Raw genomic sequence first — 122428 nt, 5'->3', positions numbered from 1 at the left:
ACCTACACCACCATCATCTCACCAGTCCCATCACCTACACCACCATCATCTCATCAGTCCCATCACCTACAACACCATCATCTCACCAGTCCCATCACCTACACCACCACCAACCCATCAGTCCCATCACCTACACCACCATCAACCCATCAGTCCCATCACCTACACCACCATCAACCCATCAGTCCCATCACCTACACCACCATCAACCCATCAGTCCCATCACCTACACCACCATCAACCCATCAGTCCCATCACCTACACCACCATCATCTCACCAGTCCCATCACCTACACCACCATCAACCCATCAGTCCCATCACCTACACCACCATCAACCCATCAGTCCCATCACCTACACCACCATCAACCCATCAGTCCCATCACCTACACCACCATCAACCCACATTACAAGTGAAAAGTAGTAACTTTAGGTTAGTAGAGAAATAATACTAATATAAGCCAAATAACGCCTATTCTCAAACAAGCAAACGATTGTCCACGATTGTTCACAAGAGGGAATTGCATCATGAACAGATATTATTTTTTTTGTCTCAAGTGCGTCAAGTTCTTCCACATGCCCACCATAAAACTGAATGGCAACGCTTAATTAAATCTGTTTATGTGGTAACCTGATCAACGTTAAAGCAAGGATAGTTTGAGGCTCTTTGAAATCTTCGTGGAAAGAAGGTTGTCAACTTCAGACTCCAATGGCTGGGCCTGATGCAAATTAATTCATCTGCATAAAAAATAGATCAGCAGGGATGGGTGCACTATTGGTAGCCATGAGAATGTTCACTTCCACTTTTATATCATTATCATTTCACTTCAATTGGGGAATCATCAATAATACAACCACATATGGACATAGTTCTTGCTATTTCATAAGGTATGCTGTGTCAGTAGGACGTCTATTTAAAAATGCTCTGCATTTCTGGGAATTTAGTGAGGTTTTTTTACACTCTTCAAAAAAGAAACGCATAGGCGTTTTGGGACTTCCAATTAGATTTTCTTCCCCGCAATTATCAAAAAGACAATTCTTATGTTTGATTCCCGTTAATCATCTCAAAATGTTTTTTTCTAAACGTTTATTAGCAAAAATGCAAAGGATGCACGTAAATTGCTTTCAGAAAAGGTTTTCAGCACAATGCACTATAAAAGACCATACAAAATACACCAGTTCATTTCGAATTTTCTGACGTGAACGGAAATCGAAAAATGCCAAGATTAACTGCAGCTGATTGAAATATCGCCATAGGACCTTCGGAATCGATTTGCTACAGCAACGGACACTGCAGGACATTTGCCTGGTATGCGAAGGATTTCCGACCAAACCATCGGAAATCGTCTGAGGGAAGTGGGAATTCCAGCGAGACGACCAAAAGTTGGACCTGTCTTGCAACGTCTACACCGTCAACGACGTGTCCGGTGGTGCAACAGAGTACAGGCATGGGATCTCAGGAACTGGCGACGCGTTTGGTTCAGCGATGAGTCTTCTTACTTCTTCAACGACGGGATGGAAGACAACGTGTATACCGACATGAACGTTTTGCGCCGAACTGCGTTCGACAGGTGGACCGAGTTGGTGGCGAGAGTGTCATGGTGTGGGGAGCCATATCCTACACGGGTAGATCACAGTTAGTGGTTGTCCAGGGCAATCTTACAGCAAACCGATACATAGACCAAATTCTGCGTCCTCGCCTCCTCCCAACTTTGTACCGCCAGAGGTAGCTGTTCCAACATAGCAACCAGGTGTGACCAGGTACTGACCATGATGCCCCCTTGTGGCTACACATGTGCAATGACTGAACTGAATAATAGCTGACAACGATGACAATGCTTTTGTCGATCACTATGTCTAATTTCATTTGATTGTGTTAACGCATATTCTGTGTAGATACTTTTACATCCGCTTAATAAATATCCTTATTTTTTTAACAATGCGTTTCTTTTTTTAAAGAGTGTATTTTTTCTGATACATAAATTATCTACTTTTGATATATCAATAAGTATCTTATTAAACGAGTCAAATGACAATATGTCTATCTTAATAACAGATACATGCGTACTAATGGAAGAAAGTATCTGTGGTTCATTTGAAATGATGTAAATGTTATTTTATTGAAATAACAACACAATATTTGGTCATTCGTCTGATCAATGTTTATAACAAGAGATTCAATGACAAAACCCATACCTCGTAACAGGAGACAGGGTGACACGCTCTGGAGAAGTCAATTAACAGTATCAATATCGAGTGTGACCACCATTTGCAAGGCAGCGGTGGCACCTAGAGGGATTGGAAACAGTCTGGGGAATGCCCCAGCTGAGCTTGCGTTTCTGGCTGGTTATGGTCATGTCCCATCTCATTCCGCACATGTCCAATGGCTAGAGGTCTGGAGAAACAGCCGGCCATGGCAGTACAACAATGTTATGCTTCCTCAAAAGGTAAGTTACAAGATATATCAAGGTTACAACATTCAAGGCCTCGGTGGAGCTTTCAAAGGGCGTTGTGGTGGACACGAAGAGGGCATTTCCAAATTTGCCGCATCTGCATTATTCTGCTGCAACGTGACGGTAGATCCCTGCATTTAGGGTAGAACATGATCTCAAACGTAATGGTCCCGGGTGGGTACGCCTTTCAAAATTGCCATTAAAAGTGGTGAGTTGTATTCTCCCATATGTTGTGAGGCCACCCCATACCATTGCACTCCCACCCCCAAACTGACAACGTTGAGTGAAGCAGGTGGCGCTAAAACGTTCTACTGGACGCCCGGATCTTCACGACCATCACGAGACTCTAGATGCTGTCTACACCAACCTGGGCGCCCCTGTCGGTGACGAGTAAGCAAAAGTGGGCGTATCGCTGGACGTCAGGTAGGAATCGGCTCAATCCGCTGACCAACCGAATAGGGTTCTCTCGTCGACGTGAAGTCACTCGTAGACAACTGGCCCTGGCAAGTCATGAGTGTCGCCCTTCTATGGATAACGTCTCCAGTGAGATGATATTGTCCTTGGATGAACATTAAAATTTGTTGTTTGTTTTTTTCCATTTCTGTTTGCATCATACCCACGGTGCATAAACGTTTGATTTCGCGCACGCGTGGCATTGCCTCAGCCTTATACTCCCTTTAAACAAAAGAGTTTTTATGAGCACCGATTGCTGAACACATATTGTGTACTGTTCACACGTGTATAAGTATCATGCTCCCAGCAAGCACGCAAACATCCAAAATGTGTGGATTTTACTTTAGAATCGCGACCTTAAAGTCGAGGAGATGTTTTCATAGAGATGTATTGAAAGATGCATTATATACATGTAGTTTCAGAATAGAGTTATTTGCATTTAATTTTATATTAAGCATAGGTATTTTTTCACCTAGTGTATACATATATATATATGTCGTTGGCAGCTAAAACAATGTATGTCAAAAGCATATTTCTGAATTATTACAAAAGTATTTATTAAATTAAGTACTTTTAATTTTGAACGTGATTGGCAAATTTCTTTTTTTCTGATTCCAGCCAAAGTTTATTATCATAACATTACAGATATACATGAGTTTACAGAATTCTCCGATTCAGATTAACCAAAACATGTATATTCATCAACAAGATTCCTTTAAACAAATCTCTTTTTGTATGAATGGCTCTATACTGAAAGTGCAAGAACAGAATTGATTGTAAGTTTGTTGCGAATATCAAGTTTCTAGATACACAAAGTCAATTCCCGAGAGAGAAAAAAAATTATCACATCCGTGGAAAGTATTTAAATGTTCAAGTGAAAGTGCTGAAATCAGATTTCAAGACTTGATTGCAGCATCTATCTACTACATACCATATTTTGCGAAACTTAGCAGCTATAAGTATGGAAGTGTTGCTGTTTCTGTTAATCCTTCACATATATCTTTGCATACATTGTTGAGTGTGTGAAACTACCTTTGCCCAATAAGTTTAAGAGTGAGTGCACGGGTATAGCATTACGCCGCCTTTTAGCATTATTCCAGCAATATCACGACGGGGGACACCAGAAATGGGCTTCACATTATAATTAAAAGAACAATTAATGTCTGTAATCAGCTCTTTATGACTGACATCCCGTTAGGATATCATAAACCAACTGCTGCCACACAATGAAGACTTGTCAGGGATTAATCCCCAAAGTTGACATTTGAAGGCATCTTAAATTGTGTTACTGATGTTGTATAAGTTTACATAAACGGACATGGAGATCAAACGGGAAAGCAGAAAGCCATTTATAAATATCCAAGCAGAAGCAGGCAGACTGATCGTCTCTTTTATACTACTTTAATTTTTCAATTTTAATTCTGGTTAAGCATTTGCCCTAAAGTATTAAAATGTGAGTTTACTTGCCACGCAACGTATTCACAGACTATTACAGCGAACGGAGAATCGGCTTGGTGTGCGATTAAGCTCCAATATCAAGTCTGCTCCAACAATGACCTTATATGACTCCACGGCATATAGTATGTGACTCCTCTGTATTTTGGATTCAGTCTTTGAAATTGATAGACAGGACTAACGTGCAAATTAACCTTGTTTAGGCGCCACTTTCGATGTTTTGAAAATGATATTTGCATTAATAATGTTATGATCTATTCCTTTCTGCCTTCCTGTGATACTTGCATTTTATATGAAACTATGATGCCAGGTAAGTTTATCATTGAGTGTTCTGCAGCCTTTTGTTGGCGCCAGCAGATCCTTCAAAGTTGAATTAATATTTTGGTTGGTAATGTTGAAGGTTCTATTAGCTGTAATATGAAATGTGTTTGATATTAACTGTGCAGGTATTTACCATGTTAATTAAAGTACTGAGAAGAGAGATATGGCGCCCGTTTTATCACACAAGAATACAAGTTTTAACACAGATGCTCATATACTCACACGCAAAAGAAACGCAAGTGATTTTAAGCAAATAGGTAACAAACACGGAACCATAAATTGATACGAGTTTTATCATGTAGTGAAAAGCCTGATGGTGTTATCAATATTTTTGGTTACATTTTGGAAGCCCCGAGTAAAAACGCGACATAAAAAACGAATCGCCAAAACGCACCATTTCAATGAATATGTGGGTATCATGCACCCATTTCTCGCGAAATCGAAAATGCACGAACTGTCACGAACTGTAGTGGGTATAAAACTGTGGCTGATTCTTGGACCTACCACTGCTTGGTCAACAATGTCACGCCTTACTCAAATTCAGAGAAACCAGGCGATCGGATGTTTGGAAGCTGGATAGTCTGTCCAAGATGTTGCCCGTCATTTCAACGTTAACATAACCACAATATACCGTCTCCTGCATCGATACAATGCTACACAAACCACAGATGACCTTACTCGGAGCGGTCGTCCTAGGGTCACCACACCTCGACAAGATCGGCAGATTACCCGTCAACATCAGCGACATCCGTTCCTAACTGAAAGTGACAGTGTTCGACAGACCATAGGAACACATAATCGACACATGAGCCGGGAAACTGTGATCCGACGTCTCCGTTCCAACCACCTCAAATGTCGCCGACCAGCACGTCGTCCAATTCTCCAACAACGGCATCGACAAGCACGACTTCAGTGGGCACAGGGTCATCACAATTGGCGTCATCGTAAGTGGAGGCGTGTCATCTTCTCCCATGCAGACGGAAGAGTCACTATTTGGCGGTGTCGAGGTGATCGTTTCGCTGACAGAAACGTTTGTGAAAGGGATCCGTGGGGTGGACCTAGCGTCTTAATGCGAGACTTGGACCCATGTGCTTTCTGAATGTTGGTCAAGGTCGGGGACACAGCGTCACTACTCTGCGGTATAGCGACCAAGTGATCAGACCCCACGTTGTTCCATTTTTTGCACAACATCAACAACACATTTTCCAGCAGGACAACGCTCGTCCCCATGTTGCCAGAGATACCATGACCTTTCTGCAACAACACAACATCCGTGTTCTACCGTGACCAGCCCTCAGCCCTGATCTGAACCCCATCGAACACTTGTGGGATGAGGTTCAAAGGCGTCTGCACAATGTGCGCCGAGTCCCTACAACTGCCGATGAACTACGCCACAGCTGCTCTGGATGTGTGCAGGAGGATCCCTGGGGCCTTCACAAATCGTCTGATCCACTCAATGTACAGGAGATGTGTGGCAGTGATCAATGCTAATGGTGGTCACAACAGGTACTGACTGACATTTTGGGTATTGACCCGAAACTGTGTGAGCCCTTGACATTTGAAAAAACAATTATGTCATCTGCCTTTTAATCCATTCAACTGTCTTTTGTCAATCTTGCCCTATCAGTATTTCTTGTCTTTACTGTTGAAAATAAATAACAAGCATAATGCATACTCGACTTGCGTTTCTGTTGCGTCTGAGTATATATACTATCATAATACACTCAAATTCCGAACTCTTTCTGGAACATCTTAAACATTCTGCAGGAAAATCGTCTCGTCCAGGACTTAAAATCTTTGATTTAACAGTTTTGGCTAAGTTTTCTACTTCTACTTATAATGTGTTGCCCTCTTTCTTCATACATCTTCTTTATTTTTTCTATAACAAACAAATTATTATTTATGTCTGGCCAAGTCTGACAAAAATGTTTCCTCTATACCCTGAAAGGTATTATTATTGTTGTTTCTTCCAGATCACTGATGTTTCTGATTTTTTGGATTATTGTCTTTATTCCTTTTAGTATAGGATGAACAAGAATGTTGTTTGAGAATCACCAATTCTAACCGAGAATCATCCGTATTTTGTACAACATTCCTGTTACAACACGCTCCTTTTATTTTTTCTAATATATATATTTTGTATCAGACTTTTAAAATCGTTGTTATCTTTGTTAAATAAAAGTGATGTAGTTAACTTCCTGTAGCCACATCCTCATCCCTGACTACAGGATTTGGAATTATTAACGTCAAAGCCGAATGGTCTTATTAATAACTTATCAAAATTGAAGTGTCTACTGTAAGATTTGCCATGTCTATCGGAACTAAGAAAACATCCACTCTTGTACGCTGCCATCAGTGTTTCTTCCGCCATGTAACGTTTCTTCTATCTCGGTTTCTGTCTCTTAAATATATGCTACATTAAGCCTTTCTTAATGTTTCTTGATTTGGCGAACATCGTTCAGTTTTCTAAGTTAACGGGAGAATTAAGAACTGACTTTCAGTCTCCACAAATGGCATTGGCCTCAGGTCAAATACCTCTATGTTACTGAATTATAAACGGCAGACTGGAGCCGCATATAGTGTCAGTGTCATCTTAATTCCTCTGAAGTTAACATCAAATCAACAAGAAGATAAGTTTCACTTATTTTCTTAAATCTGTGTAAATTTATTTCATTGTTGATATTAAACAAGATTGCTACTCCTCTTGCATTTGGACTTGAAGGAGCAAAAACACGTGATAAATTCAATGCAGTTATCATTGAAATTTTCCACATCTTTTGAGTTTTCTTTCTATTTCGCCATAGATGCCTACTTCTATCCTAAGTGTCCTATCCCCGAATTTCACATAGGCGCACTATATATTTTCCACGAACCTGTGCATTTGTTGAACGTTGTTACCATGGTTATCTATGGATGACAAGGACCATGTATCTCCTTATACGTTACTCAACAAACGTGTCTGTTTGTCTTTTAACGCCATACTTAGCATTATTCCAGCTATATGATGGCCGTGTGTAAATAACCGAGTTTGGAGCAGATAATCCAATGATTGACCAATTTTAACCCGAATCTTCACGGGTCCCTCGACCGTGTGCATTATGTGGATGCTGAGCTACATAAGATAAGGACAAATGTGAGTCAATTGGGATTTACTTCTTTCAGTTACACCAGGAGGTGTCCGCTAAACGTGGAAGGAAAACATGAAGTGATGCAGCTCTTTGTTTAAGTCACGACTGTCACTGGGTAGGGAGTTGATCATATTCAGTTCGAATTTGGAATTCGAAATCATGATCATAGGATTTGTAGACCTGTTAAGTCAAACATTAAATAAACACCTCACAGCGAATGAAGGCGTCTTTGGCGATTTGATAATCCGTGAACTCAAAATTTAATTTTGTACAGCTGCAAATTCAGGTTTTCAACATTCAAACTGTCAAATTCGCAAACGGATGTATCACAAGAAGGAAACAAATGTGCCTATTCATATTCATAAACGGTAAAATTAGAAACTGTCGTCACAATGACTGCCAGCGCGTCTGCACTTTAGATGCAAACTAGTATTATTAGAACTTCTGTCGCAAATGAACAACCTTTAAGAAGAACTGTAACTCCAAAATACATTCGTGTGTGAGGGCATCTAAATATTTTATATCCAAAATGGCTGTAGACATATCACCTGGACTTGACGACAGTTTTTAAGGAAACCATGAAATAAAAGCAAATGCATCTTTTTCACCTTCAGGAGCCGCGACATTTACTTGAACTTTACGGCCCAGTCCTAAAATTAACATACAAAAATAAAACAAAGAAACCATGACAACATTACGATTCTATAGTTGATGGTGGTATTTAGTTGAAGATCAAAACGATATTATTAGAAACACATTGGGAAGTTGGCTTTTGATGTTGAAATAGATACATTGAACACGTGCCATTTTAATTCTGGAAACCCAATAGTCCAGAAACTCTACTACTGTCTTTGGCAAGTTTCGGTCAAAGATATTTGAAATATTAAACATGCTGTTTTCATGGGAACATAGTAAGGGAAAAAAATTTAAAAAATGAAAAACAAGTTGTTCAAAAACTGAATATTTACACTATGTAAGTGTACCCCATGGGCAAAGAGTGGCCCAATGGTAGACCAATGGGTGGGCCCATGAGCAACCCCATGGGCCTCAAAACTCTTGGTTTTGTTTCGCAAATACATAAATGTATTTCTTTTAAATATCATTACACAAAATTTAACTCATTTTAACCTAATTCAACGATTTTATAGAGATATTGAAATATTTCGCGAAAAGTTTGGCCCATGGGCGAGAATATTTTCCTTTGCTTAAAACTCGTGGTTTTGTTTCGCAAATACATAAATGTGTTCTTACAAGTTTCAAGACATATAATTTAACTAATATCAACTTAATTCAACTATTATATGACGTTATTGAAATAATTCGCCCTGGACGAGAGCGTTTGGCCCATAGGCGATAATATTTTACTTTGCTCAACAGTTTTAGTTTCGCAAATACATAAAGGTGTGTCTACAAGCATGACACATGATTCAACTCATTTTAACTTAATTCAACTAATTTGTGGCGTTATTAAAATATTTCGTCAGTCCCATTAAAACATTAACTAATTGTGCGCAAAGTATATTGTGTCATGTGAAATATAATTTATATTATATCATTACATTACCATTTAAAAAGTGCCTTTGGCTGGATGTTTCCTTTATAGAAGTTTTACAAAATTCACCTTTTGTACATATTGTAACAATCTTTCATGAACCCTGTCCTAACTCTCAAAACGTTTTAATAGTTTATCATACGAATTCATGCGCGTGTATTCCAATTCATTGGCGTTTTTTTCCACAACATTAATGTTTAGTTAGTTTCGTTTTCATTTCCCATTCTATATCTCGTTGTTACATAACACTGAGCAATAAAGTGACACTAGGTATGCAATATACAGGTACATGTGCGCGTATTTTAATGGGAAAATACGATTCGTCTTCCATTGCATAACGTCTGGCTGAATATCTCACATTGTAACGAAATCTCGAAATAATTATTTAATTATATGCATTGTCGAACTGACCAATGGGAAATATGTTTAAAGGCGATTGAGGAAAACTTGAGTGAATATTATGACACGAAAGCAATTTTTAAATGCAACGCCACTTTTTGGTATGAAAATGGGAACCGCCCAGAAAAAAAACAGCCTTCTTATGATAATTCTCATATTCTCATTAGTACGTTGTATCTAATAACAGTGTCAGCCTTATCTACAGGTGATTCTACAATACCTGCTCTCGTTCAATTACAATCTACCACACCATGCGTGAATAAACAGTTATGCAGGTGTTGCTGTGGGCAAATACCTATCCTGTAGATATATTTTTTGGGGATACATGTATTACATATTTTCGTTAATATGTGGATATATTAAGCACAAAGACACATAAATTTTATGAAAGATGAATTGGTGCCCTGATATATTCAACGAGATGTGTATCATGGTTTAATGGGTCATTCAATGTTTGGAGGCGATCTCAAAGGCGCCGCCCAATATACACAGTGTCGTCCGGTGAACTACCACCCCACCCTGTCAGTAAGAGTTATGTAATCGGTAAACAAATATTTTTATTTTTTTTAGTTGTTGTTTTTTAGTTTTTTATTCCATGGACAGATCATATATCATAGTTATACAGAGTTTCTAAATAATACATGTAGAGAAGACCAGAAGGCATGGAAACTTGCATAATTACAATTTGAATATGCAATACATTTTGTAATTTCATAATATCGAAGTATTTCTTTTTTAATTAGTATAAAGATTGGTTTGACTTGTTTTTCTATTAAATGTGTACAGCATAGATTGTGTTACCATAATTACTCCATTGAGTGAATTGTTATTCCTCTCTGTAAATCCAAACAGTATATGTTCATTACTAAATGTAACTCTGCCTTCATTGCATAATGAACAAACTGGCGATTCAACATATCCAATTTTAAATAAATAACAGTTAGTACACAAAATATTATGTATAACTTTAAACTGAAACCATCTTAATTCAGAACTTTGTGTACATCCTTTTGCCATAAGAATAAAGTTTGTCCACTCTGTATCGATATACTGTTGTTTTTTAAGAAAATCTTCCCATTTACTGTAGCACTTATGTTTTATAAATTAAGTGTTTAATAGGGCTTCATAAAATACCTTGCTTCCCTTTTTATTGTTTATGTTTGATACATTATATGGCAGTACAGGTCTTTGGCAAACTTTAGCACAATGTATTATATTGTTATTCTGTAAATACCTGAGTTTTGATAGTTTTACTTCTTCGTGGGTCAAAAGGTCTGTCTTCTAACTGTATTTTTGTACAAATTCATCAAAATCATATAAAATCCCTTTGTCATGAATGAAGTCATTTGTATATGCTTTTGATGCCATTGTGGAAAATAAATAGACCTTCCATCAATTTATATTTCCATATTATACCATACAGATTTGCCCATCACATCTTCACCAGATTGTTTAACATTATCACAGCAATTCAAGTATACTGACCACCATAACAAAACTTCCTTCCAAAACTTATTGTTGATGTTTGGAATAATCTTTTCGTTAATATAGGCAGCATCAGCCAGGGTAATTACATTTGCGCTAGCAACATTTTCAAAAAGGAAAGCTGTCCATGTGGAATTACCGTGAACCAGTCTCTTAATCCAGCTTAATGTTTGTGCGGCGATAACCATTTCCTCCACTGGGACACTGATGCCGTCACACTTAGGATGTAATGACATAATTTCCCTCCTAACTTTTTCAGGTTTAGGTCTCCAGATGAAGTGAAAGCATTTTGACTGAAACTTTTCTATTAAATTTTGGGTGGGCTTGGTATACTGCAAAACAGGGGATTGAGTTTGGGTAACAACAATGATTTTAGTACAACATAGGTGTCAGGGTTCTCTTTGCCCACATTTTCATTTCCTTTTATATCATGAAACTTGTTTGTATTGTTTAAATTGACCATATTTTCCAAATCAACATCAAAATCTATGCCTAATAACTTAAACTGAGTTTGTGACCAGTCAAAATTCCAATCCTCACATAACTTATATCTTGATCTTTTGTTTTTGCCCCAATCCATAGCAACTTTTTTCAGCATTTACTTGTAATCCCGAAAATCGGGACGTACTCATTGTGGCTCTTTTCAGATCTAAACTTAATGTAGTATCATCTGCAAATTGTGCAAGCAGAGATTTAATATTACCCATCTGTATTCCTTTTATTTTGTTATTATTATCTCATTATTGCTAAGATTTCAGGTACAAAGAATAAAGATATGGTGATATCGGATCCCCCCGGCGACAACCCCTTGAAACCTTAAAAAAAGGACTAGCATATCCATTTACCAAAACACTTTATTCAATATTTTCGAAAAAGACTTTGACCCAATGTTGAATACTTGGTCCAAAATTTAAAAAGAGTTAGTACATTACACATAGATTTTCTTTCCACAGAATACATGTTATCACTCCTTGTTTTGGGGATACTGATATAGATCCATTTTTATATGCATAATTTAGAGTATTTATTAAATATCTATGAAGATCCACCAAAGAGAATGTTATAAATTCTGCTGAAAACCCGTCTGGGCCCGGGCTTTTGTTATTTTTTCATTTTTTCAATGCTTCAAGTACCTCATCATAAGTCAATTCTCCCTCAAGAGAAGAAGCTATATCATCACCTAGTCTTTGCACATGGGTATCAGAAAATAGGTTTTCTCAATCAATACAATTTCTGATAATAGTCTCTAAATTCTTGAATTAGTTCATCTTGTTTAGTTATTGGTGTCCCAGCTCCCTTTTCAAGTAATGATTTGGGTTTGTTTAAGAAGTTTATAAATTTAAGTTGCAGAAAATATTTTGAGGGATTTTCACCTTGTTCTATCCATTTGGCTTTTGATCTCATAAAAGAGCCTTCAGTTCTTATTCTATGCAAATTTTCCAATTCTCGTTTAGCTGAATTTAATTGTTCCATTAATTCTCCCATCTCTCTCTCTCTCTGTATTTTATTCTCCTAACCTATTTTCAAGCCGATTTAAATCTTGTTCTAATCTGGATTCCAAAGCTATTTTTTCTTTTTTATATGTTGATGAGAATAATATTGAGCTTCCCCTGATATTTAAAAGTATCATTTCCCAAAGTAGTTGGTCATCAATTGTAAATACTCTCTCATTTTAGCTGTCTTGTCTTCATATTGATCTAGAGTATCATTAATTGTTTTCTTAATCATTGCAACAAAGTGTTTATCTTTCAAAAATGAGTTATTAAATTTCCAAAAGCCTTTTCCCTTTTGTATATCTCAGAGTGAAACAGTAAGAGGTATAATAGAATGGTCAGAATAATAGGTATTATACCGCTGTCCTCAACTAAATGTAGCCCATTGGTTGTGACTAAAAAATAATCCAAACGAGCTTGCTTTATTGGTGTGGGTTGTCGCCAGGTGTATCTTCTTGCAGACTGATATAATTCTCGCCATGGGTCTTTAAGATCTAAACTATCAATTGTCTCCAAAAGTTCCTTTCTTGTTTTGGGTTGGTAAATATGTTTATAATTATGTCTTTATCTTGATAAATTATTTTATTCCAATCACCACATGTAATGATTCTTTCTCCTGTTAATTCTACTGCTAGTTCCTTTTTTAGGAATTCTGGTTTGTCCGAATTTGGTCCGTATAAAATTATGGTATACATTTTGTCATCAATACTAACATCTAATGCCACAAAGTTACCTTCATCTTTATCTATAATTGAATGCATCACCTTGAATTCAAAATTGTTATTAAATAAAATAGCTGTACCCCTTGCATTGCTTTTAAAAGGACAAATATAAAATTCTTTATAACCCCATTGTTGTTTAATTATTTGTTCTCGATCTACTGTGAAATGTACATCTTGCAGACAGTAAATCTGGGCTTTTTTATTTAAAAAAAAACTAAACACTTGTTTCCTCTTTAAAGTATTATTTAAGCCTCTGCAATTGAGTGCTTATATCTTAAATTTCCCCTTTTTTGTATTTTATCATAAATTAATATTTTGCCGTAATAATTAAGTATAGTTTTGTCTGTTGTATAGATTCTATATTTGCAGACTGCAGGTTTGGATTGAAAAAGGTTTTCTGTACGAAATATAAACATATAAACAAAGTGAAGTATAAACCATAAATGCTTCCTTTGAGGTCATCCCGAGTTCCTACTGAAACCGCCCAATTATAAGTAGACAACAAAGTCAATACATTAGCAGTGACGTAAAATAGCGCCGAACGTCAGTGACAGCTTCACTTTCGGTATCGAACGCAAGTATTATATCAATTAAATGAACCAGTTGCTCAACGACAAAAAATCAATGCCTTACATGGTAAAGGGTAATATATTAACAGAGCATTGACATCTTAAAGTCTTTTTGAATGCGTCTTATTACTTACACGTAGTTAGAGTCAATAAAACCTATTTGTCCCTCGAGAATGGACATGGTGTGAAAACACGTGAATGTATCCTTCACCTTGGAAATGAAAACATCCGGTTGAGAGTTCGCGATGTCACGTGGTCAATGTTGATCAACAAATCCACGTGCTTATCGGCAAGCTATCTCATGGTCTCCTTTTTTATCAAATCATGCCGAGATCCGATGAAGATTCGATGTTTGATCCATATGTTTACAAAACAATTAATTAAACGAAGGACCCAATCTATCTTCTCATGACTTACTTAGTTTGTGAGTGTCAGTGTCAGCTGATCGTACATTTCACGCTCATGTCACAGATCGATATTTTCATCAAGCCCAATGGCTTTCACAGAGAGTTAGTGTTCTTCCTGTACTCCAGGATCACATCAATGCCCTTCTCGAAGATACTGCGGGCCGATTCTGACTCAATTACACAGACGTCAACGTCAATTGTGGGCACAGCGACACTTACGATGGACTCAGAGGAATTGGAATCAAGTCGTCCTCAGTGATGAATCCCGATTTAATCTTCGATTTGCTGATGGTAGGGCGAGTGTGTGGAGGCGCCGTCATGAACGTTACGCCCAGTGTTGTGTACAGGAAGTTTGACAGATTTCGAGGCGGAAGTGTCATGGTGTGGGGTGCTTTCTGTGGCAATACACGTTCCAGGCTTCTTGTCATCCGTGGCAACCTCAACGCTGCTGCTTACCGCGACCAGGTACTTGCACCAGAACTTTCCTTCAGAATGCGTGAGTCAACGTCATGGACTGGCCGTCAAGGTCTCCCGACCTCAATCCGATCGAACACGTCTGGAATGCTCTTGGCAGAAGTCTGCACACTCTCCAGAACCAACCACAGAATTTGCAAAATCTTGGCACCATTTTGCAGCAACAATGGCGTCGTCTTCCCAATCATGTGTTCACAAGCATCACAAGGTCCATGCGGAGGTGTTGTGTGGCAGTTGTCAACGCACATGGTGGCCATACACGCTCCTGAACTTGTTTGACATCAGATTCTCGTGCTTGGGAGTTATGATTTAAACTGTTGATGTTATTACCGAATACCGTAGGTGCTTGGAACAAATTATGGTTACCACCGTTAATTAAAATCCTTCTTTGGGCATTAATGATTAAAAATTACCTTCTCTGATACATTTGTCCGTTGTATATCATATATGGGATTACTTTTTAAAATGTGAAGTTTTTAATTTGACTCAGTATATATATTATTTATGTTGAGACATTGACTCAAGTTCTCAAAGAAATACGATTTACACAGGTTGAAACCTTACATTGAGTTCAATATTATAAAACGACAGCTGGCGACTGACAACGCATCATGTAATTTCTATAAATTAGCGTGTAATAGCTGTTTCAAAGTGTAATTTTGAACATTTGAATATATTTTCTGAAGACTTAGCGGCTGTTAAAATGGAACATGTTTCCGTTACACTGAACAAACCCATTGTCGTCGGCTTCTATATTCTAGACAACTCCAAAAAACGAATTTAATCGTTCTATTATGATGAACTGAAACGAGTGTAAGGTCGACACTTATGCTTATCCCACATCCCATCAACTGTATAGTAAATTACACCACAAAGTGGCCGGATTGATAAAAGACCAGACTTTATCTTGCATTATCACTGTGTTTTTCGTACACAAAGCAAAATATTACTCATTTACAGCTAAATTAAATGAATGTGAACTTTTGGAACAGAAAACAGCAAAAGAAATGAAACAGGGTTGGGTAAAGACACATCTTAGGCATTCTTTGTTCAGAGAATGTTTGTTTGATAGAATTTGTTCTTTGCAACGTTTAATGTGAATCGATCAATAAACAGCACTCTCTACACGGCTAAAAACAACAATATAGCTCTATCCCTCTCGACAATAAAAGGTATCTCATAGATGGTATTCAGTCCCTTCCCTACGGATATTATAACACCTAGTAACAAATTATCCAATCCATTTTGTCAAAAATACCTTTTGAAAATCTTAACGACTTCTCAACGTCAAAGTGATGCATTTTCACACTTCTTTGTTCACATGATATACTTTTACGCGATTGAAACGAGAAAAGGAGAGCTCATTTCTAAAGGTCTTTCGTTCATGTGTCAGTTAAAAATATTACAAAATAAAATATTAAAAAAGAGTTTATTATCAATGAAGATCAAAAAGGATGAAATATAGAAAGAAAAAAATTATATGACATCCGTAAAAGCGTTATCACTTTTCCATTGTGAAAAGACGAGAATTTTACGAGGGTAGTTGGTTATTCAACTCTTTTAGCTCTTGTCTACGAGCCAGAGAGAACTGATTTCATTCAGCATCTGAACGAGCCCATGCACCGTACCTTGTTCAAATCATCGAACTGTCCTACGTTCTCTGTGTACCCGGTACAACGACTGCAGCCAGTCGACGAACTAGGATCGATTCTGTCTTCGACTCATTCTACATCGCTGAAATAAAAGATAATATTTATCATCTTGAGAATGAAGAGAAGTGTGAATGATGTGAGATTGATCACTCTTCTCAAACACAGCATAATTGTCTTTTGATGACTTTCCGATATAAAAAGTGCTGTGTTGTTTTGACGATAAGCTTTAATAATAACATCACTTGACCCTTGTTCAGAAATGTAACCGTTTCGTTGACGTAATGACAGATATAGACTTATAAGAATCCTATCTATCAAAATATGGAGACATACGGAATATATTTATGGACTGTCTTCAAATAATAATTAAAAAAACCAAATGTAAGTGAAAGATTATTTCATCGCACGTTCTTGTATTTATTTTTAGAAAATATGAAGGAAGAAGCATCACATCTTGTTCATTTCGTAAACTTTCAATCAGCGAAAGTACATTTGTTTTGAAGGTAGAATACATTGTCACATTTCTATTGTTTCAATGATTTCTTTACATCAGTAAATATATATTTACTTTTGTAATAGATGATTCCTATGCTTCTTTAAATATGTTGTTACTTTATAATATAATATCAAACTTTTTTATATAGAATTATATCTTTTCTGCGTTCTTTAAGATGAAGACTGAAATTGAACGTTTCTATCAATCCTCTTTTATAGAAAAAACACTTCCGATTGTTATCGGAATAAACGAGATCAGTAGCGAATGAAGAGATTGGCAGGTCCTTACAGTGTAGTTTCTGTTATATGGCAGTGTAATTTTTTATTGAATAATGATTGTAATTGTGTTACAATGTTTTGGTTGAGATTCGGTAGACGCTCATTGCATTGTGTTTGGATAGTGATCAGTCGTCAGGAGGTTACTATGTTCAAATGCTGGTGTACTGTGTGGACTTCCGGTTCGGTTTAGCGCGGACGGTGATAGTCTGTTATAGAAACATATGGAAAGTGCTGTAATGTTCTAGTGCTGTTAGACTGGTGCGGGAACGGTATAGAAACTTCCAATAACTTTTTGTGTTGTATATAAAGTTGGACAAGAGCGTGTTTACGTATCTCTCACGCTTTTCATAGTTTCGGAACCCGATTTCATATGAGGATCGCTCTTCATCCCTTAATTCGAGCCTAGCTATAGCCCATTTCGGAAGCGTCACTTCTGTCGCTGCTGGGTGAATATATAACATTATTACTGACTTTTGCTATCACTACGACATTTTGGTATTTGATACTGACCAGTGCCATCACACTATTTATTGCCATTGAATACTGTACTGCCATTCTATTTTTCACTGCCATTAAACTTGCTATGAGTTTGTGTTAATCTGCAAACATAGTTAATTGTGCAATTCATTTGTTGATTGTATAACACTTGTTTGTTGGTTTCACACTAAGTACTTTTACGTACATATTTCTGGGATGAACAAATTTTTCATGTAACATTTCAAAAAGTTCGATAAAGTGATTATGGAGTTTAGGATAGTATACGTGCAGTCAAAGACGATACTACTATTATTACTACTACTGCTGCTGCTGCTGCTGCTGCTGCTGCTGCTGCTGCTACTACTACTACTAAACTAGTGTCCAAAAGAAACGATACCAACTTATTTTCAAAATTGTTTTTTACTAAGTGAATTGTCAAGTATGAAAACATGCCCATTCGTATTGCACATCCCAAACACAGCATAGTCGATAAAAAATACCGGGAACACGTGATCACTTCCGGGAAAAAACCTAAACTTCGTGAGATTTACATTTCCCTCTCTAGCATGTTCTGCACGTGCAGAAAAACTGTATAAAACGGCTGATCAGACACGTTGATATCACAGCAACAAAAAGAACACAAGATATGCCACGTTTGACAGCCATCGAGAGAGAGAGAGCCGTTGGAATGGTCCAACAAGGAGCGTCACACGTCGACGTCGCCAGAAGGTTGGGCTGCGCACGCATCACTATCACCAGGTTGATGCAGCGGTTACGTCAGACAGGTCAGACGTCAGACAGGCCCAGGAGTGGAAGACCACGAGTAACCACGCCCCGTGAAGATCGTTACATCCGGGTATTACACCTGAGGAACCGCACCGTAACAGCGACGTCCACGGCGGCTACAGCACTGGGACACAGGATCAGTCGACAGACCGTCTACAGGAGACTACGGCAGTATGGTATCCGGCCACGTCATCCCTACCGCGGACCGCTCCTGACGCCTCGACACCGGAACAACAGACTGATCTGGGCCAGGCGACTTCGACGTTGGCAACGGCGGGACTGGGCACGTGTTATGTTCTCTGATGAGAGCAGATTCCTCATCTTCAGAAACGATGGATGGCAGCTTGTACACCGACGATTTGGTGAACGTTTGGCGCCTAACTGTATCCAACAGGTCCGGCCGTTTGGAGGTGGAGGGTTAATGGTTTGGGGTGGCATATGTGGTGACGTCAAAACGATGCTTTTCGTAATTCGTGGAAGCCTGAATGCACAGCGTTATCTTGATGACATCCTACGGCCTGTTGTGGTGCCCTTTATTCAGCAACAGCCTCGTGGACTCCTTTTCCAACATGACAATGCAAGGCCACACACAGCAAGATTGACACAGAACTTCCTTGCCAACGCCAACGTACAGGTTTTGCCATGGCCCGCATGTTCACCGGACATGAATCCCATCGAGCACTTATGGGACCACCTCGATCGGCAAATCCGACGTCGCCGTGTGCCTCCAGTCAACGTCCAGGACTTGGAACGATGTCTCCTCGAGAAATGGCAACGCATCACTCCCAACGTCATCAGACGTTTGACGTCATCAGTCCGTAGGCGTGTTCTGGCATGTATTGATGCTCACGGTGGACATACCCGCTACTGACTTGACTTTGAGACGTGTGGTGTGACATTTCCCGTTGTTTCTGTGATCAGTGCTCTAACGAAATGTTCATTTTTCGACCCCACCAATCTTTAAAGGCTTGTCATATTGGTTGTACAGATTTTATTGAAATGACATTTTTGTACAGATGTTGTGAAAGGATTTCTCAAAAGCATAACACCAATCCTTAACTTCTGCATTGTTTAGTTTTTCTTTTATGTCGTTGCAAACAGTTGGTATCGTTTCTTTTGGACACTAGTTTACTACTACTACTACTACTATACTACTATACTGGCAAGGTAGAAGAGGGAGGATCGGTAAGTTCTAGTATTATGTACAGGTTAAAATAAATGAAGCAAAGACGGTTTGGGTTATCCTGGCACAGTCAGGCTGGTTAGGCTTACATCAGCTCAGGGACCTTGCCCCCTTTGCACGCAGCCCCGACAGCGAATGGGACTTCCTCCGGGAAGCGCTGCCTAGTCAAACCCACCCAGAACCTAATGTGAAGACTCCCCAACACTGCAGCCTTCTGCACTACCCAGATTGTCAGAAGAGTATATTCCCGGCAGCAAACCCAGGTACTCTCCCAATGCACCGAGAACAATGGGGAGTCGGACAACTTGGTACTTGGGATCCACGCGTGACATTTCGAAAGGGAGGTCCGCATATTTGCCATGTTTTCTCTAAATCTTGTCAATCATAATAATGTCAAAAGGGACAGACAATTCACTAATATAAATGATTTCAATGGATTTATCAAAAAGGACAAGATCAGGTTTGTTGGCCCGATAGGTCTTAGGTTGTAAACGGGCCTATTCCAAAGAATTCTGTTTTTATCATTTTCCATGACGCCCTCTACATATTCCGGGTCGTACCGTGGATGGACCTCTGTATCAACACCACAAGCATAGCGAAGACGGTAATAAAATGATGGAGTTACACCATCATGTCCCTTAAGATACTGTGTTTGTGCCAAAGTGGGGCATCCACTGACAATGTGTTGGACAATCTCATTAAATTCATTGCATAATCTACATTTGATACTTACATTTTGAAGCAAAATCACACACTGACGGTTTCGATTTGGGAGTGACTGGTCCTGTGCAGCAAACAGAAAGTCTTCTGTTTCACTTTTCAGGCTAGCCGACTTCATCCAAGGCCTCCACAGGGTTGCTGATCTTCTCAACACACTGCACATAAACGTTCAGATAGCCTCTCCTTTAAAACTGGGCCGAATTGATAGAGTACTTCGCTTGGTTGACATTTTTTTCGGTACTGTTAGTAGTACAGAACTATCAACAAAATCAACACTGACATTGAGATTATGTCCCACATCCTTGGCTCGTTTAAGAAAACTGTGGAATGCCTTGTTTTCACCATGAGTCATGACATGCTTCACAAGAGGATCATCAGACAAATAAATGTGTGCAAACATGAACAATACAATTCTGTCACTAAGAGCCCCCACGTTGATAAAACCACGCCCTCCTATTTTGATTGGTAAATAAAAGAGATTGAGGGAAGAGCGATGGTGGTATTATCAAATCACTTTTCTTATTTCTTGTTCCGACAAATAAGAGAATGAATGAAAATATTTAAAATCTCATTGAAAAAAGTAACAGATCGTTTAGAAATATATTTTGTGACTGTTATTTTTCAGTCCTGTATGAAAATAAGTCCAAATCTTAGGAAAGGATTGTTAGCAAGAAATATTTTTGATACATTTTATCGAATCACTTGACGGAATTCTGTTATTCAAAATCACTTCCTGTGAGGTGATCAAAGCTCAGTGATCTGGAATATTTTCTCTCAAGTCTTTTCAATAGATAATTATGTAAAATGAGTCTGATGTCAAGTTGAGTCAAGTTGTAAACAAAACTCCATACAAACTACTGGTTGATGGACGCTGATAATTTTTATCTCTTTATCGGTTTACAATTCTTGTAAACGTCCTTATTTGTTTTCTGGCACAGGATACTCCCAATCTTGGTTTCTTCTTAATAAACTTAGAACATCCACTCGGGAATAATACCATCTCAGTATAAGGAAGAGCTTTTACGAGGGCCATTCAATATACAACCAGCCTAACCTATTTGCTACTGCTCCTCACTTCTTCTTTTTCCACATAATCACCATTAAGGTCTATGCACTTTGTCCAGCGATGTGTGAGAGCTAAAAGCCCGTTGTGAGAAAAACCATGGGGTTGTTCATGTAACCACCCCTCCACTGCTGTCGTGAGTTTATCATCGGACCGGAAATGACGTCCACGCAGTTCTTTCTTCAAGTTTGGGAAGAGAAAGTAGTCGCTTTGTGCCAGGTCTGGTGAGTAAGGTGGATGAGGCAATACTTGGAACCCGTGTTTTGGTCATTGGTCACCTCTACAGGCCTGCCAGGGCGTGGCTCATCTTCCAGGTTCACCCGACCCCTCTTAAATTCTGCAACCCAGAATTTGACCTGTGCATACGAAGGTGCACTGTCACCATAAACATCTGACAATTCATCATGTATCTCCTTTCCCGGTTTCCTTTTAAGTAGAGGTACCTAATAACAGCCCTGTATTCAACTTTTGACGAAAATTTGGCAGAATCTACCCTTGCCATCTTTATAGATCAGGTGTGTGACTTCAAATACAATTTCCTCAGTGAAACTTTGTCTATGCACGTGACATAAATTGGTGCACAGCACGTGACAAACATGCAACCGTTAAGATCTGATAAATAGCTTAGGCTGGTTATATATTCCATGGCCCTCATACTTTTGAACTGATTGAATCCCAACAGGAGCATGTTTGTCACCATTGTGTGACAAGATAAGATGACGAACTAAGTCTATTACATTGAATCCATAAACAGTCACTCCATGATCGTTTTCCAAGATATATACTGAACAAGAAAAGTTCCCGTGACATTGAATAAGATTTTGTGCTTCAGTCAACATCATGGATGAAAACAGTTGAGGAAAATCGGCAACTCAACGCTCAGCAAAGAGTCAGAACTCTGCCTTTTCGCTTTTGGCTCCCAGGCCTCTGGAATTGCTACCTTATAGTAAAAATGAACACACATCTACACTGAACAACAAAAGTTCCTTTGACATTGAATAAGATCTAATGCAAAGTTATGTTTTTTTACCAAATCTGAAACAATTTCGGTTTGCATCAGATAAAAGACTCCCGTAAGTGTTCAAATGGTTTAATTTCCTGACTTTAGAAAATGCGTGATTTCATAAAAAAAAACATGGACATTTACCTAAATGTTAATTTACAAATCAATAGCGTGTGTGTCCACCTCTGGTTTCGATGCAAGCAACACATCTTCGTCTCATGGAATGGACCAGTCGTCGCACAACACTGCAAACACGAAAACGTCGTTTTTTTCCGTATATGGTCATTGGACGGAAAAACGATGTTATTTGGACGCTTTCAAACCATCGTTTTTCCGTCCAAATAACGTCGTTATCTGACATCGGAATTTACTGGGAGAGAACGATATCATCAAGCTCCTCCCTTTCTTGATTGGCATTGTCAATCAGGTAACAGCGTCTACCGGTATTCCTACTTCTCAGATGTCATTGGTCAGTTCTCGCGTGTTAGATTACAGGCCCGAGTTTGACGCTGTACTCGAAGCGCTTAGCGGAAGTACTGAAATCAATCGTTCTGCGCATGCGGATTGCTTAATGCCTTGTCCAAATTTTCCGTTCTGTACATGCGCGATTTCGCGTATTGTTTCCACTATATGTCACCACTATTTGACAATGATTCATAAACACAGTCTCGTGATGAGTTCGGAATCGTACAATGTCGCTTTAGTTTATGGCACGTACTTGATCGGCGCGTATTTCCCATTAACAAATACAATGATAACGGTAATAATTTTAGTCAAAATAATTAGGAAAGCGCAAGGCTCAGGAACGTCTGAGTATAGGAAAAGGATTTATACTTTCGAAAGTTATAAAATCGTCAAATACGCAAAAGAATATCAACCGGCTTTTAAAACTTATTTTTGTAGAAGGGGTTCTTGGTGTTTATCGCCAGATAGTATATGCATATACATTTTCCCGATATTGCTTATTTTAATGTTTATTAATGGTTTTAAGGTTCGTCCGCCTAATTGACGGGATTCCACTTTCTCATTTATACATGACACTTAAACAGTGTTCTGTTACTGTAAACAGATTAGTTTCAAATTCCAAACTTGTGATATCTATTCAGACTAATGCTTAGTCCCTAAAACTGTATAGTTTTGAAAGAAACAAGTAACTCCATTTAAATTGAAGAGGAGCCCCAGTTATATGGGAGATTCCGAGATGAACCTACTCTATGGATATCTAAGCTGCCACCCAAACCGACCCAAACGGGACCCGAAAGCTTATTGTATGCTATATAGTCCCATGGAAGTGCACTAGAATTATACATTGTATTCCGGACGAGTGTGTTCTTTCATCTACTTTTAAATGTTGCCTATACACTAATCTGGACGTACTACTCATTGTTCTATTTATGTCATCCTATTGTATATATATATTTATATCAGATATACATTAACGCATGTTACCATTCTAAAGTCATACTCTCATATAACCTTATATTGTTCATAGTATCAAAGTTTATTCAACAACATCAAGAACAGCAATTTAAACTACTGAAACATCCAAACACAAGGCTGTTATCAAGCGCTGGTGCAGACGTGATGCATCGTAAAAAACTGTATCGTGATGTCATCAGAAATACAATTTCTTGCAACATTTATACTACGAGATAGTAAGGCTAACGCTTACTCACCGGTGGAACGTAGACAATATCGCTAATACAGATATCACGTATTTGAATGTTAATACTAAAGACAACACTCATTATTTTTGCAGTGACGATATAACACTTATACACGTTTATTGGTGACTTTCATCAGTTTTGCTATCAATTTAAATAAATTTGTTTTCACATATACAAGTAACAATACCCGACTAACCTGTCATATATACTTATGGGGCAGTTTTCAATCTTGTACTGACTCACTCTGGTGTTCCTGAGGGGAGGTTATTGGCTTGGGTGTTATACCCCGTTTTTCTGGTAATCCTATTATTACTTCATTTTTATCTAATGACACCCTGTTCTCTGGATCACGGCTCCGTGACTATCCATAACAATTAAGATGAACATTCAGACCAAGTACATGAATGAGTTTGTTTTGACGCCACAGTCAATCAAAGACCAATGCTGTGCGGTTTGATTACACACTTCTACCAGGTCGAACATCGTGGATCTTTTTCTACCTAAAGAGAATCATAGTTCATATGCTAATCCATCTATTGCCTACGAAAACCGTCCCGCTGAAGATGACCTTACTTGTTGTTAAATCCATCATCTATCCCCCCGTTCTCACCCCCCCCCCCTACCACCCCCCCCCCCCCCCCCCCACCCACCCCACCCCCCACCCCCACACACGCGCACGCACGCACGCACACACACACAACGGACCTAAATATGGAAAAATACTGCTGATAGCCTCTGGTCAACACCGCCGCGAGCGCTACCACAGAATGCTCGTCGAACTCTGCAGGGGGCATTCTCAGTAGCTTCAAATGCGCTGAAATGTGCGTGTAAAGGACAGCTGATGTCCGTGGCTAGACGAAGCATTGACGAAGCAAAGAGTTTAATCAGACGTCTTCTTGGGGGAGACTGTTATCACACCTGTGATCCCTGGCGATAAAAAATATGACATTGCGTAACAGGCCAGCAGTTAGACGTATCAACGTGTAATCGTAAATTCTCCTCGGCGTAATATATATCTTGCACGTGTACGTTAACAGGATGTGTTTGGTAACTTGAGCAGGAAGCACAAGTGCACGAAGGGATGGTATTTCAGATGACAAATGAAAGAAGACGGAAAGATTGCGACCCAAATTTAGTGACTGGTGGCCGTGTCCCACACACGAATTTTTATTAAATGTATCCTCGAGAGTCAGTAAGAAACTAGAAATAACTGCCTTTGTTCTGTAAATCTCACCAAGTTTCAGCTTTCTCCTCTTCCTTTGTGGAATGAGGTTTCACATTTGTAGAATGATCTCTGTTATCTGTCTGTACCATCAACGTAACTGCCCTCATCCCCTGCAGTTTTCCCGTCCCATATTGCCAAGCAGGTGACCCACAAGGAGGAATACGGCCCTCCCTCAGTCCAGACTCATGAGTTATACTGTGCCTACCACAATCTGTTGTGAATACGTAGCCTTGCTGTGGCCAAACATTTTGTAACAATTTGGCAAACTTTGATATGTAAACAGCACATATAATTCAGTTTAATTTCATCTTAACATATCAGTTGAATCCCACTTTACCTTTGAAGATCCGGTTAAGAATAGATTTACAGCAACCCATGCTTGCCGTTATAGGCGACTATGCTTGTCGTAAGAGGCGACTAATGGGATCGGGTGGTCAGGCTCGCTGACTTGGTTCATGCATGTCATTGTATCTCAATTGCGTGGATCGGTGGTCGTGATATCAATCACTGGATTGTCTCGTCCAGACTCGATTATTTACAGACAACCGTCATATAACTGGAATATTTCTACGTGCGGCGTTACACAAAGAACAACAAAAACGGAAAAAACGGATCCTACTTATTTTGTGGATACCATAACAATAAATCAAACCAATAGATCGTTTGAGCCAGCTAAATATAAAAAAAATAGTCGATAGTCATATTTCCCTCTGTTGGTCCCACGTGAAATGTTCTTCATGAATACTGTAAATCATGACATATAATAAGTCAGCACATTAATGCGAGTATAGAAGAACCCTGGCCTCAAATGCGTCATGACATTTATGAGAGTAGCCTTGCAAAAATCACTGTAGTCTCACAATTTAATAATGTAGTATTGGCTGATAGATGTTCGACCGAATAATATCATTTGTTCAATCAACTGTTCATCTAATTTCCATTAATGTATGTTACATTGATAATATGTTCATGGGTTTCTTCTCTGAACGTATAGTGTTGAGGACTACTTCAGTTGAGGATAAGTAACATAAATAATGATGATATTATTTTGATATTATTGTCAATATTATTCCTTCAGATCATTAAAAAGAGTCATTATGTTTCACATTAAACATAGAGAAAGAGGTATGGATATTGTGGAGATTATTTTTTAGCATCGACATTATTAACATAATTCCTAAAGATATTATGTTTTGTTTATGGTCTAATGCCGCACTCAGCAACTTAAGGATATTACAACATACATTTAGGTTCAGTTGTATTATTAAATTTGTTTTATTTTACAGAGACCTTATAAAATAATATAAAAATGTATAGTCGCTATTCTTAAAAGTAAGCATATGTTAGATTTATCAACCGGGAATATTGCACACCAAAGGATAATTATGTATCATGACACTATTCTATGTCGAAGTCAACTATATTTGTGTATGCTATTGCTACATGATTGGTTATGACACGGATACGTCATGATAAAGCAATGAGAGATTGACATTTGATGATATAAGACAGCTACGCGATAAATCGCAAAGAACAAAGAAGAAGGAAGCGATATTTATTTCACGATAAAACCTTGTTCTATCATTTATGGAGATTCGAACATGCACTCGCAACTTGAGGACGTCGTAACTTTGATGTTATTTGTGAGAGGGAAGTGTCCAGTGAGTTGTTCCTTATAGATGTAGCAGGAGAAGGTAGATAAATGCAATGCCCGAACAATCGCATCAGAAAGTGAGAGCGAAATGTTAATCGGTATTGGGAGAATATGCGGGAAAGACCAAATTCAAACCCTCCTGTTCATAAAATGGATTTATCTGGCATTGTCGCGGTCGTACGTAATGTTGATATCTCATATAAGAAATAAACGAGTCGTGGTCGTTGTTTATCGTACAATAAACAACTCCCACTCGCGTTTGTTTCTTAATTACATGACCATACCCTGACATTATATCACAGTTGATTATATCAGTTGACAAAAACGACATAAGCCGTCCGTCCCATCATCACAAGAAACCCTTGCCAAAAGTAGCGCCAACTGCACGATTCCGACAACACCAGGAGCATGCATGTTTCATTATTCACCTTATAAAATGATGACACTGGGTGCTCGCAAAAAGGCGAGCTCATCCCGATCCACTAGTGGCACCCGCTACAAACACATGTAAAGGAAAGCCAATTGTTCACCCGAAAAGGCACGGAAACACACGGTACAAGTCAAAATAGAGAATTGCATCAGACATCATTTTGGTCATTGATACGTCAAACCTGGATTTGCCAGCTACACGTCCTATACAAAGACCAAGCCAGGACCCGAATCCTTTAAACCCGCCCAAACAACCCCCTTCGCACGAACCTTGCTTACATTTTCTCCTAACCTAAAGTAATCTATACTAGTTCTGAAGTAAATCGTATTTACCCGCATGAATCGCCTTATGTCATTTATTCCCGATAAACAGAGCATGCACACTTTCTGACAGTAATGTGGGGTAAGTCACGCACCAAACCTATACTCTCGATATACATGTTGCTCTTACTTAAAACACTATTGGGCTAACAAGATACGTATATTAAAGTGCCATGCTTTTCTGATGTGCTATCATTCTAATTCGAAATAATGACATAAATAGTTACCACTCACCCTTCAATATTTTTCAAGGTCGGGTTAATCACAAACATATTTGAATATATACCACATCTATACTTACATGTACTTATCTTTATACTTTAAAGACTAAGTGTGTCTGTCATACAGACCCCGAAACAAATATGTCCAATAAAGCCCAAAATTTGGCAATATGAAGAAAGTCTCTTGGCTCCTTTTTGTTATATTTTATAACTACTGTTAACAACTGGTTTTTTTCTGTAAAATATGTTCATTTCAAAGATTAGATGTTATTCTAGCATCAGGTCTGTGGTACGTGCACTGCATCAGCGCTGACATAAAAACGATTTTTACATATATAAATACATACAGAGGAAATGCTTAGCATTTATCTTTTAAGGAAGAATGTGGGACTTGCTTAATACATATGTATGTGGACATATATGTATGGACATTTGAATGAATATAGATATACCTCCTTATAGATAGTGATCGTAGATGATTGTAGAACGTGCACAAAGAAAATGGAATAATTATGTGAGTAATCGGGTAAATACCACGTTTAGCAATATTCAGCCATGTTGGGATATTGGTTTCCAACATTCAAGACGGACCATGAAATTATGACTTGAATTTAGACCTGGCTTTCTGGTGTGATGTAACACCCAATAATATAATGTAGAAAAAGAGCTAAAAGCACGAATAAAGATCACGAGATGAAACTTATGTATACATCTGGGCATATATTTGCGTAGTATTACTACGTTAATTCATCAGTATATATGTATTTTGCGCAAAGGATATTGTAGATCGACGCTTACGTGCGCATATAAACTATTCACCAGTGCTGTATTATTTAATTCATTTGTCTTTTGATACATATAGATATGAACATGGAGAGTCTGTCTGAAGAAATATAGACATGCATGGGATCTTTTGGATAGTTGTACTTGACGGTTAGACAAACGCTTAGTCTCTGAAAATACATTATTTTAATTAAAACGAGAAACTATATTTAAATTCAAAAGGAGCCCAAGTGAGATGGAAATTTCAGCCTGAACCCGTTGAACATCTAGGCTTGTTTCATTTGGGGCTATGGCATTGCAGTAAGGCCTGGGCGGAAGGGAAAATAATATGGTTCAGGGACTGTGAGACAAACTACATCACGGTCTGTATCGCCGTCGTGATCTTTAGAGCTACGAAATTAGAGCCATCTGAGACAGCCACTCGACACCTGTTTGCACCCATCAGATACCAGTCACTACTGTCACTACTCCTCTCTCCAAACGAAAAAAAACCCCAAAATGGCGGAAGTGTATATTTTTAATCCTTCTAATTTACTATTAAGATACATGATTTAACTTAAAAGTAATTATATAGATATCTGTGATGCTGGTACCGTTTTGTCGCCATTGTGTAGCTATTGTGGAGTTATTATGAATGTCAAATACATGTCTTGAAATATAGACTTGTAAAAGAGTTCATCAAAGAACCATATGCAGCCATTTAATTGGCGTGTATGGATATATTATCCATTTACTTATACACACTTATTATGGACATATACAGAATTTCATTGTACCTTGTTATTGAAAAAATACCCGTGAAGATCCGTGTCAGAATAGGCCTTCAACAACCAATGCTTGTACTAAGGCGACTAACGTAATCGGGTGGTCAGGCTCGCTGACTTGGCTGATGCATGTCATCGTATCCCAAATGCGTAGATCGGTGCTCTTGATGTCAATAACTGGATTCTCTGGTCCAGACTGGATTATTTACGAACCACCGTCATACAGCTGGTATATTGCTGAGTGCGGCGTTAAACAACAAACAAACAAAATCTATTATTAAACACCTTCCAACAATGATAAATTAAACTTATATTTCTATATTTTTTGTTATATTTATAACATTATTGCATTCATAATTTAATTATTGCGTTGCTTTCTTCCCTGTCATTCAATGTACATGTTCAACCCCCTAAACTTTTAATATTTCATTTTTCACAAATGGCTACGTTAGTGAGTTGCCTAGATCTCTCGTTACCTACTCACACGAACAGTTTAAAATAATTTGTTTTACTATCATATTTCTGTTTATCTTATTCATAATACGAAATTGATAATTCATTTATCACAGTATAGATCATATTCGTTTATATCACTATCTGATGCTAAGGTTTTATTGCAGAAATTATAATTAATTCAAAATGTAGAAAGATACACAATTTGCCATTATTTGACTTTTAAACTGTACAAAGTATAATATAATGATCAGAATGCCGGTAACGGGTAGTATTTAAGAAAGAAATATATGTCGATAAGTCCCATTTTTCAGATATGCCCTTCAGTAGTATTATTGTATATCTCCAAAGAGAGGTTTACATTGTAGGTATCATTATTTGTGGATAATTCAAAAAGCAACATAGAAAATATATATGCTACCATGACGAAAGAATACAGAGTATACATAACTCGCAATTCTCCAAAAGAGATTTCAAATCACAATAACATATCTGATATAAAGAGAGGTGGTAATGATTTAATCTCTACATTGTGCCCTTGTTCGTGAGCCCTTGTTCTATTCATCAAACAGCCCAAAACCGAAACTCCACAACATATCCGATTACAATGATTCAGGCTGTCCCAGTTCTCCATGCGATACTGACGCCCGTTCGTCTCCCAGACCATAGAGAATAAATTTAAAAGGAATCCAGCTCAAGTCTAGAACGATTTGACAAGCCTAGATTGCCTCAATTCTATCCATGAAAGTAAGCATTAATAAAAAAATATTGTTTTTGTCTGCTTCAGATTATATTTTGTAGAGACATATTTTTAACTAGGAAAATTGTACTGACACCGGCGCTGTCCCTATTGAAGCTATTTATAAGAATTTCGAATTGTCGTCCATTGTTCGATGTCAATACATCGATGACAAGTGAGGATATCATAAAGTAATCGTTGATGCCGCGCTACATTATAATAAAAATTATAATCAAGTTGACTGGTGTGTACATTACTACAGTGAACATGTACATGAGCATGCCCTAATAATCAAATGCCGTAATGTCAAATACTAATATATTATTGTGTGATGAATTTAACTGGATCAGTGGTAACATGTGATATTAATATTCCATCAATTTCTCTCCTGGTTGGTCCATGTCCACAAAATGAACATAATACAATTAAAATGGAGCCTAGAACAATTCTTAATTTCAGGCTAGGGCTGTGGAAATCTAGACTTACCCAATCATTATAGACTTGAGTTGGTCTCATTTTTTACATTATTCTCTTGGGTCAACGCCACAGCTCATAACATACACTAACAAGACCAGCTTGCCCCCCGCCGGAGCTCCTGGATTTTGGTTATATCATCTAACATGGCCAACTCTGCTCTTAAGTAAACCTGAACCTAATCAGCGAGGGGTCCTTTATCATCCCTGTGACTGCTTATAAAAATCTGATATCTCTTCCCAAAGACCTGGTTAATAATATATTTTCTGCTGAATATTCGAAACAGAGTGAGTGAGTTGGTTCTACATATGTTTACGGTTCTATTTTAAATGACTGCAGCGCTCCATTATGAAAACAAATTGTTTTAACGCCGCTCTCAGCAGTATTCCAGTGATATATGACGGCGGTCTGTTGTATATGAAATATATGCAAATTGAATCTTGAATCTTGAAAGTTGTAACATTTCCGCTAATAAGTATCACATGCAGTATACAGTATATCAACTGCAATATACTGTAGACAACATTCAGTATACAGTGTGTCGCGAGCTCTGCGCTGGGCTGGAGCACACATTTCCTACCCCTCTCCCTTCGGCAAACACCTCATGAGGGTTGCAACGAGGTCGCAGGTCAGGCGTGCAATCGTCAGTTGTCTAATGCAGTCAAGACTTAGATCTTCCGGAAGACCACTGCACTGGAGGTATGTGGATTATTGAGGAGGTACTACGTGTTTGGAACTGGGAGTCGAACACTAAGCACTTTTAGAGAAGAGCTCACAATAAAACGTTATGGACTCGCGGACGGACTTGTGTTTTCATTTCAAGACTTACATGTATCAGGTTGAACTTCTACGACAGATGTAACTTGGTTACCGATTCCTAACTGTAACATTAACTAAAATTTACGCCTTTTATACACATTTGTGATGGGGCGACAATGCGACAACGAGACATATTTTGACCTTGAAAATGTCGCGTTACGGCATCGTCGCCCTTTTGTAAAATAAAGAAAAGGATTATTCAAAGAGCGACAATGCAAACACGCGACAATGCCACAAATGGCCAATTGTCGCGCTTTTGTTAATTTTGACACGTTTTGCTTGTTTTTGTAAGGGCGACAATGCGACAACGCGACAATGTCCCTTCCATAGTGATCCGTGCAAATAAAACTGAGTTATGAAATGCCAATTAAAACATAAAGTGTTGCAGCTTCTGATTTCATAGATCTTCAAGAAGGATTATCAATAATGGGATGGGTGATGAGTTCAACTGCATGCTGAGTCTATACGTTGTGATTAACAATAATGCTCCGAGTCAATACATTTTGTATTACGTGAATGAACATATTGTTTATACTCGTCCATGTTTTTGACGGACAATATAATTTACATGCTCGGTAAAAGTGAGGACGGGCATCATTGTGTGTTTCCGTGCTTTGTTCAGGTGAACAATTGACTTGTCCTTACATGTGTTTGTGACGGGTGCCAATTGTGTGGCAGGATACGCTCACCTTTTCCCGAACACCCGTTGGATGGCCTGAACCAATTCGGATTTTAATCCCACATCAGTCTGTACACCGTGATAAAACTGAAATACTGAAATACTGTAGAGTTGAAAATGGTGTTTAATGTGATTACCGTAGTGTGTTACTGCAACTGTTCAAATGTTGTGCAGTGCTGTTATGTAATATGTAAAAGAAAGCATATTCAATTATCCAATTGATTTGAATAGAATATACTTGCGTCAGAGTATTTTATTAACGCCCCAAACCGTAATTTAAACACATATAATAACAGATCATATACACGCATGGTGCCTTGACTTACTGCTAACTTTAATAGGCCATCCCTGAATAAAATAGTTCCCCCCCCCCAGTTGTACAAGGCGGATCCGGAGCAAAAAGCATCGTTTTTCCGTCCATTTTACGCTTGAAAAACTCGACCCTTTTCTGCACACTTTCTAGACGCTCACCAATTAATTAATTTTAATGAATTTTTAGTCGTTTTTCCGTCCAATGACCATATACGGAAAAAAACGACGTTTTCGTGTTTGCAGTGCAAAGTCCTGCGGAATATCTGTCCATATGTTTCGATGAGGTACAGTTTCTACCAATAACTCGGGGAAACCCTTACACAGACAAATACTGTCTGTCATGTTCTATAGTTCTAATTCTATCATGTTAAAGATGTGTGAGTGAGGACCACAAATATAGAAGATACACTCCACGGTTTGGGTGTTTTAAGGATTTAAAGTATGCTTCTTTAGAAAAATAATGTTGAGATTTTTTCAGAGACATTTCTTCATCTGAGTGAAATAGGAGACGGGGAGATCTAAGCACACGATCTTCCAAGAGTAGACCTTGCTCATGTCACTGTTGAGGATTACAGTCCGTTTGATTCCGTCTGAGACCGATGAATTGCACACTAACTCAAAATCTAATAATTGCAACAAAACCAAAATGTGCACAGCGACATGAATTGGACAGACCAACTCTGATGGTTTGTCTCATAATTTTGGACACCCGAATAAAACAATTGTTTAACACACGATCATCATATTGTTGACATTTGCAATTTGTAGCAATTATTAGATTTTGAGTTAGTGAGCAATTCATCAGTCTCAAATGGAATCAAACGGCTGTAACTGAAACGTATTCTTGCTGAACTGAGTCTTTTATTCAACTCGCTTCAGTCTTCAAGTAAACAAATCTTGCAAACTTCTCCTGTTATTATTCCTGCTTGCTTCGAATTCGAATAAGGCGAGTATTCTTCCGGTATTTGTTTAGTCAAAAACGTTTTCCCAGAACGAGTTCCTCCTGTGATAGATATTGCAGTTGGGTGTGAGAAAGGAAGCAGGCACTTGCAATTCCTGTTAGTGACTCTGTAGATGGAGAGTGAATGACTCAAATTGGATATCCCCCTCATATTTAAGCTGATCTTGTCACATGCCGACCATATCGTCGACAAGCTAAAAACGCGTTATGTTGACGTCGAGATTGTTGAATCTGGCGTCCTCTTGCTTCACCTGTTACACGTGTTCGTATTTAAATGTAAATGGAATTTACTGAGTTTGAGAAGACGACGTTAAAATACATGATCTGTGCCGGAGGGGCGAGAGATGCGTCGTACAATCCTCAGACAGTCGTTACGGTTAAACGTCCATTTAGTGAGGTGAGGTGAAATGGGGTTTAACGTCGCGTCCAAGATTATTGCACTTATATAGCGACGTGCATGCACGTGTGTGTATGTGGCTACTTGTACTAGTCCGGACTGATGCCGATGTATAGTGCTAGCACACTGAGATACCATGCCGCAGTTTAACATGAATACCCCACTCAGACACAGTATACTGACTCCGAGCCGACCAGTCCTTGTTTTAACCCCGTAATGCCGAGCGCCAGACAGGGTAACAACAAGTACCATCTTTTAACGTCTTTTGGTATGACGCGGTCGGGGATCGAACCCAGTACCTTCCACTCTCCGGACGGACGCTCTACCACGAGACCACGGAGGCGGTCCGTCCGTGTAGTAGACAGCCTTAGCTTGACCACTTTACATGCGTCTTATATCACTTCATAATCTATTTGTAAGATGTCTTTTCTCAAAAATGAGTAATAAGTTAACATGACCTTTCTTCTTCAGTGTGGGGGCACGGGTGGCCCAGTCCTCTAAGGCGACGCGGTTCGCTGTGCAAAGTTGCTTCCCTTTGGCACGCCAGAAACCTATGATTGAATTGATTGTGGGTTCGAATCCCGGTTCGCCCCGATCATGTTTCTAGGTTTGTCAGCACCATACCCGTGCTCGTGGGTTTCACTGAAGTGGTAAACGTCTGAGACCTGCATCACCTCGGGCTTTCCTCACTTATAAAGCTGACACGCCGTGATATAACTGGAATATTGTTAAAAGCAGCGTCACTCACTCACCCTTCTTTAATGTTCATACATGTAACAAAATGAAAACAAGAGCTCAATATCAAGTTTAAATATATTTACTTTGTTCTTCATTTCGCTGCCTCTGCTGTGTCCACTAAGTCCTGAGCTTGATATGTCACTTCAATCGTTGTATTATCTTTGACACACAATGGGAATCATATTTGCACAATGCTGAACTAAAAGAGAGTTCTTAATATCAAAGTTATGGCAGCACTTTCATAGAGACATTGTCGTTGATTCCCACAGGCAACAAATACCTGAGTATTATTTAAATACACTAGATACTTAGAAGACAACAAAAGTCATTTTAAACATTTTGCTACAGGAACATCAACATGCGGGGGATATTTCCTTGTCACCCACAATCTTTTAATCTAGACTAAAATACTTATCATTCCATAATTTCAAATTATGAGTAGGTAACTGATGTTACAGCTCATCGGGTGTTCCAAGGCCGTTGTGACCGCACATGTTCTGCTTTTAACTACATTTTAGATCTGATGATCGATCGGTGTAACAATCTTAATGTTCTTATAAACTGAGGGTCAAAACAAACGAGGCTGTACATCTCAGTTGATGTAATCATGTTTCATTTTCTCATGAAGTATCTGAAATATGTTTGTCCAAAAGTGAACTGTACTGGCTTTTAGTCAGCATTCTAAAATATTTCGATAGGGTTTTACTTTTTATATATATAATCATATCTAAAACTTTTAAATACACTGGATTTAGAGTGTTAATGTGTTGTGTATAGTCTAGTTTGCATTACCGCCATAAAGTACTGTTCTTGCTGTGCCCCTCGAGTGATATTACAGAAGCATGTTTCAGCGTTAATCATCACTCACGAAGTTCAGGTGAGCTAACTGATTTTATTTCCCATCTTGACTTTTCACTTTGTCAACCGTTTAAACAAAATACAGATTTATAAACAGAACATTGGATTTCCATACGTATCCTCAGAAGGGGATTCCGGGTTAGAATGAATCTTCAGGAACCTTTGCTGGTCGTATGAAACGACGACATTGATCAGGTGGTCGGTGATTGATAGCGTGTGGACCGTTGTTCACACGCACGCACACGCACACACACGCACGCACACACACACGCGCACGCACGCACACACGCACACACACACGCACGCACACACACACCTGTCACTGCTACTGGTACTGTTAATTGGTACCTGGTACTGCTATTCATGTAAGTACGGTTGGGATAAAGCCGCTTTAACATTATTCCAGTTACATCACAGCGTGTCAGCTTGATGTGGGAGGCAAGCCCGAAGTGATGCAGGTCTTGGACGTTTACCACTTTGATGAAATCCACGAGTAAGGGTATGGTGCTGGCAAACCTAGAAACATAATCAGGGCAGATCAGGATTCGAACCCACAATCACAGTTTCCTGACACACCTGAGGGACTCAACCCTGGATAGCGATCTGCGCCGCTTTAGACAACTGGGTCACCCGTGAGCCCATTCAGTATCGTATAAACACATGTTTATTGTGTTGCTATGTTGAGTCTCGTAGTTCGTGTTTAGATAGCGATTATTTTATATCCGGGTCAATGACGGTCGTATAACGGTTATGGGCCGGGAACGCCATATTTGAATACCACATAGTCGAGGGATTCTGCTGTTGGTACCACGAGCGCCACATTGATGGACTAGCCGTGAATGCGGTGAACCGTGATATAAACGATAGAAGAAATACGCTTTTTGATATAAACGAATTATTCAGAAACAGTACAAATACATAAAATGCATCAAATGAAAATACAATTAATTTAAACAGATCATGATATTAACAATTTACAGCTTATTGGCAGTGAGTCTACGCCTCGAAGTGCATATTTTTACAGATAAAAGCGCTTATGAGAAGATGAAAACATTTCAAGGTCAAGGCTATCTTACTAAATAGTTAAAGATAAACTCAATGATATCCAGTTGCAATCCTGGATAGCTGTAAGAGGTAAACCTTCCGAAGGATCAATGTTTAGAATTGTAAACAAAACCTACCAGGTTTAAGAGCAACCTTTGAAGTCCCGCCAACAACTCCTCAGATCAATATTAAATTCAATCAATTGAATACAAAATTCAATACAGTAAATAGGGCTTTAAATCAAACAGGATTATTCAGCGCTTAGGACGAGATTGCATACCAACAACGCCATAACACTTCATCACCGCCTTCCACATGTATACTTTTATGGAATCCTGGAAGGGACATTGTCGCGTTATCGTCCTTACAAAATCAAGCAAACGATGACACAATTACCCCAAGCGCGACATCGCGACCATGCCAGTTTGACCAAATGTCACGTAGTCGCATTGTCGCGCATCGCCTTGAATATTATTTCAGTTTTGTTACCAAAGGTGGACAATTCGACAGCGCGACAATGTCCCTTGTAGAACTCCATAGATTGATCGACCCCCACCTCCACCCCCGCCCCCCTTTATTGCAGGTCGTCACCGATAACCTGCTAAGTATAGGTGAGGCATACGTGCTCGACTGTTATAAACCTTTTGAGTTGACTAGCCACACACTGCTGGTCTGCCTTCAATGTAGAGGTAAGTTCAGTTTGGTAGCATTTACGAGTTATTATGTGTACATGGGATTTGTAGCAGGATGACTCGGTGTACATGGGATTTGTAGCAGGATGACTCGGTGTACATGGGGTTTGTAGCAGGATCACTCGGTGTACAGGGGGGTTGGGGGTTTGTAGCAGGATCACTCGGTGTACATGGGGTTTATAGCAGGATCACTCGGTGTACAGGGGGGGTTGGGGTTTGTAGCAGGAAGACTCGGCGTACAGGGGGTTGGGGGTTTGTAGCAGGATCACTCGGTGTACATGGGGTTTGTAGCAGGATCACTCGGTGTACAGGGGGGTTTGGGGTTTGTAGCAGGATGACTCGGTGTACATGGGGTTTGTAGCAGGATCACTCGAGGTACAGGGGGTTTGTAGCAGGATGACTCGGTGTACATGGGGTTTGTAGCAGGATCACTCAGTGTACATTGGGTTTGTAGCAGGATCACTCGGTGTACAGGGGGGTTTGGGGTTTGTAGCAGGATCACTCAGTGTACATAGGGTTTGTAGCAGGATCACTCGGTGTACGTGGGGTTTGTAGCAGGATCACTCGGTGTACATGGGGTTTGTAGCAGGATGACTCGGTGTACAGGGGGGTTTGGGGTTTGTAGCAGGATGACTCAGTGTACATGGGGTTTGTGGCAGGATAACTCGGTGTACATGGGGTTTGTAGCAGGATCACTCGGTGTACATGGGGTTTGTAGCAGGATCACTCGGTGTACGTGGGGTTTGTAGCAGGATCACTCGGTGTACATGGGGTTTGTAGTAGGATCACTCAGTGTACATGGGGTTTGTAGCAGGATCACTCGGTGTACATTGGGTTTGTAGCAGGATCACTCGGTGTACAGGGGGGTTTGGGGTTTGTAGCAGGATCACTCGGTGTACATGGGGTTCGTAGCAGGATGACTCGGTGTACATGGGGTTTGTAGCAGGATCACTCGAAGTACATGGGGTTTGTAGCAGGATCACTCGGTGTACATTGGGTTTGTAGCAGGATCACTCGGTGTACATGGGGTTTGTAGCAGGATCACTCAGTGTACATGGGGTTTGTAGCAGGATCACTCGGTGTACGTGGGGTTTGTAGCAGGATCACTCGGTGTACATGGAGTTTGTAGCAGGATCACTCAGTGAACATGGGGTTTGTAACAGGATCACTCGGTGTACATGGGGTTTGTAGCAGGATCACTCGGTGTACGGGGGGTTTGGGGTTTGTAGCAGGATAACTCGGTGTACATGGGGTTTGTAGCAGGATCACTCGGTGTACATGGGGTTTGTAGCAGGATCACTCAGTGTACATGGGGTTTGTAGCAGGATCACTCAGTGTACATGGGGTTTGTAGCAGGATCACTCGGTGTACATGGGGTTTGTAGCAGGATCACTCAGTGTACATAGAGTTTCACGCGTCCAGCGTTAGGTTTCATTGCACGAGCCGGAGGCGATTGGTATAAAACCTTTCGATGAACGCATAAAACCCCATGTACGGCGAGTGATCCTGCTGCAAACCCCAGCCTCGCCCAGGGTGTTTGAAGGTCACAGACCGACCGGCAGTAACCAGGACAGGGCAAGATCCGGCAGACCACGTGTGATGACGCCACAGGATTACCTATACATGTACTTGCGCACTTTGCATTTTCCCAACGTGCAGCAACAGCGTCAGAACGCCATATCAATCTCCGTGTCGCAGGTATTCGAGCCTACCGCCCCTTCCGTTGAATGGCCGTGACCCATGAACATCACCGTCATAGACGAATTTGGACAAGGACAGTACAACAGTACTGGCATATCTGTGACTGGCAGAGAGTGCTTTTGGCTGTGGGAAACGATTAGCGTTTCAATCAGGAAGTGAGTCCATATGGTGGCGGTGGGGTGATGGCTAAGGAGGAACTTCTGGCAACCAACGGATGGGATATATCTTCATCCATTGCAACCGTAATAAACCTCAAGTCACTTTGAGATTTTATAGAATATGTATAAATAAAAATAACTTTCAGCTCCAGCGAGCCTCTTCAGGTCATAGAGATAACAGCGTATCAGAGCTGAAAAAGCTCGTCTATAAAAGGAATAATCTACTCCGTAGTTTTGATCTATACACTGCCTGAGAGCTGTAGCCAGGTTCCCTTGTAGCATCAAGCACCATTACAAGACTGTGGGACGTTATCAGACACTTGGGACAACACGTGACCTTCCCAGTTCCGGTCGATCACGTATCACTACTATAACTACGGCAATACCAGGATTGCGTAGAACATCAGCCTAGATAGTGAGGAACCGTTTACGCGCTGACGGTATTCGCGCTAGTCGACCATTTAGAGTTGACATTTTGGCGGACCTGCATCGTCGGCTGCGATGTCAATGGTGTCAAGGTCACAGAGAATGACCACAACTGCGATGATGACAAGTTTGGTGACGAGTCACGTTTAATGCTTCGCCGTGTGGATGGTAGACGTCGTTTTTACAGGCCTCGCGGGGAACGAAACTGCATACAGGAAGTGGACAGATTTGGTGGTTGCAGAGTGATGATGTGTATCCCCTACACTGGTAGAACAGTTCTGGGAAATTGGCACAATGTTACACGGATGAGATTATTCGGCCACATGTCCTTCACATTATGCAACAAGCAGAGGTCATTTTCCAACAAGACAACGCCCGACCTCACACGGCAAGATTAACAACAGACCTTTTCAGGAATCACAACTTCCAGTCCTGCCATGTCATGTCATGTCTAGGTCTCCAGATGTCATGTCTAGGTCTCCAGATGTCATGTCTAGGTCTCCAGATGTCATGTCTAGGTCTCCAGATGTCATGTCTAGGTCTCCTGATGACATGTCTAGGTCTCCAGATGCCATGTCTAGGTCTCCAGATGTCATGTCTAGGTCTCCAGATGCCATGTCTAGGTCTCCTGATGACATGTCTAGGTCTCCAGATGCCATGTCTAGGTCTCCAGATGTCATGTCTAGGTCTCCAGATGTCATGTCTAGGTCTCCAGATGTCATGTCTAGGTCTCCAGATGCCATGTCTAGGTCTCCAGATGCCATGTCTAGGTCTCCAGATTTTGAACTCAACGGAACAGGGATGCACTGTATCAACGACTGCGATCACGTCAGCAACAACCAAAGAACCTCCGACAGTTGGCACAAGCACTGCAGGCAGAATGGGTGAACATTATCCAGGCCACATTTCGGATCTGATCGCTTCCATGGGACGACGATGCAATTCAGTTTTGGACTCTATTGGTGGCCATACAGATATTGAGAACAGATGACCTTCACCTTCTACTGTCCCATGTGTGTGGAACCTGGGTCAGTGAGAATGATGTCTGCAAATTTAGTACAATCGATTACCATCTGCTGATATTTATATGATATGTAAGATATACATGTACATCTACACATCACTTTTGCGAGTGTTTTTTGCAGAGTATATATTCAGATTTATTACATAAATGGAAATACATTTTGCAGACAATCTGCAAGCACCACAGGTGAAAATTCAAATTCCAACTGTGACCAATCTGCCATGGCCGGTGAAGATAAACTTGCAGATTATCGGGAAGGAGGTGATAAGGTACCTTTTGTATATTTAATAACGCCTATGGCCGTGATCCTGTCCACACATCACGACTGGGAACATCTGGAAGTGAAGTGAAAACATCAACTTTCCGTTGTTTGTCTGTCAGTTTCAGACTGTTCCAGAGAGGGGACACTTCAGCCTTCAGCTACATATTAAAACTGAGGGGGACCTGGACTATTGTCTCCTGAGTGGCGTAGTTTACATAGTTGCGTCCTTACGGCGTGGATTCTAGCATCAGGGGTTTCAGGCTCAGGTTCGCTCTGATTGTTATCCCTTGTTTGTCAATATCATACCAAAGTGATACAAATCAGAGACCTATCTGTCCGACAGTTATATAATTGACATACATTTAATAACAGCGGTAAATCAAAATCACTTTGGGTTTTGTTACATTACACCCACACGTCTTAATTATGGATAGGTGGCATAATATTTGAAAGGAAGTGAATTACAGGAATAATAAGTACTTATCTGTCCACTTGGTGATTACAAGTGATAATTCATAGCTCCACTATCGTGCTGTTCGTCTGGTTTCATCCTAATGGACTCCATTTATTGGTGTAGACACGGACCCCATCCCCATGTACATACAGACCATTAGCCCCATCGGAGAGAGATCCTGGCCCCTCCTATTCAATGTCAAGGTCACAGCGCCTAACCCGCTCGGTGAGTGAGGATAGAGATTGAGGTACGTGGGGATTTCAGTGAAATTGTTCCAACAGTGGAGCACTGAGTAAAAGAATGAATGGATTCAAGCCCGAGTCCGCAACCATGACCTTCACATGTTCGACTGACCAGACACACTAATGGTGTGTTGTATGAGCATCAACCCACGCTGGTAGGAACGATGTCAGGTCAGCGCACACGTTGTAACACATGACTCCCTGATCCTTACGATCATATTGTACTTGTGAATCACGCTTCAGTGAATCACCATTGGAGTCTTGGCGGGATTCAAGGAGCCAGTAGCCAGGAATCAACACGGGGAGACAATCATGGCCTCTGTCAGGTCAGGTTTCTTCACTGGTAGACGCTAATGGTACACTGGGTATCCTCCAGACAGTGGGGCTTATTTTGTTCTTGGAAACCAACGGGAAGACGAACACAGGAATAACAAAGCCAACACTCCTTAATGTTAAAATGTGGTATTAATAGTTTAGCTAAAAGTATACTAATATTATTTTCACCTGTAATCTCCAACAGGAGAACAAAGAGACTTGCGTAATTACAGGAACAATGTACAACTATCGTGCTGCTTCATTTCTGTTTCATCCTAATTGACCCCATTTATTGATAGGACGCCATGCCAGGCCCTAGTGCATACTCACCAGCAGCCCCATCGCAGAGACCCTGGCCCCTCCCACTCACTCGGGTCAAGACCGCGTGATTTATCCGTGTGGGTGAGTGAGTATGGGAATGGTGTATGTGAGTAAATGAATAGATCCATGCCCGAGTTCGCACCATTATTTACCACTTCGACCATCACATTTTCGATTGATGAAACAAGTGGTTTGTATAATGAGCGACGATCCACGCTTGTAGGGTACGATGTCAGGTCAGCTCATACATTATAACACATGGACTCCCTGATCCCTTACTACCCTATTGTACTTGAGAATCATTCATCGCAATGGGAGGCAATTTGCTGAATTAAGGGAGCCCATTTTAGCGTGGAATCAGCAGAGGGAGACAACCACGGGCTCTTTCTGGTCCGGATTCGCCACTGGTAAGCGCTAATAAAACATTCTGTTCATCCTGCTCGGAAATACCAACAGAAACCAATCGTAGGCTGGTGAGGTTTTTTCTGCTCATGAATACCAATAGGAAACAATCGTGGGCTGAAGGGGTTCATTCTACTCAGGAATACCAATAGGAAACAATCGTAGGCTGAAGGGGTTCATTCTACTCAGGAATACCAATAGGAAACAATCGTAGGCTGAAGGGGTTCATTCTACTCAGGAATACCAATAGGAAACAATCGTAGGCTGAAGGGGTTCATTCTACTCAGGAATACCAATAGGAAACAACGTGGGCTGATTGGGTTCATTCTACTCAGGAATACCAATAGGAAAAAATCGTGGGCTGGTGAGAGGTTTATTCTGCTCAGGAATACCAAAAGGAAACAATCGTAGGCTGAAGGGGTTTATTTTGCCAGGAATACGTATAGGAAACAATTGTAGGTTGGTGGGGTTCATTCTACTCAGGAATACCAATAGGAAACAATCGTAGGCCGAAGGGGTTTATTCTGCTCAGGAATAACAGTAGGGAACAATCGTAGGTTAGTGGAGTTCATTCTACTCAGGAATACCAATAGGAAACAATTGTAGGCTGAAGGGGTTTATTTTGCCAGGAATACGTATAGGAAACAATTGTAGGTTGGTGGGGTTCATTCTACTCAGGAATACCAATAGGAAACAATTGTAGGCTGAAGGAGTTTATTCTGCTCAGAAATACCAATAGGATACAATTGTAGGCTGAAGGTGTTTATTCTGCCCAGGAATATTATTAGGAAACAATCGTAGGCTGAAGGGGTTTATTCCGCTCAGGAATACCAATAGGAAACAATCGTAGGCTGGTTGTATTTATTCTGTTCAGGAATACCAAAAGGAAACAATCGTAGGCTGGTTGTATTTATTCTGCTCATGAATACAAATAGGAAACAATCGTGGGCTGATGGGGCTCATTCTACTCAGGAATACCAATAGGAAACAATGGTAGGCTGGTTGTATTTATTCTGTTCAGGAATACCAATAGGAAACAATCGTAGGCTGGTTGTATTTATTCTGCTCATGAATACCAATAGGAAACAATCGTGGGCTGGTTGTATTTATTCTGTTCATGAATACCAATAGGAAACAATCGTAGGCTGGTTGTATTTATTTTGTTCAGGAATACCAATAGGAAACAATGGTAGGCTTGTTGTATTTATTCTGCTCAGGAATACCAATAGGAAACAATGGTAGGCTGGTTGTATTTATTCTGCTCAGGAAAACCAATAGGAAACAATCGTAGGCTGGTTGTATTTATTCTGCTCAGGAATACCAATAGGAAACAATCGTGGGCTGGTTGTATTTATTCTGTTCATGAATACCAATAGGAAACAATCGTAGGCTGGTTGTATTTATTTTGTTCAGGAATACCAATAGAAAACAATGGTAGGCTGGTTGTATTTATTCTGCTCAGGAATACCAATAGGAAACAATGGTAGGCTGGTTGTATTTATTCTGCTCAGGAATACCAACAGGAAACAATAGTAGGCTGGTTGTATTTATTCTGTTCATGAATACCAATAGGAAACAATCGTAGGCTGGTTGTATTTATTTTGTTCAGGAATACCAATAGGAAACAATCGTAGGCTTGTTGTATTTATTCTGCTCAGGAATACCAATAGGAAACAATCGTGGGCTGGTTGTATTTATTCTACTCAGGAATACCAATAGGAAACAATGGTAGGCTGGTTGTATTTATTCTGCTCAGGAATACCAATAGGAAACAATCGTAAGCTGGTTGTATTTATTCTGCTCAGGAATACCAATATAGGAAAGAATGGTAGGCTGGTTGTATTTATTCTGCTCAGGAATACCAATAGGAAACAATCGTAGGCTGGTTGTATTTATTCTGCTCAGGAATACCAATAGGAAACAATGGTAGGCTGGTTGTATTTATTCTGCTCAGGAATACCAATAGGAATACCGTAGGCTGATGGGGTTATTATACTCCGGGATCCTTCCAGGGAAACGGTCATTCGGTGGTGGGGACTTATTTTACCCCGAATCCCTACGGGCGAGAACCATGCGGTATTTGGAACCAATCTACTCCCATTATCCACTTGGGGGACGGTCATGGGAGACATGAACTGTTCTAGAATTCCTCAGGGAGATACTTTTGTCTCCTCACGGGCTCCAAAGGAGCCAGGCATGCTGCAGTGAGAACCTAATTTGCCCTGGAAATCTAACGAGAAACCATTTCGGGTCAGATCTCTGTAGGAAACAGGTAACATTTATCCCCCATCTAGATGCGAGCATACCTGTTCTAGTAATTGTCCTGAGTTCCTCTCTGTCACACAGAATATGTTGAAACCCTCCATTCCGTCCTTGTCTTTGGGACAATACCATCCTGGGCTTGTGATCCATGTGTGAAAAGCAGTGGGTTCACGCTTGGAGCTTTTTTTTCTTTGTTGTAAAATTATATTATACATTATCACTGGCGTTTTCAGTAATGTAAGGACCGCCTCCGTGGTCTAGTGGTAGAGCGTCCGCCCGGAGAGCGGAAGGTCCGCGGTTCGATCCCCGGCCGCGCCATACCTAAAGACGTTAAAAGATGGTACTTGTTGTTACCCTGTCTGGCGCTCGGCATTAAGAGGCTCAAACAAGGACTGGTCGGCTCGGAGTCAGTATACTGTGTCTGAGTGGGGTATTCCTGTTAAACTGCGGCATTGTATCTCAGTGTGCTAGCACTATAAATCGGCATCAGTCCGGACTAGTACAAGCAGCCACACATACACGTGCATGTACGTCGCTATATAAGTGCAATAATCTTTGACGCGACGTTAAACCCCATTTCACCTCACCTCACCTCACCTCACCTCACCTCACCTCACCTCACCTCACCAGTAATGTTTGAGTTAACCGTTAACATTTCGGTGGCGATGTGCTTCTGTATCTTTCTTGTTCTTCGTATTCAACGCACGCCTGGCCCTGGTTACAGACCACCATCGCCATCCTCGCTACATCCAGGACCCAAGTTCTCCATCACCTCAAGACACATGCCATCCCGCTTTGCCATCACAGTAAGTTATTTAAGGATGGACATTGTTGGACAACATTATGTAAACAAAACCAGTGTTGCCTATCCCAAACAAGGTGAAACTGACTTACATTTTTGTCACCTGATTCCGCAAACCCGATCTTTTCCACCAATCGTCAATTAGCGATAAACATACTGTGTTTTCAATGTGGAGATAGGCTACCTCTAGATTAAATTTAATTTAATTTGGAACCGAGCGCACAGTTTTCACAACTGTGCATTTTGTAACTGATACCTGTACATAATTTCAAAATGCTGACCGACAATGATTGAGGAAGTAGTATTTTATAAATATTAGCTTCCACTTTGATGCGGCCGAAAATTAGTTATTTCAATTGGAGATGGTTATTGATATTTGAAACCTCTGACTGACCAATCAGAATCGAAGAATTGACCATTTTCCAAATTAATGATGGAACATCGTGTAAAAAATGGCAGATAACTAAACAGTACATTGATTACTTTGAGATTTGTCAGGGATGATATGAAGATGCAGTATGCCTTCCCGAATCCGGAGGTTTACAATAGCAGGGCATTGACTTCTTAACACCACCCGCAATCTAAAAAGTACCATAATGTTTATTGACATTGTAAAATATAAAAAATGTTATCGGTGATTTCCTGAATGATTGTCATAGTTATGAGCTAGACATGACGTCACAATACCTCTCTCGGGCCAATCATTTCTCTTAAAACCCCAACGCTGTTCAAACCCAGACAAGCAATTATTTTGCTTTGAAGTGTAATGCATATTATTCAATGGACCGAAACCTATTGTTTCAATTCGTTTTCTTTATAGGTTGAAGAGGATTAAGAGATATTTCCAATGTGTGTGCAAACTTAGCAGAGTGGGTGAGTGAGTGGGTTGGGTTTAACGCCGCTTTAAACAGTATTCCAGTTATATCGCGGCGTGTCAGCTTTATAAGTGAGGAAAGCCCGAAGTGATGCAGGTCTCAGACGTTTACCACTTCGGTGAAACCGACGAGCACGGGAATGGTGCTTTCAAACCTAGAAACATAATCGAGGAGAACAGGGATTCGAACCCTTAATCATAGGCTTCTGGCGTGCTTGAGGGACCCAACTCTGCACAGCGAATCGCAGCACCTTAGACGACTGGGCCACCCGTGTCCCCCAAGCTGAGCAGAAGGGAGGACGCCAACAGGAGACCAATATGCACACACATGAACAGCAAGTGCTTGGGACATTGAAGACGAATTACAACACCAATGTGTTGTCAAGATTCTTTATTGAGTAATGCAGGCCACTTGGCCCAGAGTACAATACCTTTAGGCCAAATTTATTTGTGGGTCTTACACTTATTCAATGATATGTGACGTATTACGTAATACATTATATATATTTTAAAACTTTAATTTGCATACATTTCTCTTCAGAATCAAAGCAAAACCTTTGATTGTTGAATGTGTTGTGGAGGACATTAGTTCAATTAATTTCTGAAGAAAAGGATGCTTATGGTAATATTGTGGAATGAGAGTACTTCTACTTTGCTTATAATATGAACAGACCAGAACAACATGGAACTCGTCCTCAACAACTAATTGATCACAATGGTAACAGTATATAGCAGCAGCTGGTCAATATTAGATTTCGCCTAATTTTCACAATACCGCAGGTTTTGTATATTTAAACTAATAGATACAGTGCGAATCGTAGCTGAAACACAGATCAAATCTTCATCTTAGATACCTGCTGTGATATTCTTCTCTGACGCTAGTAATGAGGTGAAATAATTATAAAGTGACAGGAAATCTAAGCTTCTAATTTTTTAAAGCCATTTCTGTGTATTTTTATCTACACATCTCTGTTTAATAAAGCGACTAACCCTGTCCATATCCAAAGGAAATATCTGCATACAGCAGAGTCGATTGTAAGATTCCGACTTATCATGAGCATGTGTTTATGAATCACTATCAAATAGTGATGATACCAGGGGTGCGCGAAAAGTTGAGCGCATGTCTGTCCCACCGGCGGCAACCGTCACAAACACATTCAAAGGCAAGTCAATTGTTCACCTGAATGTTGGAACCTTGATCAAACAACTTCTGAGTAAGAGTCGTAAGACGCTCTTTGACATGTTGGTAGAAAGAGCATGCTCGATTGTATCTCAAATGTTGTGAAATGTGAACACCAGAGGCTGGAGCTGCTACCATTTGCTCGACATGAAGGGAAAGTTGACTGTTGGAAAGTTGAATTCATCCCTCTTGTCATGCAGTCTGGTGGAGAGTGTTTTAATTTGTCACTCGGAATCTTTATGCATAGATCTACATATGAAACAGATGAGGCGGTCTCGCTGGTCTGTTTTTCTAGTTCAAGTGGGTAAATTTGTGGAAGGGAATCGGCAATTTGATTGTTATTGAACGATATCAGATCAACGATGTACCTGAAGCTTAAGGTTAAACCAATCTGAACAGAAATGCCGATATCATATGAATAAAGAAACAGATCCGCAAGAAGGGGAGCACAATTGATGCCCATGGGGGATGCCTAATTCTTGCCTGAATGTCTTACCCAAAACTTTTACGTAGATGTTATCATTTTTCACAAAATGTCCTGAAAAAGATACGCAACTGTATCTGTGGTCACCACGTTTTGTAAAAATAGCCCCATGGATCAAGGAATGAAGGTTTTCCTTAAGTTTGTCATGTGGGATGGTGATGTACAAATGGTTCGACAGAATGGAACTTGGTTCTTTTCTGAGATTGCAAACAGTCAGTAAATCTGTTGAGTTTTTGAGAATCCACATGGTATTTCACTTGTCTCAAATACTTTCTGTGAATATGAAGAAAGTCCTTTCTTGATTGTATCAAGGATTATGGTAAGTTTTTGAGACAGGGATTAGTGGGTACATTTGCTTGACCCATCGATACATCTCTCTTTCTGCGGATTTTTATGGAGCTTTGGAATCTAGTACACAAGAGGAATTGACATGTCTTCAGGCTTTAGAGTCAAGTCAAAATGTGGTACTGATTTATGTAGTGATGCTTACATACAATGGTTATGTTATTTGAGGCCTTGTCAGTGGGAATAACTACAAAAATTTCATGTAGGACAGCCAGACTTTGGATGACAGGAAGGTTGGGACAGAATGAGTTTATTCCAATTCCGTTTCCTCCTTTTAGTTTTGCGCATTGTACCAATGACAACATGTTTAAACGTAGTTATGAAGCCCTTAGTATTTTCACAATCTTTTCCAATCCAGACCTAAGCGAAACCTGTTTGAAATAATAACACCCTGACATGTGAAGCCCTACGTGAGGCGCCAAACGCAACATGTGATTTTAACATTTTACAACAGGCGTGGGAGTAACACTTTCATACGAATAAGTCTACACCAATATGTAAAACGCCTACGAAAATACTTTATACAACTTCGCCCAAAAAGGCACTTGTACGTGCTCGTTTCAAAACTCTTTTAAGAATTAACTTTGCATTTTTTCTATAGAAAATCGAGTATGTATACCCCCAATTTCTCTACCAAACGTTTAGAATTGGTGCAATGTTTGAATCACTTAAAGCAACAATTGTGTTCAAAGATATATCTGGGTAAGTTTTCATTAGTTGAAATAACGGAAAACACGACTTTTTTATCGTAATGAAATAGTGTAACACCAGATTAACCTAAAAGATAATATAATGCTCAGATATTTATAATATGAAATTACTGACATTTCTACAGATTTATAAAATAAATGTTACCCTAAAAGATAACATAATGCTTAGATATTTATAATGTGAAATTACTGACATTTCTACAGATTTATAATAAATGTAAACCGCACCACTGGCTACGACGTCTACACATCTCCACCTGCTGATCCTCCCCATCTCCATCTGCTGATCCTCCACATCTGCACCACTGGCTACGACGTCTACACATCTCCGTCTGCTGATCCTGTGTAGCACCACTGGCTACGACGTCTACACATCTCCATCTGCTGATCCTGTGTAGCACCACTGGCTACGACGTCTACACATCTCCACCTGCTGATCCTCCCCATCTCCATCTGCTGATCATCCACATCTGCACCACTGGCTACGACGTCTACACATCTCCATCTGCTGATCCTGTGTAGCACCACTGGCTACGACATCTACACATCTCCATCTGCTGATCCTCCCCATCTGCACCACTGGCTACGACATCTACACATCTCCATCTGCTGATCCTCGACATCTGCACCACTGGCTACGACATCTACACATCTCCATCTGCTGATCCTCCACACCTGCACCACTGGCTACGACATCTACACATCTCCATCTGCTGATCCTCCACATCTGCACCACTGGCTACGACATCTACACATCTCCATCTGCTGATCCTCCACATCTGCACCACTGGCTGCGACATCTACACATCTCCATCTGCTGATCCTCCACATCTGCACCACTGGCTACGACATCTACACATCTCCATCTGCTGATCCTCCACATCTGCACCACTGGCTGCGACATCTACACATCTCCATCTGCTGATCCTCCACATCTGCACCACTGGCTACGATTTCTACACATCTCCATCTGCTGATCCTCCCCATCTGCACCACTGGCTACGACATCTACACATCTCCATCTGCTGATTCTCCACATCTGCACCACTGGCTACGACATCTACACATCTCCATCTGCTGATCCTCCCCATCTGCACCACTGGCTACGACGTCTACACATCTCCATCTGCTGATCCTCCACATCTCCATCTGCTGATCCTCCACATCTGCACCACTGGCTACGACATCTACACATCTCCATCTGCTGATCCTGTGTAGCACCACTGGCTACGACATCTACACATCTCCATCTGCTGATCCTCCCCATCTGCACCACTGGCTGCGACGTCTAAACATCTCCATCTGCTGATCCTCCACATCTGCACCACTGGCTACGACATCTACACATCTCCATCTGCTGATCCTGTGTAGCACCACTGGCTACGACATCTACATATCTCCGTCTGCTGATCCTCCCCATAGATGTCGTAGACAGTGGTGCAGGGTGGAAAATGCGCCTAAGTCCAACCCCTTGCACTCAAACTGGACTCGGATTTCAAACATGTCGCAGCGCATTGAAACTTTGCATGCGGGTAGACCTTGACCTCGCGACCACGTTTTCACCGTCCTTGACCCCAGATCACCTCTGTGAGCGGAGCTATTGGCTCCATTATCGAACTGTAACATTGGCTCCAAATCGAAAAATGTTTGGTTCAGAATGCTCCATTTGACCTAAGGAGTCGTCCTGCAAAGTCTGAGACTCCTATGACGATTTGACATTTTTGGTGGAAAATGCGCCCAAGTCGAACACCCATGCACTCAAATGGCACTCGGAAGTCAAACATGTGGCAGCGCATTGAAACTTTGCATCCGGGTAGACCTTGACCTCGCGGACAAGTTTTCGCCGTCCTTGACCCCAGATCACCTCTGTGAACGGAGCTATGGGCTCCATTATCCAACCGTAACATTGGCTCCAAATCGAAAACTGTTTCGTTCAGAATGCTCCATTTGACCTAAGGAGTCGTCCTGCAAAGTCTGAGACTCCTACGACGATTTGATATTTTTGGTCGAAATTGAGCTTAAGTCCAACAACACCCATGCACTCAAACGGCACTCGGATGTCAAACATGTGGCAGCGCAATGAAACTTTGCATGCGGGTAGACCTTGACCTCGCGGACACGTTTTCACCGTCCTTAATCCCAGATCACGGAGGTGAGCGGGGGTCAAGAACGGTGGAAACGTGACCTCCAGGTCAAGGTCTACCCGCATGCAAAATTTCAATGCACTACGACAACTTTCAAATCCGAGTGGCAGTTGAGTGCCAGGTGTTAGTCTTAGGCGCATATTCGACCAAAAACGTCAAATCGCCGTAGGAGTCTCAGACTTTGCAGGATGACTCCTTAGGTCACATGGAGCATACTGAACCGAACATTTTTCGATTTGGAGCCATTGTTAAAATCTTCTTTGATCGCCCATAGCTCCACTCACAGAGGTGAGCAGGGGTCAAGAACGGTGGAAACATGACCTCTAGGTCAAGGTCTACCCGCACGCAAAATTTCAATGCGCTGCGACAACTTTCAAATCCGAGTGGCATTTGAGTGCCAGGTGTTAGTTAGTCTTAGGCGCATTTTCGACCAAAAACGTCAAATCGACGTAGGAGTCTCAGACTTTGCAGGACGACTCCTCAGGTCACATGGAGCATACTGAACCGAACATTTTTCGATTTGGAGCCATTGTTAAAATCGTCTTTGATCGCCCATAGCTCCACTCACAGAGGTGAGCAGGGGTCAAGGACGGTGGAAACGTGACCTCCAGGTCAAGGTCTACCCGCACGCAAAATTTCAATGCGCTGCGACAAATTTCAAATCCGAGTGGCATTTGAGTGCCAAAAACGTCAAATCGCCGTAGGAGTCTCAGACTTTGCAGGACGACTCCTTAGGTCACATGGAGCATACTGAACCGAATTTTTTTCGATTTGAAGCCATTGTTAAAATCGTCTTTGATCGCCCATAGCTCCACTCACAGAGGTGAGCGGGGGTCAAGAACGGTGGAAACGTGACCTCCAGGTTAAGGTCTACCCGCATGCAAAATTTTTAATGCGCTGTGACAACTTTCAAATCCAAATGGCATTTGAGTGCCAGGTGTTAGTCTTAGGCGCATATTCGACCAAAAACGTCAAATCGCCGTAGGAGTCTCAGACTTTGCAGAACTTTGCAGCACGACTCCTTAGGTCACATGGAGCATACTGAACCGAACATTTTTCGATTTGGAGCCATTGTTTAAATCGTCTTTGATCGCCCATAGCTCCACTCACAGAGGTGAGCGGGGATCAAGAACGGTGGAAACGTGACCTCCAGGTCAAGGTCTACCCGCACGCAAAATCTCAATGCGCTGCGACAACTTTCAAATCCGAGTGGCAGTTGAGTGCCAGGTGTTCGTAAGTCTTAGGCGCATATTCGACCAAAAACGTCAAATCGCCTTAGGAGTCTCAGACTTTGCAGGACGACTCCTCAGGTCACATGGAGCATACTGAACCGAACATTTCTCGATTTGGAGCCATTGTTAAAATCGTCTTTGATCGCCCATAGCTCCACTCACAGAGGTGAGCGGGGGTCAAGAACGGGGGAAACGTGACCTCCAGGTCAAGGTCTACCCGCACGCAAAATCTCAATGCGCTGCGACAACTTTCAAATCCGAGTGGCAGTTGAGTGCCAGGTGTTAGTTAGTCTTAGGCGCATATTCGACCAAAAACGTCAAATCGCTGTAGGAGTCTCAGACTTTGCAGGACGACTCCTCAGGTCACATGGAGCATACTGAACCGAACATTTTTCGATATGGAGCCATTGTTAAATCGTCTTTGATCGCCAATAGCTCCACTCACAGAGGTGAGCGAGGGTCAAGAACGGTGGAAACGTGACCTCCAGGTCAAGGTTTACCCGCATGCAAAATATCAATGTGCTGCGACAACTTTCAAATCCGAGTGGCATTTGAGTGCCAGGTGTTAGTCTTAGGCGCATATTCGACCAAAAACGTCAAATCGCCGTAGGAGTCTCAGACTTTGCAGAACTTTGCAGCACGACTCTTAGGTCACATGGAGCATACTGAATTGAACATTTCTCGATTTGGAGCCATTGTTAAAATCGTCTTTGATCGCCCATAGCTCCACTCACAGAGGTGAGCGGGGGTCAAGAACGGTGGAAACGTGACCTCCAGGTCAAGGTCTACCCGCACGCAAAATATCAATGCACTACGACAACTTTCAAATCCGAGTGGCAGTTGAGTGCCAGGTGTTAGTTAGTCTTAGGCGCATTTTCGACCAAAAACGTCAAATCGCTGTAGGAGACTCAGACTTTGCAGGACTTTGCAGGACGACTCCTTAGGCCACATGGAGCATACTGAACCGAATTTTTTTCGATTTGGAGCCATTGTTAAAATCGTCTTTGATCGCCCATAGCTCCACTCACAGAGGTGAGCAGGGGTCAAGAACGGTGGAAACATGACCTCTAGGTCAAGGTCTACCCGCATGCAAAATTTTTAATGCGCTGTGACAACTTTCAAATCCGAGTGGCAGTTGAGTGCCAGGTGTTAGTTAGTCTTAGGCGCATATTCGACCAAAAACGTCAAATCGCCGTAGGAGTCTCAGACTGTGCAGGACGACTCCTTAGGTCACATGGAGCATACTGAACCGAACATTTTTCGATTTGGAGCCATTGTTAAAATCGTCTTTGATCGCCCATAGCTCCACTCACGGAGGTGAGCGGGAGTCAAGAACGGTGGAAACGTGACCTCCAGGTCAAGGTCTACCCGCACGCAAAATTTCAATGCGCTGCGACAACTTTCAAATCCGAGTGGCATTTGAGTGCCAAAAACGTCAAATCGCCGTAGGAGTCTCAGACTTTGCAGGACGACTCCTTAGGTCACATGGAGCATACTGAACCGAATTTTTTTCGATTTGAAGCCATTGTTAAAATCGTCTTTGATCGCCCATAGCTCCACTCACAGAGGTGAGTAGGGGTCAAGAACGGTGGAAACGTGACCTCCAGGTCAAGGTCTACCCGCAAGCAAAATTTTTAATGCGCTGTGACAACTTTCAAATCCGAGTGGCATTTGAGTGCCAGGTGTTAGTTAGTCTTAGGCGCATATTCGACCAAAAACGTCAAATCGCCGTAGGAGTCTCAGACTTTGCAGAACTTTGCAGCACGACTCTTAGGTCACATGGAGCATACTGAACCGAACATTTCTCGATTTGGAGCCATTGTTAAAATCGTCTTTGATCGCCCATAGCTCCACTCACAGAGATGAGCGGGGGTCAAGAACGGTGGAAACGTGACCTCCAGGTCAAGGTCTACCCGCACGCAAAATCTCAATGCGCTGCGACAACTTTCAAATCCGAGTGGCAGTTGAGTGCCAGGTGTTAGTAAGTCTTAGGCGCATATTCGACCAAAAACGTCAAATCGCCGTAGGAGTCTCAGACTGTGCAGGACAACTCCTCAGGTCACATGGAGCATACTGAACCGAACATTTTTCGATTTGGAGCCATTGTTAAAATCGTCTTTGATCGCCCATAGCTCCACTCACAGAGGTGAGCGGGGGTCAAGAACGGTGGAAACGTGACCTCCAGGTCAAGGTCTACCCGCACGCAAAATCTCAATGCGCTGCGACAACTTTCAAATCCGAGTGGCAGTTGAGTGCCAGGTGTTAGTTAGTCTTAGGCGCATATTCGACCAAAAACGTCAAATCGCCGTAGGAGTCTCAGACTGTGCAGGACGACTCCTTAGGTCACATGGAGCATACTGAACCGAACATTTTTCGATTTGGAGCCATTGTTAAAATCGTCTTTGATCGCCCATAGCTCCACTCACGGAGGTGAGCGGGAGTCAAGAACGGTGGAAACGTGACCTCCAGGTCAAGGTCTACCCGCACGCAAAATTTCAATGCGCTGCGACAACTTTCAAATCCGAGTGGCATTTGAGTGCCAAAAACGTCAAATCGCCGTAGGAGTCTCAGACTTTGCAGGACGACTCCTTAGGTCACATGGAGCATACTGAACCGAATTTTTTTCGATTTGAAGCCATTGTTAAAATCGTCTTTGATCGCCCATAGCTCCACTCACAGAGGTGAGTAGCGGTCAAGAACGGTGGAAACGTGACCTCCAGGTCAAGGTCTACCCGCAAGCAAAATTTTTAATGCGCTGTGACAACTTTCAAATCCGAGTGGCATTTGAGTGCCAGGTGTTAGTTAGTCTTAGGCGCATATTCGACCAAAAACGTCAAATCGCCGTAGGAGTCTCAGACTTTGCAGAACTTTGCAGCACGACTCTTAGGTCACATGGAGCATACTGAACCGAACATTTCTCGATTTGGAGCCATTGTTAAAATCGTCTTTGATCGCCCATAGCTCCACTCACAGAGATGAGCGGGGGTCAAGAACGGTGGAAACGTGACCTCCAGGTCAAGGTCTACCCGCACGCAAAATCTCAATGCGCTGCGACAACTTTCAAATCCGAGTGGCAGTTGAGTGCCAGGTGTTAGTAAGTCTTAGGCGCATATTCGACCAAAAACGTCAAATCGCCGTAGGAGTCTCAGACTGTGCAGGACAACTCCTCAGGTCACATGGAGCATACTGAACCGAACATTTTTCGATTTGGAGCCATTGTTAAAATCGTCTTTGATCGCCCATAGCTCCACTCACAGAGGTGAGCGGGGGTCAAGAACGGTGGAAACGTGACCTCCAGGTCAAGGTCTACCCGCACGCAAAATCTCAATGCGCTGCGACAACTTTCAAATCCGAGTGGCAGTTGAGTGCCAGGTGTTAGTTAGTCTTAGGCGCATATTCGACCAAAAACGTCAAATCGCCGTAGGAGTCTCAGACTTTGCAGGACGACTCCTTAGGTCACATGGAGCATACTGAACCGAACATTTTTCGATATGGAGCCATTGTTAAATCGTCTTTGATCGCCAATAGCTCCACTCACAGAGGTGAGCGGGGGTCAAGAACGGTGGAAACGTGACCTCCAGGTCAAGGTCTACCCACATGCAAAATTTCAATGCGCTGCGACAACTTTCAAATCCGAGTGGCATTTGAGTGCCAGGTGTTAGTTAGTCTTAGGCGCATTTTCGACCAAAAACGTCAAATCGCCGTAGGAGTCTCAGACTTTGCAGGACGACTCCTTAGGTCACATGGAGCATACTGAACCGAACATTTTTCGATTTGGAGCCATTGTTAAAATCGTCTTTGATCGCCCATAGCTCCACTCACAGAGGTGAGTAGGGGTTCAAGAACGGTGGAAACGTGACCTCCAGGTCAAGGTTTACCCGCGTGCAAAATATCAATGTGCTGCGACAACTTTCAAATCCGAGTGGCATTTGAGTGCCAGGTGTTAGTCTTAGGCGCATATTCGACCAAAAACGTCAAATCGCCGTAGGAGTCTCAGACTTTGCAGAACTTTGCAGCACGACTCTTAGGTCACATGGAGCATACTGAATTGAACATTTCTCGATTTGGAGCCATTGTTAAAATCGTCTTTGATCGCCCATAGCTCCACTCACAGAGGTGAGCGGGGGTCAAGAACGGTGGAAACGTGACCTCCAGGTCAAGGTCTACCCGCACGCAAAATATCAATGCACTACGACAACTTTCAAATCCGAGTGGCAGTTGAGTGCCAGGTGTTAGTTAGTCTTAGGCGCATTTTCGACCAAAAACGTCAAATCGCTGTAGGAGACTCAGACTTTGCAGGATTTTGCAGGACGACTCCTTAGGCCACATGGAGCATACTGAACCGAATTTTTTTCGATTTGGAGCCATTGTTAAAATCGTCTTTGATCGCCCATAGCTCCACTCACAGAGGTGAGCGGAGTCAAGAACGGTGGAAACGTGACCTCCAGGTCAAGGTCTACCCGCACGCAAAATTTCAATGCGCTGCGACAACTTTCAAATCCGAGTGGCATTTGAGTGCCAAAAACGTCAAATCGCCGTAGGAGTCTCAGACTTTGCAGGACGACTCCTTAGGTCACGTGGAGCATACTGAACCGAACATTTTTCGATTTGGAGCCATTGATAAAATCGTCTTTGATCGCCCATAGCTCCACTCACAGACCCTGCCAAAAAACGACGAAAAGGGCTTTTATACAAATGAATGCATTTTTTTAACCTTTTAAAATTCATTAATAATTGATTATTCTTTTACCTGCACATACACAGTCTCCCATAATTCTATTTGAAATGCTTGAGCACATTTTAAACACTGTATGTATCAGCTGTAAGTTTGCTTCAAATTAATTATGTCTGTCTGTCTCTCCTCTGTGTAATACATCGGCAGGATGTATTTATGAACCGATGTGTAATCTATCGATGTATTCATACGCATTATTTTGTGTAAAAAGGCTTGATATATTTAAAAGGTGTTTCAGTAGCAAAAAGGAACTCTTTTGTTGACCAATCAAAATCAAGAGTTCTTCGATATCATGGTACAATATTACAATGTAGCCCCTAAATATGAATTATTTGCAGTGAAAACATATCTGAAATGTACTCAGTTGTTAGCAAAGTGGTATTGCGAACAACGTCACAGAAGTGTTTGATTGTTTGTTTGTTTGTTTTGTAACGCCGCACTCAGCAATATGTGACGGCGGTCTGTAAATAATCGAGTCTGGATCAGACAATCGATGCGAAAAAAACTATTTAATAGTAGTTTGTAGTTAATTGAACCTGTCAACACAAAACATCCGGTATATAAATTGGATATATGTTATTGGAAAATGTTGGTGGCCTCATATTCGACAAACGGTTCGTCAAAACCACCATAGCACCATTTGCCGCCTTTGTGACCGATACACACAGTTCAATTCCACTTCAGACCGTCCGAGAACCGACCGACCAAGAGTTACCATCCCTGCACAGGATCGCCACATTCGACTGTTCCACCTACGTCATCGCAATGCCACAGCTCCGGAGACGGTAGGACGCATCTCTGGTTTGAGGAGGATATCGGGCCAGACTGTCAGGAACCATCCTCGCGAGGCTAGAATCCGAACCAGAAGACCATTTATCGTCCCTGTTTAGCAACAGATCCATCGACAGCGACGCTTCCGTTGGTGCCATCCATTACAGCCTTGGAATTTGAGAAACTGGAGACGAGTGTGGTTTAGGGGATGGGGGCATATCCTACACCACGAGATCTGACTTTGTAGTTGTTCAGGGACATTTGACAGCAAATCGCTACATGAATCAAATTCTTCAACCTCACCTTCTTCCAATCATTGACCGCCAGAGGTAGCCGTTTCAACAGGACAACGCTCCACCACACACGGCTCGTGTCACGGTAGAGGACCTTCATAATGCCAACATCAACGCCTTGCCCAGAGATCTCCAGATCTCAACCCAATGGAACACCCCTGGGTTGAACTCACTATCACAACTGACCAACGCGTTACTAGCAGAATGGCGCAGAATACCGCAGGGCAGAGTTCTCACACGAGATACTGAGTACAGCGCAATCGTGTGGCCTTATGTGACATGACAATGAACCGTTTTCAATGCCTTTGTACAACGACAATATGTGACTATCGAGCTCCAAAATTTCATATTTGTATCTATGACATTAATATAAATATATCGACTTTATTTGGTTCAATAAATTTACTAAAAATCTACCTGTGCGTTTCCTTTTTTTGAAGAGTGTATGTGAAAACAAGGTCAATAAAATGAAGAGCGTAATTGATGAATGTCACTTATTATTGTGTATAAGTGCTTATTTTAAAAGTAATAAATGAAAATTGTTGTTCGTATTACCATTCAAATATATGATATTGTATCAGCAGTGTTGCTGCTACATAACATCTAACATGACATTAACAGAACGATGTGTGGTACCTCCAGTACCTTATGTGTAAAGGAAACATTTAATAAATAAATTGAACAGTTCTCCTTTCAAGTCATGTTTCCCAACTTAACGTAAATGTAGACGTGTGGTACAATACTTTCTGATTATATAGATTCATTTGGACCTGAAAGGAAAAGCAACGGTGAAAACTATTTGAATGAATCACAAAAAGTGCAAGCATGTTCTTCCCTGTTGGTAGCATCCGCCTCTCACGCAATTTGCATAAAAAAGTAAGTATTTCTTGCCTGACACCGCACAGCAGTGCACAGTACACACACGCACGCACGCACGCACGCACACACTCACACACACAGAGTACACGTTAGTATATTAGTATATTATTCTAGGTCAGTAACATGTCATGAGAACACACGTTTAGTTCAGCTAGAACGCTATGAACATTCGCTCAAACGCGCCAATGAAATTTATAAGTCAGCTTTGACAGACCGCCTGACCATTGTCACTTCAAGCCCACAATCTGCCATTAAGAAACTCTTAAGTTGTGCTATTCTTTGTTTCATCAATATGACTGTATTTGCTGTTTATTTCCGCTTGAACTGGAATACATCAAGTCTATTGAGATGGTGTGATAGTTACTTAGAAAATCGATATGTAAAGGTAGTTATAAATGGCTCGAGCTCGGGTCCAAAAGCTGTCTTGGCAGGTGTGCCCCAGGGCTCGGTCCTGGAACCATTATTGTTTATTATCTATGTCAATGACATTGTTGAAGGAATAAAAGTAATATGTAATACAGCTTTCTATGTGATCATAGAAGATCCTGATATTGCTGCTCGTAATCTCAATAATGACTCCGACAGAATTTCAGAATTGGCTGCTAGTTGGCAAGTTAAATTTAGTCCCGAAATAACTGAATTTATTCAATTAACCCGTAAAGTAAACCCTAGTCGTACACCAAACTTATATATGAATGGTACAGAAATCAAAGATGTACAAAGTCAAAAGCACCTAGTTATTACTTTACAAAGTAACTGTACATGGAAAATGCACATTGATATTCATATGCATTCTCACGGGCTTCATGATCGATTTGGGATTCTAGAGACGCTTATTACTGACCAAGGTCGTGAATTCTGCAATATGTCGAATGATGAGCTGTGGGATCGTTTTGGAATAGATCACAAGATAACATCCCCTTACCATCCACAGACAGGGGGCCTAACTGAACGTTACAACAAAACGCTATGTAATAGCCTTGTAAAGTAATCAAATGAAGCGCAAAATAACTTGGACATGCATCTTCCTCAGGTGCTATTTGCCTACAGGACATCAACCAAGAATGAAACCTGTTGAGTTGGATATACCAGTGGATCTTTAGAAGCTGATGATGTCAGTGCATTAGAAAGCAGAATAAGTTCATTCGTTGCCCTAGCTGATAGCCGCTCCACTGCAGCATGCAACATATCAACTGCTGAGAAAACCCAGAAAGAACATCATGATTCTGCGTCTCGAAAGGTATCTTTAGAGAAGGATGATAAAGTGTTGCTGTTCAATTCCAGGAAATATTACAGGAAAGAACAAACTGAAAACTCGCTGGTCTGGTCCGTTCATTGCAGCAGATGTACTTAACAAAGGGACGTATCGTTTTCGTGGAAAGAAGACAATAATCAATGGTTCCAATTTGAAACTGTACAAAGAATCGGAAGTAGCAAAGGACAATTCAACTACAGCGGCAAGGAGCAAACTCTTCACCTCGGAATCAGAAATGCAAGCGAAGCTCCCATTCAAGATAAGAAAGTTGTAATCAGACCCGCCTGAGGGTGATATATTCAGCAAGTTTGTCAGGTCGGGGAGCCTAGCTCCGGATGTCCATACCATAACGTCTAGTGCAACAGCAAAACTCAGTCGGGTCGACTGCGGTACGGACACCCTTTTTTATTATCCAGTTGGCCAATACTGGCATAGGGCAAAAGCAAGCTTGTTTGGCCTTGAGTGTCAAAACACTCCATAATGAACGATCCCCAACTTTACTGCCTGCAAAAGCATCACCAAAGGATGTTGTTTGGATGCGAGGTGACGGAAACTGCCGTTTTCGTTCATTAAGTTTTGCAGTTTTTGGAAGCCAAAGTCTTCATGGTTTTGAATGAACTTCTGTTGTGCAGTTTGTGGTGTCCCACGCACATCTTTTGGATGATATATCTATCACTCCAATGGAAGAGTATACTAGCAGAAGTGATTTTAAAATTGACAGAGTAGAGATGGTTTGCGTGTAACATGTATATTTCTTTCATATAAATATGCATCAATTCACAAAACGGAGTTGTTGTTACATAAATGTCCATTGTGTCCGAGATGTGCACACCTAATTACAGCCTTAAAAATGACCGAGATTGAGATGGTTTGTGCGTAATATGTATCCTTCTTTCATATAAATATGCATTCAATTAAAAATTTGCAAACAGTGTTGTAGTTACTTGAATTGGCATCCTAGTGAATTGTAAGGCAGTACCTTTCACTGACAGAGCATTCAATCCATCATCAACAATCATGAAAATCGTATCCGCCCCGCCGCGCGTATACGAGGGGGAGCGTCGGCGGGGATACGATTATATAACATGATTGTTGATGATGCATAAATAAAACAGTCGGTCCATCTGTCTTGTTGTACATGACCACCAAGTGATAACACATGACATGTGCGACTGGGTAAGTCGGCATTGATGTCCTGCACAAGCACCTGGTGTTCACATTATATGCAGTGAAAAATGCAATGCTAGGCTTGTCAAGGTTTTTAAAATATTTTTTCAAAATTATCTGTTATAAAAATCATTTGTTTATTAACACCAGGTGCCTGTGATGTGCTGCCTCGGTTATTCAATGACGGGCCAGAAACTAAGGGGAATTTACCACACCACATATAGATTCACCTGCAATCAAGTCCTTATATCAGGATAACGAAGTAGGACATTGCTGTATACCACAGTGTATAATATTGTACCCTGCCCTCGCAGAAATTAAAACGAGTATCCGCCACGTACAGAGTTCCGCCGCCCTGGCAAAATTCGAACTTGGGATATGTTAAAGTTTTGATCAGAGCCACTGTGCTGGTTTAAATCAAATTGGGGTCCAAATTGGGGATCTAATTACTATGGGAGCGTTCAAATATTTCTTTACACCGGCTTTGAATAATTCACAGCGGATTTTTGGTTAAAAGTGTTCTTGCTGACTAGAGTGAGGTTTAATATTAAAACACACTAACGTGTTCTCTTGCAAAACATGTTAGACTGGCACTTTAGTAACATGTACCTCCACAAGAGAAGTATTTTACAAACTTTTATGAACAGATACACTTCCAACACACTGTACCTGATCGACATCTACATTTAAAATAGAACTAATAAGGGCCATACACAACCATTTATTTGCAAGACGTAATCAAACTTACTATATGATTTGCCGGTATAGGGCCTCAACACATTTGTTCACTATTTTTAAACATTGCAAATGTTTATCTTCATTTGACAATGTGTTTTGCCATGCTGTTAAATGATCTCAAACTACGTTTCTTCGTACTGAAAACGTCATCTTCTCAGAAACCACTGATGAAGATAAAACTATACAATCTATTTTGACAGATAATCGAGACTGACTATTTTCTGGCGTTGGCGTTTGGTATATACCACATGTGTTTAAATATATATTGGTTTGGCGATTCTCTGGATGTGCGAGGCGATTAATGTGATGGTATATAACTGGTTTCAGGGGCTACTTTTCTAGAAGAGGAACGACACATCTCACAGAAGAGGCTATGCGTTATGGAACAGTCTTTGTGCCTTCATTATGTGCAGGTGCGAACAAATCTCGCATTTATCTCAATCCCGCCCATAAAGTCTACAATTTAGAAGAGCAGATTCAAGTGCAAATAGATGTGAATGATTTGAATGGCAACCGCAAATTTACGGGAGGTGATTTTTTGAGAGTTTGGATTGAGAACCGAGAGACAGCAGCTTCCGTTGCCGGTCAGGTGAAGGACCTCAATAATGGAAGTTACACTGCTCTGCTGGGAGCCGTGTGGTCGGGAGGCGCTACAATTAAGGCATTCATTGCTACGAGGAAGGAGGAGATTGTTCTCAACTATATGATATACCACCAGCACAACAGTCTCTGGAAGATTGTATCTGAATTCCGGGCAAACAAGCTGACAGATGCAACAACGTGTTCAGTTAGACAAGAGTATTCTTTCAAGACGAATGAGTGGTGTAATTTTACGAATGAGAACAATGGCGCTAGTTGGTATTGTAAGAAGTCCACAATCAACCAGTTAACATGTGATACATGGTCGCGTTCATTTAGTGTCAATGTAATTGGATTTCTGCTCAACAGCACCGAGAAAAGTATTATTGGTTTGTATGTATATTTTATATTTTTCAATTTTGATCATATTAACTTCATTCACCTTCAAAATACAGCTGTGTTAGTTGAGTTTAAAGGTGAAGTACAAAATGGTTTAACGTGGCGTTCAAGGTTATTGCACTTCTCTAGCGACGTGGATGCACGTCTGTGTGTGTCTATGCTTTTACTAGACTGGACTATGCCGATTTTATAATACTAGCCCACTGAGATACAATGTCGCAGTTTATCATGAATACCCCACTCAGACACAGTATACTGAGTCCGAGCCGACTATTTATTGCTTAACCCCTTAATGCCGAGCGCCAGACAGGGTAATAACAAATACAATATTTTAACGTCTTTTGGTATGACGCAAGCGGAAATCGAACCCGCGACCTTCCGATATCCTGACAGACGTTCCATCCCTGGACAAGGGAGGCAGTCAGTTGATTTTAAAGTTGCTTTGAGGGGTATGTTGGTAATTTCAACTAATATGAGACGAAACCCTAAAAGTCGGAGATTTGACACCTGACACCTTACACATATCCCATTGTGAATCAGATCCTCAATTGTTTCCTTATTAATAACATCCTTGGCCTTGTGATTGACCTTTCCACAGAGTATTTGTAATCAAACAAATGAATATGTGCGGTGCGGGTATATGTTGGAGTAGGTAAGCATTCTGCGTGTGTGTATCTCTCAGTGGACAAATCATCCATTCATAGTGTTAAAAGGAGGGATACAATTGTGAAAGATAGGTGCTGAAACAGTGTCTTAGGTGCTTATACCACTGGCGTCAACCAGGCTACCACTAGGCTACCACTAGGCTACCTCTGTAGCCATGTAACAACAACTTTAAACTGAAGTTGAAATGATTAGTCAATGTTGTAAATCCGGCGATATACAACGCCATCAGTTGATGGGATGAGTAATGTTCAATACCGTCGGGACAATGACCTACAAGCAGCAAGGTCAGAAATTGTTACTTATCGTTCTTCATAAGTACAAGCATTGCTCCATGAGAACCTAGTCTGACCCAGAATCCCTACGGTGACCGCGCTACAAAGTCAGTATATAGTAACAGGTAAACATATATGACTCCGAGGATATATGAACCTTTAGGAACAATGAGTGAGTGAGTTAGAATATAAAGTTAGTTATGATTTAATTCCTGTCGACAAAGGACAGTAAAACAGTAAGGTAAATGTCACAGTTTAGATATAAAGCAAACCTGAGCGATATTAAAACAACGAATATTTCTGTAGATTAGTTAATATAAATTAAAACAAGGCTAAAGACCACTGGCAGCCATCTACTGGATCACTTAAAGCCGTTGAAAGAAACCTTTAAATGCTAGAACTGAATAAAGTGACGCAACAAGACTGCTGATCCTGATTATAATGGTCTTGAAATTGTCTGTTAAAAACTTTGATTTAAAGTGTGGCAAGCAGTCTCTCAGACCCAAATCATGCTAATTCCGTAAAATGGCCATGATTCAAGATGTCGTCTTAAGCTTTCTCAAGGCTGAAAAATATTAACACTGCATGTTGTTTGTTGACAAAAGCAATTTTCACGAAAGATTCGAATCGTACAAAATGATTTAATAGAAACTGCATTGAATATTAATCATTAGATGTTTGGTTTCAAAGTACCTAACTAATCTATTATTTACCATTCGATCCATGGTTTTACAGACACAGCTTGTTAAATATATAGGGCGGTAATTATAGGGATCTGTATGATCCTGACCAGGATTCGGGATAGGGACTATAATAGCATCATACATGCCACGAAGGAGGAAAATTCCCTGAAGTCCATATTTGGTCAATTATATCTAAAAGGGTTTCGAGACGTGATTAAGGCAAATAATTCAGGAGCTGATAGTGAAATATTATCAGCACATCCAGCTGCATCATGAGCTTGCCTAATGGCAGTATGTAGTTAATGTGACGAAATACTTCATTATAGCCTTTCAAGTTATCAGAGGGTTTTTTTCTCTGTTGTTTCTGATCTTTTTTAAATTCAGGGACGTAATTAGACGAGGACGAATGTTTTGCCAAAATTTCACCAAGTGTATTGGCAATATCTGATGTAACAGTTAATAACTGAACATCTTCCTTGAGATGGTGAACAGACAAATATAATCCTTTTCTTTTATCTGTTGTATCATGTTTCAGACCTTAAACATAGGAGTGCGTGAATTTATCTTATATACATACCTCCTCCACGACTGACACATAATATGTTGTCTTGCCTGGCCTATGCATTTGTAATATTTACTTGATCTAACTTATGAACTATAGGATGTCGGCGGAATTATTTTTCGGTTTTCTTACTGCACATGCGTGCCTGTTTATAAAACCACTTTTAACGAATATGATGATGTGCAGATAACTTGAGAACTGTGTGATAAGCTATTGTATTGAGCTGGTCTGAAAACAATCGGATCTTCAATATTTCTAAGATATTCAGGGGTAAGGTTTGCTGTACAAAATATGTCATACAATGACCAACTGGCCTTTGTAAAATTACATCTGGATGAAGATAGCTTCAACAGATGTCATCATGGACTGACCATTCAAATTCGTTAAATAGATTTTAATCTGTGAGATTATGATCAAAATGAATTCCTCAAGTACAATTATGAGACATGGTTTAGGGATCTGATCATACAGATTTTGAAGATACAGAGGGAATATACAGGGAACAAAGAGTAAAGACAGCTGGAAGATTTGTAATGAGAGTAACGGGGCTGTGAATCACGTCCTGCCCCACCAAGATAGAAGACCCTCCAATAGCTTTATCACCTGGAGGGAGGGGGTATTATGAATGATAACAATTGTACTGCCTAATGTCAAATTTATTTAACTGAACGTTTAAGGTATGTTTCTTGAAGACATTAAATGCCATTAAAATGATTTCTGAGTCCTTTGCAATTCCATTGAATTAGGTTGGCTGATTGAGCCACGGTGGTCGAATAGGGGACCTCTCACGTGATCGTGAGGAAGTAATTCTACCTGTCTTCTGTTGACTGGGCCACCTCCGTCTCGTGAGGTCCAAACGAGGTACTAAGAGGTCCAAACGAGGTACTAAGAGGTACTAAGAGGTATCTCAGGAAGTGAGGGGCTCCTAGGGTTTGGTTTCGTTTTTTCCTAATTAGAAACAATGAGCATAATGATTTCCGTTTCATTTAAGGTTACGTTCAACCATCACTCGAAGCACGAACATGTACGTAGCCAACTTTGAATTATTCATATAAATACCCGTTTCTCTTCACAGTTTCCAACAACGAAAAAACTAACGGCTCCTAATACTTCCTGCAATACACTACGGGCGGAAAAGACATGGCAACGAAAGTCCCCGAATGGTTTCTTTCACCAGAACAAGTGGCATTCGCTTCTGTGTAGTGACACACTGCCTCGCACCATTGATGCTTACAGACAATGCTTGAAAGGAAGAACGCTCTGGCTTCATGGTGATTCCACGAGTAATCAGTTTAAAAGTGCTCTTCATTCAATATTACGCTTTCCTTCCCATACAGATGGTCATGTACCTGTTACTGACACAGACTTCAAACATAATTTCTCAATTTCTTGGCATGCTCACGAATTACCCTTCTTTCATGGAAGTCGACACTATGAAAGGTCCACAAACCAGGCACAGTATATTATGATGGACCGTCTCCCGAACACCACCAAGGACATTGTAGTGTTATATATGTACGTTCATTTCACACTTGTCCATCCGGATGTGTTTAGGCGACATGTTCAAAGACTTGTTCCATCTGCAGAGAACCTCTTGGCACGCGCTCCTAATGTAACAATTGCAGTTCGTGGCCCACATGCATTTTTCAGAGCGACGCGTGGAGTGTTATCTTGCTGGGGTCTTCTGTACACCGATATCTGGCATCGGGAATTTGCTCCATTGCAAGACAAGATTGTTTATTTAGATTTCTGGGACTTGACTATGGCTAGGTCATCTCGGGATTTTCACCCACAGACTGACACAGTGCATGAGATGGTACACAACATGATGTCATTGTTGTGCTTTAGAAAGTGACAGATGTGTTACTTCATGTAGACATATCCACAAGTACCTGTATTGTAACACGAGGGTTGCATTATTTCATATAAACTGGTGTCCTTTATTGGTATACGAATTGTTCAAATTACATCAATAGGGTCAGCCTTATCGCCATATGTCGATCGACCGTTTTGAGTCATACGTTAACGTGCATTTTATTGATTGTTGGTATTCGTATCTTCCTGGAACGTATATTAAACAAAACTCGCACAACACCCTAAATATCCACATCACATGCACACGCTTGGAGTACTATCCACAAACTGTTATGAAACATGTGTCCTAACACGTGCATGGAATCTGATGAGCACAAACGTGAACATTAACCTTTCATACACTGTATGATGAAATAAAGTAAACATGTATGACTCTATTTTGCCACCCCAAAGGAATCGGCGTCAGCTAAAAATCGAAATTGGTTATTTTTTGGCGTTGATGTTTTATATTTAGTACATAGGTTTCTTCACTGATGCATTTGGGGATATATGTTTGTTTCATTAAAGTTTTATATCTATATTCACATTAATAACATGTAGATGAAAAGAGGGTTCAATATTAAGTAGAAATGTCCCACACTGTAGAAATAAGACATTTCTATCCTATTCGATGATGAAGAATTTAATAAGTTCAATATTGCATTTACATTAATGTCTTTACCTCGTTCATAAACATATACAAGAAAGGTCACGGACATAATGAATCAGTTATACTTTGTTGAAATACTTATTCTCTAAAGCATGGCATTTTATTGTTCCCCTATAAAAGCCAATTCAAGCCACTGGAAATATATTTAAATAGTTCAAAATTTAGATGGCTATCACCCTCGTAGAAAATGGTATTCTTTGACCATATTTACGCCATAATAACTTCTACAGTTATTTATAAATAAATTCATTATTAAGTATTTGTAAGTTTAGAATCTGACACCATGGTATCAGTTCAGACTTTTTATACAATATATACGATGAAAATAACCGATATGTTATTTGTTGTTTTTCGTGATTTAAATGTGTCATAGAAGCCACAGAAGCTCAAAGGGGATCTATCGAAAGGAAGCGTTTTAATGCATGTTAAATAATATTACAAAGTACATTATTACACCCAAAAAAGAGCCATGTGTAATTTCATTGGTATCCACAAAGCAACAAACGACCGCCCTGACCTCCAATTAGCGCGTCTGCATATTGAAACTCTAGCTGAGGCCAGGCTGTAGGTGGAACGTCAAATTAGTGTCTTGGTCGCCATTTAGTTTTGTTTACACTGCATTAATATACGTGACAACAAAGTGATTTTCTGTTTTTCTTGGCCTGTTGAAGACGCAAAAATGGGTATTGTGTGGGCGTGGGGGTGTACTTGTTCATCAAACAAAAGTACCAAGTGTCATTTTTTGACATTTCCAAGAGAAAACGCCAATCTAGAGACGAAGAAAGTTTGGATAAAGCGATGTCAGCAGGAGGAATATGGAAACCTACAGGACATGCCACTTTGGCACAATTTTGGTGTACATAAATTCCGATATTTAGTTAAAGGTCTTGCGTGCTTTAAACCCTTGTCTGATTCCGCAGGAAAAGTCTCTCTTGTTTTATTCACAAAACAAGCATGATCTACTTATCTACATTTCTCACAGCGCCAACTCTGCATTCCAAATACCATTTGATTTGTCTCAATTGCTCACCTCTGAAACCAGAATACTTCTCAACACAATTCTCGAAAGCATTAAGAAAAGGTGCGATTTCCCGTAAAATTACTGAATATATTAACAAATTAAACTGTTAAGTGGGGTTTTGTAGCTTGAAAATTTAAATTTAAGAAAATTTACTCGGCATTGGCTAACAAATGTCCAAAATATAACTTGTAAAAAACATTTCCAGACATTTTGTCATTGGTTGTTTTGGGGAACGTCGCATGACCATCAGGTAAGAAAATGGTTAACCGAGTGAAATTATTGATGTTGTGTAATCGCTTCACGTCATATGATCCTGTGTTAGTTGTACGTCGTTAGGTGGTAATTAATCGTGTGTCAATAACTGTTTGTAAACACGTCACCTGCGTACTTCGCATATGGAAAAAGAAAATATAATATCTTACACACAAAACTGAGATACATGTGCAGTCAATTGAATTATGATTTATATAGAATTGGTATCAAAGATCACCCGAACTGTACATCTTCAAATACATGTGAAAATGCATATCATTATCTCATGGAATGTACATTGTTTAGTCATCATCGTGAAAATATGTTTAACAACCTTAAAAAATATTGTTCATAACATACCTGTTGATGTACACCTACTGTTATACGGCAATGCGGATCACGTTGCTACAGAAAATGAAGCTATATTTAAGGCAGTACAACGTATATATGTATAACTAAAAGATTTGTGTAAAGAACAGTTCATTCAATAATGCATCTCTCCCCTTCAAACTATTTCAATCAGGCTCCTTCCCAGCGCGTGACACTCTCGGTAACATCGCTACTGTCAGTGTGGAAGCACCATGAAACGAATCTTCAAATTTGCCCTTTAACCCCGAATGTATTCACGTTAATATCTGTGTTTAATTATGTCTTTGGGAATGCCATCATAGTGAATTTTGAAAAGACTTGCGACTGACCAGGTTTCCAAAAAAAAATTAACCATTTTATTTGTTTAATGACATTGATACTAGATAGCAGACTAACAAAAAAAACACGAGACTGGGTTCCTGTCTACCAAAAAAGAATAGCACTAAGCTTGCGTCGCGAATCAACAGTTGAACCAGTTTAATAAAATCACCCAACTTCCCCCTTACATTTCTACTGTTCCAGTTATATGATAGTTGATACGAAATAGAATTCAAATTGACAAACAAAGAAATTAATTTCGCTGGGGTAGGCGTATTCGGCGTCACGGCAGTCATCACTTGTTTGTAAACATAATGGTCAGTCGGTTGGTCAGTAGAACTCCTAGCATGGTTCTGGCCACCTATCACAGTGGGGAGCTTTGACTGGTGACAGCGACAGCAGAGAGAACTCCGCGAATTGGCTAGAGGGGTTTGCATTCCAATAAAAAAATACTGATCTAAGTTTCCTATTTTTCTACGTAATCAATATGGAAGCACACGACTGTGGAAAGTAAAGCCAAGTGAGCGCTCTTAATTGAAATCTAAATGTCCCAATAATTCATACCATTGGAAAGTAACGGTGATAGACATATGGCATTTTTGTCGAAGTACGCATTCATTGAGAATTTTCCGTGATTTTTATTTGCCGACAAAAAAACCCGTTGAAATTGCCAGTGTTATTTGACGTCAAAACAAAATTGACGGAAGTGGTCGTGATTGGTTCGAACGCAGACTGTTTCAAAGACAAAATGAATGACGGTTTTGAATGTATGTCTTGAAGAAATCCCGATTACATCTATGTAGGTTTCAGTGTCCGTGCTCTTTCATTAGTGATAAAAACAACTTCGGGGTAATTGACATGGGACAAAATGTGCAACATCGCTAAACAGCCTTAACAATACTCAAATTGACATCGCTCAATATTGGACATCATTATTATTTCTTAATAATTAAGGAGATTATACTAACGTACTACCACCCAAGAGTAAGTGCACGTATAGATGCAATCAAAATCGTTGAAACGGTCAATATAAATATGCAATACTTGAACAAAACACTTCCGTTGCGGACTTAAAAGCAATATGTCTGACCCGTCTGATCAATTTCTTTTTCAAATTGGCTGTGTGATATTATAATAGTTACGTGTGTGTGGCATTGGTGCATAATAATTCGCCGTCATTCGCATAAAATTCAACATGTCAGAAAAAGGTCGCGAAGAGTGGTAACCACTTCGCTAATCTCACCATATTTCGCAATCCGTAGCATTGTATAAAATATGGGTTAGACGATGTTGAAGCCGGGATGATAAGGGTGATGATGGTAATAATTTTAATTCACAGTTGAAAAGGGACATTTTAAGGGTGTGAAAAGTGAGGGACCATATATGGTCCCGTGGCACCAAAGTGTGGATTAAGCGTAAAAAGTGCTGCTAACAGCTTCAGTAGCAGAGCCATTAGTGATGTCATTTGATTGTGACGTCATGGTAACCAGTGACGTCACAATGGTCTGCAAAGCATTGTGATGTAATTTTCATTGCAGCGATATCTACAGTGTAGATATCGCTTGATCTCATCCAAACGTACGAGACGTGTCCACGTATGTTGTGCCCTTAAACCTACAATGGTCTTAAGTCTACAATATTCATGGGTGGGCGTGGCTTGTGTATGCACAAGACACTTATTTCGTACGCACTGCTTCTCAATTGAACCCGGAAGTGCATCGAACTTCTGCCGTGTTGTGACAGCACACAGCGTGCAGTGAGACTGCATTGTTTGCGGTACAGCAGAACCTGAAGAAACTTTCCTTCTTTATCAATCTGTAAACTATCCTTATTTTATGCAAAACTAAGAGGAAATAAATCAAAATGTTTGTAAAACGTTCGTGTATTTTGTAAGCAAGTGTGGAATTTTAAGGAATTTTATTCCCAGTATCACCTTCCACTTTGCCATTGTCTCATGGAAAATAAACACTGGGAATTGGGCATTAAAATAGGAAATATTCCTTCTCGTTAGCAGTGTGTCATAACTCCCGTATAGCAACGTATATATCAAGTTCCATACCAACTACTTCTCGTGCACTCCCTGTTTCCTTCAGCGTTTTCAGTTGTGGTGTATTTGGATGGGCTAAATATGGACACGATAACTTTCTAAATATCCAGTATAACATTAAATTCAAAATTCTAATCCAGGCTGGTAGTGTTCATATTCATTACATTAAATATGGTTAAATGTCAGTGGTTTTCATTCCCCATCAGATAGTTTGAAAGAGGACGAGAAAGTGATGTGTCCCCCCCCCACACACACACACACACAAGATGATTGATCAATATCAGTATTGTATATTCATAAAAATTATATTGAATTCGTTTTTGTTTTGTTTGCAGGTCTTACCAGTTGGAACTGGTGTTTATATTGGTGTTCATGTTAGGGTCAGATAAAGTATAATTTTTTTTGATCAATAAACTGGAATTTAGTTTTGCATTTTTGGTATGCATTAGAAGTATTGTATACAGGCTACTAGTATATGGCTCCTTGTAATTCTATACTCATTGTGGGCAAGTCTAGATGAATCCAACGTCAAAATGTTCTTACTCTTTACATAATCTAGAAATTATTATTTAAAACTAATACGTTTTGCCTTCAAGACTTGTGCAAATGTAACAGGCTACCCATTGCACAGGTTAGGCAAATTAAACAGTACAAATGTCTCAGTTGGTTTATAAGACATCATTAGTATATGTAAGTGTTTGGGACATCCCGTGAAAACATAAACAAAGTAAAGTGTGGCAGCAGTGAGGTAGTTTGTTTTAATGCTGCTATAAGCATAATGCCAGTCACATCACTGTAGAGGGCACCAAGTGTACACATTTGCATGTGGGTGGGGTGAAGTCACATACCAGTCAGCAGGACCTGTGCCCTACATCTGTGTATATTATTAGTTTTACACTCACATCTATACATAGGATGTGAAGCACATGTATTACCATGAATAGAACACCACCTCTTTACATCAAATTATACATGCATTTTGTCTGCTGTTAAATTGTGTGTTCAAATCTGAAGAAAGAAGAGGATACTCCTATGTAGGAACTAAATAATGTTTGTGTAATTAGAGATGGTGTAAGCTTCACATTGGCTTTTAGTTTGTGACACACGATTGGACATTCATGCAATGATAACTTAATACAAGAAAGAAGTGTATGTAGCTGAACATAGATAAGCTGTTCAAGGTACATTTGTCAAGGTTGACATTGTCCGAGAAGTCAGATTGTAGACGTCCATCACCTCCTGGGGTTAGTTGTTGGTGTATTCACTTCACATGACAAAAGAAATGAAGTTCATTGAAGATGATTTATTACAAAAATACAAAACAACCTATGTATATTATTGATGACAAATCTGAGGCACATAAGAAACAAACAAACAAACATATAAGAAATTGTTAGCTAACAACAACATATGCAAACTACATGATCATATATTTTTGATACTTTTTTCACTCTTGTTTAATGCTTTATTCAGCCATGTTCCAGCCACCTGTATGCAAATTCAGACCAGACAAAGCAGTCATTCCTATTATGAGCAACGATCCACACCATCGGGGTACGATGACACACAATCAATAAAGTCACCAAATCTGACAACCAGATCTATTTAGTCGCCTGTTATCACAAGAATAGATTGCTGGGGTCCTGTTCTAAACCGTATTGCAACAAGGTAGACTAAATGATTATTATGTTAAATATAATCATATGTGGTATTCAAGCGCTTAATTTGGTAGACACAAATATATTTTTATGGCTGTTGAAATAAGTCAGCAAAATAATCTAACACACAAGAAATGCCAGATGAATAATGATAGCCATTGGCTCCTTAACATTAAATGAACATAAACCTGGAGGTTACATAAATATGACAAAGACCATTATACACGTCATTTTCATGGGAATTAAATGTTTCTAGAATGCAAACCAATGTAACTAGCAAATGTTTAAAAATACTTGCAAAATCAGAAACATTTCCATTTACTCAAAATGTCTTAAAAAAACTACGATGTATTTCAAGTCCAAACCATCACAATTTCTTCGTCCAAATATAACCCAGTCTCTGCATTACACAAGTAATACAGTTAATACAACCATGTGTCCCAATAACCTCAAATGTCACCTTGAACATTGACATATATAGCACTAACATTTAATGTGGCAGAATTTGTAAGGATGTACATATACAGTTTCATGTCTACAGAGAAAACCATGCCTCATACAATAATTAAAATGTGTTTTGCAAATATCAGAACACAGACCTTAACCTTTAATAATTTTAACCAAAGCCTAAACAAAGCAAGTACACATAATAAAGAAGGCATATACAATTTTGATAAATGCATGAATACCCCCTACTTGCAAAGCGTAACCACAAATGTGTTTGTCTTGTGTCATGGACATTTTACTAAAACAACTCCCCAGGAACATTTTGAAAAACTCCTGTGAAGAATAATCCCCCAAATAATTAATCTTTGTGTAGTGGTTTAATAGTTACTTTCATACAACCACTTGTATTACCTTCCATGTTCGTATTAAGTGTCCATGTTATTTACCAGTAAGTAATCGTTTCAGAAAATGGTCCAAAGAAACAAAATATGTAAAAATGTGAGACATTATTATTACATTATTATTAAACTGACACATAACAATATGAAAATGTACAGCATAATGTCACACATCAGACATTCTGTGCATATATAACAATTACACATCAACAACTTTCTGAGTTGTGGCAGAAAGCCACAGTTTCCCACACTTCCCTTGGCAGACATGCATAGAGTTGGTGCAGTCTTCATGATCTACTGTCATGAGCAGAACTCAGACAGAGTAGAAATGTGGCATCACTTTATTATTCCAATGGTCATGACATGGCAACATCCAATATACACAAATATCAAACCATCTCTCTCAAATGATTGTACATAAATTCTAGAGCTGGGACGAGTCCAAATTTACTACCCGGGGCCCCACCCCACTATTATCTGACCTGTAAGGTCTCAAGAGATACAAAATGTCCGATTGTGATTTTTTTTACCACAGTACATGCAAAACGTATTTAGATACATGAATTAAACAATCTGGTCATGCATACACTGAAGGTGACTTAAGTTATATATCTTTATTCAACCATATGAAAAGAAATTCGAACATTAGTGACATATAGTGTAACCATAGAGTTCTAGATAAATTTTGTTATTAAACAATATATCATGTGACTAACTAATTCTGCTCACAAGTTAGAAATGGGATTTACTATCAGTAGTCAAAACAAAATCTTAAGATTCCATTATATGTCAAGTTTATAGGCGTTATCCCATTTCTGGTCGAGGGGACATGAGTAATAATATAGTCAGAAATCTCTTAAAATTAGAAATATTGACCCATAGCATTCATATTCTGCTCTCAAGTTAGAAATGGGATTTACTTTCAGTGGCCAAAAGAAGAGCCTAAGTCAGAAGGAATGGGTGCATAGTCAGAAAGAAATGCGAACATGAGTGACTTTTAGTGTAAGCATAGAGTTCGAGATAATTTTTGTCATTAAACAATATATCACATGACTAACCATGGGTCCAGGCAGTCCTGTGGGTACCCGGGTCCTACTCAGTACCCACCCGACCCAGGTACCCGAGTTACCCGTTGCAGCCCTAATAAATTCACACATTGTCATACAAAGAAATACTAATGTTACAAAATGACATGTCACTGTGGTTCATGTACATCAAATTACTTTTCTTGTAAAGATAATATATGTGGGTGTTGACATCAGTGTGCAAGCACAATCATCACAACTCATCCAGCAAGTCAGTCATCCTGTATAACAGAGGCATTTTAATCCTCCCTGTGTGAACCAAGCCATCATTATTCTTCATCCACAGTGATGTGGACACCCCTCCCTGGAACTTGACTGGCATCAAATTCTGTTGATTTACATTCCTAGTTGACTTCTTCATAGGGTTTATTCAGCACATCCATCAGAATATGAATTATAGCTTCCTTTACCCCAACATACATCAGGTAATCTGTGGCAGCTCTGAAGTGTGAAAAAACATATGTTTATGTAAAAACAATTGACTAAGCACCGTAGCTCACAAAGACATCAACACATGTACGCAACAGTTTGAAATATCAACAAAGCCAGTCATCTAACAGGATTTGTTGTAAGCATTGTCATTCATTCATTGTCATAGAACTATTTAAAGAAAACGCAATGAATATATCCAGAAATTGCAGCCTTACTGAAATATTTGGTTAACACATGTGACATCATTGGAACAAGTATGTGATGTTTCAGTGTCATTGTTTATGTGGTTTCTAAGGAGAAGAGAGACATCAGAAAGGGGCTTCGCACATTGTACCCATGTGGGGAATCGAATCCGGGTCTTCAGCTTGATGAGTGAAAGCTTAACCAGTACTTACTTACTCAGATGACAGATAACCAGTCCATGACATTAACCGGGTACAATGACAGGCAAAGATATCTGACCATCTCATACTGACTTTTGTTATTTTAACCAAAAGACGTTAAAAGATTGCTAACGCAAATTGTTTAACCTTAAATACAGTTTGCCGACTCCGACCCAAATAGTACTTGTTTTAGCCCCTTATTGTCGAGCACCAGACAGGGTAGGAACAAGTACAACCTTTTATCGTCTTTTGGTATGACGTGGCTGAGGGTCGAACCCACGACCCTCCTCTCTCCAGGTGGATGCTCTATCCACTAGACCACGGTGGCGTAAATCATGTGTTTTTTCAACATAAAGGTATTCTTACATCATGTGCTTTTGCGTTAAAAGTTCCAGCTTCTTTTCACCCTTGCACTTGAACAGTCGCATACACCCCGAGTATATCCTCCTGTATCAACAAAGAAATCCATCATTTCATCATAGTCAACTGTTGGGTAAGTACCCCATGGGACAGAACATAGGTCCATACCAACATATGCTAACCTAATTTATCTGATGGTCAGGTTCGATGACTTGGTTTATTACATGTCAAGTGGGAGTGTCTATATGTCAGTGTGTTTGGCAGTTAACTGCCTGCATTGTTGCTTATTTGATGGCAATATGTGTCACGTGTAGAGTACTTCATCAGGAATTACATGACATTCCATGAATGAAAACGAAAGCCAATCCTACAATACATTTTTAGTAAATGCAAATAAATGTAACATTAAGCCAATCATGGTATCTGTCTCATTCCTCTGGTATAACCTCAAAACTTAAATATAATGTATGTTATCAGGAATTATTTGAAACAACCTGTTTCACAAAGTGTCACAAAATATTAATATTTAATACCGTGTATCTTTCAGTCTTGTTAATGTCAAAGCTGATATCAAGTACTGAAGCATTTTTTGCTGCATCTGAAACAATAATAAAAGTATGCAAAATATATAGGGAATACACGTCTTGTTATGTAATGAAGTAAGTAGTTAAGCAAATATAAGCAGATATAGCAACACTAATAACATTTCGTTTGAGGTAAAAGCACAAGTTAATTTGGAACATGTTTAAATTGTACTTGTGACAACAGGGGCACCACAATTTCCTCATGACTTACCACCATGCACTTTCAGATAAAAATACTGTGTGTGGGTATAAAAGTGGAAAAAAACATTTTCATAAACATAAAAAACAAAAATCAACAAAGCCCTTTCTATTATCATGTGAAATTTCTGCTTAAAGGGAAGTCTTTTTTACGAGTTTCACCATATCACAAGCATGTATTTATGAACAACTGTCAATACAGGGTGTTCAAAGAAAGGTGAGGGTGTCGTTTCCCACTTATGACACCAATCACAAACACATGCAAAGGCAAGACTCGTGACACCTAAATAAATACGGGAACATGGTACAACTCAAAAAAAGGAATTGCATGGGACATCATTTTGGTCATTAATGCATTAAAGTTGGAAATGGCTTCCACATGTCAACCATGACATGTTTTGAAAGCTTGCTGAGGCCTTGAATATTGTAGCCTTGATCAAACAAGTTTGAAGCAAGAGTTGTATGGAACTCTTTGAAAAACTTTGTAGAAAGAGCACGCTCAATTGTACCTTAAAAGGCTGTAGCTGTTTGAAAATTGTCAGACATAAAAGCATAGTTGAGTACTAGAAAGTTGACGTCACCCTATTTGTTCTAGCCTTGTGTATACTTTACTGTCACTCTGAATCCTTATGCATAGACCAAAATATAAAACAGATGTACTAGTCTCTTTTATTTCCAGTTCAGTGGAAGGGAATGGTTACTTACATTATTGAACAATTTCAGATCATTGATATACAGGAATGTAAAGTCAAAATTCTTGACTGAATTCCTGTGTTTTTTATTTTGCCAATCTGAGCAGAAGTTCTGATTCCTATGCATAAAGAAACAGATGGGCAGGGTCCTGAGCACATGGCTACTACAGGAACAGATCCAACAAGAAGGTCCAATTCCAATTAACCTAGTAATTGCATGAACTAAATTATCTAAATAAAAATGGTACAGACGTTACTAGAAGTCAGACAAAACATATACTTAATGCAGTATGCAGTATGACTTCCATGCTCTCACACTGGTTGATTACTTCCTTCTATGTCTACAGTGTTATTCATAGGAAAACAATTCTTATTATGCCACAGTTTCCAAACCTGAATGTACTAAAGTACCTATAATGAATTATTCACTCTTAAAACTATCTGACAGGTTATCTCAATGCATTGTCATAGTATCTTCTTACCTACATGAAATTTCATGTTATTGTAGTTTACCAAGTCTCGTTTTGGTGATGGAAGTAGTAATGCTTTCTCAGTAGGTGTAACCAAAAACCTTCAGGTGGGTATTTGTTCAATAATCTGTGCACTGTTCTCAACAGAATACAATGACAGATTGAACCCATTTTTATATATCAAAAGAATGGACAGCTTGACTGATATTCCTTTGAAATTGAGGTGGTATCGATTGAAGGAATCAATAAGCTGCCAGAATATATATACATGAGAATATCCCCGAAGACAACATTAGCTCTCCTATTCCACCAGATCCTTCAAGGAGTCCCAAATGACAGGGCTGTAAGTTATCATGTACACAATCCTTAAAACATGGTCTTGCATTGAAATAGCTCACAAATTTTCATGTAACGTTTTCATGAGCAATGATTGGAAGGATGTTTGTTAAAAATAATATATGAGGCAACTGTCACATTTGAGAAGGTACATACATATTGAGACAGATATCCCTCTGCAAAATTGACTCTTCGGTCTGGTGTTGGGAAGCCGCTGACAAACTCATCATGCCTTTGAAGTTGTTCCTCACTGAAAAACATATCTAAAATGAGTGTTTGTTGTTCAGTGCCCCACTCAGCAATATCAATACTATATTGTGTCTCAACAAGACCAAATAGTGTTTTGATATTATGAGCAAAGTTCTCACAGTCATAATGTATGATGTCATAAATTCATCCAGGGTCACAGAGATTTACCACCTGATCCATTGAGTCTCTGGTGTGACAAGCATAGGTTGCTTGGGACTAGTTCTAACACAGTATCCATTGAGTCTCCTGGTGTGACAAGCATAGGTTGCTAGGGACTAGTTCTAACACAGTATCCATTAAGTCTCCTGGTGTGACAAGCATAGGTTGCTTGGGACTAGTTCTAACACAGTATCCATTAAGTCTCCTGGTGTGACAAGCATAGGTTGCTAGGGACTAGTTCTAACACAGTATCCATTAAGTCTCCTGGTGTGACAAGCATAGGTTGCTTGGGACTAGTTCTAACACAGTATCCATTAAGTCTCCTGGTGTGACAAGCATAGGTTGCTAGGGACTAGTTCTAACACAGTATCCATTAAGTCTCCTGGTGTGACAAGCATAGGTTGCTAGGGACTAGTTCTAACACAGTATCCATTAAGTCTCCTGGTGTGACAAGCATAGGTTGCTAGGGACTAGTTCTAACACAGTATCCATTAAGTCTCCTGGTGTGACAAGCATAGGTTGCTAGGGACTAGTTCTAACACAGTATCCATTAAGTCTCCTGGTGTGACAAGCATAGGTTGCTAGGGACTAGTTCTAACACAGTATCCATTAAGTCTCCTGGTGTGACAAGCATAGGTTGCTTGGGACTAGTTCTAACACAGTATCCATTAAGTCTCCTGGTGTGACAAGCATAGGTTGCTAGGGACTAGTTCTAACACAGTATCCATTAAGTCTCCTGGTGTGACAAGCATAGGTTGCTAGGGACTAGTTCTAACACAGTATCCATTAAGTCTCCTGGTGTGACAAGCATAGGTTGCTTGGGACTAGTTCTAACACAGTATCCATTAAGTCTCCTGGTGTGACAAGCATAGGTTGCTAGGGACTAGTTCTAACACAGGATCCATTAAGTCTCCTGGTGTGACAAGCATAGGTTGCTAGGGACTAGTTCTAACACAGTATCCATTAAGTCTCCTGGTGTGACAAGCATAGGTTGCTAGGGACTAGTTCTAACACAGTATCCATTAAGTCTCCTGGTGTGACAAGCATAGGTTGCTAGGGACTAGTTCTAACACAGTATCCATTAAGTCTCCTGGTGTGACAAGCATAGGTTGCTAGGGACTAGTTCTAACACAGTATCCATTAAGTCTCCTGGTGTGACAAGCATAGGTTGCTAGGGACTAGTTCTAACACAGTATCCATTAAGTCTCCTGGTGTGACAAGCATAGGTTGCTAGGGACTAGTTCTAACACAGTATCCATTAAGTCTCCTAGTGTGACAAGCATAGGTTGCTAGGGACTAGTTCTAACACAGTATCCATTCAGGACTTCAATTAGTGCTTCGTGTTTTAATGGTACTTCAATAATTCATTGTTTTAGCTTGTTTCGTTTTGGTAAAACCCACAAACACAGGTTAGGAGTAAATCAAACACTATGAGAAAGCAACTGGAATAAAACCCCAGTTATTACTATATCTGGATTGAAAGTCATTCTAAGTTATCTGCCAACAAAACATCTCTTGCAGCAATTCTCTGCAGGTGTGCCACTACATTTTCTTTCTGTATAAATTTTAGTAAAGAGAAACATCATTAACACAAGTTTAAGAAAACATCTTACTGAGAGTGAATAATACCTTCTTATCAGGTATCTAATGGCAGCAACTGACATGTGCCTCTTACATTGTTAAGCTAAACTTTCAAATAATGTATTGTGAAATATGAAGGCACCATGGCAAAAACATTTATGAAGGTAATACAAGAGTACTGTTTACTCAGATATAATTTTTAGAATTTTTTTTATTAAAACAAAAGTACATCCGAAATCATCTTTGGTTAATATTTCATACTGAAAACATTAATGGATCTATCATTAAGCAACTGACACAATAATAAGGAAATGTCTTGTTGCAGGTGTTGCACTGGGTGTGGACATACCTTGTGTTCCCATACAGCAGTGTTGATTGCATACTTGGAATCTGAATCTGATTCATCTTCTGTGTCCATTTTGGTGTCATTAGCTGCTTCTGTCTCTTTCTCTTAAAATGAAACATGATTGTATGTGAGATGTGGAACCAGTATGCGTAATCCTTGTACAAGTAACAAGCATATGAATGAACACAAGAATGTTTTTTCTGTGTATGATAAGTATGAAATGGTTAATGTCAGAAGTATACTTATATTAGCTCTCTATCCTTAATTTCCAATGAGTCTGTGAATATATGAAATGTTCAGTACCAATATAGTAATATACTGATGTCTCTGTGGTCAGAGATGTCATAAATTTATATCTGATAATAGATACATGCCACGGTCTCAATGTGACGATCCAAGTGTAATTTAGTTCTTAACTTAAAGAACATGCACATGCTGGCACTTGCACAATGCTAGGCATTATTGGGCTTTGTTTCAGCGTGAAGACAGAGTCAACTGTTTTGAGTAATATGTAATGTTATAGGTATATATTGCAAAAACCTACACAAGTTCTGAATGCTTTGACATGGTGACCTGCCATAATTATTTTAACTGTACCATCAATAAAGGACAAACCTCCTTCTGTGGACATTGGTATGAGTGTCACATAATGCAGCTCCCACAAGTGGCCTATGCTTAGTACTGGCATGTCTCCTCGGTATTCAGCTGGACGAATGAATGTAGGCTTATTTGCAATTGTTGTAATGATCCTGATGGTCACCTTATAGAGGTCAGCTGTTGCCTGCAGAATGATGTTGTCTCCCCATTCCCCCAACATCTTCATCTTGATGATATAGTCTCTGAATGTTGGATAATGGTTTTTATCCACGAAGTCCTTGAACAGACACCGCTTGCCCTAAAACATGTTCAGTTAGTGTGAGACTGAGAAATGTTACTGTTCTTCTTTCTTCTTATACTACATGTAATACATATAAAATGAAAAAACAAAAAACAACAAAAAACATGACTCAATGTTGTGTTGTATAGTCATCTAAGTTCAAAGCTAAAATGGTACAAAATCTCTACAAGTGACAAACCTCACATTGTCAGAAGATACCATTTTGCATGACCCCCATGGGGAAGGACTGGTACTTGCATCTTTATGTTAAATGCAACATGCATAGATAATGAATTGAAATTGTGCAATTCATCAGGTTCCATGAATTTGGTTAAGTGTTTTTATGTTTGCCCAAAATTGGAAAAAGTGAAAATTCAAGATGAGCTAATGAAAAAACAGTTTTCACTGGCTTGCTGTATAAGTGCATTTACCTTAAATGCAAAGTTTAGTCCCATTTCACCTCATCCCAATCTATATGCCTTTCATTTAATTTACTTGAACCTATTTATTGGGGTAAACATAAAGTATCAGAAATTATTCATACAGCCCAACTGAATATAAAGTCAGTGGTTTATACTGTAACCTAAAAGAGCCACTTTGCATAATAATTTTAGACTTGCTCATTTAGAAATGTGTATACAGCCTTTCTGTACAAAATTTCAGCCATCACATTTTTTAAATGCCTTTTAAGGTCCTGATAACTCTTTATGAGGTCAAAAGTAAAACAAATTTTATAATGTAATATAAATGTGCTGCGGAAGTATGAAACCTATTAGAACTGTACATGTACATATGTGGCAGATAAAAGTGAATATTCAGCTTATTTTACACACCTTATCTGACAACTGTCATGCAATTTTGAAACTTAAATTCTCAATATTAAGAGGTGTCTCATAATATTTCCAAAACATTTGAAAGTAATATACCCTACTAAACAGGCTGACCTGAGGGATGTTTCCTTCATTGGGACAACCATTCGTTTATCTTGTTTTAAATAAAGAAGTTTAATCAATGTCAAGGGCATCACCAATAGAGCCCCATGACTCTCTAGCTCACATAACGTAAGAAGAATTAATGAAAATATATTTGATGGAAAGGTTGAGAGCAAATTGTCATTGACATATTTAACATAAGATCCAAAATATGTGAGTACTTTTCAGAGACAATAATAACTAATGCTATTCAGGCAAAACTTTGCTTCATAAGCTTTGAGGTTTCGTCCTGTAAGCCAAAATTTCAGTAACACAAAAAAAGATACGTGGAATTCATTACTGGATAAAAATTGAAATTCACCAAATCAAATGTACTGCCGTTATTGTAAAAAACATTCTTACTGCATATCAATGTTCATAATGATAACAAATATAAACTTTTTAAATCCATTGAGGTGTAATAATCTGAACAAACTTGCATGCCAAATTTTCAGCTGGTCCACTGATTTCTAAGAATAACATGATTCCAAACAAATAGGACATGGCTTCAGCCCAATTAGGCTTTCACATTTTATTCACTATATCAAATTCCTACCCTAAGAAAACTGAAAGTATGCATTATTGTTTACTTACCTGCACATATTGCACAACCTTTTCTCGCAGATGTTTATGGCTGATTATGTCAATGTCATGTATCTGAAGCTGTTGAGCCAATGCAATAAACATGCAGTTACCAGCCCCTTCATTGTCCACAATGTCAAGGTCATAGAATGAGGCCTCCATCTCCAGTTCTTTCATAGTTGGCGTCTTCTTGCGTCCTGCATAGACACATTATATAAGTCACACAAATTGTCCTGTAATATATCTCTTAGTATATTGTTTTTATGGAAACAACTGTAATGTTCTGCAATACATGTACTGATGTAGTATTTTTCAGCTGAGACAATGAACCATTTCAGATGTGCATGATATACAGGAAGACATATGAGCAACTGACACAACATCATATGGAGAATTTGTGTACTCCTTCCAACAGATATAATTATGCATCTAGGATTTATCAGTCTTGCTGATCGTACCCATCTGTATTCAGATATTACCTTTTGTTTCTGCATTGTCTCTCCTCTTGGTTTGAGCCTGTTGTTCTCCCTTTCCTTAAAAGTATAAACATACATCACCAAATGCAAGCATATACCTTCAGGATAAAATAATGCTTTACATTCATTTTATTTTGAAAACATTTATTCCGTTGAAGTGTTCAATATGTGTAAATGTACTCTGAAAGGTGGACAATTTGTACAAGTATTGATTACCCTTCTTATTGTGCATGCATGCATGCAAGTATTCATGCATATGCCTAATGTTTTGGGGACTAACCGTTCCAGAAGATTCCTATGAGGTGTCTCAAATTGTAATACCTTTTTCATCCTGTGTTTTTCCCCTTTTGAGTGGCTTTCTACCCTCTTCTCTTGCATCTGGCAGAGCATCTGTTAGAAAAATATATGAAAATTATCACATTTATGCCTTCTTCTGCACATACCAACATATCACAGAGCAACCAATTTAACTGGTTAAGGAACTGAACTGAACTGAAAATCAACAAATGCTTCAACCATTGACTGCAGTTTGATTCCAGACCCTTGATCAGTTGTGTTTTGTATACCACCTAACCTCCTGTGTCAATGTTAGCTTTCGTTCCAAGAAGACAAACCAATGAATGTCCCTTGTAAGTAATGTATTATATCACAGGAAGTATCATATACCACATTAATCCTAAGATTTTAGTACAAATGACATAACAATTAATGACTACACCAAATTATTTCAATACCTTGCAAAGTCGTGAATTAGTAATTGCATGTAATTACATTTGCTATGATCCATATAATACTTTCAAAATTCTGAACCATAATTCCACAACAGCAAAAACATTAATTAATGTATGTTCCTGAATTTAAGTATGATGCTGTTCCTTCTCTTTTAATTAACACTGCAGTATTAGCAACATCCACACTGTCTGGGTACCATGTCATAGAATAAACCAAGTTACCCGATCACCTGGTCAAATTAGTCACCTCAAGCATGTATTGCTGGAGACCTTTTTCAACCTGCAGTAGCAACATGAGTTGTATCATCTTTGATAACTGTTCTGCTTAGCTGTCCAACTTGGTATTTTCTTAGAAATGCAAAATATAAAAGTCTACCAAAGAAACTGAATAGCAGAATAACAGAACCTGCCTGATGTGTATATAAAGTTTCATGAAGAAATACGCAATGGTTTATGAATTGTGCTCTGGAAACAAACCCCACCCTCATTTGAACCAACTGTTTGCCATGAAAATGCAAATGAAATATTATAAACATTCCAGCATGGGAAAAGGCACCAATTGTGAGGGTCCATGAGGAAATATTGAATGCTCTTGATACAAAATGTGACAGATGGACACACTGATCTCGTTTCTGTGTCTCCAACTGCACTTACTTTGGGTAGAGGAAATGATAAAAACAATCTGGGAATCTATTTCAACAATAGTTCCTTCCTTGCATTTTTTCATCCCTTTTTTGGGCCCACCTGGTTGACTCTGGTATCTTTTCCATGAACCCTCACCAGAACTTCATCCCCTATCTTGTACACTGATGTGTCCTTGTTTTCGTGGTGTTTTTGAATCATTTCTGATGATTTGGTCAGTGACGCCTGCAGCACATTTTTCCTGAGGTTTCCTGTGATTGCTTCTATTCTCTCATTAAAGCCATATTCGTCTCCAGTATCCTAAAGAATAATAAAGTATTACATTTACCATGTTTTAATGTCCACATATCTAACATAAACGTCAAATAATATCACTTCCACTTCACATGTAGTTTTACCTCATATTCTAAAGTTTAGAATCTAAACATATCATTACTTCTAATATCTTGCAGTTGAAATAGTTCTATGTACATGTCTCTACTTGTCACATCTCCTGTCATTATTGCACAGGTTTACAGGACCCGATGACAGTTATTATCCCCTGCACCTACAAATTTGTCTTTTTATTTTGTATAAAGTTTTGAAATTTTGACTTAGTCTCTGAACTGAATGGAAGCAGTGGGGTTTACCAGAGCAGAACCCGAAAACTGTTCAAGATATCTTCATGAAACTTTGTACAATATCAGTCTATGGCTATTATAGAGTCTTTTTTCTTTAAAAAACTTCAAAATATGATTTATTTTCTTATTCTAATTAAATGACACACCAGTAGACACTGCAACAAAATCCATAAAAGCATTAATTGTAGATGTATTAGAAATTCACCAGGTTTTGAGGTGTCAGCATGCTTACAACTTTTGTACCTTATCTGTACCGTGTACCTTACTCTGGTAACTACATGTACCTATAAAGGGCTGCAACAATACCTGCCTGAAAACAATGCTCTATAATACCATGCATGATATCTAAATATTCTTAGCTTACACAAACTTGAAGATGATTATAACCTTTGTTTATCATTAAAGTTTTACTAAAGCAGATGTACAAAGTTTATGGAGATGTTATATTAGCTCTTGTATTCAACCTCTTCTACAAGGAGGTGAGACAAACTGATAATTTACAATGTCACATTTGATTGCACATAGCATTGTATTTAAAACTAGACAATGGGCGGGGTATATAGATGAGTTTGTCTCTTGTTATGCGTAATGACATAAATCCTCCATACCTCATGACTCTCTGCAGATAGTTCGCACTGCTCATCTTCTTCAGAGCAAGAGTATGCATCATCTGTACTCCCAGCTCTCAACACATTCTTGAAGTGTACTGGAGGGCAGCCCAGCATGGCCTTGTATGGTGAACAACCTGTTAACATAGGAATTATGTTTAAATACAAGCCTGTGTTTCTCATGTCTTCTTCAACAATAAATGTCACAACTGCACTGTGGCAATATTGATATTTCCAGAGTTCTATAAATTTGCAGTAGCCTGAAGGGTGCATGCAACTATATTTTGGTCAATACCTGGTCAACTATGAAACTGTTGTACCTTCTGTAATGAGCCATCATCATTTAACTGTGTCATAATGGTTATTTGTTGGTCAGTGCGTAAAATAAATTCAATGTCACACATCCACATTTACCATGCTTACAGTCTGAAAAGTATATGCTTACATTATGTGCTTCACACTTTGTAACATATGCCCACATTAAATTAAAGCTATATATTCAAACTTTACCAAGTGCAGAATGAATGCTTTCATTGTGTATTCTAGCATATGCTGGCAACTTTTCCACCAAGTTGAAGCTTTCTCCATCACCATGTTTGCTGTGATAAAATTCCAAATGGCTTTTCCAATCCCGGTGTGATTGTTTACTCTGAAATAAATTAATATCTAAATAGTAAACAGATTAGGCAGGCACAAAAAGTGTGCACAAGTGTTATACCATGTATATGAAATATATGAAATATATAACAAAAACAGTTTCCATAATCATAAGAAGCCTCTTCTAAAAGCTGGGTCCACTTAATGATTCCATCAATATCATAAGCATGTGTTATGAATCAACATAAAATAGTGATAGTAGCAGGTGTTCACGAAGGTTAGTGTATCCTGCCCCACCGGTGTCATCTGTCACACACATGCAAGTGTGGCTCTGCCCTAAAGATGACATGTTCCAAATAACATCAACATTAAAGTTCTTACTATTAAGTATCTACATCTATTACCTCAACGTTTAGAGTGCGCATGTTTTGATTGAAATTTGTCACCCACCTTTCCCTGAGATTGGGGATTGTGAGCCCGACTTCGGACAATCTTCGTTCCCATTTCAATGCAGAGTTGGTTGACTGCTCCCTTAAACTCGGAGCCTTGATCGCACTGTAAGATTCTTGGATTTCCCCATCCATACTCAAAGTAGATTTTGTGGAGTTCCAATGCCACTGAACAGGCTCTTTTGTTGGAAAGAGGCCGAAGCCACATGAATCTTGTGAAAACATCAATAACAGACAAGATGTAAATGAATGTTTCACCATCATTTTCTGCAGGCATTCCAGTTAGTTCCACAAGGTCAACATGATGTCGCCCCATTGGTGTTCTTGAAATCACCGGTTTTAGTTTGGCAGCATTAACAAATTTAGGATGTAACAGTTGCCTGTCATCTTGCCTGTCTATAAAGTCTTGTATGGCTTCCTGAGAAATGCCAGCATGATACTGGTTTATCAATGTTCTTATTTTCTTTGCTCCAGAACCCCGCAACTCAGTGTAAAATTTGCAGATGACATTATCAAGTTCTGACTTTGATATCACTATTTTCCTGTCCCCATCAATAATCTCCAATCTATATTCTCCTTGGACAGGGTTGTGAATTTCTGTCAAAGATAAATTGAACTTCCGTATTTTCTGGCAGACATGGTAAAACTTGACAGTCTTGCTATCCTTGGGAATGTCACCTCCTTCAAGTTTTAATCTAAGGCAGTCGTAATTCTCCTTTGAAATCACACCAATACTTCTTTGTCTTGAACATTTTACCTGAAATGCATTAAAAGCAAACCTATTACATCATGTTCAACTGTATGTCATACATGATGTCCATAATCATATTTACCAGGCTTTTCTTTCATATTACTAAATTTATTGACTATGTGCATTAGTCATCCTACAAAAACACATTACCAAAGATACAGAAACTCACCCTCATTGGGCAATGTACATGTCACATGTTAGGCTGAGCCAGAGAAGAGAAATAGTACATGATTTGTTCAAAACACATACTGTAATTCCCAATAAGTACTCGAGTGTTCATTGAAATTTTGTGATAACATTCTTCTACATGTCCTCATATTTGGTTGCTGATGCTGACAAAAGAATGATGACTAACAATCTATTTTCTACAATCATATTTCTAGGATTCAAGGAAAATTCAAATAAACAGACACTCAGAACTATTTCTTTCTTATTGATTGTGAATGTGGTACATGGTGCTAGTCTTAAAATAAACTTCATATAGAGTAACTGTTTTCATAATGACTGCCATATCAGCCTTTCAAATCACAAGATTCACTGAAATGTGTTCATATTGTAATATATATGGTAAATAAAGCCAAAGACAATCAGGCAATGTAAACATGTAACCCTTAATTCTATGCATTATTTCAGTTTTTCAGAATACCAGGTTATCCTAATGATTGTAAAGAAAGAAAGGAAAACCTTCCCATAATCACATCTTGGAAAAGAACTTTTCAAAATGTTTACTACTTGCAGAAATGGCCCCTATTTTAGTGTCAAGTATTCATACTTAAAACACTAGATTACGATATACAGAACTGTAATGGAATGTCATGCTCACTATAAAAAGTACACATCATAGGCTCATGGTAATGGGAAAATCATAAAAATTAACAAGTTATTTAGCATATGTTGTAGAAGTAGAAGGACCCTCAATATACAAGAACAGATTGTCTGTGTAGGGAAATGTCTGAGTAGGGAAATGTCTGAGTAGGGAAATGTCTGAGTATGGAAATGTCAGTGTTGGGAACTGTCTGTGTGGGGAAATGTCCATGTGGTTTGTAGCTAATTACATGCAGAATGTGTTATATAGATCAGTAGCAGACACACAGCCTAACCCCAGGGTGAGCTAATGATTATCTTCTAAGATTCCTCTTTAGTTTGTGTCTTTATTTGGGTATACATACTCACAGTATGGTATAATGGACAGAATGTCACACCATGAAGTTATCACCACATCAGACAAAGGGTAAGCAATATTACTTCAGAAAAATAGATGAACATGAGATGTATGAGTACCTGTTCTGTTCTAATGATTATTGAACAAACTAATTACCGGTATACCATTCTTAACAAACATATCAAGATGTCATCATGACACAATAGTTCAGCTATTGCCGAATTTTAAATATTGCTGTGTACGAAGTAAACTAGTGTCCAAAAGAAACGATACCACCTGTTTGCAACGACATAAAAGAAAAACCAAACAATGCAGAAGTTTAGGATTGGTGTTATGCTTTTATGAAATCCTTTCACAACATCTGTACAAAAATGTCATTTCAATAAAATCTGTACAACCAATATGACAAGCCTTTAAAGATGGGTGGGGTCGAAAAATGAACATTTCGTTAGAGCACTGATCACAGAAACAACGGGAAATGTCACACCACACGTCTCAAAGTCAAGTCAGTAGCGGGTATGTCCACCGTGAGCATCAATACATGCCAGAACACGCCTACGGACTGATGACGTCAAACGTCTGATGACGTTGGGAGTGATGCGTTGCCATTTCTCGAGGAGACATCGTTCCAAGTCCTGGACGTTGACTGGAGGCACATGGCGACGTCGGATTTGCCGATCGAGGTGGTCCCATAAGTGCTCGATGGGATTCATGTCCGGTGAACATGCGGGCCATGGCAAAACCTGTACGTTGGCGTTGGCAAGGAAGTTCTGTGTCAATCTTGCTGTGTGTGGCCTTGCATTGTCATGTTGGAAAAGGAGTCCACGAGGCTGTTGCTGAATAAAGGGCACCACAACAGGCCGTAGGATGTCATCAAGATAACGCTGTGCATTCAGGTTTCCACGAATTACGACAAGCATCGTTTTGACGTCACCACATATGCCACCCCAAACCATTAACCCTCCACCTCCAAACGGCCGGACCTGTTGGATACAGTTAGGCGCCAAACGTTCACCAAATCGTCGGTATACAAGCTGCCGTCCATCGTTTCTGAAGATGAGGAATCTGCTCTCACCAGAGAACATAACACGTGCCCAGTCCCGCCGTTGCCAACGTCGAACTCGCCTGGCCCAGATCAGTCTGTTGTTCCCGTGTCGAGGCGTCAGGAGCGGTCCGCGGTAGGGATGACGTGGCCGGATACCATACTGCCGTAGTCTCCTGTAGACGGTCTGTCGACTGATCCTGTGTCCAAGTGCTGTAGCCGCCGTGGACGTCGCTGTTACGGTGCGGTTCCTCAGGTGTATTACCCGGATGTAACGATCTTCACGGGGCGTGGTTACTCGTGGTCTTCCACTCCTGGGCCTGTCTGACGTCTGACCTGTCTGACGTAACCGCTGCATCAACCTGGTGATAGTGATGCGTGCGCAGCCCAACCTTCTGGCGACGTCAACGTGTGACGCTCCTTGTTGGACCATTCCAACGGCTCTCTCTCTCTCTCGATGGCTTTCAAACATGGCATATCTTGTGTTCTTTTTGTTGCTGTGATATCAACGTGTCTGATCAGCCGTTTTATACAGTTTTTCTGCACGTGCAGAACATGCTAGAGAGGGAAATGTCACTTTCACGAAATTTACGTTTTTTCCCGGAAGTGATCATGTGTTCCCGGTATTTTTTATCGACTATGCTGTGTTTGGGATGTGCAATACGAATTGGCATGTTTTCATACTTGACAATTCACTTAGTAAAAAACAATTTTGAAAATAAGTTGGTATCGTTTCTTTTGGACACTAGTTTAGTTACATGAAACAATTAAGTTATCACTTTTCTTCAGACTAAGAAATAAAGGCCTGGTTCCACCATGCACTTTGCATTACTTGTTTTAGTTACATTGCATGTCAGTTCTAATAATATTGAACAAACAAACCGGTGGGAACTGAAGTAAATGATGTACTGACAGTAATCATTACAAGGCCTTACAAAATGGAAAGGAATATATTTTATTCTGGACCTACAAATCCTATCTTACAATAATGACCAAAACATTAGATATCTAATGTAAGTAGAACTTGTAAACATAAGTACCTAATCAAATTAACTTTGATCTAAACAAAGAGTTAAAAAAAGTAACATATACATATCATTGTATGAATTCATAGTGTTGGTACTTACTCTTGCCATTGGTTGGGATGTACTGGACTCTGTCTGTTTCCTCAAATCATCTGACATTCTGACAGATATTCAGGAATCTCATCTGCAAACAAATGATACTACATGAAACTAGTTTTCCTAAATTGTTGACAATTGTTGAATATGTGTGCTTTGTGTTTTTTGCCCAGACCCAGGGAGAACATTTGTAATGTGATCGCCATTTAACAGTTGCTGGGGTCCCCATCCTGCCAATAGTCTCTGGCAGTACCTCTCTTCAGTGTGGACATATCAGTATGAAGTATACAAGTCTTATGAATATTGGTTTTTACAATCTGCCAGCTCTCTGTATTAATGAGATCAAAAGCATGCTGTGTATTGAATGAAAGAACACATTGCCCCCATGTGAGAGCACCATACAAACATAAAGGGGTGGAAATATACAGGTATCTGTGTGAGAAGGAGGTAGAGGACCTTAATTATCAACCTGGTTAGGACCATATTTAGATGAGACCCTCCCCCCCCCCTCCCTCCCCCCCCCAACCACAGACACACACATTTTATGTGCATTTATTATGTCCCTAATATATACAGATTGCATTTTTATTGACATTTATAACATATAACAAATGAAATATTTAACCTTTTTATTCAATATAACACAGAACCATGTCATTTATGTTGTACGTACCCATGTTCAAAATAATACAGAACCATGTCATTTATGTTGTACGTACCCACTCCCCCAAATATACTTGTGATAAATTTTGGTGACCCCCTACATGTTGTCATTAAAACGCCCCTCCCCAACCCCATCCTTTATTTGCTGTGTAATTTCTTCATGATCACCCCCCAATAAATATATAAATTACCAGTCCTTAGGATATTCTACAATATTCTGCAATGGCATGCAAGATATAAAGTCGTGTTTTTAATTACATTTTTAAATCTAAATATATTTGAACCAAGTCTGTCAGGATTTGACAAAATTGGTAAATAGTGAAAAGGAAGTAACTTTTTCATGTGTCATATTCACAAATGCATTTATAATGGCATTTATTTATTTTTCAAATTTAAAGTTTATTTCTATTTCTACATTTACCCTGTAGTTTTGAATATAAGAATTTAGAGAAACCACACGAAATAAGGCATAATATATTCATGTAAAGATAAAAAGATACTTTCCACAATAATTAACATGAAAAAGTTATTTCATAATTTCTAGTTCTGAGTGAGTAATTAGCATGTAATGTTATGCTTAATGTTAACTGCCTCACAATTAAGTTCTCTACTAGGAAGTAATTCTTGGTGCAGACACTTAGCATACTACTACACAATGTGTTTCACCCAATACTGACAGAACATAATAGCACAGGAAACAGGTACTCCAGGTTGGGTATCAAGCAGGCTATGCTGGTCATGTAACTTTATTTCTGTAACTTTTCTTCCTACAATCAGGGTAAGATCTAATAATACCTCCACTGACAAATACAGGTTATGATAGGGTGGGGGGTGTACATGAAGTACGAAATCAGACTACCAGTTGTTGGACTTTCATTTTGTGGAAGACTCAGTGGGTTAGATCGCTGACTCTGTGCTTGCGATAAGGTGGCTCACTCTGGGTGTAATACTCTGCAAAAATTTTCACCAGACTACATGCATAAAAGATGTACATGCACAATTAATAAAAAATCAATCTGTCGGAGAAATTGGGACAAAGAAACATCATACACAAGTGGAGGGATTGTAAAAGAGTAGGGGATCCATTCTAATATGTGGTTGATGTCAGCCTCTGCTACACTGCCAACTTTGATATTAATAGAGCCAAGGTTCAACCACACAGATAAAGCAAATGGAGCATGTCTTTCAGATACATGTATAAAGGTTGCTCTATCCTCATATATAGTTTAATAAAGTATAGTTTAACCTGAACCATTATAAGGCACAAGGACAAAATTTGCGTTTAATATCCATTCAGTCTGCAGTAAATCCATAATCAAACACAGAAATAACTAACATTAAAACTTTTAGTTTTAATATTAATTTCCTTTCGATTTAATCACATCACATGGAGATGAAGGTGAGGTGAAATTGGGTTTAACGTCCCGTCCAAGATTATTGCACTTATATAGCGACGTGCATGCACGTGTATGTGTTTGTGTGGCTGCTTGTACTAGTCCGGACTGATGCCGATGTATAGTGCTAGCTCACTGAGACACCATGCCGCAGTTTAACATGAATATCCCACTCAGACACAGTATACTGACTCCGAGCCGACCAGTCCTTGTTTTAGCCTCATAATGCCGAGCGCCAGACAGGGTAACAACAAGTACCATCTTTTAACGTCTTTTGGTATGACGCGGCCGGGGATCGAACCCCGGACCTTCCGCTCTCCGGGCGGACGCTCTACCACTAGACCTCGGAGGCGGTCACATCACATGGAGAACTAAACATAGACATGTACAATGACTGTCCGGCTTGATGCTGCCCATTTTTTTTCTCTCGCCCATTTTTTCTGAAATGGGAGAGAGTGAATGAAATTGTTCAGTCTAGATGGGGTTTTGCATGGTCAAAGGGATCAGGAGGGGCCTTTGCAACAGCCCATGACTGCCTGGGGGGTCCAGGAAGGGGCCACCCCATCATTGTAGACTTAAGACTTTCAGCAGGTTTAAGGGCTCCTATAGCTGCCCTTAAACCTGCTGAAAGTCTTAAGTCTACACAAGCTCTTTAAAAAAAGAAGGTGGATTTGATTTTTGACCAGTTTCCTAGGGTGCCTTGGGCTGTTTGAAGCTCACCTGGCAAGCTGGAAGAACCTCTGAGGTGTACACTGGCTGTCGCCTTGACGCGCCGAGGAAGCTGCCCATTTTTTCTGAAATGGGAGAGAGAGTGAATGAAATTTTTCAGCCTAGATGGGGTTTTGCATGGTCAAAGGGATCAGGAGGGGCCTTTTTTCAACAGCCCATGACTGGGTCATGGTGGGTCCACTAAGGGGCCACCCCATCATTGTAGACTTTAGACCTTCTTTAGCTTCAAGGGTTTCCGTTGATACGCCAAGGAAGCCACCATTTTTTGCTGAAATGGGAGAGAGAGTGAATGTCATAATAACAATTTAGATGAAAAAATTGCACCTTTACAAAAATAGTAGTCTTGACTGGGACTAAACTTATGTCAAAGCATTTCAAGTTACTTGAGACTTAGAAAGTTCCAGTAAAGACTTCTGCAATGATAAATACCAACAAATCTGTTTTTATTTCTGATGAAAACGTCAGATCATGATCAATGCGGTTATATCTATTTTACCTGGGTTTTTTTAATTTCATGTTGTTCATACTTTTGGACAGATCTTCCATCTGAGTAACATTACACTGCATGTACTCATATCTAATTAGATCCAATTAGATGCTCATCTTGTATTATCTGGAATAATGGAAAATATCATCACTAATCAAGTATTTTATCTAATTTTATTATTTGCCAAATGTTTTTTCATAGATGTATATTGAATTTGAAAAATAAATTCCAAACAGATTTTATACAAATAGGGCATCATATCATATATTTTTTGTTTGGAGATTAAAGTTGTGTCACTTTAATACATGGAATTGAATTTCATACTTTTTACTTTATTTTCTGTTCAGAATCTGTTCATATGGTTATTTTTATCCAGAAAGAAGATTGAACCTCTGTCCCTCAGACACATTAGAATAAATGGAGAAAGGGAGCCAACTCAAGTCTAGAATGATTTGGCAAGTCCTAATTGCCTGAGCCATATTTATATCACAAGCATGATAACTCTTTTTCTGGGACACCATGTGAATCTACTCCCTGGAATCCTTTCAGGGTTTCGGAAATAAAAAATATATAGTTGCATCTTGTAGTTGACCAACTTTTGCCACACGCAGAGATTGCTTTGCTCTTGAATATAACAAGTAGAGAAAGGTATATTGCATAAGTATGGAGCATGATGACAAGAGGTTTTTAATGTGTTGGATCTGCGAGTAATAGCAAAGACATGTCAATGTTTCGATCAGGGCTAATGTACACCACCGAATGTTTCGGAGTGAGGCGAGTTGGGTTGACTCTGTAATTCTCGGAACTTTCGATCTGTCCGAAGTCGAGGCTCGCAAATATAGTCCAGCACAATATCCAAAGACACATAAACTACATGTTATATACCTGATGTACAGATTGTGAGGGAAACATCGTATCGCGCAATGACAGCCGAGACAGCGATGCGTTCGTTAGACATCAACAGCTTTGAGGAAGATAGTGTCACGTGCATACACAAGCCACACCCACTCATGAATATTGTAGACTTAGACCATTGTAGGTTTAAGGGCACAACAGACGTTTTGAGCTGTAAACCGTTAACTGAAGAACCGTGTGTTTACACGACAAGTGATGGGGTTATTGACCTGTCTCCGCTGGGTAGTGACAACGAAACAGCCAGGTAGGTATATATATACTGATGGCGAGACTGCCAACGTGACGTCATAGATTTTGGGTGAAACCCACGAGCACTGGTAATTGTTCTGACAGCTCAAGGATCGCAGTCGTACTGGGCATGTCTGCCCATGGAACACGCTCCGACCTGTGCCTATAGTGTGAATACCCCAAACTGTCAATACAGGAAATATTACTTATGTGAGATCCAGCGATATTTCCCCGGCGATAATAGTTTCCTTATCGCCCATTGGTCAAATGTCATGCGCCTTCGTTTAAGATTAGGGGTGGTCGGGTAGCCTAGTGGTTAAAGCGCTCGCTTGTCACACCGAGGACCCGGGTTCGATTCCCGACATGGGTGAAGCCCACTTCTGGTGCCCCCTCCGTGATATTGCTAAAAGCGGCGTAAATCCACACTCACTCACTAACTCGTTTGAGATTAAATATTTAAATCTAACCTGAGTCATAAGGGAAACCCATTTAGACTGGCGGTATTTCTGAACAAGTGGGAACTCTAGCTTTGCGTTTTAAAATAATGATCACACTTAAAGACAATATTCTGATTCTAAAAGACAGTGCACCTATTCATGAGATAGTTATGCCCTGAAAGTTTCAGTCGTGATGCACATTAACCATTACGGGGGTGTCTAAAACAAAAATGGTTACCAAAATATCAAAATTGATTGTCAAAATTCTTCATCCTTCAGAATCAAATTGGAAAAAAAAATCTTACCCCACTGTCTTTGGATATCAAATATATCAACACTGGTTGTTAGAATTACGAAAAACACATTTACTTTCTTTGTAGCTATATTTGGTATCACAACACGGGCGGTGCGGATGCAGTATAAAGTGTCGGGTGGGATATCCATGTTGTGTAGATGTGTCACGATGTTCTGTGTTTCAGGTCTGTCAATACATCGTGTCTATTGACTTCTACGTATTAATGGCACAACAAGACGGTGTCCTGCAGCATGACATCAATACGGGGCAGAACGTCCTGTTTTACGTGGGGACCGACCCCCGAGATCACTCCACTCGGTATGTGTGTGTGAGTGGATAGATGATGGATGTGTGGGTCACGTTAGAGGAATTATATCACACTTCATCGAAACTGATTTTTATGTTTTTATGTGGTTGCTATCAAACAGTATAAATAATCATAATCCTCAGAGATATAATAATATATTCATGGTTACGACTGGAAAAGTACATTTATTTGCTATATGTTTTTATCGAAGAACATGGATGTCCATTGGTGGTGACATTAATACTAATGGTTAAGATGATAATAACAATAACAAGGAGGTTAATGAAATTAAAATCGTCGTCGGCATCAGCAACAACATCACCTAAGGAGAATATTGGAATTTGCTTTTGTTATCACATCAAAGAATTAAAACTCACCCCTGTTCAAATTTAAATTATATTTGTTGCTGTTCCTAGACGAGAATCTTTCGACACAAAACTCAAAAGATTCGGAGGCGATTATTCACCCCAGGAAGAAGGGGCGTGAGGGTGGCCTATTGGTTAAAGCTGCCCGTCATGCCGAAAATTCGCATTCGCTTCCCGGGACGGGTATAATGTGTGAATGCACGTGTGATATTCCCATGTCGTTGGGTGGAATATTACAAAAGACAGCGTTATTTCTACTTCATCACTGCTTTGTTTGAACAGCGATGTACACGTGACCAGTGACAATATAATTCCTCTTTCCACCCCCAGGCAGACGTACATACATCTGATTTGCAGCCCTGACGAGCCCGGGGAGTTGGAGTGTGACAGAGAGGAACCGATAACCATATATGTAAGTCGTGACGTCATCTATACGCGAACGGCCATGAAGTCATCTATCTAACTGATCCATCGTGACGTTATCTATCTAGCTGGTCCATCGTGACGTTATCTATCTAGCTGGCCCCCTCGTAACGTCACCTCTCTAGCTGGTCCATCGTGACGTCATCTATCTAGCTGGTCCATTGTAACGTCACCTCTCTAGCTGGTCCATCGTGACATCATCTATCTAGCTGGGCCATCGTGACGTCATCTACCTTGCTTGTCCATCGTGATGTTATCTACCTAGCTGGTCCATCGTGACGTCATCTCTCTAGCTGGTCCATCGTGACGTCATCTCTCTAGCTGGTCCATCGTAACGTCACCTCTCTAGCTGGTCCATCGTGACGTTATCTATCTAGCTGGTCCATCGTGACGTTATCTATCTAGCTGGCCCCCTCGTAACGTCACCTCTCTAGCTGGTCCATTGTGACGTCATCTATCTAGCTGGTCCATCGTGACGTTATCTATTTAGCTGGTCCATCGTGACATTATCTACCTAGCTGGTCCATCGTGACGTCACCTCTCTAGCTGGTCCATCGTGACGCTATCTATCTAGCTGGTCCATCGTGATGTCACCTCTCTAGCTGGTCCATCGTGACGCTATCTATCTAGCTGGTCCATCGTGACGGTATCTATCTAGCTGCCCCCCTCTTAACGTCATCTATCTAGCTGGTCCATCTTAACGTCACCTCTCTAGCTGGTTGATCGTGAGGTTATCTATCTAGCTGGCCCCCTCGTAACGTCACCTTTCTAGCTGGTCCATCGTGACGTTATCCATCTAGCTGGTCCATCTTGACATCATCTATCTAGCTGGTCCATGGTGACATTATCTACCTAGCTGGTCCATGGTGACATTATCTACCTAGCTGGTCCATCGTGACATTATCTATCTAGCTGGTCCATCGTGACATTATCTACCTAGCTGGTCCATGGTGACGTCATCTCTCTAGCTGGTCCATCGTGACATTATCTATCTAGCTGGTCCATCGTGACATTATCTATCTAGCTGGTCCATCGTGACGTCACCTCTCTAGCTGGTCCATCGTGACGTTATCTATCTAGCTGGTCCATCGTGACATTATCTACCTAGCTGGTCCATCGTGACGTCATCTATCTAGCTGGTCCATCGTGACATTATCTACCTAGCTGGTCCATCGTGACATTATCTACCTAGCTGGTCCATGGTGACATTATCTACCTAGCTGGTCCATCGTGACGTCATCTATCTAGCTGGTCCATCATGACGTCACCTCTCTAGCTGGTCCATCCTGACATTATCTACCTAGCTGGTCCATTGTGACATTATCTATCTAGCTGATCCATCGTGACGTTATCTATCTAGCTGGTCCATCGTGACGTCATCTATCTAGCTGGTCCATCGTAACGTCATATATCTAGCTGGTCCATCGTAACGTCATCTATCCTGCCACGCCCACTTCAGGACCACGACCTTCACCTAGGCCTTACAACCTCATGTCCATCACCATTCTGCTGTTCTGTATTCTGTGAGTGAAACCAACATGATCACCTCTGTTCTGTATTCTGTGAGTGAAACCCACATGATCACCTCTGTTCTGTATTCTGTGAGTGAAACCCACATGATCACCTCTGTTCTGTATTATGTGAGTGACACGGACATGATCACTTCTGTTCTGTGTCATGTGAGTAAAACCCACATGATCACCTCTGTTCTGTATTATGTGAGTGAAACCCACATGATCACCTCTGTTCTGTATTATGTGAGTGAAACCCACATGATCACCTCTGTTCTGTATAATGTGAGTGAAACGGACATGATCACTTCTGTTCTGTGTCATGTGAGTAAAACCATGACACAACAGTCTTGGCCATCACTAAAACAAATACTAAGTCTTGTGTGTATATTTTGCATCAGGATCATATCTCTAGGCATTTTTATGTCATTACTTGTATGTTTTCAGAATCGCGCTGTGCATATTGAACTGCATGATCTGCCTTGGCCTGATCACGCGACAGTCAGCTTCCAGTGGGCGTGTACCTGTCTCCTCACCTGGCCACACCAACCAGGCCTTTGAAAAGAAACCGTTGAACTAAGCATGTTGAACTTCAGTGCTTTTAATCAAAATGATATTAAAATGGTTAAAAAAAACCGCCTTTGTTGTTATTATTAGCTTCAAGCAATGTCATTAAGGGGATAGGTCATTTTATCGTCTAATGGTTTATTGTGTGTGTTGTGTGTTGTGTTTAGTGTAAGGTATTTGTGTGTTGTGTGCGGTTTGTTATGTAGAGTTGTCTGTTGTGTTGTCTGCAGTATATAGTGCAAGGCCATTATGTGTGGTGTCGTGTGTGAAGTGTGATGGTGTGTGGTGTTGTGGAGTGTGATGGTTGGTTTGTTTGTTTGTTGTTATAGCCGCATTCAGCAATATCCCAGCTATATGATGGCGGTCTGTAGATAATCGAGTCTGGACCAGACAATCCAGTGATAGCATTTGCAGGGCTATCTGCCGTCAAATGTGGCGTTTCCGGCCCATTACCGGTTTTCTCTATCAGTTCTAATCCTGAAACCAGTAAAAACAATTTTTAAGCCAATCCCAATCACAATCACGACAGATACAGGAGGAAATTCAAATAGGAGTCAAACTACTTATTGTGAAATTTCTTATTTCATATATACCATAATGCTATCTCAGCTCATTCCATTGTAGCATTACTATAATTAATGGGTGTCCATAATCATGTGTAGTCATACTGGGAGTAGTTGTCAGGGGAATAGCTATACTGTGAATGAACTGCCTGGCTGTCCTGGATGTGTAGTCATACTGGGAGTAGTTGTCAGGGGAATAGCTATACTGTGAATGAACTGCCTGGCTGTCCTAGTGCACAAATGCATGCTCCTGGTTTGCCTTACAAATATCTTATCAAGGAATACCAGCCTACCACCTTCCTGTTTATATTTTTAGAAAAACAGTATAAAGTCACATCCAAGACCTATGCTTTCAGAGAACATTTGTAGGTACTTAAATGTATCACTTTGTTGCTACCCATCATATCAACATTTATTCCATTTGACCTGATATGCTACCTGTGAAAAGAGCCTTAACTATTTTCAACACTATCATGGTGCTTGGCATCCTTCTAGAGTTTCAGGTTGCTGGTTCCCAGAAGTTAAGGTTAAAGGACACACAACAGAGGGATGGATAGAATACAAAATTGCTACCATCATCTTACATGGACCCTTTGGTGAGCAAATAATATACTGGAAGTCAAATTCTTCTGAAATAAAAACTCTTGTCCTTTTGCCTTGAACGCAAGATTGTAATATAGAACTGACTGTCCCCAAACAAAAGCAAATTCAACAGTTGATACATTTTAAAAAGGTTATGCCACTTCTTGACAGAATGATATATATGATAATATTGAAGCTTTATGGCTGGGATGGTATTTTAAAAAAGGTGGTGAGACATATGTTACACTTGTTGCTCACCTGTTTCCATATATCTTACTTATCTGTATCATAACCATATGTCGCATGAATGAATCCCTGGATTGTTTGATCGATTATTCACAGACCACAATCATGCAGCTGATATTGACAAGTGCGGTGTCAAACAAGATACAATTATAATCTGCTTCGTTTAGTGACACATTACTTGGAACAATATTTCAGGCATATCATGCCATGTCAGCTTAATGTGGGAGGAAAGCCTGAAGTGATGCAGGTCTCAGACGTTTACCACTTCAGTGAAACCCACGAGCACGGGTACGGTGCTGACAAACCTAGAAACATAATCGGGGCGAACCGGGATTCGAACCTACAATCATAGGTTTCTGGCGTGCCCAAGGGACGCAACTCTGCACAGCAAATTGCAGTGCCTAAGACGACTGGACCACCCGTGCCCCCTGATGCAAGTCGAAGACGTTTACCACTTTGATGAAACTCAAGAAGACAAGTATTCTGCTGCTAAACCAAGAAACTTAACCTGGACAATTCTGTGACTTGAACCCACAATCATAGTATTCTGGCAAGTATAAGGGAAACGACTCTGCACAGCTAATTGCATGCTTTCGCTTACAGACCGTGAAACAATTATATCCAAAAGAGTCTGTCCTTTTTATTATATTTTTATAACTATAATATAACAACTGTTTTGATCTGTAAAATATGTTCATTCCAGTGACAAGGTGTTTGTCTAGACTGGGCTATATGTGCTTCTGGAACCCCTAAAAACTTTTGGGAATCTGAGCTACTAGTCAAAGTATACCCTTACTTTAAAGAAGGTGTCCTGAGGTTATAATGTGTTGTGTTTTGGTTGGATCACATGTAACGGGTCTCCATATCTACAGCTTTCCATATGCCTGTATCTGATGATCTGTTGTTGAAATTCTTTTCTTGGCCAATGACCTTCGCATCATAATCATATCCATCAGCATAGAGAAAATGTAAATGGTTAGTTCGTAAACGATGAAGGCGTAACAGTATGGTTCTTCAAGATAATATTATTATTATTATTGTGTTGTCATTTAGTTCTGTCTGCACCAAGTAGTCATGACTGTATGTCAGCAATATGGTAAGCTAATTTGAATCCTGCAATAAAATGTGGGACAAAAAGAAAACATGCCTTATTCTGAAAGGCAGTTATTCTCATTGTCGCTTAGTATATAAGTTTTGAAGATATCAGCTTAAAGACTGTATGCATGTAACTTCTTGAAAATAATGATATGAATATTCTTTCTACAGCCAGACTATAACAGAATTTTGCGCAGTTGTTGTGATTGAGCACACAGTACAAAACAGTGTTGCTCGTTATAACAATTTGTCAAATACTGCTTCTTGCAACTACCGTACTTGAATATGTTTTTGTTTTGTAAGCTGCATCATAGGCTTGCTACAACATTATCAATGAGAAAGGTCAGTGTTAGTGATACTCATAGGTTATCTGTAACTTTGGACATACGCTCCAGTCAAGCGGACATTAAAAAAGTTAAAACATAACTTTGCCATATACAATCATATCTAAATTTCACAGATTTACAAATTATTTCACAAAATATTATTAAATCTTCTTTTGTGTTCATTCCCATAGGGAATTCAAATAATTCCAGTAAAGTAAAATTATTTTTTTCTGCTACAACATTAACAATATGAGCTAATCACCTTGCTTAAATTGACACTGAGGTTTTAACCCCCCACATAGAGCCAGTTCCTCCTTGGAATTCAAGTATCAACAATCTCCTGAGCAGTAAGAGATCTGAACAGACAACTAGTCAGTAGTAATTAGGGAATCATCTTGTGACATGTTTATGGCTAGTGTGTCAGGTCAGTGCTAGCGGTAGCTCGCCTGTATTCAGTTGTTTGAGCCCGCAAACAGACCAATGAACCCTTCTGTATAAACTATCAATTTCCACTTTCCCCAGTTTGGCTTTAGCAAGTCTAGAAATAGACAAATACACACTTCCATGGAAGGTGGTAATACATCAATCTATACAGATGTTCACAGGTCATAATCAACCTATGACATTTTATACATAATATCATCATACAATCTACACTTAATGGAATGTTAAGATTTCTTCTTGGCTGATGACAGTAAATCATATTTCAAACTTGTGAGCAGAACCTGAGTGCTATGGGTCAATATTTCTAATTTTAAGAGATTTTTTGCTATTTCATTACTCATATCCCCTAGACCAGAAATGGGATAACACCTATAAAATCTACAGTTAACGGAATCTTAAGATTTTCTTTCGGCTGCGGATAGTAAATAACATTTGAAACTTGTGAGCAGGATCTGAATGCTAGGGGGCAATATTTCTATTTTTAAGAAATTTTCTACTATATTATTACTCATATCCACTCAACCAGAAATGGGATAAAGTCTATAAACTCGACAAATAATGGAATCTTAAGATTTATTCTTGGTTGTTGATAGTAAATTACATTTCTAGCCCCTGAGCAAAGCCTGAATACTTTGAGTCAAGATTTCTAATTTTAAGAGATTTTCTACTATATTAATACTCTTATCACCTTGACCAGAAATGGGATAACACCTATAAAATCTACACTTAATGGAATCTTAAGATTTCTTCTTGGCTGATGATAGTAAATAGCATTTCTAGCCCGTGAGCAAAGCCTGAATACTTTGAGTCAAGATTTCTAATTTTAAGAGATTTTTTACTATTTTATAACTCATATCCCCTAGACCAGAAATGGGATAACGCCTTTAAACTCTACAATTAATGGAATCTTAAGATTTCTTCATGACTACTGATAGTAAATAACATTTGAAACTTGTGAGCAGGATCTGAATGCTAGGGGGCAATATTTCTATTTTTAAGAAATTTTCTACTATATTATTACTCATATCCACTCAACCAGAAATGGGATAAAGTCTATAAACTCGACAAATAATTGAATCTTAAGATTTTCTCTTGGCTGCTGATAGCAAAGCACATTTCTAGCTTGTGAGCAGAATCTGAATGCAATGGGTCAATATTTCTAATTTTTAAGTGAGTTGGGTTTAACCACGGACTTGTATAACCTGGATAGGAAACGCAACAGATAGCCTCAGGTCATCTACGCCGCGCTACCGGCGATTGTTTTTCCACCTCTGCGGGGGGTCATCGCAGAGGCTCATGGGTAGATTCACTGACCAGCTCTTCAACTTTTGTCCGCGTATCGCTTCAAAACATCCTAATTTCCAGTGTTTTTCGCTTATATACAGACTTGAAAGGTAAGTGGATATTTTGTTTATATATTGTGTAATGGTATTAGGGACGAAATAAGACTTCTGAAAGTAATCATTTTTGTTTCAACTGTCTTTAGAAATGTGCACACCGGTCCATTGTTTTCGTCTTGCATCCAAGATGGCAGACAAGTGAAATCGTGATATTTGGCTGTTTTATTTCGCTATCTCCTTCGTTATCATCCAATAAAGTCCTTAGTTACAAGGGTGTGCTGAACATATGCTATCTGTACAGCAGTTATGTGTAAGAACATCTTTGATAATGTTATTTCACAACGAATTACGAGTCCATGAAAATCGATGTTTATGCAACAAAACTCGGAAATTTTTACACACACGCACAATTTGGGCGTGCTAAAACTTTTATTCTGATAGATATTTTTTCCCAAAAAAATTACAAACTAATACCTTATATACCAATAAGCAACTATGCGGTTTTGTAATTACGAAACATTCGTTAAATACTCTGTAATTAATGTTACAAATATAGCTATAATTTAGCTTAAAATATAAGGAAATCTACTATAAATTCCCACTTGAAACATACATTTCATCTCAAATAATGTTTCACATGGGTAGGTGTTGGAGAAAAATAATGATTCATAGCATATTCTATTTTCAACCCATATTTCATGTTCCTAATTTCTGAAGTGTAATTCACTAACTGGTAAAATAATTATATCCAAGACTTTTTCTGCAATAATAGGATCTGTATGTTTTTATATTATAATTATAGGTTTCAACTGTCAATAAATATTGCTACATGTCCACATGAGTAATTCTTGTTGTAATTAATGAAGAATGATAAAACAGGTGCATTATATTCCATTAACAGATGCCACGCCGAAAGAAAATGCCAGGTATTGGCCAGAAAAAGAAGCACTATAAAAGAAAGGTGACAACTTCATTGGACAGAGACCACAGCCATGCTCAAGTGAACCATCATAGAACAGATGATCAAGTAATTGTGGAAAGGTTTGTTATTTTCTAGGTATATTACATGCCTTTTGCAAAATATATCAAGTTGATTTAAGGACATTTTATTGATTGTTGTTAAATTTAATCATTTACATTAGTTGTAAAGTATGTGAGGTGAAATGGGGTTTCATGCCACATTCCAGGGTATTGCACTTTTATGGCGATGTTTTTATGTGGCTGCTTGTAATAGCCTAGAGTAAAGCCAATTGATATAACTTTTTTGTCACATTTAAATAATTTTTATTAATTTTATGTGCCAATCCAATTGAGATGATATATTATTCTAAATATCTTGTTCCAGTTCACAAGATGAGTTTGGAGCTAAATGGAGTGAAGCCTGGGATGCCTTCTACCTTGGACATGGCTCAGGCACTCACAACAACACTTCCTCCACTGAAGAACCAGAAGAAGTTGATTCAGACTGCAGTTCCGCTAATAGGTTCTATGTCATTTTACATAAAGTTTTCTGCTATGAATCACATGTGGACTTAGACAAGTTTGTCGGGAAACTATGGAGGGATAGAAGGTTTCAGTTATTTCAACTTTTGAAGAATGACATCAAGAGCCATACTGATGCATTGTCCGACTTCGCAATTTCAAGGATAACTGATGATAACATCCAGCTTGTCCAACATTATCATGGAGAGTCTCCAACAGTCAAATTGTGTATGAACATAAGATCATCATTAGTTCCCTCTCTGCTTGTACACAAGATTGTGATTGACAGAGAACATGATATATGGACGGGTCTTCCCAAAATTGTGATGTCATTTGGGGACCTTCAGAAGTTCTTTGATAGACTCCAACTTTGGGATGTTTGTGTAGGAAATCATGAGGAAGAGTTCACCAGTACAATGCCAAAATGGGGCACTTCCCACACAAAGACGAACCAAGTTCTTGCATACCATGAAGCCGATTTCTGTGCGAAGCGAGATGATATTGAGTACCACTCTACCATTCGATCAACCAAGTGTTCCATGTTGACTGTTAGAAAAAGGTGTAGCCATTGCTGTTTGTATAGAAACACACTTCGAAAGAAAGTTTCGCGTTCAAAACAGCAAGAATCATCATTTACTGAGAAGAAAACCACACCCCATAAACATATGTCAAAGGACATGATGATATCTAAGATTAAGGTGATGAAAGATAAAACACAGCACCTGCAAACTGAACTTGACAAGATTCGACGCAGCATATGGAAGAGCATATCTGTGAAAGGACAGAAACTTAATGAAACTGACAATGTTGAACTTTTGGGATTGCTGAAGAAACATACAGTTGATGTTGAAAAGGCCTTCCCCGATGAGAACTCGCTACAGAGGCTTTTCTGGGATCAGCAGTTGAAATGTGTAAGTTTGACAGACAGAAGGCAAATGAAATGGCACCCAATGATCATTAAGTGGTGCCTTTATATCCGAAACAAAAGCCAAAAAGCATACGATGCCACCAGAGATGCTGGATTTATCTCCCTACCAAGCACTCGAACACTGTTTGACTATTCACACTGGTTACCTGCTGAATGTGGCTTTAACTATGCCTCTGTGTCACATCTCAGGAATGAAGCAGCCCAGCTGGGAATGTTTCAGGAAGAATGGATGAGTTATGTTGGAATTCTTCAAGATGAGGTGAAAGTGTCTGAGGGGTTAGTTTACGACAGAGTAACTGGTGAACTTGTTGGGTATGTTGAACTTGAGAAAACTGGCAATGACTTGTTGCATATGGAGAATTTAATTGCGAACACTAAGAAGAAACTAGCATCTTCCATTCTTGTAATAATGGTTAGAGGGATTACTTCTTCCCTGAAATACCCAGTTGCCTGTTTTGCCACAAGTGGGATAACTGCTGATCTTTTGTATCCTGCTATATGGAAGGCTGTCCGATTTTTGGAAATTGAATGTAGATTAAAAATTCTGTTTGTAACATGTGACGGTGCATCTCCTAATAGAAAATTCTTCAATCTGCATCACTGTGAGGAACTTCAAAACACGTACTGGACGTGGAACCCCTACTCATATCCTAGACGGAAGCTTTACTTCATTTCAGATGTCCCTCACCTCCTCAAAACCACCCGTAATTGTTTTGCCAATTCTGGAAGCCACAGCAAGTCACGTGACATGTGGAAAGATGGACAGGACATCAGGTGGTCACACATTGTTAGGCTGTATGAAGAATATGTGGAACCATCAATTTATGCTCATGCTCACAAATTAACCCGTGAGCATATTGACCTCACACCTTTTGCTAAAATGAAGGTGAATCTGGCAGCTCAGGTATTGAGCAAAACTGTTGCGGATGCACTTGAACATTTGTATGATGATTCTGTGAGTGAGACTGTGAATTTTATCAGACAGATATATATAGGTCCGTGGTTTAACACTGCTTTTAACATTATTCCAGTTATATCAGGGTGTGTCAGCTTAATGTGGGAGGAAACCTGAAGTGATGGTGCTGACAAACCTAGAAGCATTATTCGGGCGAACCAGGATTCGAACCCACAATCATAGGTTGCTGGCGGATCAAAGGGACACAACACTGCACAGTGAACCGCGGCCACCCGTGCCCCCTCTAATTTTAAGAGATTTTTGACTTTATCATCACTCATCTGCCCTTGACCAGAAATGGGATAACACCTTTAAAATCTACAATTAATGAAATCTTAAGATTTATTTTTGGCTGATGACAGTAAATCACATTTCAAACTTGTGAGCAGAATTTGAGTGCTATGGGTCAATATTTCTAATTTTAAGAGATTTAATACTATATTCCTACTCATCTTGCCTTGACCAGAAATTGGATAACACCTTTAAACTCTACAATTAAGGTAATCTGAATATTTTCTTTTGGCTACTGATGGTAAATCACATTTCTAACTTGTGAGCAGAATGTGAGTGCTATAAGTCAATATTTCTAATTTTAAGAAAAAAAAATACTATATTATTACTCATCTGCCCTTGACCAGAAATGGGATAACACCTTTAAAATTTACAATTAATGAAATCTTAAGATTTCTTTTTGGCTGATGACAGTAAATCACATTTCAAACCTGTGAGCAGAATTTGAGTGCTATGGGTCAATATTTCTAATTTTAAGAGATTTAATACTATATTCCTACTCATCTTGCCTTGACCAGAAATTGGATAACACCTTTAAACTCTACAATTAAGGTAATCTGAATATTTTCTTTTGGCTACTGATGGTAAATCACATTTCTAACTTGTGAGCAGAATGTGAGTGCTATAAGTCAATATTTCTAATTTTAAGAAAAAAAATTACTATATTATTACTCATCTGCCCTTGACCAGAAATGGGATAACGCCTTTAAAATCTACAATTAATGAAATCTTAAGATTTCTTCTTGGCTGATGACAGTAAATCACATTTCAAACCTGTGAGCAAAGCCTGAACACTATGAGTCAAGATTTCTAATTTTAAAAGATTATTTTTACTATATTATTATTCATATAACCTTGACCAGAAATGGGATAACACCTTTAAAATCTACAATTAATGAAATCTTAAGATTTCTTTTTGGCTGATGATAGTAAATAACATTTCAAACTTGTGAGGAGAATCTGAATGCTATGGGTCAATATTGCTAATGTTAAGAGATTGTTGACTATATTATTACTCACATCCCCCTCAACTAGAAGTGGCATAAATGTTATGCTTTCAAGAATGAAAGGAATCTTGAGAGTTTTGTTTTCTGAACATTGTCATTCACATTTACAACCTTTGAGAAACATGTACTTTGACAATATGCTTTGCATATGAAACTACATAGTTTAAAAAAAGCTTTGTCCCCTTCACAGCTGTAATAGGCTAACTGATCATCATGGAGGGACTGACTGCACAATGCATGACATTGAAAAAAAAGTATAAACGAAAGGTATAATGACTTACCTACACATTCTCGTCTTTCAAAGAAATATTATCTTAGAAACTTCAGCCACTTGGCCTTCAACAGCAAGGACCAGACGACCATTTTGATCAAGTTGTAAAGGGAGGATAACTCTTACTGTTGCTTTGTCTTGCAAATATTAATGTCAATGATGACAGAGCTTGAGATAACAAGTTCAGTTCTCCATTAGTAATGGGTTTATTAAATATATGTTATCTGTCTTAAGAAATATGAGGACATTTTGCTGGCAAAATGGTTATGAAAGCTTCAACGTATATATGTCAATAAGCTACCAGGAATGGTTCAATGAGTTTCCCAGTTATTTTAACGCTGACCAGGAAGGAGATTTTGTCATACCGGGTATTACATATGGTATTTTTCCCTTTAAAACAATGAGAAAAAGAATAGGGTGGTGGGTGAATCAAAGGAACATTAAAGAAATCTTTTTCAACAAGAGAAATCTTTTTCAACAATTTCTACTCTAATATTTCTATATGTAATTAGTTTCTTTTATTTTTTAAGTTAGACTTCTAAGATGAAGCACAAACTCTCTCACAACAAGCATCTGCTATGCCTGGTAGCAGTTACATGCACCTCCAACATTAATTAAAAAATAGTTGCTTTTATCATCATGTACATAATTATCAAATGGAGTGATTTTGAATAATTGTTACCACTAAAATCTAACATTATAGTAATAGTAATATTTAAAAAAAATGACTTAGGGACTTGAGAATACAAACAAAAATACACACATCAGTTGCCAGAGGGCTGTGAGGTATTGGGGCTTAGAAATCCCTTGAATAGTACAAATTTAACTGTACCCCTTTTAACTCTGACATGTTGAGTATTCATTGTTTGATGTTTAATGACACACTTAGTTATATTCAAAATAATTAATATTATTATATTAATGTACATACCCTCCCACATATATATTGTGCACATCATCGCCTGTTGTACAATGTCATGAGTGTGTACTCCTAGGCATGTTCCTCCTGTGTTACTGTGTATGAGAAGAAATATGTCCAACTCTTATAACTCTTGAAAAATAACACAAACATCCTAGGAACTTGAATTATTACTCTTGTATCCCCACCAATGAGTGGCATAACATCTTTAAATTACATAAATTAGAGAATAGTTTTATTTTCATTTGGCTTTTGCTCTGTTGTAGGAAAATACTGTGTTCAGAAGTGGCCAAGATAGCTATTTAACAGAAAATTGACTGTTATTAAACATGTCACCACCTCACGAAGGTTATGATATGATAGACAATCAAATAATACATTTGGGAGTTATATCATGGTTAGAAAGTAAACATTGGCAATGGGCAGTAATTACAGATAATAAGCAACATGACTATTTTTATAGAAATGGCAGTTTTTCATAAGCGATAAGCATAAAAATAAGAAATTGTAATCCGCTTTAGCTCCGCATTACCACTTTTATACGCTGCCATTTTTAGCTGCAAATCGAGTCAGTAGCATTGCCATTTGCCCTTTGCAGAACGGAGTAAAAATACAAAACACACGAAGTGCAGATGATTTTGCTCTTATTAAATGTTTGTCAGTTAAACACATAGTTGCATGCCACAGATATATTTCTCTATAGTGTTTATCCCAGTTCTGGTCGCTCCAGGCGTCGACCACAGGCGTCAACCATATCCGCCGCATCATATGCCAGGGGATAACAAAAGGTACAGATCATGTTGTTTTAGTTTCACTTCTCTTCACTTGCATCTCCAGTATTTTGATGGCAATTTAGAGTCAAGTTTGAGATATTTCATGAGAAATAAGAATTTCTTTTTCTTTACTCAAAATGGAAAAGGAAATGTATAGTTATAAAATGCTTATCATGGAATCTTTAAACTATGACAAATCCAAAGAAAGTTAAATACTTCACGTGGCAGAAAGGCTATAGGCAAGTCCTCCTCCATGGCTTCAGATACAGACTCAACAACCAGCGACTGACTTGTGTACACTGGAAATATGTACAGAACCAAGGATTAGTCAGCACTGCAGTGTCAACTCAATGCAGTTTATTCTGCAACCATAACATTGACAGAAAAACCCGGAAGGCCCGGTTCAACCAAAAGTTGGAATAAACAAAAGCGAACGCGGATGCGTGTAATGGCACAGGGTGGCTGCCTGGGCAAGTGTACCACAGTGGGTCTTTAAAGATAGGTATTAAAGTGATAATACAGTGAGACATATTTTATATAATATTACATAATATATATCTTCATTTTTAACTTGTAACCATAACTTAATACTAAGAACCATAACGATTTGAAATGTTGTGAACATACAATGATATTTAGAATGTGGTCTCATGTAACAAATGTTATATTTGGGATCACACTTTCTAAGCCTCGGTGGCTGAGTGGGTTAGATCCCTGAGTTTGTGAGCTTGTGATTAGGGGCCTCACTCTGGCAGTGCGGGTTTGAATCCTTCATGGGACTCAACCAAAACAAGTACTAGAATCTGTACTTTACTAAGAAAGTGTTATCCCAAAAAACATTTGTTAACTTTGAAATGTTGTTGCAAATATTGCATATTTGTTATTGAATGTCTGAAAGTGTGACAGAATTTTTAAAAAATAATAAAATACGGGCTTAGTATGTTCGTTTGTGTCCACAATAACATGGAGGGCTATACCACTTAATGTCAAGGTAGAAGCCAGTAGCTGAGACAGTCACTGATGCAATAAGATGTTTCTATAACACTGTAGGCATGAGTAGACCATGTGTCCTGTCTGCTGGTGAATGGGAACAGACATTTAACCTGAACAAAAATACATGGAAATATGAGTGAATGAAGTTCATGCATATGATTAGGAAGTAGGAAACATCTCATTGTTCACACAAAGGTAAAATCTAACAAATGATGGTGTGAATAAATCTAGTATCACTATCACCCATGTTTTGTTCTACTATTGGGCCCCCATGTAACCCCTTAAGAATTCAGGAGGGGGTTCTTCCATACCCACATCACCTGATTGATGAACCCAGTCTAGCATAGAGCACCTAATTACTTGGTAAATTATGTGAAGTGGGCGAATAACGATGAGTAGAGGGGTTCGTCATGCACAATGGTTCAGCAGAGTAACTCTCAGCAATTGTTAAAACAAGTTTAAACTTAAGTAATTAATCTGTGTTTAGTGGGGCCAATATAAGACATTTGAATCTGTAAATTATCCCTGTCTCCCATAGATATTCATGGGAATGAAACAGCAGACAGACTGGCAAAGCTAGTTCCGGACAAAGCGGAGATACACCCTATTCCCTTCAGAAAACTGGAGAAAATGCAAAATCAAAGCACAAATGGCCTGGCAAGCCCAATGGACGCAAGTGAAGGTTGCAGATGGCTTTACAAAATACAAAATTCCAACCCAAATAGGACAAAAAGCCATGCTCCTACGGATCTGTAAAGATGGTCAGCTCCTCCAATGTATCTTTACAGAGCAGCCAAAGTAATTACATCCATTTCTGAACAAACAAATTTGTATCAGTTAAAAAATAAAAACCATATCAAAATAAAAACAGAAAGATGGTCCAGAGTAACAAACTGTTCAACAGTTCAACCACATGAAACAGACATGTTCTGTACAAACAATTATATATATTATTTTTTGTCAACATAATTATGATCTCTAGAAGGGAATTATTGCCATTAATCATCTAATCTGTGACTTGACTTTCAGTGCATATCTTTATTTATTATGATTATTTATTCTGAACTTTATTTTGTCATGGTCACTGGACAAATGCCTTATGGGTGACCTCTATTGTGCTGACCTGTCTTGTGTGAGAGGTTAACATGCAGATTAAATACAGATGATGTGAAAACCTTTGATTTAACTATATTTATTATGCCTGTTTGGCATTATTTTTTTTAACATTTGAAAATCTATACTGCATCCACATTTCATACAACACAAGTGCTTTTGTTAGGCGCTGTTTTCCATCCACTATAAGGTTGCTCAAAGCATACTTATTACCCCGTTCAATGGATCAACGTGCACTTAACAATCATTCTCAGCTTCCTGGGGAGTATACATCCCACACTGCTTTGAGGCACTAGCAGGTTAACAGTCACATTGACATCTCATCCTACTGGGTACCCATTCACTGCTGGGTGAACAAAGGCACATTTCAAACAGTCACTTGCCCAGGGGGACACCACATTTGTTAAATGTGCTTCAGTGTGGGGCAAAGCCAAAGAAAATCTCAGCAGCCTAGCTGCTGCACACAGTCCCACACTCCCCACAACCAGTGTAGCTCAACTTGACAGATATGTGACTTGTGCGCTGTGCGCTGTGCACAGGACCACATGCCACCAGCTCATGCATTCTGATACAGATATGATAAATGACTAAGTATTGTACAGTATCAACAGAGAATCAGGGCATTTGATTGTAGGTTCTTTGTACAAAGAGCAGAAAGTATTTAAAGACAGACTACATCTATATTATGTTATCTAGTTCATCTGTACTTCCAGCACGAGGGGGATACAGCCACCTAGTATAGGAAGTCCCAATTACAAGATTCATATCATTAACATCAAATTTAAGGATATAATGTAATATATATTACAAAAACATGGTTACACTCTCATATTTTAAATGAAGAAATTACTACCAGGTTTCTGCAGTGCATTTACTCAACATAGATCTACAAGGGTCTTAATGCCAACTTATTTACTAAATGCATGGATAACTTATTAATAGGACTCAAGACATTTTGGACGAAAATCACTTGTAAGAAGGAACAGCTGTTGATCTGTGATAGGGATGTTGTAACATACTTAAAGTAGTCAATGCTGGGGCTTGATTGATATGTTAATAGGTATTGATTCAATAGTAGCAGGTCATATTAATATAGATTGATTACCTTAGTATCTTTAAACCACTAGAATATTTGCAGGCAACTTTTGGTCTTCATCAAATTATTATTGAAACCACAAGGATTACTCAGCACCCCCAAACATTTAACTAGTATTATACTCTTCAGGTGTTCTTGACCCTGTGAGTGGCGACCATTGTCTCGTACATGTTAATCTGAGTAACTCTAAACCCCTTGACATAAGTTTTACAAGAAAGATGTATTATTAGTTTGCTTGACAAGGTGAAATGAATGTGGTATTTGTTTAAGTATAACTGTATTCTCCCCATACTGAAAGTCAGTCAGTCAGTCAGTCAGTCAGTCAGTCAGTCAGTCAGTCAGTCAGTCAGTCAGTCAGTCAGTCACTTAGTTAGTCAGTCACTCACTCACTCACTCACTCAGTCACTCACTCACTCACTCACTCACTCACTCACTCACTCACTCACTCACTCAGTCAGTCAGTCAGTCAGTCAGTCAGTCAGTCAGTCAGTCAGTGGTTTAATGTGACTTTTGACAACACTACATTAATATCATGGTGGAGGAAACCAGAAATGGGCTTTACACATTATACTCAGTTGAACCTGTACCTGGCATGACAAGTGAACACTTTAACCCTGAGGCTAACAGGAGACACTGAGGCTGACTACTACTATTTTCATGAGGAAGACAACCACATCAGATTCAAGTTCAACTCATTACCTTTTCAGTGACATAAACTGTTGGACAAAACAAAGAGTGCGCATGAAATCATATACCAAATGCAGCACCAGTTTATTGTAGTCCTCCACAGTTGCAGGGTTTAATAAAAACCAAATAAAAGGGAACCCAGAAAGGCTTGCCTCATTCTCTGTGACTATCCAATCATCTTAGGGTGACTGCTGTATGTCGGGTCCATAGAACCCATGTAGTCAGCCAACTGTAGCCCGGTGGTCGGGATGTGCTAGCTGGCTCACTGTGTGTCACTTTACCCAGTACACAGTGCTGACCTATACTGCTGGATATACCTATTGGTCATTGCTCTACACTGCAACCCCCCTAGTTCTATCCTCAGATTATCCAACAGGCTTGTCTTACCATACTAGCTGTGACATAATGGCTACAGTGAGCATCAATGTGCAAATCTGTCAGCATCCCAGCTGAGTGTGTGCTGCTACTCAGTTCAATAAACATGATAAAACAAAACATGAAAGATTCAAATCATATTTTGTATGCATGTATTCAAAATCCCACCTGTCCAAAACATACATTTACCCACAATTAAGATGTAACCATTATCATTTTCATGTCAATATGCACATCATTAGCCTCACGATATCTCAACATCTCCACTGGATAAGATATGAACTGCACCAAGTCATGGCAACAAGTAAAGAATATTACTGACTGACTGACTGACTGACTGACTGACTGACTGACTAACTAAAGAATATCAGTGAAGTACCAATCCAGTTAAATCAGAACAGAGCTGTTAAGTCTTATGAACTGTGGAATAACTGAGTTAAAGCCTTGGCAGGTTTACTAACAGTGCAACATTGTTTCTACAGTGAAGAACATTTAAGAGTCTCCAAACAGTGAGTTGGTATGAACTTGTTTCTCTGTGGAACACTGTAGCAGTTAGCACCACTATGAGCAGTTCAACACAGGGTTGGGGTGGGGTGGGGTGGGGTGGGGTGGGGTGGGTGTTGTTGTTGTTGTTGTTGTTGTTGTTGTGCAATAGGTAGTTGACAATGGCCCAAACGCCGCAGATGATTGCATCTTACAAGAAGGCATAATATGACATTCACATTGAACAAGAGGACAAATGGCAGTGGTTGGTTCCATCATGGTGTGTTATATATTTAAAAAAAATCCACAACATTATTTTTGATAAATGGTGGTGAAATATTAATTTATTTTTTATCTCTTTGTAATGACGTGTCAATGTTGTTTTATTCCACTGTGGACGACATTCTGAATAAATGTTTGTGACATGCCGACAACCCCGTTGTTTAATTGGGCGTGGCAGAAAGAGTGAACAGAAACTGAAGCTCTCTCGTGGACAGAGCTTTTTTTCGATTTTCTGTTGCTGCAAAGACAATTTACCTTTGCACGTGCTGCTCAATGCAACCTAAATATAACTTACCTACACAATGTGAAAAGAACTCTTCATATTCCTCTCTGGGATGATAAGCAATCGGCGACTTTAGGTGACAGGCGCAAGGGAGCAATGGCTGCAAGGAAGTCGTACAATTCTGAATGGAAGGAAATGAACGCAAGAGGACGTTGGCAGCGTTAAGATGGTCCCCGAGGAGACAAATACATATGTGTTAGGAACAAAAGCTAAGGACCCAGACCAATGTAAATAGCACGTAAGCTAGTAGCAAAGCTGTTTTGTGAAATGTTGTGAAAGGAATTCTCCCAGACGTGGCGTATTCGTGGGCCGTCGTTGATAAAAACTAGTTCCCAAAAAATTAAAACGATGGTTGCCAATTTTTGGATCGTCAGTAGTGTGTGGAACATTCTGTTGAACTATCCAGCGGTGGTTATTTGTCCAAACTGTCTATAGTCGCGACGCGGTGCTGTGCGAAAGTTTGCACTATTTTCTCTTTTCTGGGGACCATCACCAACATTCTCTTGACTTTTTGTTTGTTCCAATAATTGTTTCAAGGTGTATACTGAGGGCCATTTAAAGTGAAATACATTGTTTGTGTGAGACGGTGGTAAGACATAAGGGCGGGGACGAACTAAAGAGCAAGGTGTGAAAAAATCCATCAAGAAAGCAAACGTTTCATTTCTTGTTTTGTCTTCGAGTTTAGAACATTTGAAGTATGAAACACAAGGTCCAAAGTTCATCTGTTGCCGAAGTTATCAGGTCTTTCTTCTAATAAGGTATACCTCGTACACGGGCGCAGCATAGCAAGTGTGTTTGATTGGTGTAAATGCATATCGGACATAGACATACAGAAACACATACACATACATTTATTTCAGTAATGTAAAGTCTCAGGCCCATACTACAATTGAATTGTTTTTTCCCCAAGCATTCTGGTATACGAAGAGTTGGTACAATATGTTTTACAAAGTTCAGGAATATTGTTCACAGATATACAGTATTCAGATATACGCATTGAAACTTTGCATGCGGGTAGACCTTGACCTGGAGGTCACGTTTTCACCGTCCTTGACCCCCGCTCACCCCTGGGAGTGGAGCTATGGGCGATCAAAGACGATCTCAACATTGGCTCCAAAGTGAAAAATGTTCAGTTCAGTATGTCCCAAATGACCTGAGGAGTCGACCAGCCAAGTCTGAGACTCCTACCATGATATGACCTTTTTGGTCAAAAATGCTGTAAAAAGACTATAAGTCTAACACCTAGTACTCCAATGACACCAAAAATTAAAAATTCTCGCAGCGATTTGAAACTTTGCATGCGGGTAGACCTTGACCTGGAGGTCACGTTTTCACCGTCCTTGACCCCCGCTCACCCCTGGGAGTGGAGCTATGGGCGATCAAAGACGATCTCAACATTGGCTCCAAAGTGAAAAATGTTCAGTTCAGTATGTCCCAAATGACCTGAGGAGTCGACCAGCCAAGTCTGAGACTCCTACCATGATATGACCTTTTTGGTCAAAAATGCTGTAAAAAGACTATAAGTCTAACACCTAGTACTCCAATGACACCAAAAATTAAAAATTCTCGCAGCGATTTGAAACTTTGCATGCGGGTAGACCTTGACCTGGAGGTCACGTTTTCACCGTCCTTGACCCCCGCTCACCCCTGGGAGTGGAGCTATGGGCGATCAAAGACGATCTCAACATTGGCTCCAAAGTGAAAAATGTTCAGTTCAGTATGTCCCAAATGACCTGAGGAGTCGACCAGCCAAGTCTGAGACTCCTACCATGATATGACCTTTTTGGTCAAAAATGCTGTAAAAAGACTATAAGTCTAACACCTAGTACTCCAATGACACCAAAAATTAAAAATTCTCGCAGCGATTTGAAACTTTGCATGCGGGTAGACCTTGACCTGGAGGTCACGTTTTCACCGTCCTTGACCCCCGCTCACCCCTGGGAGTGGAGCTATGGGCGATCAAAGACGATCTCAACATTGGCTCCAAAGTGAAAAATGTTCAGTTCAGTATGTCCCAAATGACCTGAGGAGTCGACCAGCCAAGTCTGAGACTCCTACCATGATATGACCTTTTTGGTCAAAAATGCTGTAAAAAGACTATAAGTCTAACACCTAGTACTCCAATGACACCAAAAATTAAAAATTCTCGCAGCGATTTGAAACTTTGCATGCGGGTAGACCTTGACCTGGAGGTCACGTTTTCACCGTCCTTGACCCCCGCTCACCCCTGGGAGTGGAGCTATGGGCGATCAAAGACGATCTCAACATTGGCTCCAAAGTGAAAAATGTTCAGTTCAGTATGTCCCAAATGACCTGAGGAGTCGACCAGCCAAGTCTGAGACTCCTACCATGATATGACCTTTTTGGTCAAAAATGCTGTAAAAAGACTATAAGTCTAACACCTAGTACTCCAATGACACCAAAAATTAAAAATTCTCGCAGCGATTTGAAACTTTGCATGCGGGTAGACCTTGACCTGGAGGTCACGTTTTCACCGTCCTTGACCCCCGCTCACCCCTGGGAGTGGAGCTATGGGCGATCAAAGACGATCTCAACATTGGCTCCAAAGTGAAAAATGTTCAGTTCAGTATGTCCCAAATGACCTGAGGAGTCGACCAGCCAAGTCTGAGACTCCTACCATGATATGACCTTTTTGGTCAAAAATGCTGTAAAAAGACTATAAGTCTAACACCTAGTACTCCAATGACACCAAAAATTAAAAATTCTCGCAGCGATTTGAAACTTTGCATGCGGGTAGACCTTGACCTGGAGGTCACGTTTTCACCGTCCTTGACCCCCGCTCACCCCTGGGAGTGGAGCTATGGGCGATCAAAGACGATCTCAACATTGGCTCCAAAGTGAAAAATGTTCAGTTCAGTATGTCCCAAATGACCTGAGGAGTCGACCAGCCAAGTCTGAGACTCCTACCATGATATGACCTTTTTGGTCAAAAATGCTGTAAAAAGACTATAAGTCTAACACCTAGTACTCCAATGACACCAAAAATTAAAAATTCTCGCAGCGATTTGAAACTTTGCATGCGGGTAGACCTTGACCTGGAGGTCACGTTTTCACCGTCCTTGACCCCCGCTCACCCCTGGGAGTGGAGCTATGGGCGATCAAAGACGATCTCAACATTGGCTCCAAAGTGAAAAATGTTCAGTTCAGTATGTCCCAAATGACCTGAGGAGTCGACCAGCCAAGTCTGAGACTCCTACCATGATATGACCTTTTTGGTCAAAAATGCTGTAAAAAGACTATAAGTCTAACACCTAGTACTCCAATGACACCAAAAATTAAAAATTCTCGCAGCGATTTGAAACTTTGCATGCGGGTAGACCTTGACCTGGAGGTCACGTTTTCACCGTCCTTGACCCCCGCTCACCCCTGGGAGTGGAGCTATGGGCGATCAAAGACGATCTCAACATTGGCTCCAAAGTGAAAAATGTTCAGTTCAGTATGTCCCAAATGACCTGAGGAGTCGACCAGCCAAGTCTGAGACTCCTACCATGATATGACCTTTTTGGTCAAAAATGCTGTAAAAAGACTATAAGTCTAACACCTAGTACTCCAATGACACCAAAAATTAAAAATTCTCGCAGCGATTTGAAACTTTGCATGCGGGTAGACCTTGACCTGGAGGTCACGTTTTCACCGTCCTTGACCCCCGCTCACCCCTGGGAGTGGAGCTATGGGCGATCAAAGACGATCTCAACATTGGCTCCAAAGTGAAAAATGTTCAGTTCAGTATGTCCCAAATGACCTGAGGAGTCGACCAGCCAAGTCTGAGACTCCTACCATGATATGACCTTTTTGGTCAAAAATGCTGTAAAAAGACTATAAGTCTAACACCTAGTACTCCAATGACACCAAAAATTAAAAATTCTCGCAGCGATTTGAAACTTTGCATGCGGGTAGACCTTGACCTGGAGGTCACGTTTTCACCGTCCTTGACCCCCGCTCACCCCTGGGAGTGGAGCTATGGGCGATCAAAGACGATCTCAACATTGGCTCCAAAGTGAAAAATGTTCAGTTCAGTATGTCCCAAATGACCTGAGGAGTCGACCAGCCAAGTCTGAGACTCCTACCATGATATGACCTTTTTGGTCAAAAATGCTGTAAAAAGACTATAAGTCTAACACCTAGTACTCCAATGACACCAAAAATTAAAAATTCTCGCAGCGATTTGAAACTTTGCATGCGGGTAGACCTTGACCTGGAGGTCACGTTTTCACCGTCCTTGACCCCCGCTCACCCCTGGGAGTGGAGCTATGGGCGATCAAAGACGATCTCAACATTGGCTCCAAAGTGAAAAATGTTCAGTTCAGTATGTCCCAAATGACCTGAGGAGTCGACCAGCCAAGTCTGAGACTCCTACCATGATATGACCTTTTTGGTCAAAAATGCTGTAAAAAGACTATAAGTCTAACACCTAGTACTCCAATGACACCAAAAATTAAAAATTCTCGCAGCGATTTGAAACTTTGCATGCGGGTAGACCTTGACCTGGAGGTCACGTTTTCACCGTCCTTGACCCCCGCTCACCCCTGGGAGTGGAGCTATGGGCGATCAAAGACGATCTCAACATTGGCTCCAAAGTGAAAAATGTTCAGTTCAGTATGTCCCAAATGACCTGAGGAGTCGACCAGCCAAGTCTGAGACTCCTACCATGATATGACCTTTTTGGTCAAAAATGCTGTAAAAAGACTATAAGTCTAACACCTAGTACTCCAATGACACCAAAAATTAAAAATTCTCGCAGCGATTTGAAACTTTGCATGCGGGTAGACCTTGACCTGGAGGTCACGTTTTCACCGTCCTTGACCCCCGCTCACCCCTGGGAGTGGAGCTATGGGCGATCAAAGACGATCTCAACATTGGCTCCAAAGTGAAAAATGT

General features: G+C 39.7%; 2 protein-coding genes and 1 long non-coding RNA gene across 7 annotated transcripts; 2 read left to right on the top strand and 1 right to left on the bottom strand.

Annotated features, from left to right (window-relative positions):
• The first annotated feature begins 37706 nt into the window (after positions 1-37706).
• LOC124126055 lies at positions 37707-47158 on the top strand. Of its 3 annotated transcripts, XR_006859737.2 has the most exons (6): positions 37707-37796; positions 41490-41636; positions 41948-42049; positions 42681-42783; positions 46091-46172; positions 46989-47158. It is a non-coding gene; the product is annotated as an uncharacterized LOC124126055 (long non-coding RNA). The 3 variants fall into 3 exon arrangements; XR_007221677.1 differs by lacking the exon at positions 37707-37796 and having other exon boundaries at positions 38058-41636; XR_006859738.2 differs by lacking the exon at positions 37707-37796 and having other exon boundaries at positions 38058-41636; positions 41948-42071.
• Positions 47159-75966: 28808 nt separating this feature from the next.
• LOC124115938 lies at positions 75967-117696 on the bottom strand. Of its 3 annotated transcripts, XM_048397229.1 has the most exons (18): positions 117542-117696; positions 112434-112516; positions 95957-96073; positions 95452-95728; positions 92681-92762; positions 88600-89355; positions 88063-88201; positions 87553-87689; positions 86427-86624; positions 85273-85341; positions 84955-85008; positions 84488-84676; positions 82806-82940; positions 82049-82149; positions 79867-79960; positions 77964-78028; positions 77437-77517; positions 75967-76696 (listed from the first exon to the last, which is right to left on the bottom strand). In XM_048397229.1, the coding sequence occupies exons 5-18, from the start codon at positions 92735-92737 to the stop codon at positions 76600-76602; spliced, it is 2172 nt and encodes a 723-aa protein (XP_048253186.1). In that variant the 5' UTR covers positions 92738-92762; positions 95452-95728; positions 95957-96073; positions 112434-112516; positions 117542-117696; the 3' UTR covers positions 75967-76599. The 3 variants fall into 3 exon arrangements, with proteins under 3 accessions (XP_048253186.1, XP_048253187.1, XP_048253188.1); XM_048397230.1 differs by lacking the exon at positions 95957-96073 and having other exon boundaries at positions 95452-95525; XM_048397231.1 differs by lacking the exons at positions 112434-112516; positions 117542-117696 and having other exon boundaries at positions 95957-96998.
• On the top strand, positions 105425-108996 carry LOC125381057 (the record flags this gene model as incomplete). Its single annotated transcript, XM_048397228.1, has 3 exons — positions 105425-105645; positions 106493-106632; positions 106937-108996. Coding segments are annotated over exons 2-3 (2200 nt in total), but the record flags the coding sequence as incomplete, so codon positions are not given.
• Positions 117697-122428: the final 4732 nt, after the last annotated feature.

The sequence above is a fragment of the Haliotis rufescens genome, unplaced genomic scaffold (genome assembly GCF_023055435.1).
Source record: "Haliotis rufescens isolate VD_foot unplaced genomic scaffold, xgHalRufe1.0.p SCAF_167, whole genome shotgun sequence".
NCBI classification, from domain to species: Eukaryota; Metazoa; Mollusca; class Gastropoda; order Lepetellida; family Haliotidae; genus Haliotis; species Haliotis rufescens.
The sequence above is the reverse complement of the archived record's forward strand: the minus strand, read 5'-3'. Positions and strand labels throughout refer to the sequence as shown.

Excerpts from the sequence above, each read along its gene's own strand:
- LOC124115938 (XM_048397229.1), bottom strand. The coding sequence starts at position 92,737 with ATGTCAGATGATTTGAGGAAACAGACAGAGTCCAGTACATCCCAACCA. Across the intron at positions 88,202-88,599 it reads ATCCCCAATCTCAGGGAAAG|AGTAAACAATCACACCGGGA; the intron begins GTGGGTGACAAA and ends AATTTATTTCAG. Across the intron at positions 87,690-88,062 it reads AAGCATTCATTCTGCACTTG|GTTGTTCACCATACAAGGCC; the intron begins GTAAAGTTTGAA and ends CTATGTTAACAG.